Source organism: Xiphophorus maculatus, chromosome 7 (genome assembly GCF_002775205.1).
Source record: "Xiphophorus maculatus strain JP 163 A chromosome 7, X_maculatus-5.0-male, whole genome shotgun sequence".
Lineage (NCBI taxonomy): Eukaryota > Metazoa > Chordata > Actinopteri > Cyprinodontiformes > Poeciliidae > Xiphophorus > Xiphophorus maculatus.
This window is the reverse complement of record NC_036449.1, coordinates 10,337,314-10,478,000: the sequence shown is the minus strand read 5'-3', so window position 1 is coordinate 10,478,000 and position 140,687 is coordinate 10,337,314. Positions and strand designations below refer to the sequence as shown.

Sequence of the window (140,687 nt, the reverse complement as noted above, 5' to 3'; positions counted from 1 at the left end):
CTTGTTTGTTTTCATAATTTATTTAATTAACCCAATCAGTCAGCCATACTCTGTAGCAGCAGTACAGTTTAAATAACATCAATATGCTGTGGTCAATATTATTGCTGATACGACAACTGCAAACTGCCCTTATAGGCAGAGTTAGTTGGGAGCTACCCGCATAAAATATATTGGTCTTCATTAAAAAGGAAGTGAAAATATCTGCTCAGGTCATTTTCAGGTCAAGACGGTTTTCTCGGTGTTGAGTGATGTCTAAAGTATGAATGTGAGCTACAGCTAAAAACACTCTGGCCACTTTATTAGATACACCAGTTCCAGCTACTTGTTAACACAAATAACGAATCCCTGCCTCAGTGCATTTAGACTTGCTGATCTTCAGACCAAGCATCAGAATGTGACAAAATAGGATTTAAGTGACTTTTCCCAAGCTGCACTTTCCTTCAAATATTTTTGATATGCGCTACAAAAAAATTCTGGAAATAGGCAGAGTTTCTGTGAGTAATTTCAAGTTCTTTGCCTCAGAAAAATCTACGAATAGCTGAATCCATCCACAAATAGGCAGGGGTCCACCATATGTTTACAATTTCTTCTCATTTTTTTGTGAGAAGAAACAAAAAAATGCCAACATTAATATGAACATGCAATACACCCATAACCCAGTCACCCACCACAACAATTCCCAAATCCCAGTAGTTTTCTAATTTGTACCAACTAGACCCTCTATTCAGATGTGCTGCGATTCCCAAATTGGACTTACAAACCTTAAAACCGATGAGTATATAAATACAGCAGGGGAGGCGTCTTAATAGTGGAAACAGATTAGCCGATTCAAAACTAACTGGAAACTGAAAACATCTTCAATAAACATAAGGCTAAATATGTGGCAAACTCTGAGCTTTTGAACCCATTTAAGAACAAGAGTCTGATCTATTGGAGAACGAGCCGTATCTGGTTTATAGCGACACACACCGAAACAAGCTCCGGTGCTCAACATCAAACTGTTTTCAGCTCTTTGTATGATGTGACTGTGTTTATGTGTGTGTCTGAGGGAGGTTACCATAAGAGCTAGTTTCAGTAAAGGAGTTATGGGTCAGAGGAGGGAGAAGAGAGCGAGGAGGAGGAGGTTAGGAAGGGTCTTCCTGCCTTATATGGGAATTTATACCGCTGCGCTTGAGGAGCAGTCTACATGCTGGAGTGAATTCAGTTGAAAACACATGGCCACAGTCGTCAGCGCAGAGTATTACAGGTCGTGGATTATCCCAGCAGCTGTTCAGCTGCAACGTTCCAACATAGTTTTCCATGATTCAAGTCAATAATGTGGAAGAAGCTCAAACATTACACCACTACATGTCAGAGGGCCTGGCTGAGAGGTGCCAGGCTTGTAGACACAAGCGATCAGGAGTTGGTGTGACTGATGGTGACTGGGGGTGAGATGTGAAGGTAGTTAGTGAGTGAAACAGCTGCCGGGATGGAGGAGAGCCTCAGGTGAGCTCAGTCTAGCCTAGAGAGAGAAGCAGGCTTCCCTGAGGACAGGAATACACACACACATGCAGACTGTGCCATACAGTTCAGCTGTGCCTTGATTTCTTCCCCCCCCCAAATCTTTCGTTCCCCAATGCAACCGGCTGCTCCATCTCTTCCAGAGCTCTTTCATTGTCTACTCCTCTTCTGAAGCTGTGAAATAAACACTTGGCTGTAACAGCCTGAATTCCAATCAGCCATCCACGCAGCAAGGGTACCGCTGCTCTTAGACACGCAGCACTTTCCCTCTGACATGTTTTAGTTAGCACAGTGACAGATTTGCTTCCTACAGAGTGTTTCTCTCTGTCTGTACCTGTCACGGATGGAGCTGCCAGAGGGGCTGATGGTGCACGACCACAGCCGGGAATGACAGAGGGAAAAGGGCAATAATGAAGCCACCGAAGAAACGGGGCACTAAACCAACACGCGCGCTCTTCCGATTGCCAATCCAGTCCAGTCCTTTGGTTTCCTCCACAGAGAGGAGGTGTGGGGCCACAAATACTGCCTGGAGAGTCTTGTGATTAATGAGATGTCTGTCATGTCTAAGCCTTGCTTGTCTCTTTCCTGACAAGAGCCACTCTTCCCCTCTCCACCTTTTTCCCCTCAGCGGTCTGACAACACACACTCTCAACAAAACCCCCGGGGACATTTGCAGAACATGCTGGGGAATAACGCCTGGCTTACCTAATGAAAAGCTTTGTACATCTGTGGAGCCTCTGGAGGCCTGAAGAACACACTTTGAATCCTCTGACGCAAGGGAATCACAGATTTACATGTTTGTACAGTCCATCAGGATGCAACTCAATCTCTGAAAGGAAAGCTGACCCCCCCTCTGCTCCCTTTTTCCCCATACAGTGGCTTGCAAAAGTTTTTTTTTTTCTTTTAGAAAGTTTTCATATTGGGGCACACTACAGCCACTAACTATAATGTGTTACGATAAAGTTTTATGTGACAGACCAGTACACTGTAGTGAGCCCCACTGAGTCAATCGTTTGTAGAACCCTATGTTGCTACGACTTTTGCTTCAAGTCTTTCTGCGTATGCCCAAATATCAATTTTACACTCTTGAAAAGATTCTCAATTTAAGTGTGTTCAGAGACTAGGCCATTCTAACAAATGATTACACTTTGATCCAAAGTGGAACTGGCTGAACGTTTAAGGCTGTTTTCCTGCAGGACGATGAACACCCCCTCCACTCCCCCAGGATGATCCATTGTAAGGACCGAGTTTTCTGGGTGATTTTCAAAGTTGGTTTTCCACCATGCATTGTGTGCATTTTACTTACACCATGCATGTAAGTAAAAGAGTAGCATTTTACTCTCTGCACCTCCGTCCTCTGTGTGGCTTGTGACAAACTGCAAACCACTTCTCACATGGCCATAAGGGCTATTTAAGGAGTGCACAACAAATTTTGGCCAACAGATTCCATTGTCCCATCTCCATCAGTGACTGGGCCAGAGTCGCCAGTTCATCACAGGTCAGCATGGAGACACACAAGAAAAATGACCATTCACAAACACCCTAGAGCCATCTGAAGAGACCAATTACATCTAAAGTAATGTTTATGTTTATGTTTTGTGGGAGGAAGAGAGCACACCTATGAATTTCTAAGTAGGTTTGTAGTGGTGCTATTTCATCATATGATGGGTTTGACAGTGCTCTAAGAGATGTTCAGAGCTCAATGTTTTCCTTCAGTTCACAGTTATGAATTATTTTGTGATGGTCTGTCACAAGAAAATCCCAATTGAAAACGGAGACATTTGTGATTGTTGCATGACAGAATATGCATTTAAAAAATGTCAAAGCAAATGCACAGAGTACTTTAAAGCAGGGTTAAAAGAAGGTGAAGTTCACACAAAAAGAAGGTGAAGTTCACACACCAGAACTAACATGTCAGAAGATCTCACAAGCGTATTTGTTTCCCCCATATGGGGATCCCCTCCCCAAACAAATGCGACCAAAGTCCCAGGTGACTCAAGTGATCAGAGTGGAGACTTTATGCCTGAGCCTGCGCTAATCAGATTATCCAGTGGCTACATGCCTGGACCACATCACCACAGCAGTGATGAGAAAAAAAAAAAAAAACAGAAAAGGAGGAGAAAGACACAACACTGAAGTACTGGCCAGGAGGGAGGGGGTGGTCAGACAGACATGGAGTGAGTCAAACAAGCAGATATCCTCCCACATCGGTCCATCAAATAAAAGTGCATGTAAAGATCAAGTACAGGCAGCAGAGGCAGTCCTTAGATTGACTCTATTTGCTTGTGTGTCCATAATCAAGCCCTGCAGGATTTGGGTGTATGGCATAATGATAAGAGACCGGGTGTGACTTGAGTTTGGAACATCTGACATGATGTTTTTACCTTTTCATGAGGCCACAAGGGAGAACAACACGAAGACAAGGTGGTGGGCCGAGCTCATCTATGTCTGACTCAGTGCACTCTGGACGCACTCTGACGTCAGCCACAGGAAACTCCATGAAAGCAAGCGCTTTTGTTCTAACAGAGGTGGCAGCAAATTAGAGCATCAGTCAGTCTTAGCTGCAGTTATCTGTGAGAGCATACAGTATCTTGTTCGAGTATTCACACACCTTTAGCTTTTTCATACATTTATTTTTAAAGGCACAACCCCAAACTTCAACATATTTTAATAGGATTTTATGTGACAGCCCACCATAAAGTATTGCATAATGAAGTGGTTGGACATGCTTTGTAACTAATCAAAATCTGAAAAAGAAATTGTGCATGTGTGTGAAATAGTGTAGTCAAATGGTCAAAGAACGGCATCAGCCACCAGTTCTAGATTTTTATGGTGAATTTTATTATTTAACTTATTTTTTTAAAGGCTCTGACATCCATCTGGAGCATTTGAAATCTCACTGGTCTTATACCAAATTAGCAACACACTTGCACTTCATTAGACCATACCATAACAGAAAAGGTCAAACCAAACAACAAATTGGCCTGCATGCAACACTATATTTCACACATAACTAACACAGCACACCACTCCAAATATCATCGCTACAGTTAAACATGGTGCAGGCAGCATCATGCTGAGGGGATTTTCTCCAAGAGGCGCAGTGAATGTGGTGACAATGGTGTCTGCATTTAGCTACATTCTTTGGACTTCAAGGTTTCCCTGTAGCAAATGGTGGCTCTAAACCAGGGGTCTCAAACTCCAGTCCTCAAGGGCCGCTGTCCTACAGTTCTTAAATGTGCCACAGGTACAAAACACTGGAATGAAATGGCTTAATTACCTCCTCCTTGTGTAGATCAGTTCTCCAGAGCCTTGCTAATGACCTAATTATTCTATTCAGAACTGCGGCCCTCGAGGACTGGAGTTTGAGACCCCTGCTCTAAACAATCCTGATTCAGGGAGGTTGAATTTAAAAGCACGCCACACTTTTCAGATTCTCATTCATAGTAGATGACGGAGACCATGCATCATTTTTTCTTCCACTTTACAAGTGTGCACTACTTAGTAAAATAAATAAAAATAAGACACACAGATGTTTGCAGTCACTGTATTGTGGATTCATTCACAAATCTAAGCTGGATATGAAAATGATTTGGTTTGTTTATTTTTTTTCCTCCATCCCAAGCCACCCAGCTACAAGCACAGACCAGCGCACCGAGCTTTATTATACCAATCTGACATTGCTGAAGTTGGGAGAGGAGACAGCTGTACTTGTGTGGCCTCGGGCGCACCCATCATTAATGCCAGCCTCCCTCGCCTCTTCCTCCGTCCATGCCTCGCTCCAGATTGCCCTGCTTCTCTCCCTCCCGCCTACATTGCTTCTCAAAACAACACCACACCCTTTTTTTTTATATTTATTCATCTTTTCACCTCACTTCTCTGTCAGCCCTCCCACCTGTCCATCTATCCATGTTCAGACTCAAATCTTCACCTCCGCTCTTCTTGCCACTAGGATACCAGAAAACAACCTGCACTGCGTCGGTGGAGAAGGTAGAATGACGCGTTCCTGCCAATCAGTCTTCTTGAATAGATTTTTTTTTTTTTTTCAAAATTGAATTAAACAGGGTTCACATCTTAATGGTCTGTGTGGGCTACTGATGGGATCAAAGAGATGATCAGAACAGTGTGTTTCAGAGCAGATTCTTAGTCATTTTTGTGTTTTTTTTGACAGTCTTCTTTTGGAAATTATTTCCTTAATCCTTCATGCGAAGCTTCACCTTGTACTTTGGACAAAAAAAAATCTTTTAAAGGTTTTATAATCTTTGTTTTAGGAATACCATCTCTTACATTAGATTGCATTAAATTATTTTATCGTTTTCAGGAGTGAACAGGTTACAGGTAAACAAAGTGCATTATGAATGTGTCAATGACACACAAAATAGCCTAGTTTGTCATTTGCATACACAAAGCCAAAGTTAATCAAAAATAAAACTAATTTTATATAAAGGGATTTGTGAGGTTAATTTTTCTCCTCTCTCAAAGCCTACTTCCCACTGTTCTCCTCCTCTGTCTCTGTAACTCTCTGTCCATCTACTCTGATCTTCTATCGGTGACACCTTAAGGCTGATTTCCCACTGTGCTTCATTAACCTTTTCACTCTTCTTAGTTAAACCCACTGAGTACATTCTGCTTTTTAAGTCTTGGACAGACTTGGGAAGCGTGGTGGATCCTTTCACCTGCTATCACATTCGCATCTCCTCTCTTTATATCGCATTAGGAGGTGTTTCTGATTGTGACACGGCTCCTCTCTTGGTTTAATTTCAATGCCTGTGCACAGAAGAGGTGTCGGTGAGCATTTCTATAAATGACAGCCGCCTCACCTCTTCATATCTGCCATCTGAAGTGAGTGCCAGACAAGAGTGTGCATGTGGGACGCAGTCATTTGATGCGACTCTCCGTGGCTGCCTGATGAGATGCTTCCTGCCTTCGGGGGTAGGGAAAGGATGATCCCCGAGCACACAATAAAGTCTGTCGTCTCCCACTAAAAGTGTGTCTAATCACAAAGAGTGAGGTGTAATTAATGTTTCACTGGTGGGCTGCGTGTGTGCAGCCGAGGACCGTGGGTGAGAGGATGTAGTGCGCGGTCTCTCTAACAAGCTCCCACTCACCCCAGTGGAGGCAGGCAGAGAAGGCTGGAGTGACTGCGAGGCTGTTAGAGCAAGTGGGTAGGACGTGTCCACGACTGTGTGTGTGTGTGTGTGTGTGTGTGTTTGCTCGTCTGTGGGTGTGTGTTACTGTGTGAAAAAAAAAAAAGAGTGCAGGCGTGTTCTTTTGTGTGTGCTGTACTGGGATGTGGAAATTGAATGGAGCCTTTCAGTTCTGCTGCTCGTCTCCCCGAGGGTGAGAGACCGGTTTCCATGGTTATCCTGGAATCCTGCCGCTAATGGGTGGGAGTTTGTGTAGCTCTGGCAACCTGGCCTGTCTAGGTTGGAAGACGTGCATGCGTGTGCGTGTCTATCTGCGTGCGCACCAGGGGGTGTGGCTGGGCGGAGGCGACGTTCAGGACACTGGAGGTCACACGTTTGAGAACACATGCTTCCATTCCTTGACCCTCGTGCGACACTTACTCCTGCGGTCGTCGTGAGCACATGCATGTACTATAAATCTAAAAACAGAAGTACAGATGAGAGTCTTGTTGTAAAGCTTCTGTAATTCTCTAAATTAGAATTTAGAGAAATCAACGGAATTTGCAAACTTCTGGAAATTTCGACCTCTGCTGACGTTTCAGGTGTTCAGTTTCAGCTGATCTTTCATTTTGGTAAAGCAAAAGAATGTCTAACGATTTTTCTTTAAGAGAAATCGCTTTATTGTGACTTTATCTGTAAATCCTCAGCCGCAGCAAATGGGGTAACTATTGATGAGAAGATGAATGGGGCTAAAGACATGGAAAACCTATCAAACTGTAAAGGACTTAAACCTACCTTTTAGCACCGCGGTTAGCCAGAATTTCAACAGAATGGTTTAGATTACATTGCCCAAGTCAAAGTTCAGATAGAAGTGGAAATAAGGGGTTTCAATTCAGTTCAATTAATTTCATTTCATGTCACCGCCTCAAGTAGAAGAGATCATGTTTAGTGGTTTCTTGTTCATGATTGATGGCAAGATGCAGCGAAAAAGGAATAGATGGATTGGCTCCTCATCTTCAGTAATGAGGGCAGTGCTTTAGTCTGCTGTGGTGAAGAAAGAGCTCAGTCTAAAGCTCTGTATGTATGTTCTTTCTACGTCCCAACCCTTAAATTACGTCACCAAGTATGGATCATGACCAAAAGAACAAGATCCCAGATGCAAGTGAAAAGGGAAAGTTTTCTTTGTATGTTTGCTGGAGTCAGAGTTCTGTCATCCAGAGAGGGTGGTTCAGGCATTTAATTGCGATACCTTCTGGGCACATCCCTTTGGAGGTTTTCTTGACCTGAAACTCCTGGGATTTTCTTAGGACTCGTAAAATGAGTTGGGTTGTGTCACTGCTTAGAGTTATTCTGGGTTTCTGTACTGGACCTGTTTAGCTCACGACCCAATCCCAGAAAGTTGATAAATTTGCTTGTTTCCAGTTGTCCTGGACTTGTGACCATATCTAGAAATCTGGTTTGGATCTGTAAACACGGGGTTTCAGATTTTCACCAGTACATTAGGGTTCTTGCTAAAGTATTGGCAGCTTGCAGAAAACGGTAAACCTACATCCAAAGACTTTTCAAGAAAGGGCTGATGGGAATTTAAAAAATCCTGCTTTTCCAATGTCCTGTATCACCAACATTTTTTGCGTTTCATCATGACATATAATGGTCATTGCTTATTTTTTTGTCTGACTTTATTGTTGAGTCAGGATGCTGCGTCCCTTAGCTCCTAGTGGACGGTGCCCTAACAAACTTCCTGTGTCACTTCTTATCTCTAGCATGTTTTAGTTTCTGAGTCATGCTAGATCAGGTGACATGAGTGACCAGCATACTGATTGGGTGAGCTACAACGGATGTCTTCATTTTTATTTACAAACGGATTTCAGTTTCAGATTATGGTTGAAGTATTAATAATTTACTCCATTGCCGGTCTGTTAAAGCAAACTCACGACTCAGATTTGGCCAAGGGGGGCCACCAGTTGATTTGATGCTGCAAATTAATATTTTAGTAGCCATACATGCTCCATCTCAAGTCATTGTTTACTTACTCCGGAAAGTAGCTTCCTGATGGACATCGTAATGTTGCAGTGATGAAATTATCTTTCTATTTTGCAGCAGTATTGCAGAGGTGTAAACTATAATGCAGTGAAACACTTAAAGCCCTGTGCTCATGTCATCCCCATCACCATCCTTTTGCCCTCAGGCAAGAAGGACTCTCGAGTTAGCGCAGAGACCCCAATGAATGGAAAACCAGTGGATAGTGGATAATGAGAGCCTCCATACTGAGTACATTAGTTCAGTACTGGGGAGGATATTCTACTACTGAGTGCACCCCTTACTGCACTGTTCTAGATTGTACTTGTACACTCCTGTCCACCTCTACATTTATATGTGCGTGGTTGTTTAATTGTACATGTGCATTTCAAATTTGACCGTTGGGATAACAGGAGGAGACATGGTCTGCAGTATGCGATGTGACCAGTTAATCCTGGTTTTCCCGATCCTGGTGCTGTGGTTGCAGGCATCTATCCCTTCTTGTCACACAGATGTCTTGGCTACTGTTGCTGCAGGAGTTATCCGTTCGCTGCTTGAACCCCCACGGATTTAAACTTGGCCCAGGAATTTTTCTCCTCTCTATTCCAGTCATTATATACAGCCAGTTTGCTTCAGCCTGGAAACATGAGGGGGGAAAAAAATTTGTCTTTTGTACGTCATCCAGAAAGCATAAAAATAGAGAATAAAAGCACGAGGAATATTATGATAACAATCAGGCATGATGGTCTCAGCGTGTTTCCTAGAGCGCAAGATCATATGTCAGGAAAGCTGCCGCTGACAAGGTCCACATGGTTTGATTTGTATCTTAATGTTTCGTGAAAAGGTACACAAATCTCCTCAAAACAAACCAAGCAGAAGCATGAAGAATGTTGGCTGGACTTGTGGTCAAATCCAGAAAGTCGTGGAGGGGGAGAAGGGGGCAGAGGGACGTTGTAGACCCACCTCTTGCTCCTTAGCCCAGATTTGTGCTGAACGGTTACATAATACAATAAACACTTTAAACTCTGTCGAATCCCAGCCTCAGGCTACCTTACAGAGAAACAACAAAGTTATCAGCAGTTTCACTTCTGTTACTACCGGCTAAATTTAGAGTCTTGTGAAAAAGATAACCACCTATCACACATTTTGGCTCATGGATTTTATTTTCAAGGCTTCTGGAGACGAAGCATAAAATACGTTTGCAAAACTGCTTACAGTATTTGACTGCATTGTTGAGTGGATGTATTGTCATCTCATGTTATGCATTCCTTCCCATTGTGCTACATTATTAGCATGCGCTGAAGAAATGAAGCAAATATTACACCCACCCAGCAGCTTTATGTCATTTCTCAAAACAAAAACCTTTGACCGGGCAGCTATATTAGCTTCTTCGTCTACCTCACTTTGCATGTTTCCCATCTTCTCCCACCCCTTACCCGATTCATTCCCTTTTTTGATATTTCCACTCCCAAGCCCAGACAGCCTCAGCCTTGACTCAGGGCCACCCCATGCTCTCACTGTCCAACTATTTAACTAACCACAGGGAAACAGCTTTAATTTCAGCTTGCTGCTCAGCCTGGCTGAATGCAAGATCGCTTGGGGGTCTTTCTGGAAAGCTGTGGTATGGGGGTCCAACAGGCCAGGCAGGCAAACAAGGGAGAACAGCAGCTCTTTGCAGTTCTAGCAGAGACAACTCGGAGATCCATAAACTCAGTCAGGGGAGCCTCCTCTGGGAGTCGTTCGGTTAGTTATGCTCCTTTTAAATGACTGTCCCTAACTCTGTCTTGCAGAAGTTAGAGTTACTCGACAGCCAACGTCCATATGCTGGATTTAAATCTCTCTAAATGAACTGTTGTGAGGAAAATAAATGTCTTTTACAATGAAATTGCAGAGAGATTTGTAGGTCACTAACCTAAAATGATATGAAGAACCAGTGAGGGTGTATTCGTAGAATATTCTGTTATTTATTTAACTAAAAGATGTACTATGGTTACCATATTGCAATACATACACAGTGCTATAAAATGTAAATTTTCTATCAGAAGTTTCTTTAAAGACACAAATCATGTCGTGACATTAAGAAATTCAACATGAAAAACAGTTATTAGTATTAATCTGCCAGGAAAGGTTTTAAAAAGCCATTTATCAGTGTTTGAGACTCAAGTGAACCTTTGTAAACAAATTGTGTAAGCATTTTTTGGGAGTCCATGGCCTGCCAAAATTACCCTGAGTGCTTCAATGAGTAACCCAGCAACTCAGTCAGGTGGTCTGAGATGCTGATCTTTGTGATTCCGCAAGAAAACATTCTGTGAACTGACAAGATAAAAATTGTTCTTTTTATAAGGTGTACATCTTTTTCCATTTTTACAGAAGAAGAAACCTCGGATATACAGCCGCACATTGGGGTTGAACTAAAGCAATTCAAAGTTGCATAAAAGAGTGAGTTAAATTTCCTTCACAGGGATATAAAATGATCATTGATGTCGTTGTTGTCACCAGTTAAAGGCTGGTGAATATTTAAGTTATATATTCTTCCTGAACATGTAGTAGATGTGATGGCGGGGACAGTCTGTTACCATGGATACTGGACAGACATTGCTGACCAAGGAGTCAAAACCAAGTCCCCATGCAGCTTTTGTCATCAAGCGATGCTACTCTCTTCATCAATAGCCTTCTGGCAAAAAAAACAAAACAAACATATTTTCTGTTTTCCCATATATTTGACATATAGAAAATAACTTATTGAACAAATACATTTTTACCAATAATGTGAATTTTACCAATTCACCTGGAATAAACCATGATGTCTAGGAAAGACCATAAGTTTTTTTTTTATTATCATACTGCAATAAGTGGTTATTCCTCAAAAAACACAAAAGTACATCTGCTGTTAACAAAGCCGCTTTACATTTAAATGAAAAGCTGAGCAGCTGCAAGTTCCAAAGAAACGGAGATCACACAACCACAGCAGAGCTCACCACAAAGTGGAAGGAGCATGAAAACCAATGAAGAATGAAGGGACAGCAACGAGAAGGCGGTGATCGCTTCCACCCCTCCACAGATTAATCCCATGTTCACTTTTGTCTTTTCCCACGGCAGACACCTACAACTCGATACAGAGTTGTTTTCAGCACATCTCAGGTAGCTTCAGTGACTGTATGGAGAATGGACACATGAGTACAAAGCAGGAGCGTTTAAGAAGAGTCTAAACCAGAGTTAAGGTCTTTCTACTAGATATTTTCATAAGAGACCACTAAAACTAACAAAACAAAACTTTTCCTTGTTTCTGAGTAAGTGACTAAAACCAGCAGTCTTTTCTCCCAGCCTTGCACTATAAGTGTGTGGAGGGGGAAAAGAAAGCAATTGCTCTCTCAAAAAGTGGCAAATTTGCCTATCAGCATCTTTCTTTCTTTCACAGGTCTGGTGAGTTTCTGCACTCTCTGCTGGTTGCTTAGAAACTAGTTTTGTGCAAAGAAAAGTTTGGATTTCTTTGCCTGGAACCTCCAACATGTCAAATATTGAGTTGTCGGGTTTTTTCTTCTTCTCCTTCTTTCTGTTTTTCTGAATATTAAAAGCGATATGGCATGCAGATGATCTCGGGGTGCGTTACATGGTAGATCAGTTGTTACCTTTGGGGAGACTGTTTCTCGTGCATTAAAAGGTCTGTGTAGTATCTTGATTTTAAAAACAAATGTAGAGGGGAAAAACAACAACGTGAAGATGGTGTTACATGACTCTTTTTTTGTGTACAATAATTGATTAATCATATATGCTTACTGTTATATCAACTTGAAAGTTAAAAATATAAAAAAGTCTAAAGAAGTTGGAATTTCTCTTTGATTGTTTTATATTTATTATTGCAGAACTATAACAGAAAGAAAGGATTGCACCTGAAAAGGGTGTGTGTGCGCGTGTGTCTTTCTGCTGACACGGTGGACTTTTTGATTTGTCTGGATGAATTGGAATACATTTATGCCCTTTGAGGGCGTAGGGCCCAAACCAGCCACCCGAGGGTCTTGTTATCCTCTCCTATGCCTGCGCGTTTGGGCCAACTTTAATGAACACTGCTGTTCCTAGGCCTCTTCTGGCTCCAGTCAGGCTGTACACAGGGGCTGCTCCTCCCCGCCTTTACCTCCCCGACTGCCTCTGTGACCGAGTGCGTCCCTGTATCTTGCAGCAGTAAGAAACGCCGAGATGGAGACTGTGAGGAGGCTAGGTGATCGCGATGAATAATTCATGTCCAGGGTTCACGTGGGAAGACCTGAAGAGTTTTTGTCAGAAGATACAGGCAGTCATCACACGTGCACAGATGTGGAGGAGAAAGCGCAAACACAGTGTAAAGAATGAACTTTGCTAAAAAGGGAAAAAAAAACAACACATTTTTTATTTCATTTGAAAACTTTGATGGAATTTTTGTCATCGACTGTTACACACAAAACCCGTTGGGTGAAGGCTAGTAAATGAATCAAAATGAGGAGGATTTTAGAAGTTCTCACTGTCTGGACTGTTAGCGGAGACCAGATATCTCAAATGTGTATAAGTGATAGGGAGAAGCAACAAGTGCTGGCAGACCTCATGAGTAATGGGAGATGACAGTGTAAAACTAACACGGAACAGGAGGCAGCAGCATGAAGAGCTGTTACAGCACAACATCTCACAAGTTGGGGGGGGGGAAACAATAAAAAAAACAAAAACAAAAAAAAAACTGCTTCCACAAATGTTCTCAATCAAAGTCACATGATTTGTGTGGCTGAACTCTATCAAGGAAAGGAACACAGCTTATAAATTTAGTGAAACATTATTACAGGTCATTTTCTGTCTCTGCCTCTTAGATCTGGGAGTCAAAAGATTGTTAATTTTCTAAAACCTTCTCACAGCTGCACTCCCCACAGACCAGCTTCAGGGAATGCAACCAATACATTTCTAGTCAGAATTTTCCATATCCTTCTAATGGGGCATTAATTTCATGAAAATTTGGGGCTTTGAAGACTCATTTTAAAATTCTCACAACAATTTTACAAGTTTGAAATATTGCAGGTTTTTTAAAATTCACAGAGTCCAAATGTTATATACAGGCTCAAATAAATGTATAGATATTTGGTACAAGGTGGCTTAGCAGGTTACACATCAACCACACACTGTTAGCCATCAACTAATTTCTGACAATAACTCTGGCTTAAAATCTGACTACTTGTCTTCTGTTTTTACCAGAGCTCTATTAAACTCTTTGGCTTGCTGGCCAAAGAGTTTAATATGTATAAAAACAAAAATGTTTTTATACATTTTTGAGGGTGAGGCCTATTTAGCAGCCTAATGTTAACTCTTTTTTTTTTGTCCAAATCAAGATTTGATATGTGTTTGAGATTATTCCACTAACAAACACCCCCAGCTGTATTCAAGTTCCAGCTAAGTTGAGGTGAAGATGTAGAATTAGTAGTGTCCTGATTCTCTACTGTCTCACTTTTTTTTGCAGCATAGCAGCTTTACTGGCAGCAAAAGCACGATGCTATCACCTCCATTTATACAGTTCCTATGGAGTTCTTAATTTTGAAAGTCTCCAATTTACTCCAAACATAGTTTTTGTTTGGAGTCGAGGCTTCTTCCTCAGTGAGTGACCTTTCACTCCATGTTGGTAGATGACTTGTTCTGCTTTGGAAAATGACTTGTGTCATTTAAAGATGTTTTGCCATCTTTAAACAGCATCTCCCTAAAGTCTTTTTGCTTTTGTTCTGGGGTTCTTTTGCACATTTTGCATCAAAATACCTCCATCTCTGGGACATTCCCAGCTTGTTTATGCTTGCATATTTGTTTGAATGAGCGTCGAGTCTTCAGGCATCTTGAAATTGTGCACAGTGATGAACCAGATCTTTTCCAGATTTGATTTGACTTTCTCATCACGTCGTATAAAAAAAGCAGTGTGACTGAGGTGTTGTCTTGAAACGCATAAATAGGTGGGTTTTGGTTCCTCTCAAATGTTAGGAAATAACCTGTCCGAATATTTTAATGCTTTGAAATCTAAAGTCATAGTAATCGTATTGATGTGAACTTCTGAATATGAAGGCAATAATAAGAACAAATCCCTTGTTATTCTGCCATTTAGCAAATAAAAAGGCAATTTATGTGAAAATCTGGTTTCAGCCGAATGTACCCGTTGTTTAAGCTGATTATTCTGGAATCTGAGATTGTTTACAAATGACTCCGAGGCTTCCCAAACTTGTGTAATCCCAAAATTTTCCTTCTTAGCTCATCACTGAGACTTTCCCATTGTTCTGGGTTTTGATCAGTCCACTAAGTACTGTCAAACATATCCTGCGCATGGACTGGAGAAAATCCACATTAAATTCCAAGTCTGCGTCCAATTGCGTTTCAAATTTAAATTCAAGGCAGTTTCATGTTGTATGAGTATTCTGCTCTGGAAGCAGAACTGTTCAACTCAACAATTAAAAGCCCTAAAATTAAATGATATTACAGTCTACAATGAGGTCTCACCTATTCACTTTGTAGCTGTCGATGTTGGAGGAGAACTGGAGCCTATCCCAGCAGTCAGTGGGTAACAGGAGGGGTACGGTCTGAGAAATGTTTCCAATCCATCACGAGGCCATATATGGAGTTAAAATTGTCAGGAGTTTTAGTTTATGGATCCAGAATGTCTCCTCTGTCAAAACATTTCTATCTTGCTCAGCCACGTTTCAAAAAATTTGCAGTGAATCAAGTTAAATCTAAACATTTAGCCGTTTCTTTGTTCCAAGACTGTAAGGCTTCCATCAAAAATAATTTTCTTTGTCCAAGTAGTCCAGATTGTTTGGATCCAGAGGTATAGTTCAGGGCCTCTGAATTTTGCCCTCGTTCTGCCACTAACTCTGAAGCCAGAGTTAGAAGTTCATGATATTCAAGAAAAAGAGAGCATATTTATTTGATCTTTGGGTCGTCTCCTTTCCAGTAATCTCTGAAGTTTTCAGACAGTTTAATAAAATGAAACCATATGAGAAGCTGAAAGATAACAATTTCCTAGAAGCATTTACAGCACTCTGTTTTTAAGAAGCTCAGAGAAGTCAGAGAGGTGGTAAGCTCTCAATTTATTTGTAATCTATTTTAGTTTTTGCTGTAAAAAAAAAAAAAAGAAAAAGAAAGAAAGCCAGTATGGTTTTTCAGATTTCCAGGCATACCACCTTCAGACCTGAAAAATGCCCAGGAAATATTATGAATAATTGAATGCATCAGCTTGGCTTCATTTCTGTAACAACAAATTTAGCAAACCTGAAAAACTTTTGATCAAATCATCAGTCTCACACTGGCTCTTAGTTGGTGCAATTTTTTAAGTTCTGAAAAGAATTACATTTTAAATTAAGTTTTTAAAATCCCATGTAGTGATTCTTCCAACTGTCAGCAAATCCAACCCCCGAAGTTATTTATTTTATGGCGATAATTGTGAAAGGGACTTTCTTTTTTTTTTTTTTTTTTTTTTTTTTTTTTAATAATCAGAATTGACAGTTTCTGATAATCAGAATTGAGTTTCTGAGAGAGCTACAGTTTTCTTCTGGTGTTTTGTGTGCGCACAGTCTGGAAACCCATCTTTATCATCTATGAACAGTATTTTATTGAAATAATAATAATGAAAAAAGCAACAACAAAAAGAAATAGGTATTTTTCTTCAGTTAGCAAGATATTGTTGATTGAAATATATAAATATCGATTGTGATTGCATCCCCAGTAACAGTCCAGATCAGGATCTGCATCATAAGACAAAATGCAACAACTTTAGGGAGACAAAGAAAACGCAAAGGCTTGAATTTAGTCTGATATAAATTGGTGAATTTTTACAAAAAAATTTATGCTTAGCAATGACGGCGTGTTATTTTACAGCAGATCCAGTGGCTCTCTAAAAAAAATATACATAGCTGTTTAAATTCCAGGTTTTTTTGTGGGACGCAAAAAAAAGAACAGTTCAACCATAATAAATAATTAGTAGCATAAAATAAATGTCGATCAAACTGTTGCTTCAACCAATCAGATTTTGAGTTGGCGACACCAAGGCCCTCTAGCAGGCATACGGAAACGTCAGCGTAAAAAAAAACAAACAAAAAAAAAACGTCAGCGTATTCACACGCTCTGATTGGCTAGTCAAAGAGTGTACTAGCCAGAGTTAGCAAACTGCATCTGTAGCGAGCTGCACAAGCAAATATCAATCAATCAATCAATCAATCAATCAAATTTTATTTGTATAGCACATTTCAGCAGCAAGACATTTCAAAGTGCTTTACATCATTACAAACACAGAATCACAATGCAATATAGAATCAATCATTAAGTCAAGTTACATCAATAAATTTGTAATTGATTACATTTCAAATTCAATTCTAAACAGGTGGGTTTTCAGTTGAGATTTAAAAGAAGTCAGTGTTTCAGCTGTTTTACAGTTTTCTGGAAGTTTGTTCCAAATTTGTGGTGCATAGATGCTGAAAGCTGCTTCTCCTCGTTTGGTTCTGGTTCTGGGGATGCAGAGCAGACCAGAACCAGAAGACCTGAGAGGTCTGGAAGGTTGATACAATAAAAGCAGATCTTTAATGTATTGTGGTGCTAAGCCGTTCAGTGATTTATAAACTAACAGCAGTATTTTAAAGTCTATTCTTTGAGCTACAGGGAGCCAGTGGAGGGACTTTAAAACTGGTGTTATGTGCTCTATTTTCCTGGTATTAGTGAGAACGCGAGCAGCAGCATTCTGGATCAGCTGCAGCTGTTTGATTGATTTGTTGGACAGACCTGTGAAGACGTTGTTGCAATAATCAATACGACTGAAGATGAACGCATGGATGAGTTTCTCTAGATCTGGCTGAGACATTAGTCCTTTAATCCTGGAAATGTTCTTCAGGTGATAGAAGGCCGACTTTGTAACTGTCTTTATGTGGCTCTGGAGGTTCAGGTCAGAGTCCATCACTACTCCCAGGTTTCGGGCCTGATCGCTAGTTTTCAGTTGTAATAACTGAAGCTGTGCACTCTAGATCTATAACTCTAGATCTATAACTCTAGATCATTCCTCTTTGGGTCCAAAAATAATAACTTCAGTTTTGTTTCTGTTCAGCTGGAGAAAGTTTTGGCACATCCACACATTTATCTGTTCTAAGCATCTGTTCAGTGATTGGATGGGGTCAAAGGTCACCTGGTGACATCGTAATGTAGAGCTGTGTGTCATCTGCATAGATATGGTAGCTAATATTATTTCCTGTTATAACCTGAGCTAGTGGGAGCATATAAATATTGAATAAAAGGGGTCCTAGGATTGAACCTTGGGGTACCCCACATGTGACCTTTGACCTCTTTGATGAAAAGTTTTCAATTGAAACAAAGAAATCCCTGTTCTTTATGTAGGATTCAAACCAGTTTAGCACTGGACCGGAGAGTCCGACCCAACTCTCCAGTCGATTCAGTAATATGTCATGGTCAACAGTGTCAAAAGCTGCACTGAGGTCCAACAGAACCAGCACTGTGGTTCTGCCACAGTCCGTATTTATATGGATGTCATTGAACACTTTTACTAGGGCAGTCTCTGTGCTGTGGTGAGCACGAAAACCAGACTGGAAGAAGTCAAAGAGGTTGGTTATAGTTAGGAAGCTAGTTAATTGTTTACACACAGCTTTTTCAATAACTTTGCTGATGAATGGGAGGTTGGAGATCGGCCTGTAATTCTGCATTAGTGATTTGTCCAGATTGTTCTTTTTTATAAGTGGTTTGATTACTGTTGTTTTCAAAGCCTGGGGGAAAACAACAATATATTGTTGTGTTAATTTAATAGCTGTTTTGTCCACCCACAATGGGTGAAGGAGGAGAAGAAATGAATTTGGTTGGAGATTTACTGTCAAAGACATTTTCAAGGCGGACTTTTCAAGAAAAGCTGGACATTGTTGAGCAAGGTCGGGCAACTCAAGCCTGTCACAACCGGGAAAAGGATTTGTCCACCACTTTCAGTCTACTAACTATGAGTGGTACTCCTGGCTCACAGGCTCCGACGAACGCTGCAAATTGTATTGCTGGGAGTGCTTGTTATTTGCCACTGATCGACATGGTGTTTGGAGCCACATTGGATTTGTAAATTTGACTTGCCTAACCAAGGCAGCAACGAGGCATCAAAGCACCGCCGGACACTTACAAGCAACGGTGCTTTCCAAAACTTTTGGGGAAACCAGAGTGGATCTACAGCTGAGCGAGCAAGTGCGCAGGGAGACGGAGCTCCACAACGAAAAGGTGAAGAAAAATAGGGAAATCTAAAAAAAAAACTGATAGACTGTGTCATTTTTTGGGGGGGAAAGCAGGAACTTTCATAGAAAGGAGGATGGATTTTGTGTACAATCAGGATTTTTGTTGCTATATTCCTAAATAATATTGCAATTTTATCAGGTTATTTTTGATGCTTTTTTTATGTGTCTCCCAGCTGTACCTGCAGTAGATTTTTTATAGCCATAAAATAATTATTGAGGGTTGGATTGATTCAGACGGAGCACTTCTGAAGGCCTAGGTGTGAAATGCACGGCCCGGCACTGTGTTTTAGTAATGTCATTTTACCCAGTTATGGATGACTATATTTATTGTACTACGGTATGCAGATATTGCTATGGAACTGTTAGTGCAACCAGTTCTTTTAATCGTCTGTAGCCTCTCCACACAAACTGTGGCTTCTGATTAAGGATGCAAATGAGAAAGATCAACAAAAGCCACCAAGTAAATATGTCCTTTATTTCAGCTTCCTCAGATTCCAAACAACTGATGGCAGACGCGAACAAACAAATACAGAAGTCTGACACTGAACAAAAAAGTGCTTCAACAAAGAAAGATATGGTAACATTTTTGGACCTTTTTTCTTTCTTTTTTTTTTTTTTTAAAACAAACTCTTAAACTGAAGCACTTCAGCAAATGTTCTTTGTTAGTTCCTATAATTGCATTGGGTCATGTAAACAACCCCGCAAGGGACAAAAGAAAAATTATAGCTTCTTTCCAGGACGGGGATGCCTGCATTCTTCAGTGAGGTAATTGCAACGAGAGCATGAAAAACAGGGAGAGTTCCCATAAAGAGACAAACACACCTTTGGAATGTTTGGCCTGTCCTGTAAACAACAAGAAGTGCTTATCTCTACACTTTTTTTTCCTGATTTTTGTAAGAAACATGCTGCCAGTTTTATAACAGATCACCTCTGTCTCAAAATTGAGTCTGCAGCAGAGCAGCAGACATGGACAAAACGAAGACCTGCTGAGCTTCTTGAGGGAGAGCTAAGTTGTCCTTTTCTATCCTTAGGTCAAGGATTCAAATCCCGACTGCTTGGCACTGTTTTGTGCCTGGATGTGTTTTGAATATGGAGGAAAAGCTCGGGAAAATGAACACCTCTGGAATGCCCCCTGTAGAGCGAGGGTTGGATGTGTGTTTATGGGAGGCCTTTGGCAGGAAGACCCAGGGACCCTGTCCAGAATAACGGAGCAACAGTGGAATGCAGTGCAGCGGGGAATATCCTGAGTCAAACACAAAAGGCGTTCCTGGGTTCTGAGGAGGAGCGCGGTTTGCGGGCGAGGGACTCTCTGCAAACCGCTCTTTGTGTCATCAAGCAAGGCCACACGGAGCACGTCCTGCAGCCGTGGAGCCGACGGGTGCTTACACGGACGCCCGCTACCGGCATTCAGTCGACTCTTTTCATTTCACACCGCAAACAAAATTAGCAGACCATGTCCCGTGGAATATCTTTTGAACCTGTGATTCATTCAGTGAAAATCTCCATCCAAAATGTGAGAGCCTCAACTGTGGCGGTGTTGAAGTCACAGTGAATATGAAGTGTTAGTATTTCTCTCCAGGCTGTGCATTAGGCCGGATGCCACGCACCTTCGCCCACATGCCTCCCACAAACCCGGCACCCGTATATAGAGGGCAGAATCTGAGCCCAAGCTGCAAGCAGGCAGATAAAGACAATCTCATTGATGTAGGAGCAGCTCTCTGGTAAAAAAGAGACATCTCTGACACAACCCTGCCTGCAATGGAATCAGATTAACTACCGCAAAATAAAAAAAAAAAAAAAAAAAAAAACATTGTGCGAAGGCTTGAAGGCAGAGAGTCAGCTTTTTTTATATGTTTTTTTTTAAGCGCTTGTGATATTCTCTATATGGGAATTGATGTGTTTGCATCACCATAAACCTTTTGGTTCGAAGGGAAATACCTTTAACCGAAACACTGACAAACGGCAAAAACCCATCAATTCCCTCAGAGTCCTTGCCTGCTCTTGTAATGACATAAATATGCGCAGTGGAGCCTGTGAATGGCATTTTCCACCCACAACACAATCTGCGAGTTACACCTCAACGATTTAATGGCTTTCGCTTCTTATGAGAAAACAAATGTGCGCAAAAAGTTAAAAGATATCTCATATCTCGTCCTATGTATTCAGCTCAATCCAATTTTACACCATGCAGTGTTGTGAAAAAGAGTTCTTTTTTTTTTTTGCTTTTTTTTGTTGTCAAACCGAAACACTTCAGATTATGACACATATTTTAATATAAGGCAAAGACAACCAAACCAAAAATGCAGTTTTAAAAATATGATTTTAATTAAAGCTATCCAAACTAATATGGCCTGGTGTGAAAAAAACTTGCCCTCTTAACATAAGGGAGTTTGCAATGAAGACCATTGAAACTCTATGGCTCCACCAAATATGCTAAGCTATCTAGGTCCTGAAGCAGTAACCCAGGCCCAGAGCATGACACTACCACTACCATGTTTGACTGTCATCATGATCCCTTTTTTCTGCTGTGGTTTTATTAATGCCAGATATAAAACTATATATACTTAAAACACTCCTCTTGTCTCTTTAAACCTCAGAATATTTTCCCAATGTCTTCTGGCCTTCATCATGTTTTGTTTTTTTTAAAATGTGAGATGGACCTTTGTGTTTTATTTGATCCCCAGGGTTTATTACTGTGGCACTCTGCCATGCATGAAGCTTTTGCTCGGTCTATTTCATATTGTTTAATCATCTGAGCCCAGTGAGGACTTTAGGTGTTCTTGGAGTAATTTATGTAGTAATTTATGCTCACCATGTTTCTTTTTTTGTTTTCTTCATTTGTGGAGAATGACTCTCTCTGTGGTTTGAGTCCCAGAGCATGTGTAATCTCTTTCTCCCACAGATGGACATAAGTGACTCTGCTTCTCATCTGGTCATAATTTCCTTTACATTTAAACATCTTGCGTTGCTTTTAGTCAACTTCATATTGTCATACAGGTTTAATTTAGGTTATTTCTTTATTCTACTACTATGGTAACTGTGGCTTTGGATAGTTCTCCCCCCCCGCCCATCAACAAAAGGAACCACCTTTTGAAAACTGTTTTTTGTATTTATTCAGGTTATCACCACCTTAATTTTACCATCATGAATGAAGTATGAACATTATGGAAACACCTGAAAGATGGACCTGCTTCCTTTGCTGAATTACATTTTATTTTCCAGTCTCTCTCTCTCTCTCTCTCTCTCTCTCCTTTATCTCTGCCAAACCTTAACATTTTCCTCCCTCTTCCACGCCTCCTTCCTGAAATCAACTCCTTGGCAACCGGTCACCGCGTCTCTACCGGAAAGGTAGACAGCCTCTTTGTGGTGCCACGGCAACCCATTGCAACATCAGACACCGAGACGCGCTACATTATTAACCAGAAACAACCAACCGGGGGTCTGGAGAGGAAGTGATAGCAGACGGAAGGGAATGAATGCAAGAGTATGTGCTGCAAGCACTAAACTGTTGATTGCTGCTGTGCACCAAGCTTGGATTTGGACAGTCATGCAGAACTGTACAGATTAGTAGAGAACAACGCAAACAGACAGCATGTTCGGAGAGTGTAAGGGGAGTCTGTGGAGCGGTTACATTCTACCAAATCCACAGGAGGTGTGTGTGTGTGGGGGTTGGGGGGAAGTATCAGTTAGGAACATCTGGGTCTGGGGTGGACAGCGTGGCTTTTGTTTGCAGGCGGCTCTTCGGGCTGACACCTCACCTAGATTCTCTCAGGGTCATCGTGCAAGAGGAGGGGTGGCGAAAGGGCAGGGAACAGGGAAGAAATTGCTGGAGGTGTGATTTGAGAGGAAAAGGTGTTTGCTTTCCTGCAGGCAAAATTTCTCTGTTCTGTGGCCAAGGTTGTGTTACTGTGAGCGCTCTGTCTATTTTAAACGGAGACGTCTTCCTTTATATTCGTGTAGCATTTCTTTTTTGCCAATATTGGGAAAAAGAGGCTGTAGCTTAAAATATCAAACTGAATTTAAAGAGAAAATCTAGAACATATTTTAAATTGTGGTCCTTAAATGCCCACTAATAATCTTAAAGCGAAAATATATATTTTTTTCATATTTGACCATTTTCCTCATAAGAGTTTGTTGACATCTGTAGCACATGTGTATTTAGATTGGAGTCCGACATTAATGGAGATGGATAGGAAAAGAGTTGTGGGCTGCATATTTCATCAGTACACACAAGTGGTCAGTGGAAATACTTTCTGCAGTTATTTGCTGTGATAACACACTAATATTCAGAGTGTATAACTGATTGTGAGAGGAAGACAGAGTAGCCAGAGAGAACCTTCAGATCTCGCATTTCCTCGTTAAGATTTAATTTAAATTAGTGAAATATCTAAGTACTTTTTTAATAACAGTAAACCACTCCGGAATATTTCTCTGCATGCAGCCATAAACAGCCTGTTAAAAAAGGAGATGTGCACATTAGTTCAGTCAGACAACTTGTTAATATAAGGCTTACAGTATGTACACCTTTGTTTGGCTTTGATGCCAGCGCTCTTTCAGCATGTTTCTCCACATGTTATATAGTAATGAGACCATTTCAGTCCCAGGTGGAAATGTTCAAGTTAAATAGACCAAACATATTAATAGGGTATGTCTGATGTGGGTGAGGTAGACTATTTGTAGAGCTGATGTGCAGCTCAAGTTGACCAAATAAACTATCTCACGACCATCCATTTTATACATCACAAGGTTTTCCAGAACATTTTTGAATCATAGACTCACACATACTCCCCTAGACCTGTCACCCTCTCACACTGCATCCTGCTGCCATCTAATCCCCAGGTAGGGTACGCACAGCAGGTGTCTACAGGTCATGAGGAAAACTACATTGAGGCCATCTATATCTCAGTTATACAGTTGGCTCTGCAAAAATATGATACGAAGGGAGTGATGGTGTGGGAAGCATTGGAGTTTTATATTGGAGTTTAGATGTGGACTAAAGCTGTGCTTCAGAAGAACTGGACTGAACCAGTCAGTCGTTATAGCCCTGTTTCTCAAGTAGCTGTAGAGATCCATGAAACGATTGTTTCTTTGCTCCAACTGCAGCCATTTTTACTAAGTTTTAACTGGCAGGGCCAAACAAAAAATATATGGGATACTTAGCAGAATTTGATTGAAGTTCTGTTTCACTTTTTTTTTTTAAATATATGTATATCAAATAAACATGAGGAAATTAGGTGTACTGTACACAAGGTAAATTTCTCTCAATTACTAATTTGTTCTGGAAGCTCCCACACTTGCACACAAACGTATTTTGTTAGCTTTGAAACAAGCATGCATATAATGTGAGCAAGGCTTAAAGTAGCAAGATTAAATTCAGATCAATAAACTGTAGCTAAATCCCAAATCAACTTATTTTTTGCTGATAAACTGCCTAAATGGATTTTTTATAAGGTCATATCTTTATATTTCTCAGCAAATTTTGACACTTTGCAATATTTTCCCTAAAACCATCTCAGTGCTTTCCTCTTTAGGTTGAACAGAGGCTACTGCAGTTGAATTCTCCTGTTGCTCACGATGGTAGAGGTTTACGTCACACTGTACCGCACGGTACAGCTTGGTTGATGTGCAAGTGTAACCCATCTTTCGCTAGCTGGTTCCAGCAGAATTCTAAATCTCAAAGTTCAAAGAATCTCAAATTCATTCATTGATTTATTTCCAATGGTCAGGGCAGAGCACTCCAGAGGAGTACCTTTGGGATTAGCTGGAATCAAAAATTCACATCATCCTTTCACCCTACCTGCCATCTAATCCCCAGGCAGGGTGTCCACAGCAGGTGTCCAAATTGTGCATATTTGTGACAAATACGCATAATTGTATGTCAATATGGGCCAAATTCTAAGGAAAGCTTAGAATACTTTGTAGACTCTATGCCACAAAGAATAAAAGGCAGTTCTGCCTGAGTGTACCATTGAAGAGGCCAGTAAGTGCTTGCCAGTTTTTTTTATTTCTTAAGTATATTACTGCACATTAATAGCTCCATATAGAAAAACTAAAACAGATGCCATGACATTGCTAGTATTCACCTGGCAATGCTTTTAAGGTGTTGCTACCTAACACAGTTCCAAAGAGAGAACTGACAGCACCAATTCACATATGAGTGAATACATGGTTCTTCCAAATTCACAAGAGAAATTTGAGGTGGCACTGAGGAGGAGAGGCAAGTTAACAAAAAAAAAGTGGGATATGGTTCAGATATGATGGAAATTATATCTGGGTGAGACAGTTAGCTTACTGCTGGAGAGATGGAGTTCCAAGGAAGGAAGGTGAGTATACCCACAGAGACTTGAGTTCAGCAGGGGGTGGTGAGTGGTGCTTGTTGGTAATGATTTCTTTGCCCTTTCTTCCAGGTGGAGAGGTGAGAGGCGGTGGAGTGTCAGAGGGTGGACAAGGAGGTGAGTAACGTTGGATGGTTGTATGGGGGTCTGACAGCATGATCCAGGAGCAGAGGTGTGCAGATTCACAGAGGACGTCTTAAGTTGGGCTCTTTAACAAACTCTGACAGCAGAGAGGCAGAAATCCGCGATCCAGGAACAGAGCATGAACTGGGAACCTGGCTTTCTGGGGCGGAGACAACAAGGGATGAGCATGGGACATCAAAGAGTGTAGGAGCTGAGAAGTTGTAGGTCTGATTACCACTCATGGAGCAAAACAATCTGGCATCTGCCTCAGGTAATTCCCTCCTCTTTAAGCTCCTCCTGATTGGGCTTGACGAGCTCCAGCTGTGAGGACACACCTGCCGGTCAAACCCTGCAATCAGAGGATCAGGATACACACACACACACACACACACACGCCCACACCCTTCACACATCCCTTTAAATATGACAATTGTGCCTTGGGGGATGATGGGTATAGAGACAGAGAAAAAAAAAACAGTTTTAGTGAAGCATTTTTCAGTTTTCTTTTTCTATAAAGACATATGGCTGTAAATACAGTATATGCACATATTGTTCCTCTATTCCTATTTTATTTCCCCAGCAGTCAATGCATTCATACTTAACGTCTGCACACTGTGAGCACTTGTAAGCTGAAGTCAGATTCCTCATTTGTGTACACATTGTTGGCCAAAAAAAAGTTATTCTGATACTGATCCTTATAGATACCAGTTGTTTTTTTTTGGTACAGTGTTGATCCTTTTGGCATTTTGTACAAGAGCCAGGTGTGCTTGCTTATGTAAATACACACAATGAGCACTTAGGTAAAACTGATCCACATAATTTTAAGGATGGGCTTCAGGAGAACCTATACGTTTAAATTAAAGTTATTAAGGTAGGTTCAGGTCAATCTTGTACCCAAAGGTCTAAAGGGAACACAGACTGAAAGGATTTTTGCATTAGCTGAAGGGCTTTTGCAGTATCGTTGACTTCCCTGTGCTATAGAGCTTTAGAGAGCTGCGGGGACAAAAGAACAACATCATCTATTCTTCATCAGGTGTGCTGAGTCTTTCAGCCAAACCCACACCATGCTCCTGGAGATGAATGCACTCTCCTCAGACTGTTTGGCACTTTAAACAGGAGGAAAATACACAGATGTTGAAATGGAGAGACCAGAGTGAGAGAGCACAAATAAAGGCTTGGGACTGAGTACTGAAACAGGGGAGGAAAAAAGATGAGAGAGGCTGAAGTGGAGAGGGGGAATAAAACAAAACAAAAAAAAAACCCACAGTGAAATAGAGAGTAGAAGGCAGGGTTAGTCAGTGAGAAAGTGGGTGTGTGTGTGTGTGAGGGGGGGCACAGTATGAGGAGGAGAGAGGAGAGGTAATGAGGCCAGTGACTGGCTTTACACCTCGTCTCTGTGGAAACTAATTGGGAGAGAGCTGGAGGGCACTAATTTGAGCACTCTGCTGGGTAAATGTAGTGCACCGAACTATGAAGGGTAAATCAATGTACTACCTCTCCGCACACCTCACCTTCTTTCTTTCTACACCTCATACGCACCCCAACACCCCCATTATTGTTTCCTAATAAAAATTCTATTGACTTTTAGTGAGCTTGTGGGCATAAAGGTATTGACTAGAGTAGAGATCATGCCTGCTGATGAGGCACAGCTCAGCAGAGAGGAGATTGGTCAGTTAGATGAGGAAAGACTCTGTGTCATCTGAACATAAGGTAGAAGTATCTGGCACCATGTGATGTTGACATGTATTATTGTTCATGATATGACTGTCAAAAGCCTTTGAATTGACCTGAACATCTCACTCTGGCTGGCGCATCATAGAAACGCAATAATCAAGACACAACAATATCACACGCTGGTTTGTTACTTTAACACATATGTTGGGTTCATGCTGTTTAAACACTGGGTGAGAAATGTGTCTCATTCCTTACAGGAGGCTTTTTTGAACTCCTTCCACGGCACTCAAATAGGAAATGTTAGGATGGTAATAATATGCTGTACAGTCATGTTAATGTCAGTGAGCTGTTTAAACAACTTCATTTTACAGGAGAAAATACATTTGTACATTTAGGATAACATTAGCCCAAGCTAGTGCTAGTTCTGGTCTACATTCACACTTAGATCAAAGAACCGAATAAAGTCAGTATAGACAGGAAGTATTTTATGAAAATGTATACAAAAGTACACATTTTGTTATTTAAATTCAAGTGTTGGTAGACAATATTGTTTTCTGATGTTTTTTTTGCTCCTTTGACATATTTATTATTGGTAGTGGGTATGTTCCTTTCAGTGAGTCTCCTTGGGAATGATGTGAAATGTAAGTTAAGCGCAACAAATGCGCTTAACTTACCTACAGATGAGTAGTTTGTACCAATTTACCAAAAATTCAGTCATGTTCTACAATATATTTTGACTGCCATAGCAAACATGTTTAGCACGATTGACTACAAATCATCCATCCATCCATCCATCCATCCATCCATCCATCCATCCATCCATCCATCCATCCATCCATCCATGTTCTGTACAACCTTGTCCCTAGTGGGGTTGGGAGGTGCTGGTGCCTATCTCCAGCTAACTTTCCGGGCGAGATGAAGGTAATTAATTTTACTAAAAGTCTAAATAATTTTTAAATCTGCATTTCCTATTTAGTAGTTTTATTAACACATTCTGTCACAATCGACCCTTTCAGGAGAGTCATGATGTAGATGTGGTCTGAAATAAAAAATTAATTTGACACCTGTGTTCTGTTGGATTTTAAAATACTATGATCTCAAAGAGGACCTATTATACAAAATTAACATTTTTAGGGTAGGGGTTAGGGTAATTTTTGTAGTTCCATTTGGGTCTCTACTACCTGTAAAAACAACCTCAGTGCCAAAAGCCAACAAGATTGACTTTTGGTAATAAGTTAATCTTTATTGGTGAAAATGACCCGCTTCAAAAACCTCTGGAATGTAATGTCACAAATCAGCAGGCACTGACCCTCACCTAGCAACCCCAGCAAAGCCTAACCCGTTACCTAGCAACCAAAGCTGAGCTACAGGATGTTTGGTCAGTTGGTTGCACCGTTGTATGCACTGTGGAATGGCTACTTTAAAATACAAATGTTTTGTTGTTAACTTTCCATTCATAAACCACTTGGTGCATTCTTATTGGTTGTGCACCAGGTTCTACTTCTGCTTTTCAAAGATGTACAGTTGTATAACTGTGCATCGGTTTGCAACCATTTTCACATGTGATTGCAAATGTGGAGTTGGGGGCAGAGGGCTGGGCCAGCAACAGCTAATTTGGATTTAAAGCGATCAAGAAGTCCCAAAACAGCTAATTCTGAAAGCAGCTCAAAGTAGGCAGAACTGTGCAGACTGAAATCTCATTATCTAAGAATGATTTTGCACAAAAATATAATGAACAGGATAGGCCCATACGCATGTCCTAACTTATTCAAAGAAGGAAAATTATACATGTGAATTGAAACCTTAAACCTTTTTTATGAATGTACTTGAATTGTGTATGCAAAAGAGAAGATAATTTGAAAGGTAAAATCTTAAATACATATTCTTAAAGTGGTTTCTTTAGGGCAGTAAACAGGTTATAAATGGGGTATAAACAGGAACATTTAACTTAAGTCACTAATTCAAGTCATGAGTTATTTTTTTAACCCTGCCCTTGATAGACATAAATCACTTAAACCCATTTTTCACTTTGAAAACCTATTCCACTAAACTGGGTGGAACCCTTAACCCAAGCCCATCATGTTAATTCAACCTAGGAATGAATCGGTCTTTACTTCACCCAATGCTGGTTTAATAAATTAACCCAGATTTGTCCATGTTTTACAGAATGTGCTTGCATTGTGCTAAGCATGTGTGTGTTCTCTTTGAAGGAGATGAATGATGGGAAAAATAAGAAACAGAATGTATAGTTCCCCCCTGCAGAGCTCCAATAGGGATTAAGTAGGAGCCAGATTTTGGGGGGTCTTAAAGGGGATTTATCTTCACATTCAGCCTGGGGAATACTGGACGCCTTTTTTGGATTACATAAGACAAAATCCTTGCAACAAAGACAGAGCGATGAGCTTTATTAGACAGATGAGTTTCTGTTCTCATACAGCCATTTATTAAGTTCCTGCATTCATAAAAAGAGCTAAAAAAAGTTCCTGCCTTAAGATCGTTTGCCCTGTACTGAGTGATTATGTGCGTTTGCTCAACTCCACCTTTGAGTGTAACACTTAGAGGATGCTGCTTGCTCTGCTCAACACCATCTTTCCCCACCCTTCTCCCTCTCCGCGACAGTGCCTTGCAGCTCGGCTCCCCTGGGAAATAGCTGTGGATAAGTTATTCAATTAGAGGGGCATTATTGGCCCTCTCTCTCAGAGGACAGAGCTGATGATGCTGTGATTATACCGCCCTGCATTCCTTTATGGCTCGGCAACCTCTTCCTCATAGCACGTCTACGCGCGTACTTCCACACACACATACATACACACACACCCCTGCACGCATCTTTGTGTTTGGATTTCACGACATATGTGTGTGGCCGCAAATGAACAAATAATGTTTGCAGGGTGAATGGATGTGGGTTAAAAATAAGGGGGGACTATCAGAGACGCTTGGGTGGTTTCAAATGGGCCCATTTCAATTTGAATTGAGACACACAGACGGACACACGCACACAACACGTACGGCTGACCACATATCAGTCCCTTCTGAGCAACCAGTCAGAGCTATATGGAGAGACACGGCACGTCCGTCAGCCCTTCAGCTATTAGTTTATTTTTTAAAGCTTATTAAGGAACCCATCTTTGCCAACTTGAAGCCGTTATCGAGCCTTGATAGGACTTTTCCTGTTTCATGCAGGACTCAGGTGATTTCCTTTGTCATCTAAAACAGAAGCAACACTTCTCGGCACAAAAAAATACAAAGAGAGACATGTCAGAAGCACAGAGGCCCTCCACACCCAGTTCCAAACACGCTGACTCTCCTCGGACCAGCGAGGTGGTCTTTAAAGTGCTGCCACGATGGGTCGGCCCCTATCTGCCCAGCGCAGATCCACAGATGCCCTCCCGAGGGGACAGGCTAGAGGGGAGCAGGGCAGTGGGCCTGGAGCCTCATCTGCTCTGCCCAGAATACAAATAGGTCAGTGTGTGGTGGAAAGGCTACAGGGAGACACACACACACACATGCCCCCATACGCAAACAAACATACACACTGACCATGAAATAGAAGGGGTCCTGCCAACTGAATTCCTCTATTGGCCATGACGGGAAGGGCCATCTGGTATCAATGTGGGGAAGTCAAGCAAGCTTGTGAATGTGCACACATCCATATTCACCCCCACACACATAAACACCCCCCCCCCCCCCCACACACACACACACACACAGAGAGAGCACACATAGCTGTTTTTATGAAAGAAATTCATGGCAGAACCTGATCATCATCATGTTAGTGACCTTTTGTGCACCATTACCAGAAGTAAACTGTGAGGTGCTCAAGTTACATAAGTCTCAATTGTTTTGTTTTTGTGTTAATGATATAATTTATTTCAATGTATTTGAAAACATACATTTACATACATCTTATGGAAAATGTATTTTTTAATACTTCATAGGTGCTCAGCTTGACCTGTCCAGATTGTACTGTACCTCTCACCCATTGACCACTGGACTTAGGCACCAGCACCCCTGGCAACCCCATAAGGCATAAGCGTGTAGGATAATGGATGGATGGATGGATGGATGGATGGAGGTACTCATCTTTCCTCATTGCCAGACAAGTAAAAGACAGATTTTTCTCTCTTTTTAGAGATTTCTTTGTTACTTTCTTCAAGTTCAAAAGTTGACATACAAAAAGTTGATCATACCTTTAAGCATTTTGGGAAAACCCAAATGAAGTCATGGCTTTATAAGCTTCTGACAGGCATTTCAGTCAAATTTTAAGGCAACACCTTGAGCACTCTGCTCACTTTTGTGACATCATAGAAGAATCAAAGGAAATCAATCAAGATATCAGGAAGTTAATTGTGGCATCCACACATCTGTTTTATCCTTAGGTATATTTCCCAGAATGAGTCTGAATGAGTCGGACCTTCTTAAAGAGATAGAGGCCAATTTCAAGGTGTCAATGCCAAATTTCTTTTAGGCTTGATATGTACAGCATTTTTATAACATAGTTACTTGATTGTGCTCTAGAAAGGCACTATATGCCTGGAAAATACATAATATCCCATCTTTAAATTGTAGCATTTGGCCATCGTGACCTTCCAGAGAAAAAAGGGTGAAGCTGGTAAGCCTGGAAACCCGGTGCCAGTTGTGAAGTAGCAGCTTTGGCAGCATTGCATTGTGGAGGTGTGTGGCTGCAGTAGAGACTGGTGCGCTTCACCAACAGATTCCATCAAAAGAAAAGAAAAAAAATGTAAAAAATGTTCAAGCAGGTGGTTAAGACATGGACTCTAACATGTATTCCAAGACCCTAAGCAGTAACTCTTCCCCCTCATCTTTATGAAGTATGCTGATAAGAGTGAAGAGATACTGTGTGTAAGGCTTAAAGTGGAAAAAGAAACAACAAAACCCTGAATGGTGAGTTTGAAGAAGTAGAAACATAAAAGGCTCAACACACCAATGTTTCAATCCATATACTGTCTAGATGTGCAGTATGTCAGTATATGAGAGCTCCACCAGCAACAACACAACAACATGCACCAGTCTGAGGCCTGGAACAAGTCTTCCTTACAAGGACTTCTAATCCTTTCGAATGTGCTCTCCAAACATCTCAGTAGAATATTTTATTCCTGCTTTGACCCTGCGTGTATGACTACACTTTAATTCAATATTTTGTTTGCAGCGCTGCGCTTGATCTTTCAGCTTTATCCTGTTTAGGAAATTCCTGGAAGTAAGAAAAACTTTCAGCCAGAGTAAAAATAGAAATTGTTAAGCGGTGATGTAATCCCGTGACTGTGTTCTTAACGTTTTTCTCCGAGACCAACATATGGCAGAGAAAGGGAACCAATTTATTTTGGCGTAATTTCAGGAGTCCAGCGCTGATGAGGGGAGGCTCGCGTAAAGTAAATCAAGTAGAAAATAAACAGGGTTGAATTATTTTCAAAAGGCCGGAATACTAATAAACATGAGCGAGCCCCTGGCAGCAGCTGATGAAAGAAAAACATTTCAGGGTTTCCCACCATACAAATTCTTGCACTTGATATTAGCACCTCTTCCTCCACACACAAAGGTTCATGCCAACATGAGCTACGTAAGGTTGCTGCACAAGTCAATGTGCCTAACCAAAAAAAAAAAAAAAGAAATCCAAAACCTTTAGCTGAGTATCAGGGGTAATGGATCAGAAAATAAGAATTAAAGAGTAACAGAGAGACTTTTTCATGTACTTTGTGCCATTGTTTTAGCTGCTACATATCAAACTAGAAGGTTAAATTAGATCATTTTCATGTATTGATCATGTTTGTGTTATCCATTTAACACAACTTGCTTTACAGTTAACCAGTTACCTAACAAATTTGTCATCATGTGAAAAATTTGCTACACATGAAAATCACATAATTCCTTACTCATTGTTATGTGATTGTTACTAAATAATTCAGCGTTAGAAATTAGAATTTAAAATAAAGTTTGCAGACACTCTTTTACATAAAAGCTTCAATATTTAATTTGTTAAATTATTGCAAAGTAGTTTCCACATCAGTTATGCATATAAGTCAGGCATTACAAACAAAATAAAACTCCCAGATGTTTTTCAACACTAAATACTGATATTATCATAACTTGGGCTATCGAAAATGTAGGTTTTGTGTTCGTCATTTAGATAAGTCAATGAAGGCCCTTCAAAGTTATCCCTTCAAAATAAAGTTACTTTTTTTTTTCTTCAAAATAAACAACAAAAATAATGGGATACAATGATTCTATTGGCCTTTCAGATAAAGATCAAATTATACTATAAAGGTTTGTCTTTTTCAGAGTCCACTTATTGCTACGACATAACAAATTTTTTGTCTGATGTCTAGGTTTTACTCCTAGTCAACAGTCGAGGAATCAGGAATTTTCGTCACTAGCAACAGAAATGACCAAATCAGCTTTAAATGAGGACTCTCTTAATGCAATTTTGGAACTTTTAAAGTTTTTCCTGTGTGTGCAACTGGTGTGTTTGTAAAGCCGGTACATTGTTGTTCTCTTGGGACTTGTAAGCCAGGTGGGGGCCCTAAGCAGTCACAAAGTGCTGGTATTCCTCTGCAAAGATAAATCTAGAAATGAACCTTTAAAATCCCATTTAGCTTGGAACAAAGAACTGATGTGTTTGCCAGACATTTCCATCCTCTCATCAAGACTCAGCTGTTGAAATTACTCATACTTCTTCCTTGCTCTCGCAGTAGATTGATAAGTTCCACACCATGGCTGGCACATATCTCAAGCATCCTTGTCTACAACCCACCAGAGCCTTATGCCTGCAAAGAAAATCATTTGTTGTGCAGCAATCTGCCTCTTTTTGATTAACACCCCCATTCTGTTTCCTTGGCTTGCCCCCGCCTCACCTCTTTCTTCTTCCATCTCTCTTTATGCACATCCATCTCTATGATTACTTAAACGGGTGCCAGAAAAACACTGTGACCCGTCTAATTTGGGCTGTGAGGGAGCGCAGGAAAAAAAAAAAAGAAAAAAAAAAGGAGGAGAGGGGCCCTGCGATTCTCCACACTCGCTTTTACCGAGCGGGGAAGTGGCGGGCGAGAGAGAAACTGTTGCCATGGCTACCTGCTGGCAGCTTCTGTCCTTGCGTTTGGAGAGCACTGGCTGTACTCTCTCTACCCAACGCCTGGGAGGGGAGGGGGCAGAATCGAGGTGATTGGGGGGGGAGGGTTGTGTATAGGAGGTGAAGTGGGAGGGGTCCAGCCGCCAAGGGGGACAACACAAGGTCCCTCTGCAACAAAACCAAAAAGCTGGAGGCTGAGAAAACAGCAACCAACCAGTAACAGCGAGGACTCTGGTGGCTAGTTATACACTCTCACATCCACACTCACTGGGGTTAATGACAGGTTTGACAGCGGTGGGGGGGGGGGGTTGCGGAGGAGTGGCAGTGGGTAATTGCTTTTGTGCTGCCATGCAATTCAGGTGGTTTCCATTTCTTTATGAGCAGGCTATTCATCGACGACAATGAAGACATTAAAACTTCGTTTAGAACTACCAAGCCAGAAAAGTCATATTTGAATGTTCATCCTGCTTTGCTAATCTAGAGACTAAAAAGTTTCCCCCGTTCGTTTTTGCTAAATAGCTCAAGCTCTGACAGACTGGATGGAGAGCATCTGTGAACAACAGTTTTTCAATTCTTGCAACTGATTTTTTTATTGAATTGTGACCTGAACTCTGGGTCATAATAACACATATTTATTATATATTTTGATCTAAACCATTCCATTATAGTTCTGCTGCCATTATGTTTAAGGAAGGAAGCTGAACCTCTTCTCTTGTCTCAAGTCTTTTGCAGCATCTAACATTTTTTTGTTCAGGACTGTGATGATGATGATGATGATGATGATGATGATGATGATGATGATGATGATGATGATGATGATGATGATGATGATGATGATGATGATGATGATGATGATGGTCAGCTCCGATACCAGCTTCTCTGATGCTACTGAAGAAAAATGCCACCACAGCTTAATGACTCCACAATTTTCATTATTGCGAGAGATGTGCTGCTTGTTTTCCTCTACATACAGCGCTCTGGAAAAAAATTAAGAGATCACTTAAAATGATCAGTTTTTCTGATTTTTATACTTTTTATAGGTTAATGTTTGAGTAAAATGAACATTGTTGTTTTATTCTATGAACAAACAACAATGAATTTCAGAGACAACATGTCTCTGAAATTCCAATCAAAAATTTTGTATTTGCAGAAAATAAGAAATGGTCAAAATAACGAAAAAGATGCAGTGCTTTCAGAGCTCAAATAATGCAACGAAAACAAATTCATATTCATTCAGAAAGAACAATATTAATGTTTTAACTCAGGAAGAGCTCAGAAATCAATATTTGGTGAATAACCAGGAGGTTTTCAATGGGGTTCAATGCAGGGGGTCTCAATTTTTTCAGAGCTGTATATCATTTTTAAACCAGGCCAACCATGTGTTTTCCTTAGTAATGTTTGACCAGCGTATTGACTTGACATGTCACTTGTGTTCCCTACATGATAGCAAACAGGACTTCCTTCTTTCAATTTCTGTTTTACAGCAAATGTTTTATTTTTAAAAAAGTTTGACTCACTTTCCTTTACTCCACTCTATTTGTGATTGTGACAAAAATCCAAATAGAATATATTAAAGCTTGTGGCTGTGGTAACATGTGAAAAAGTAAGTACATGAGCTCAGGTCCCGCCGTGGGTTTAGCTACCCAGTAAGGTGATCCAGGTAATAGATAGCTGTGGAATGGACATAATACGGAGTGAACACACAGGTCTCCATGTCACCTTCCTGGCTTTCCCTTTCATACCCCTAATCTCTGAAAGTTACTTTGTCAAGTAATCCAAAGTATTTCTCTTTACATCTTTAAAATGAGTCTGTAAACGATTGCTGGTTTTCCACTTTATCTCCTCGCTGGTGTGGATTCTAGGCATGAGTGTGAGGTTTGCGGTCGCTGTTGGACACCGTGTGCTGAGACCCCGGAGGCCATGCTGCTGAAGCACCCCCTCACCCCCATGCTCCACACCCCACTGGCAACCACCGCCCACCCCCACCCACCTACTGGCAGACAGCTGACCTTGGCAGGGCCTGACAGAGAACTGGCCTGGAGGGGGATCCACGGAGCTCCACGCCAGCCCACTGAGCCAACCCACTCAGTCTGTGCAGGTGTGCAAACGCCTGGACAAACACATGCACACAAACAGCAGACACACACACGTACACGCACAAACACACACATGCTTGCATGCATGCATAACCAGCAGACCAGGGAAGGCCCCAGAGCAAGCAGATGTCCGAATGCTCCATATCTCTGTATTCTCCTGGATTGATCAACATTCTCATTCTTCTAATGCTTTCTTCTCAGCTAATTTATTTTCAACACTGTTTTTCTCTCTATCCTTAATTTATCTAAAGTGCTAAGGTGGAAAATGTGAAATATCAAACAATAAAAAAACAAAACAAACCTTGGAATTCACAACATTTCTGAAAATAAAACATTTTACATTAAGCAAAGTTTGAACAACAAATAAAATAATTCCACAAATAAATGTTGAAAAGAGAAATAAGACACTGATTCCTATCAAATGTCAAATTGTAACTAAAGATGTCAAAATATAGCTGCATAATACATCATTATGTTAATTATAATAGATATAGAAAACAAAAAATGAAAAAAATATGAAGTTTTACCATTATTGAAAGTTTTCCATCAAGTAACAATGTTATATTTCATCCCACAGAAATGTTCAAGTTAAATGTCTCACTTCTTTCAACTGGTTTCATTTTTGTTTCGCTATGATTATTATTATAGTAAAAAATACCAACATTATTGTCATAATTATTATCACTATAAAACAGATGTAACAAATATATTATATTATTATCCCTAGAGGATTGGCATGCTGCTGGTCTCTGGTACCCAACGGGTGAGAGATGGCGTACACCCTGTACAGGTCGCCAGCTAATCACAATATTTTTATTTATATACTAAAAAAATGTATTGTTGTGATAAGAAACTTTTATATTAGTACACTTACAGAAAAAACATACACATGGATTTAACCTGAGCAAAATCACGATGACCAAATCGCTGTAACTGTCAGAAACTGTCCCTTCTCTGTGTTTACTTTGAGTTTCGGTGTCTCTGAGTCTCCGTGTTGTCCTGTCTCCCCTTGATTGTTCCCAGGTGTTTCTCGTCTCCTTGATTACCCTCTGTGTATTTAACCCCACCTGTGTTCTTTGTTCCTCGTCGTGTTTGTCCAGTTACCTATTATCACATTTTGAGAGCTTTTGCATCTGCTCTTTGTGCTGCCTGGACTTTTGTGTTTTTGGATCTCTGGATTACTTGTCATTAAATTTTTCATCATTCATTCTACCTGGGTCTCAGCGTCTGCCTCCACCACCACTCACCACAACTCATGACAGTAACCATAACTCATTTAGGACTTGGGTACATATTCTAACAGAGTGGTAGTAGAGGATGCTGTATACTTGAGATATATGTTTGAATAAACATTGTCAACAATACGATTTTGAAACGATGCCTCTTGTAAACAAAGACATTCTAAGTGTTAAGCCCAAACAAAGAGGGTGAAACATGCAATTCAAACATCTTATTGCTTTTTTTGTTATTTTATAATATTCATACATTATTATTATTATAAAGACCGATGCTTCTGTGTGAATTGATTAACCTAATGTGAAAGCATGAGCTTCAGCCAACTACATCACACTTGGATGGTACACTGTTGTGTATATAGTTTTATTTAAAAGCATTAGGTTTATTTTTATGCTTAGACTCTCACTTGTTGTGATTCACGTTGGAAATTCAACCATCTGCTGAAACATATTCTCGAAATTACAAGGAATAATCTCAAACACACAGGTGTTAAATGATGTGAGACAAGGCGGGCCCTCATTAGAAACTCCAGATCTAATCGGAACGACATAAAAGAAAAATATATTAAAGCACAATTGCAGTTGTTGATCCCTTGATTGAAATCACATGAAAATATGTGTATTAATCAATGTGTGAAGGACATGGACAGTGTATCATGCATTGATCCCTGGGTCAAAACATCTTCATAGCTGCAGCTCTTCAGTGATGTTCCAAAACGTCAGCTGACAGATATTACAAATGTAGTCCAACAAAAAAAAAAGTTGAACCAGTGAACTGTTCTCATGTTGTCTGATCTTAAGAAAGGGGTTTTAGAGCTAATGTTGCTGGGAAAAATGCTGTAGAACTCACGTAGGTCTCCTAATACATACTTACTTTCAATTTAAAAATAATGTTATAGAAATACAGTTTTAAAATTTTTTTTTTTGACTGATTAACATGGATAAAGTTCTCTTTCAAATTTAACAGTTTTTGAATACATGCGATTTATCCTCAGTGTATATTATACATGTTTTTTCCCATCTGTTTTTGTCACATTTTTTTGATGAATGCCACCAGTGCTCTGGACCAAGGTACAGTCCAAAAAATATGGTACATGTCACTACGCTGCATTTTTACCAAAAGTATAAGGTACCATGATGTATTTGGAAATGTTTTGCTGAGATAACTCAGATACTGCCATTTCTGTACTTGCCATTTCTTGTGCATTAGCAACACAAGAATTGTTGCTGATGCATATACGTCTCCTGATTTTCAATCTCACACCAAGGATGTTTTTGATTTGAACGGCACCATAGCAACGTCCCTGAATCTAGCTGGATGTACAAAGTGGTGGATCTGCTGCAATACCTATAGTGTGTTATGATGTGGTCATTTTCTGTGCCAAACCCTTTAAACAGTGATGTTATGCAGATGGTTGTCCAGAACAGCAGACCGAAGGAGACCAAAGAGTCGCATTGATTTTTTTAAGTAGGTCCTAATGTAAAACGGTCTAAGTTCAAGTTTGATAGCCATCATCAGCAGGAAGATACTACTTCATCAATATCATTCTTGGAAAAAAAGCTTTCATTTTCTATATTTAATGTACAGTCACATACCAATTTTAAAGGTACATTTTCCAAATACTCGATCTGACCTCCAATTACCTTCAGAACTGCATCAGTTGTTTGTGGTATAGATTTATCTAGGTGTTGGAAACATTCTCTAAAATGTTAGTTCTTTCTGACAGGAAAACATCACTCAGTTGCAAAGGATTTGTCAGCAACTTATCCACGGTGTGAATCTCCTGATCCTCCACATATCAAAGGTGTTCTACAAGACTCAGACCTGCTGACTGTGGAGGTGATAAGTGTACAGTAAAACTGCCATCATGTTCAAGACATATAGACATTTTGAGATATTTTGATCGTTTTGACGCAGTGCATTGACTTGCTGGAAGAGGCCATCTGGAGACATGGTCATTAAGGGATGGACATGGCCAGCAACAACACTCAGCTATGCTGTGACATTTACATAGTTTTCAGTTACTACTATTGGAGTAAGACTGTCATATGTCTGTCTGTCTGCCTTGTTGTCTGCAGGTTGTGAGGGTAACGGGTGCAAACTTTTTTTTTTCTATCTCTGACTTTCCAACTTGGTGCAACAAGCCCAGGAAACTGTGAGAGTGGCTTATGTTATCCTAAACTATCTCTATAGTAATGTAGCTATAAGTTTAAACTCCTGGAGAGCATACTGATCAACTTTTCTCTCTCTGCTACTTCCTTATATTCTCCATTTATGCAATGTCTGTAGTTATTGCTAACATTAACTTTGTGTTCTGTTTTGTTTTCTTTTCATGGAGTTTACTCCTGGCTTGATGTTTTGTTTAGCTGTAAAAACTTCCTGGAGTGGACTATCGGCTGAGCCGTTCTTTCCTATAATGCCATGACTTTTTTCTATATGACTTGGTTAAATTTTTTGGTGTTTAACCCTGTCTCCATTCTAGTAAAAGCACTTGAAGGAGCTATTAATGCAACTGAAGGAGCTACTGATGCCATTAAATCTTTGCATGAACTAGTCCTTTTGTGTTTTTCGTGTCTAGTCTGTTGTCTAAAACGCCCAGTTGGTGTTAGTAGGCGGTCGCTCACACTGAGAAAGACTCTGGTGGAGATTTCTTGTTGTTAAATGGGATTTTTCCATCCCACTGTCATCATATGCATTTTAAGCATAAGGGATTAGTGGACAGTTAATAACTTAATGTAATTAACTGTGCACTGTTGCTGCGTTTTGCAAATTTGCAAAGCTTTTAGTTGGAGGAAGTGATTGTGTCTTACACCTAGTAGCTGGAAGCTAATTCTATATATCCAACATTAACCGAGAATAAATAGAAAAACCTTGACTTTTAATGGTGAGACGACAAGTTTTTCATCTTGTGTTGCAATTCACAATCTGAGAATAGCAAGGTTGTTGGGCATAAAGAAAAAGCTCCAGGGTTGAGCACTTGATTGCCTACAAATTGCCATTTTTGTCTGAAAATTCAAACATGTAAAAATATCTTCTTGTTTGTCCAAATTTCAAGGCTTCGAGTTAATTCTTCTACTTTGAGTTCTTTCATGGCCACTCCTTGTCATTCATGTTCTGTCAGTTGCACTTTATTACTCCACTGGAAGCCTGGAAGAAAACATTTCAAAGCGAATCATGATTTAGTTGACCTATCATTTAAATGGAAAAGAACCCATCGAAAAAGACTAAAAAAAAGGACATGAAATGTGTTATTTGAATCAGAATCCCCAGAGGGAGGAGAAAAAAAGTGTTTTCTGCATTGGGCAACACACACTCACATTAATTCCCAGCTTCCTTCGCAGCAGTGAGATGCTCGCCTCCTCAGCATAGATTTCGCAGCGTGTGACTAAATGATGAATGGTGTTACAATAATTTGATGAGATTGGGTCAGATGATGCAAGGGAGACGGGTGTAATCATAAAGCTCTTCATGATGTCTTACAGCCTATTATGCTGCTCCAACAAACCATCTCCCAGGCACCCACGCCTTCTTTGAACTACTCCCACCCAAGGGTGGCACATTTGCAACCCGCCTGGGAGATGTGTTCGGTTGTCAGGTGTTGAATAATCCTGGCAACAGGCTGAAGTGCAGTTTTCCACACCTGACCCCTTCACAGATACCTTCCTTTGTGTCTTGCTTTCTCCATCTTCACTATGACCCTTCCCCCTTTATCCAAGAGACCATTTCCTATCATCCTCTCCCGTTTTCCCTCACAGTCATGCCTACTCCCATCTCGTTCTGCAGTTAACAATCTTCCTTCTTCCATCTTGAGGCATCCGTTTTTACTCAACTTTGCCTTCCTCCCTTCAATATGCCCCCAGACTTTATTTAAAAGAGTTCCTCAAATTGTCATGACAGAGATCATCCATGAAACTGATGTTCCGTCACACACTCAGCCTTTATAGCCAGGCCTCTCATCACCCTAGTTTAAATATTTCTCTGAGATTTATGTGTAAGGTCACAATAATCTGGAATTGATCACTCTTTTGCACCAGGTTCTTTAAAGCAGTTATGGAACTTAATGCTCATCATAACACAGTAATAATTGCAAGTCTGACACAGAGTTTAGGATTGGCTTCTATTGTGGAAAAGAATTTTCAAACCTTACTTGACACACTGGCAGGTTTGTGTTAATTGGTGTTAATTATGGATCTAAACAAAGACGAATTAAATGTGGAGTTCCTCAAGGCTCCATTTTCGTGCATCTTTTATTCAATATCTTCATGCTTCTCCCCATTTATTTTTGTAATGATTTTTTATATACTCCTGGGCTGTCTACCTGTTGATTTTTTATGTATTTATGTTTAGAATTTTTTTTTTAATTATTCTTATTGATGGTGGTGGTTTTTTTAATTCAATCTTTGTTGCTATTTTTATTTTTGCTACACCTGTTTGGATTTAAGTGTGTCTCTGCCTGCTGGAGTGTGAGATGTGTCTCTGTGCCTTGTTTGTTTGTTTGACATTCAGGTTATGGATCAGCAAAGAGGGGCAGAAATATGTACATGTACACTATATTTGTGTTTCATTTCAGGTTGGGTGTGTGTTGATGCTGGGATGTCCTGGAGCTGCCATTGTTTCATTTGCTTTTATCCTGTAGATCCCTGAGTTGCATATGTTGATACAAATAAGCTGCTGCATAAATTTCACCCATAAAACCACTGTCTGGGGATTATGAACTTCTCTTGCCACACTTACTGGTAAAAAGTAAAAAAAAAAAGTGTCTTACTATTTATTTCAAAGAATAACAATTTTATTTCTATAAAGTGTTTGAGTTTTGAAATAGTATGGAAACTTTTGCAATATGAGAGGAAGTCAAGCATGCAGAGACAGCGTGATGCTTTACAATATGGCTGACTCCATTTAACTGAGTTCAAACCAAAAAATGTTATTACTCTCAAAAGCAAATTAAATAACCTTTATGACTAACTGTGTGGAGTTTTAGTCTTACAAGGACCTTTACGTAGAACTATGTGCACTGGTTAGATGAGATGGAGTACTCCAGTGTAAAGGATGATAAAGCCCATCATGCCCACTTTTAAGTATGGACATGAGATGTAGCACAGTGGGGGAGCTGTGAAGCTGTGGGCCTTTCTCTCTTCCAAAGGCCCACAGAACATTGTCAGGTTGCAAGGTGTCATGGCACTATTAAACATATTGGTTTATTTATTATTATTATTATTTTTTTAATCTGGTGGCTGTTGTCAGTAAACTGAAAGCAGCTCATCATCAGATCGTGAAAACAATAAAAATAGTTGTGTGGGCAATGCAGTACCTGTAAAAATCCCAACTTTATTATACAACCCTTTCCATCCTCTCACATTCATACTGTGATTTCATCCTGTACTGATTACAAATAAAAAAACTTGTAGTATTTCAGATGAAGCAGAGGACACCCGTTGGAAAAGGCTCACTCTACTGCACCATTTGGACAGTTTTGTTCTTCTTTTTTTTTTTTCCTCTGTTGCTCTCGCTATCATAACTGACTCCTTAAACTCTAAGGCTAGCACCAATTTAAAGTGGTATGAGTGCCATCAGCCATGCAGATAAGTCCCGCTTCCTTTACCTTAATTAGAGCTCCCAGGGGAGTGGGTCTGAGCTTCGGAAGCTTCGGTCCCACATTCCACAGAGAAGCCTTTCATTAAGGCCGGCAACACCAGGAGGAAAACTGACAACGGAACTGCAGCTCAGGGATTTCACAGAAGAAAATTTGGAAACTGTCATTATGGGGGAAATATTCCTGGGTGTTTTTGATCATGCAGGCAGTTACACACAGCAGGCAGAAATGTGCCATTTGATTGCAGGAGCAGAAACTGCAACTCCAGTGAGACAAGTAAAATTAGGGAAACTGGTTCAAAAATGATCTTGCATTGCATACATAAACAGCATGTGGCAAGATTTTTTTTCTTCTTCTTCTTCTTGAGTTTGTTACAAGAACCACGAACTTTGACAGGACAAGTAATCTATCACTGACTGAAAGCCTATTTGGGGCAGTTTCTTAATCGAAAAGATAAAAAATTAACAGGTTGCACCAATGTTTAACATTGCTTCTTTCTTTTTTTTTACTTACACATAAGTGTGAAGATTTTATTAGTTTTTCTTTCTTTTCTGTCAAGTAAAATGACTCGTATAGATGTTTCTCACAAAATAATAATGCTTATTAAACCGTAGAAATAGCTTCTCTTTTTTTGAAATATTACTTTCAAAGAAAAGTAATATTGCAAGTTTCATTTACCTTGGAAATCTGAGGTTTGGACATGAAGTCTCATGCAGTTTAATTATCTTCCAGCTGAAAGCAGCCCCCTTATTGCATATGTATAGGTGTCAGACCATGCTCCCTTGGTTTTGCTACTCATTGGGGATAGTTTTGTCTGGATTGAGATCATAGCTGCAGTAAGAAAGTTTACCATTTTGAGACCAGGCTAAATATCCCGCTGCACTAATGGCATAAGCCACAAATTAAAAGCTTGTGTCTGCACTATTTTCAGCAAAAGGACTGAGTTAGCAAGTGTAGCTAAAACGTCCCCTTTTTGTTTTTTAGTTTTGCTGACTGGGGAACAGTCACAGCTTCGATCCAAAAAAAGGAAGTGTTGTTTTAGAATGGCAATTACACAAATAAAATAAAATAAAAATAAAAACAGAAAAAACATGAATTGGGAACATTGTAAAATTATCATTGATGGATGAACATCTCCTGTGTATGGATGTACAAAGTTTTTAAAGGAAGGAAATGAAGGAAAGACTCAGCTGATTAGAATAAGAATAAAAACGTTGTCAGGTGTTCGGAGGGTTACTTGTGAAAATTTTCTTGAAACAAAGTGTATTTTTGTAGACAAAGCTGTAGTTACCTGTGGGTTTCTGTCTTTTGCATTTTAATTATTTTGGTTTTGGTAGTTTTTTGTGTTTTATGGTTTGGAGATTAATGTTTCTTACCTGTGCTCTGTACTTTGTTTATTGGTTTACATCAGAGGTGTCTAAAGTTCAGCCTTCATGAGCAGTGTTCATATGCATCCCTTCTCCAACATACCTGAATCAAATTATAACTTTTTCCTACCGCTTTGTTGCAGAATTCAAATTCTCATTACTGTGATTTCAACCCCCTCAACATTTAGTCCTTTGTGCTCATAACAGTAGCAGTTTCTCTTTCCTTCCAGCAAATTAATCTTTTGGACATGCATCGCTTGCTTTCATAAATTTACCTATGTAATGTTAATCAAAATAAAATACAGCCAGTGCTGAATTATCATGATCATTCCATATACAGTTTTTCTTGATTGCTTTGGTCTGCTTAACTGGGATCCACTAAGTTGCATTGCATATGTTGCTCTTTTCCAGCATGGATCCAAAGGGAATTTCTTTTACTGTAATACATTTTTTACGTTTTTTTTTTTTTTTAGTTTCTTATTCTCTGATTTTATTTTCGGTCTACATTTACAGTATTTTATATAATATTTACTGTATTTCAGTTTTCATTCATTCATTCAAAAAAAGCCATACAATCAATAAAATTTGCAACAAAACATTTCTGATTTTGGATCAAATTCTTTTCAAGGAAAATAATTTAACACAGCCTGTGCAGAAAGATAACAAATGCTACTCGCATGAAAGCGACGTAATGGACTACACCAGGGCTTTTCAAAGTGTGGGAAGTGTTTCCCCCCCGTGGGGGTTGCTACAGCTCTGCAGGGCACTGAGTTAAAAAAATAAACCAGAAAAAGTACCTGCGAATATTTAGTCAACTTCACCCAGCCTCAAGCCGGAGACAAAACTGACAGTGAGCAAGCTCTCCCACACTTTGAAAACCCCTGGGCTACATTGACTGATAAGCAAGTGCCATGTTTTGTTGTCCATTAAGTAATGATTGATTGGAAGAGTTCATACTGGTGGCCAGGTGTGCTGTTGAAGGCACTATTTGCTTTTGTTTTATATTTTTTTAAATGTTTTGGCACTTGTTAGTATCTTTACCAAAAAAACCAAACAAAAAAAAGAAAGAAAAAAATTTAAAAAGTGTCACTTTGACCATATTTTAGGCCTGAGTTAACTGTCTTGAAAATGTGGAGTCCGATGAGGTGACAGCTGCATCAAAGCAAATCAAGAAAAACTATAAGTAAATCTCAGTTTTCACTAATGATTTTATTCACAGTTGTGCACAGCGGTGGGTGGAGGGTGTTTCGTATCTTTGTTGTTGATATGTTTTCACAATGCTGTGAGCAAATTAGAAACACAAAGAGCATACGCAGTTAAAATGTGAAGCTTACGTTTTCAGTGTTTTGTGTTCATTTGCCTCACTCGCTGTAACTGCACATTTCAAATGACTGCAAATTAGCACAGTCATTTGCCAATTTGCAAATGACTGTGGACATCTGTATTCGAGTATTCGACATCTGCCCGTGTCGAATACCCACCGACAGTCTGGGTCACTGTCGGACTCTTTTGGCATTGAAAAACACTTTCATAGTGAACTGTCATAATGAAAACATGACAAAGTAATTTGACTATCTTGTTCATAAACTATTGTCATCTTTTCATTCAGATGACAATGAAGCATTCATTGAAATGAACGGGTGAGGAATTAACTATTGATTCTGAGCACGTGTCACACTTTTGCGGGTTACCAACTAGGTTTGCGGTGTAAGCTAATTGCTCCGAGAAATGCTGTTGTCTACAGTTACATGAAAAACGCACCAAAGCGAGTAAGAAAAACTGTAATATTATAGTGCTAGCTAGCTAGCTTGAGATAGATAGATAGATAGATAGATAGATAGATAGATAGATAGATAGATAGATAGATAGATAGATAGATAGATAGATAGATAGATAGATAGATAGATAGATAGATAGATAGATAGATAGATAGATAGATAGATAGATAGATAGATAGATAGATAGATAGATAGATAGATAGATAGATATTAATCGTGGATATTTCGCTAAGGGCCTGGCTGTCCAGTAAATGTTTTCCTCCTTGAAACTTGAGAACTTTAATTTGTCTGTTGAAATGACGTGTTCCTTTCTCTGAACTTTGCTGGAAAAGAGTTTTCTACATATTCAGTTGCATTTATTATGTAAATAAAGAACATAATTAAGGAAATATGTGTTTAAATTGAAAATACTCCTATATCTGTCAGGTTTGAGCAAATCCTTGCAGTGGGAGTTTCTTTTCACCTGTTCAAACCTTTTGAGTCACCAGTTCATAAAGCACTGAATATGCAAACTTGCTTGAAATCAATTCTAGCTAAAAATGTAAACAAATACAGATGTTTTTTTCCCCCCTTAAAGATTATTTATTGTTGTAAATAATCTTAACATGGTTGTTTTTTGGGCGGAGTGGTAGGAAGAGGGGGATTTTAAATGAATTTAATGCAACATAACGGAACTTTTAAAGTGACAAACAAATTACGACATCAGGTTATTGTATTTGAAAAATATATTCATACATCAAAGTTACTGTTAATGTATTGTTACTAAAGCACAGGCATTACAAATCATCTTAAGAAAGTTTAAGAAGAGCAGCCAAACAGTTACGGTAATAACTTGAGTGTATTTGCTTCCCCTTCCTCTCTGTCTCCTTTAAACGGGGAGGTGCAGCGGCGCAGCCCGGGGCGCACCGAGGGAGTCCGGGCTGGCTGAGAATGGACGCGTCGGAAACCTCCCTGGAGGGGCCCCATGTAATTCGATGCACGCTGTTAAAGCTTAGAGTATATTGTCTTCCCTTTTCGCTTATGAAGCCTCCACCCACCGGCCCACCCTACATTTAGCGGATCATGTGACTCGGGGTAAGTCATTTGCAAGTACAACAGTTCTCTGTGCGCTCCCATTCATTTCCTGAGAACTGCCCGAGCCGAGCAGCTGAGAGGCAGAAGGGAAGGGGAGGGAGTCGCTCACACACACTCACACATCTACACGCACGCACACTAACACTCCGCACATTCACGCAGAGTGAGAGGAGAGAAGAGGAAAGGGAGAGGAGGAGACGAGACAGAGAGGACTGTGGAAAGGAAAACAGTCTCCTAGTCTCCACGGCTCTGCAGCTTTTGACAAGGTATGTGCGTTTTTCTCGTCCTCTGCTCACAGTGCCCGTCTCCGTGAATGTGTGTGTGTGTCTTGTTTCATTCGTCACGTTGTTGTGCTTTGTGGTTGGGAGCTCAGCGCACCTCGCTCAGCTGTCATTGCTCTGTCAAAACAGATGACATCTCAGATCACCTATGGCATTGTGTTTGGTGTCCGTCAGTGTTGGGGTCGGGGGAAACAAGAGACCCCCTCGCCCTCCTGAGTGATGGTCACTGAGCATGAAACCTCCATTGTCAGTGTGTGTTCGTGGGCTGTCATGAGCAGAGGAAACAGAAAAGTGATTACACTCGAGAGTGAACAAGAGCAGCATCCGGACTTCAGCTGTGCCGGGGCTGGTTGTGGTTCAGATCTCCTGCCTCTCTTGAGTCTGGATCAGCTCAGCGGTCCAGCTCAGTTACTGTACTGTAGTACAGTAACACTGGCTCAGTGTCTTGATGGGAGCGCAAAAAAAAGTTTACTGCTGTTGTTTGCATCTCTTAAAGTTGTTTATGCCTGAGTGTGCAATTTCTCTGGTTGTGTGAGCGACCCGGCTTGTTTGCCTGAACTCCAACCAACCCAAATGTTAGCAACGGGTTAAACATTAGAAGGCTCGGGTAGCAGAGGAAGGACGCTGGTGTGTGTGCGTGTATTGGTGTGTGTGGGGGAGTGTTGCAGGGGTGGTGTCTTGGATGTCATCGGCGGTGCTCTCACTTCCAGGGCAATAGTCATTGGTATTGATGGGTGGCTGTCACCACGGCAGCGAGCCACCGGGCAGGGGAGAGTGGCCGTGGGCTGGCCCTTAGCTGTTATTTTCAATTACAGGGGTCCAGGGCAGAGCTGACAGCAAAGGCATTTGTACATCCAGAGAGGGAGGAGGGAGAAGAGGAGGTGGAGGAGAGTGTGGGTTGTGTGTGTTTGTGTGAAGGGGGTGGGTGGGCAGAGGAGAGTGGGTGGGTAGGAGAGAGGAAGGTTGGAGGGGGCCGAGACTCTGGTCTCTGCTCCTGGGTTTGATGTGGAAACTAAGCTCTGACCTCTGTGACTTTACCCACGCGATGCGGAGAGGCCCTGACTTGTCTTTATCTGCGCGTCAGCTGTCGGGTGTTTGTGCTCCACTGTTCTCGCATTCATAGAAAGTCAATTTGTCAATGCACTGTGCATATCTGTGTGTGTGTGTTTTCAGTGGAGGCTAAAATCTTCCATCTGCCGGTGTCGAATACCCATAAATGTTCCCGGTCGATTCAAGAGTCTGAGTAAATTTTCCCCGTACGCTTAGTAAGAGATATATCTGTTCTTCTATCTCCACAGCAGGGGAGCGTGTGTGTGTGTGCAGGAGTGGATCAGACCCCCCGTAGCTCTTGGATGTTCAGGGAGGGAGATTAGCGCCCATTTAAAGTCTCACTTGAACCCATTCACTAAGGGGCCGTCTTCTTGCGCATGAATAAACATGCTGATATCATCACTAAGAAGTTGGAGAATTGATGCATTGCTCCAATATTTTGAACTGCTGATGGTCACATCAGCTAGAGTTTACTCCTGTTTGTTTGTTGTGCTGTAGTAATAAAGATATATAGGGGAAATATTAAATTGTCAGCTGTCAACATCCTTTATTACAAGTTGGTGCAACACTTATCATTTTTTCTTGTCAAAGGATTATCATAGTAAAGAGTTGTCCCACCCAGGCTTTTATTAGCAAATGCTAAGCCACAAGATTCTCGTGGTATGATAACGTTGCTGTATTGGTTTAATAGTATGTTGGTACTAACCTCAAGAAATTGGTCTTTCTTGAGAAAATCTGTCAGCCAGCTGACCAGCAGTGCACAGTGACACGTGGTAGATGAATGCTGTTACTCCACACCTCTTGTAAGCTCCCATATTTCTGTGTACTTTCCCTGATAATCTCCATAAAAAAGAACTTTGAGCAGTAGGAAATTGGTGGTTGTGAAACTAACAATTTGATACCAGAAACCAACTCATGCCTAGACAACAAGGACCTCTGGTTTTGAGGTTTGACATGCCAATTTAAATTTTCTTTTTTATCAACTTTAATAACACACACATCCAATCTTAGCAAGTCTCCTCGACGTAAACCTGGTTTTATTTGAGCAATTAAAAAAAACTCATAAAATTTAATAAATGGCCTGCAGAGTCCTTTATGGATGTTTTAGTGTTGAATCCAACTAAACATGAAGTAGTTGCGACAAAGAATACGTCCCTCATTAAACTCAAAAGTGTTTAATGATGGGTTTAAAGACCAAACATGTGCTGGTTTCCAGTTGTAACTGGGGGTTTCTACCAAGATCTCATGGCACGGGCAAAATATTTCTCATCAAAGCGAACTTCGTCCCATAAAGCCCTGTCCAGTTGCTGTCTGCATGTGACTTCGTCAGGTGGAACATGTGCAAGCTAGTATTACGAGCCCAATGTATGAAGGTGGGGGTGTTAAGCTTGACACCCTGCATCTAAGTTTTAGACTCTTATTTTGAAATAAGAAAGGAGATAGTTTGCATGAGTTATGATAACAGCTTTTGCTCGCAAACCTTTCATCAGTCTTGCCAGCACAAGCATCTGACAAGATTCCACCACTTTTAAATTGTCTCTGTGGCCATGTTTTAAGTACCAGTTCTTAAAAAATGAGCATTTACACATCAACAGTCAATATACAAGTGATAAGTAAGCTCAAATGCTAAAAATAGCAACAGTTGAGTCTTTTGTTTTTGCAGAAAACACTTTTGCACCAATTAGCATTGCTGTTGCTGTGACCTGGTGGTGCTGCTATGGTGCATTCACTGGTCACAAACAAATTCTGAACAGTGGGTCACTGATCAGGGCAGCTCAAGCTGAAAATCAGTCTCTGCATCTCTATGCATGACCACTGTAATAATTCAGCAGTGGACTAACAAATGCAGAAAAAGTTAGTGTTGGTTTTTACGCTTCCAAAAGGCAATAATCTATGCTTCATCTGATCACCTCTGAGATCAGAGGTGATCTTAGATTTTCTTTAGATAAAAATCTAAAATTCTTTGGTTAAATTCTTCAAAAAAAAAAAAAAAAAAATCAAAGTTTGATATTCATGGAACCTTTTTTTTCTGTTTTCAAAAACATGAAAAGGAATGGAATTCTTTTTTGGTATTAGGATCACATTGTTTTAGCTGCTGGCATTGAAGTATGGAAAAAAAAACAACAAAAAAAACAATAATAAATCAACCACCAGTCATAGCCAATCAAGTAATCAAGTAAAAATTGGCTGATTGAACGGTGTTTCAGAAAAATCAAGCTTCCACTAGAGTTCTTCTGTTTATTCAAAGGATTCTTTCATTCTGAGACGACAAAGCTGGACAGCCTTCAAGACTGAGAACATCGCCGGCACATCTGCTGTGGTAAAGACAAAAACTGATTAGCTTATAATAATTGTTTCTCAGAAGGCTGAGCCATTAACTCAACTATCAATTAGCAGTATTTGCACAGGCATAAGTTTCGTCTGACTCTAGTGTGACAGCTGCAAAAAACAAAAACAGCCCAGAACGGTTTCTGATAAGTTGAAAGTATTCAATAATGAGTTTGTTTGAAAAGAAAATAATGCTGGGAACTGTAATTCACTAAACAGAAACTGTCTTAATAAACACTCACTGTGAAACTCTCATCTGTTACTTTCATTACATTATTTTTTAAGCATATCAGTTTCAGTTTTTGCCCAGGGCATCTTTTTCTAAATCAAACGGTTGACCACATTGTTACTTGTTGCTGTCATTTTCATATCAGTAGATTCAATCAAACATGTTCTCCAAATTCCAATTAGAAATCTACATGTTGGTGTAGGATCTGAAGCTTTACAAGATCACAATGCTACTGTACCTGTTTTGCAGAGATCATATGCGCACTGCCATGATAATTGATTTTTCTGGATCGACAGGGGTTTGGACAGATGTGACCTGTTCACTAATAGTGGAATCTTTGATCAGCAAAACATTTGGAATAATTACAAAATAAAGTGTTAACTTATAGGAAGAAAGTTAAATCAGATTCAAATCGGCTCTCCTGAAGAATCGTTCATACATTTGCTTTGTCTTAATTACAGCCAAATTGATGTGAACATGTAAAATATAAGATTGTGTTCATGAGTGTAATTACTTTCAGTTTGACTTCCTTGATAACAGGTGTGAGCATCCTTTCTGCTGTGTCTACGCAGCAACTGGTCCAAAGTTAGCAGTAACATTAATACACTCAATTAACTTGAGAACTTGCTGTATATTATGGTGCTTGAAAGAGGTGCTAGTTAATGAATTGTGTAGGTGCTCCCAAGAGTCACATTTTGTATCAAGGAAATATACTTTGAATACAATACCGTGAACAATTTTATTGTGTGCTAACGTGTCAAGATATTTATAGCGTCTTTTAGAAACCCTGCCAATAGTTTACACATGGTTCACCTTTAATGCACATGGCAAGGTTTCCAGACTTTATATTATTCCCTGAACCCACATTGCAATAGTTTTCACTTTATGGATGCATGTGAGTAAATATGCTGATTTAAGTCAACAGAATGATGGCTCGCACATGTTTATAGTTTTTTTCCCACAGCTAGTTGTTCAAGGACAATATGATAGAAATCCGTACAGGTGTGTGTGCCAGTTGTAAAAGCCAATCTAACAGATAGACTTTATCAGTCCATCAACTCTGCTCTGCCTCGGATGTTTAATTACTGGGTGAGATTCCTTCACTGAAGGCATCCTCTGTTTGTCGCAGTTCACAAAACGCAAGTTGAGCTCCTGCTGACTGAATCTTTCAAGGAAGATGCAGTGGTTTGTTCGTGCCAACAACATATAGGGGCCAATTCATATTCATGGGGATTGAATTCCCCGAATTACCCCATAATCAGCTGGGTTAACTACTGACATATTGAGTGACTGCTCATTGATCCAAGGGGGTGTTATGGAGCGTATCTGCATTGACTGCAGATAGAGTGCAGTGTACTACAGTACACGGCTGGATTCATGTCTAACTATAAGACAAGAAGAAATAAAAAGATCAAGGGTTTATTGTTTACAGTTTAGGGACCCATTTAGAAGAAGAATTAACAACACACACCATACATAAATAATTCAAATATGACAGATGACAGATTTAGCACACATATCAATACAACTTAATTAGAGTTCATACAAAGTGTTGATAAAATCGTAAAATATTCAATAATTCTCCCTCCATCGGTTGACCCTGACCTGAACATTCATTTTCTGAGTAGAAATATAACAAAGATGGAGAGGATGTCTCCTCTTTATTCAGACGCATATGAAATGATAATCAATTTACCTGTGCTTATTTTAAACTTCCACAGGGTACAGTAAGATTTAATATTATTTGCGCCTTGCAAATTGGAAGTCCCTGAGCTGTTATTTCATCATGTCAGAAAAAGACAAAGTGTTCCCTCCCTCTGTGTTTTCTCTTGTGGATACAACCTTTGACCCGGGTCTCCAGTCCACGTTTGTTTACCAAATTGAGTTAAGGCTGTCCACAATGTTCTGGAGCGTGTGTTTTTAGGGACTGCGAGATACAGAGACAAAGTGCAGAAGGTGTTGCACAACAGCAAGTGATGTCAAATAGTAGTGAAAATGTGTTCTTTCTTTCTATCTATCTATCTATCTATCTATCTATCTATCTATCTATCTATCTATCTATCTATCTATCTATCTATCTATCTATCTATCTATCTATCTATCTATCTATCTATCTATCTATCTATCTATCTATCTATCTATCTATCTATCTATCTATCTATCTATCTATCTATCTATCTATCTATCTATCTATCTATCTATCTATCTATCTATCTATCTATCTATCTATCTATCTATCTATCTATCTATCTATCTATCTATCTATCTATCTATCTATCTATCTATCTATCTATCTATCTATCTATCTATCTATCTATCTATCTATCTATCTATCTATCTATCTATCTATCTATCTATCTATCTATCTATCTATCTATCTATCTATCTATCTATCTATCTATCTATCTATCTATCTATCTATCTATAACCCCAAAACATTGATACATTTATTCTTTTTGTTTTCATTACGACAGTGCAGGGCTGCACTGTCAGATCTTTTAGGAAGTGACTCACTTTGCAGAGATCTTGTCCCTAGACCCTGATTTAAAGTTGCTTGACATGTTTTCATGGCTCAGATGGAAAGGTATGCCAGCAGAAGGGCCTTCTATCTGCAGTGACGTTTCCTCCCTCTAACCGGTGTGGAGTTTTACTTTGACCAAATATGGTTGGATAACAAACAGAAGGAGAAAAGACAGAAAGCCAAAGAAGAAGAAGAAGGCTGTGGAAGACCAGTGAACCTCAGTATTTCCAGAGTGTTGTGGATCGTTTTACTAAAACAGCTTACCCTAACAGAACCTTTGGGGAGCTTCCTCTCTTTAGCCTCAGTGCAGATGGCTTTTGCAGACGTGCGTAAGGAGGCAGCACAGTTTGCCTTTAGTTTTAGGTTACTGCAGGTCAGATGAAACAATGCACCAGAGATTTCCACTAGGTCTTTGACTTGTAGCAGCGGAGGCAAACGTAGGTGCAGACTGTGAGCAACATCGTCCATCTCGCACCTTTTTTTCAACCTGGTATCAATGTGCTACAGTGCTGGCTTGAAAAGAGAGAGAGAGAGAAAAAAATAATCGAAGTGAAGGCGTGAGCGGATGAGTAATGGAGGTAAACGTAGCTGCTGGCTTTCGTGGAGTGGCTTTGGAGCGCTGGCATGGGTCAAACTGAAGGGAAAAACTTGCTGAGCGAAAATAACTGCATACACTCGGTGCAATAAGTGTCAGTGTGTTGGAATGTTTTGGTTGGTTCGTTATTGTCCATTTCTATGTGCAGCATGTTGGAATGGATTTGGTTGTGTCAGCACAAAGTAAGGTTAGATAGGATGTGATGTCGCATCTAGAGAAGTCTGCGAGGCTGTTGAACTCTAAAACGCCCCTGAGCTTGCTATGCACCTTCATGTTCACCACTGTTTATATCACCAGAGATACCAAGTGAGAGAAAGAGAGAAAAAAAAGATAAACTAAAGAGGGAAATAAAAGAGTTGATTTTTTTTTTTCTCTGTGAGTTGTTCACAAGAGACGCTGTAGATGAGTCAGGGTATTGGTGTGTGCTCATGCCTGCATCGTACAGTTAATGTAGAACATCTAGGTCGATCTTTGAGAGTGCTTTTGGATGCACATGTGCTGTGATGCATGCAGACGACCAGGTATTGTGAGTTCCATATAAGCACGGAACGTATGTTCGGGGGTGATGGGAGATCTCAGTCAGCCATAGACGGTGGAGAACAAGAAAGCACACATATAGGATCAGAGCCTGAGGGGAATAAAAGACAAAAACCTGCTAAGAATCCTCTAGTAGGGCAACAGACATGCCCTACTAGGGAGGTGGGGGATGAGGGGTGGTCTGCAGGGAGGGTACTAAAGATGCAGCTATGTTTGCATCATAAAATGCTCTGTTAATATTTAATACTGCTTTGGTTTTGGTGTTTTTCCAACTTGGGTTAATGTTTTTTTATCAGTATTAATACATTATATAGAATTATACCTACGATGCTGCTGTATAAGTTTGAGACTGTTAAGTACTGCACTGCAGTCACCTCGGTTGGGGACCTGTGAACTGAGGGTAAATAAATGACTCGTACTGAGTCACTGAGTGCATTTCTTATTGATCCACTGCAACTAACCTTTTTCTCCCTGTCTCTTGTGCACAGCTTACCTCAATAGTCTGAAAACATCATTATAAAGATGAAAGAGGAATAGAATATCTTTCTGAAAAACGGCACAACCAGGTACTCTGCATATATCATTACTTTTACATGGCTTTAATAGGAGTTTGTCCATGCATCCATTTTATAAGACCGGACAATATTTCTGCATTACTTTTTTGTGGAAAAAAGTAAAGCACATAGGATGAAGCAGTAGTTTAAAAACGGAGTACCTAAAAGTAATCTACTTCAGGTTTGATCTGTCTAAGCGGCGACTAAACAATCCTTCAGTCTAGCACTGACAGGAAGTTTTGAGGCAGATGTCTTCAGCATTGTTAGTAGCTAGCAATTAGCAAGTCACTGTGTCAATAGGACAGCAAGTGAAATGGGAATATTTTTAGCTTTACAACCAGTCAGCACCTTGTGATCTTTCTCTGATTAGTGAAAACACCATACCGTGGCCCAGTCACGTCATGGTAACGAGACTTAAAGTGAACTAATCAAAGTTTCAGTAAGGCATCTAAGTTTAATTCAGAGCAAACACAATGGTCTAAGGAGCTATTTGAAAGGAACAATATTTTCCACTTGTTGACGCATGTTTACTTATCATTCAGGCTCAATTAGAGCCAGAGAGAGTACGACTTTGTTTTAGTCAATAACAGGAATGCTTCACGTAGTCCGTCATAGTTCCTCTTTTATGGTTTTTGAGTTTTCAACCTCTGGCTGTCATTGGAACATGCTAGAGTTGTTTTTGTAAACCAAGCCATGCTAACTATACTAGTAAATGTTAGCAATTATAGCATTTATTGCAGGTAGCATGGCTGTCACACATGTACAACATATAACCACTCTTAGGCATAAAAAAAGCCATAAAAAATATAAAAACTGAGATGGAAATTTTAGAAATGACACAACTGTACTTATAAATCTTTCCTTTCTTCATTTGTAACCAAGTGTTTTGAGGCAAGAAGTCTTTATTAGCCGAATGCATGACCGGGCCACTCAAGAAGTACCTCCTTTGCTACACCAAAATAAGAGTCTCAGATATAGAAACAAGAAGTCAAGCTTAAGGAACACCTGGAGTTTATAACAAAAACTTACAAACACCTCAAGGGACAACGTCATATGCTGAGAGCAACCTGATAAAATCTGAAAGAGAGACGTTAATTTACAACATTTTATTATTGTAAGATCAGGTGGCAAAAGATCTAGATTTTAGGACTCTCTATATCTCTATATCTCCCTGCATCCTCTTCCTTTTTTTAGGAGTGAGGTTTTTGTGTCAGGGGCTTTTTTAGACACACAGATTCTAACTCTACAGCATTTACTGAGATAAGGTCAGTGTGTGTGTGTGTTTTGTTTCTTTGAGGTCACCAGACTTTGCAAGTGGACCTTTCACTAAATTGTCTCTCTATGAAGTGTTTAGCTGCGTCCAATTGTGCTTTTTTCCAACTGTAACCATGCTAAACATTTACCTCATTCTTTCTCGTGCTTACATCAAAATTGTAGCCAATTGACCATAGACCGTCTGGAACGGTGTCGCAAATTGCTTTGACTCGGAAGCCGAGGCTCGCTCGAGTAAAGCCACCTCACTTTAGAGCTGTCACAGTCACAGTTTGTTTAGCTGCTTCTCTGCTGCATTTGAGGCACATGATGCAAGAGGATGTCAGACTCTTCTGTTTACCTCTCTCTGGAGCACTGTGGAGGAGTGTACGTGCGTTTGCGCGCGGTTCGTGTGTGTGCGCGGTAGGTGTGTGTGGGTGGCTGTTTGTGTTGAATGGGCATCCATATTCTTCTTTCATGGACAGAACTGCAATACAGAGGGGGGATGTTGGTGTGAATGTGTGAGTCTGTCTCCGAATCTTAGATAAATTTGATTTATCGTGGGTGCAGGAAGAGGTCATAAGGTTTGCAAGCGAGTGCGTGCGTGTGTCTGCGTGTGTGAGGGTGATTGGGTGTGTGTGCATGTTTGTGCCAGATTGTAGAACGGCGCGGCAGCTCAGGAAGTCAGCTTTGTAAGAAGTGCGTTTGACACACAGACGGAGACAGACAAACCAGACAGTGACCGACTCTTCTTTTCGCTTTGAGTGTTTCCTCTCAGAATAAACAGCTTCTTCATTTCCCACAGTTTCACAAGAGGCAGAAGATTGTAATGGTGGAGGTGGGGACCTTTCACAATCTCAAAAAGACGGGGAAAAGAAGAACTCATTTTTCAAGTGGAAAGAAAAAAAAAATTAAACCACACCACAAAAGTTTTTTTTTTCTTTTCTTTTTCTTGTCGTCTGAAAAACTGTCTCAGGTAATGTGCTGTACACATTACTCGGCGACAGGTTCCTTAATATTGTTCTGTCTGTGTGTGTTTGACTGTGCGTATGTGTTACGAGGATGAAGGCAGTGGACTTGAGCTGCATCCGGCGACCTCATCCCCCTCATCCTGACAGGATTACTGACACAGGATCCCCCTGCCCCCGGCAGAAATAGCACAGGCCCAAGGGCAATCCACCAGAATATGGGAACTTCCGTGGGCCTTACTGTTGTATAAGTGTATCTTGTGTGTGTGTGTGTGTGTTTTGTGTGTTATCTGTGTATTTACATGAGTATCAGCTCTATAAATGGAACTGCTTTGTTCTCAGATTCTCAGCGCTCGGTGGCTCAAACACAATTCATCACTTTGTTATAAGATTTTTTGTAATAGCTTTTTTTTAAAAAGTTACTCCCATCGTGTCATTCTGAAGAGAGAGGTAAACGACGACACCCCATCTTATTCCTCATATTACACCAGTTCTGTGTTGGACAAGATTCTATATTTCACTAAATCAAGAGCTTTACGGTTCTAAGTTGAAGACATATGAAGCACCACGTGTTTAGTTACACATCTGGTAGTCTGTCTTTAGAAAATGTTTTTTAAAAATCCAGGTATTTTCTAGAAAATCAAGTTCAAATTAATTAGTTTGTCTCAGTGCCAATAAAACTGTAACAGTGTTTGGAGTAAGCCAGTATTGAAGTCAAAGTGGGTTAAGATAAGACCTGTTTAGTTGGTGGCCTGTCTTTTGATAAAGAAAACTTTGTAGCTCTGATAAAAATGATTCCAGCCATTTAAAGCCCTGCTGCTGTTGTCTTTTGCCACACTTGCTGTAGTATCACCACTTTTCTGCTGGTATAAGATGATGATTAGTTTAGTTGAGCTTCAAGGCCTAGAAGACGGATTTTGTAATGATTATAACTTTTACTCAGTAAAACTTTGCAGAACAAACTAAAGTTTGACCACGTCTGTGATATAGTCAGAGGTTTTCTCAAGGATGAACTTTATCGAAATGGAAGTTGATGCGTACTCTGACAGAGAGATCAATGAAATCAATACTCATTTTTTTCACCATTCTGCCTTCAGCCATCCACACCCTGAGCTCATCTTTGGATCTGTCTCGGTCTATTTTGTGCCATGTCTCTGCTTTAACAAATGCTTAGTCTTTTCATACACTTGGGATTTTCTGACATGCATTTAGTCGATGCAACGCTTGACCCAACAACGTCCTGGACTGGTCATAGAGGGCACGACTTGCTGGAAGAATGTGTTTTGTTGCATTTTTCTATTTTCCTGACCATGCAATACTGCAATTGGGAATGTATTTTTGTATATAAACTGGATGTTTGTCTCGTAAAGTGACTTATACTTTTTCCTTCTCTATGCTGAAGAATACCATAAAGTGTAAATAGTTTTATGTAATTGGTAGCTAGCCTGGGGTCATTTGCTTAACAAACATGCAGCTTGTAGCTTTAAAACATCATTATTTCAGAAGGAGTAATGAGTGGTGCACCTTTTCCAGGCTGCTACTGCTGATGTTTTTCTTGACCAGAAATATTTCCAAAGAGCTGAAGTTGAATAGGCAGCAACAGGTGCTGAAACGTGGAAAGTTAGATCTCAGAGAAACCTAGAAATCAGTGCCATCAAGGCATGGCAAAAGAATGAGACCAGACGTAGTAGCCCATAGTTTTTTACATCTTGCTGAAAATTATTCCAGTGATTATGCAAAATTTTCAGTCTGTTTAAATAGCAGATTTAGGCAATCGTCAAGAAAAGCTTCATCTGCTTACCTAACTACTGTTTTTACAACGTCCCCAAACATTTTTATTTTTTTTAACCCAAATTGTTCACAGATTAGGCGTTGTAGGATTAAATTACCCAACACATGATGAAAGTGTTCTCTCTATTAATAGCTGTGTTCATGCAGAAAGTTTGTCCTTTCTGGACTGCAGCTATTCTCAGAGGAAATGTCTAGAGTGTTTTGAGGTAAAAGCATCAGCTGAGTGCATATTTAAGGGGGTTTTATCCCTAAAGGGAAGTGTTCTCTCCCTCCTGTTTTTTCTCTAACAGTGCAGTGCACATAAGCTGTAATTTGATGCCATTGGGCTTGTCATCTGATAGAGAAGTCCTCGCTTTTATAAGTAGAGGGATTCTGCTCTCTCGAGTCCTGTTCAGAAGTCTCCCAGAAGCATCTGAAAGACTTTATCTTGTTGCTCTTGCCAAGGAAAATACAGCTTATGAAATGGAAATTATGAGACCATTCACAGAGTGCCAGGAATTATACAAAAATAAAAAATAAAAAAGAGAGAGATTGTCAATGTCAGTACATCTAGAAGGGTGGACTGCGGGAAAACACTTATTGTCACAGAGGTGAGAGTAACAAACATCGTCAGCGGTGTTTACCTGGTATTGTCTGTCTTTGGCTGGAAAGCCATAAAAGGGGAACTCCGCCAGTTTCACATAAAGGTCACGCATCTCATTATGGGGAGTACTACTGCACTCAGCGTGTGAAAACAAATGCCGAGAACACTTTCTGTACCCCTGGAGAAAAGTTTACATGTCACATTATGATCTCTCGTGACATTCCCTGACTGCTGGAGACAATATTTCATATAAATCGCTGTCAAATTGCTTTGATACGAATGTGAAATATAAAACACTGATCTGACATGATGTGGAAGTGCAAACAAACCTATTAGTTGTGTCACAGGAAATATCTTTTCCTACATAATTGGGGTTTAATGCAAAAGGTTAAAACAAAGCAAGGTTCTTCAGTCTCTTGCTGCTTCTGAAGGGTCTCAGAGAAAGAACATTAAAGTCAGACATATTTTAAACTTGATTTAATACCCCTTGTAGTGCCTTTAAAAAGTAATCACACACCTTAACCTGTTTCAATATGTCATATTACAACTACAAATGTCAATGTAACCAAAAGGATACACAATTTTCAGAAATGTTCTGCAAATAAAAATCTGTAAATGTATTGTGCTTTTGTCTTCAGCCCCTATGATTTAGTTTATTGTGCAACTACCTCCTGCTGCGAGTACTGCTGCAATTCCTTCGACATATGTCTCTACCAGTTTTGCACGCAAGATACTCATATGGATTTAGGCCTGGGCTTTGACTTGGATATTCTAACTTGGTGTATTCTTTAATTGGTACCATTCTGTTGCAGCTCTGGCTGTATGTTTATATCTATCTTCCTGCTGAAAAGAGAACCTCCACCCCGATCTCAAGTTTTTGTCTCTTATTGTGTTTCTGCCGTAATGATCCTGTATTAATTATCCATCCACTTGGCTCCCTGTCTCAGCTGAATAGAATCAGCTGTGACACCCAATACTCAACAATCTGTACTTTTTTTCGGCCACATTTCCAAAATGCGAATGTTATTGATTGATCAAAAGACCCACCATGAGGTGTTTAAATTAGTTGATGACTTTGCCTGCACAACTTTATTCCTAATCTGTCTGCTGTGTGCCTTTGTCTTCATGAAGGTGCTTGTTCACTGATATTCTCTAGCAAAATCTCTGAAGCCTTCAGAAAACAACTGGAGATTAAATTGCACAGAGATACAATCTCTTTTTGAGGTTTGGTCACTTCTAAAGACACATAGCTTCACTGCTTTTTGTTTAGGGGGATGAATGCAATTACCCACCACAGTATTTCAGGTTTTATTTAGTAAGAAATAATTTATCATTTTCTTTCCATCTAACAGTTAGGAACTACTTTGAGTTCACTTATTACAAAAAAACCCCTTTCTACAGGCATTTTTCTGGTTGCTGTGTAATAAAATAAGGAAAAGTTTAAGTCCCATGAATATTTTTGCCTTGGACTATTCGTCTTATACCTTTTATACCTAAATTTGTTTGTACACAACCAATTGTTAAACCGTGCAACAATTTTTACCCCTTTTGGTGACGAAACTATGATTTAAAGGGATTTCTAAAAGCTAAAGCTCAGCAAGAGACCAACTAAAGCAAAAACTGAACATCAGTAAACATCCAAAAATGGCATTGGGCAACAAAAAGCTTATGCAAGATAAAAACAGAAACAGGAGCTATAGACATGAGGAGATAAAACATACAGGTGACAGTCTGAAGTCAGAAAACAACACAAGGGAAACAAACTAAAACCTTTCAGACCATGACAGTTTGTAGCAGAACAAATGTTTTATTTATGTGATGTAAGAAAGCCTTTGGCTTTGCAATACGGGGAAGAGCAGGTGCAAGACTCAAGTATGCTGAACCTTTGACCAAACCAAGTACCAGTTTTTGCCTCAGCGAAGTTATTCTTTAAGCTTTAACTCTGCAGGGAAGTCCAGTATTTGAATGGCAGGGTGAGACACGTGGGGCGGCGGGTAAACGTGAACCATGATCAGATTGAAAAGCAGATGTTTTTGTCCTTCTGTTGCTTTGGAGACAAAATCAGTCTAATTACATTTATTAAAAATGTATTTTACGATATCGACAAAAGTGCCATTCACAATGGTCTTCACTTTGTGACGGCAGAGTAATTGTGAATGTACTCAGCTTTTCTAGAAGTTCATGCGCTCAGCAACTGAAAAGAGAAGAAGTAGAGTAGTGAGCGGGTGAGCTAGCGGTTGTAGGCCAGTTATCAGGCCAATGTGTCACACCGGGGTGTCCAGGGGCTCAGAAGAGGGAAGTGAGCTGCTGCAAAGAGGCCAGCGACAGACAGTTCAAGCACAACACAGGAAATGCTCATCTCATATCACCCAACAACTCTCTGGTTTTTGTGCAATAGCATTAACATCTCTGTATAATGGTTTCTTCTAATTTTGTTCCGATTAAGTAGTTTTTATTTGCAGCTTTTTCTCTTGCTTTTTTTTCTTTTTGTTATGGGACCAGAAAGGGGTTGAGGGGTGGGGGGGTCTGTTGACATTCTTGCACTGTATGCTTTGCGCTCGACCAGGCCTTGGCTTAGCTCCATGTCCCCTCTCTTCCCACTCTCACTTCTTTGACTCCTACCCCCTCCTCCTGCTGTACCAGCCCCCTCCGAGCCCTTTCAACTCTCCTTGATTGCTCCCCCCACCCCCTACACCACTCTTGCCAGCAATTCTTCAACACGGCCCCCACCCTCGCTCGCTCCTTTTCCTATCACCTTCCCTAATCCGTACTCATGTATCGCCCTGAACTCGCTGCGGCCCACCCTTTCCCATCCCCTCTTCCGCCCCAGCTTGTGGCAGCAGGTCCGGCCTCTGTGACACAGATGCAAGCGGTTGCTGTGGGCACTCTACACAGGAACAAAGCATTGGCGGGGGCCCTTCTGTTGCGCCGGGTTTGTGCCGTTTCTGTGCATAAGTACATTCACATGAGAGCTAGAGATAAGAGGGGAAGCAGAGACAGTACAGTGCAGCCAGTTACTAAAGTCTGGTTTCAAGAGGTTGTTTAAGCCGTACTTTAATTTTGGCAAAAGTGTGTTTCATTTCTCTTACACGGGAACTTCCTAAAGCAGGATCATGCTTGCATGAACAAACAGTGATGTTCACCACCTGCTGCTTTTAATCTGGTTAGTTGCTTAAATAAACTCTTTTCTGTGTAATTCAGGTATAAACTAGCTTTCTTGTTCTGACAACGGAAGTGAACAAATCACTAAGCAGCCAAAACTCATATTTTATGATAATAAAGCCAACACGTGTGCACACTTGTATTCATCCTATTTTAATGTCAGCTATATTGTTAGAGTCAGAGAAATGCAGCCCTGCATGTCAGGTGATGATAACACACCAGCTCATCCACTGGCTGTTTAAATCAACAGAAGACTTCAAAACATTTCAGTAAATCATGTTGGATCACAGGTGTGCACTACACATACAACCTTCCATTATGGATCCGGTCACCTTAACCACATAGATCTCTAGAGACCATGGGATGGGTGCACTTTCAGATTATGCAGCTGGGATAGCAGAATCACAGGGTTGTGAATAAACCCACAGAATTCACCAGAACTACATGCACAAGATAAGCTTGAGGGTTTCCCCAAATCTGACTGAATAGAAGCAAACATCTTGTTCTTCCTTCTATACTCTGTTACTGTCTGAATTACATTTTGCTGATTGATGCACTTACATCAGACGGACACTGGTGGATCATCTGACCACCATAGACTGTCCTAATGCACTTTTTAGCACACTGAACCTGACAGGTCATCATGGTTAAGGGATTGCTACCACGTGCGGAAGATGAGGAGCATATTATAGGTTGGCAGACAACAATCCGAATTGTATGTCAGAACCTTTTTGCTGACCTTGAGACGTACAGAACATGCATATCGTGGAAAGAAGTGGTGCTCTTTAATAGGCTGGGGATCTCTCACCAGAAATTTTCCAGTGGCTTCTTTAAAACAAGTCTCATTGTTAGTGTTTTCTTATGCTGCTGGTGATTTGGATCTTGGCAAATCACCGTTATATTTTGTTGATTTATTTTAATGTGGTTCCTGTTAATTCTGGGTGGACCAAACTAGCAGAAAACTTGTAATCCTGCCTTACACAAGGCGCTTTGCTTAAAATTATTTAGTGGTGTTTCAGCTGCTGTCTGTCTCCTACACAGACATTTCTGTGGGTAGCATAGCAGGTAGAGGAGGTCACATGACACAGATAGTCAGATAGCAGCAGCAGCATCCAACACAGTCTCTGTTGTACTATCGACACCAGTGTAAAAGGCAAAATTTACCTGGATTGTGAAAAGAAAACACCAGATTTTGTTAAGATTTAAAAATAATGCTCACAGCCTTCAAAGTTGTGCACATAAAAATGGCACAATCATTATTTCTACCAGTAAATTCCAACACTACTGACCTAGAAATGCCTTGATCATCCCAGCCTGATTCGAGGCATCAGCCTGCAATGTCACTAACCTTAGCAGAAATACTTAAAAACCTCCTTGCATGGAGCAATTTTGCAGCTGACATCGCCACTGAGCCTCACCTGCTACCTTTAACTTCATTTTTTTCGTTCTTTACTATATTTGAGGGGAGAGCAAGGTTTGCTGGAGGGAGAAATGAGATGCCTCACTACTTCACTGCCCTTCTCTCTGCACCAACTCCCCCCACACACACCTGGGATGGCCATTTCATTTTGGAGTGGAGCAAATGGAAAGGTGATCTTAATCTACCCTGTTTCCTGCTACCTTTCCTCCCCACCCCCAACCTCTCTATCTCCCACACACAGCGCCTCACGTCGCTGATGGACAGCGACGTGAGGCGGTTGCCTGAGCCTGCCACTAGCACACACAAAAAATTGTGATATATAACACTGGACATGCACTGGTTTGTCGTCCTGTAGAAATTGTATCCATTTCAGCCTTTTTCCTATTTCAGTCTATGTGATTTGGGTTTCTCTGAAGGCAGAAATGATTCTTTTACAAGAGCAAAAGCTGTTGATTTCAAGATATTCGGGCCTCCTCTGTTACCTCGTTACGCAGTGTTGGGTTTCTCTTTACTGCTGTTAGCTCTTTGCAGTCACAAGCAGAGCTATGCAACTGCCATTGATTTCCTATGAATGGCCCTCTGCAGGCCAGTTCATTAGGAAGGTGCTTCAACGCCACTGGATTAACTGGACTTTCAGGTGCTAAGCATGTTGCTTTCAGGAAATGAGCATTGGTGATTTGGCAAAATAGGTTGGACATACAGCGCTAACATCAAAGCAAAAACTTTTTTCTGCTCTTGAAAATAAGTTTTGAGAAGTTTCCCTTTTAGAAAAACAAAACAAAAAACAATAAATGTACTTTTAAAAGTGAAAAACACTTTTAATCAGAGAAAAACAAATCCCACTTTCCGCCTGCCTGAACACACTCCCCCTTTTTATTTTCTCCTCAACACATGGCTTAAGGCTGGACTCAGGCTGCTGCTCCACCCGCCAACTGTTACTATGGCAACGCTATCTGGGCCTACCAAGACCTGAAGCCGAAGGACATCCTGGACAACAACACAATAGCGGCACAGCCAGGGTACCTGAGGGAGTTAGATGTGAGAGGCCAGCTCTGGTGGGGGTTTGAAGGGGTGGGTGGGGGTGGTTTGCTGCAGATTGAGGGAGTAAATCCGCCCTCTTTCTCTACCTCCGCTCACGCACAAATGGTCAGGATTAGCCTCCAGCTTGAAAATCTGAGAAGAAAAGGAACAATCTGTAGCTCTTGATTTTTTTTTTTTTTTTTGCTGCAACAGTTCTTTGGGACATCTTGGATGGCAAGAAATGACTTAAAAAATGTAAAAGAATACCAGAAGTTTCAAAAATGTGAGATGTTTAGTAATAACAAGAAGTTGCTTTAATTCTGTAAGGAGTTTATTATTTCTGGTGTTTTGTTTATTTATTTTGGATGTTTAAAATGTCCTCCTGTTTTAGTGTTAAATTGTTTTAGAAATGTGTTTTAACTTAGTTTTTGACAGGATGTACTTGTATTTTTATGCCATTACCATTACATTACTTGAAAACGGGTCTCCAAACAACAATATTATTGTTTATCACAATAACTTATGAGAAAATTTATCATGCAGCAAAAATTGTTATCATGACAGGCCTAGATGGAGCTAAGTCCCAAACCTCTCAGACACAATTAATCAGTGTTCAGTCTGAGACACTGTACAGTAGAGTGGAGAGTTAGAGTCTGAGAATGCTTGGAAGCATTTATCACTTTCCTTCCACTTCACCATTCTGCAGTCATTCGCGTTGGACTTCTACTTGAAATCTCAAGAAAACGCCAGAAGTTTAACGTATGAAAATCTTCAATGCAACGCGCCGCATACAAACAGCTTAAACACTCTATCACTAGTTTTACATTCGTGATCGCAATGATCTCGTTTGCTGCTTATTCCAAAGGCCGAGATGCAAACTCTGTCTGGTGGTGCCAGCAGCGGAGAGTAATAGAGATGTTTAGAGTCTATTTGTCTTGCTTGCATTCCTCCATGTAGCACTGCTAAAATAATAAGAGGGAGGGTTACCTTAGGTCGGCTCCAGCTGAGGGGATACGGCGCACGCATTGTTGTCATTGGCTCCATCTGAGTATCCCTCTTAAAGCTGCAGCGTGGAACTGAGGAGGCGGGTTGGGCTGCCTGCTTTAAATAACGTGACTAGGCAGAAGGGATGAAGTGATGTGCAAATATTGTGATTGTGTGTCTTATGCTTTTGAGTTTTACAAAGGAAAGTTTTTATTGTATGTAGCCATTATTTTCTTTTTCTTAGTGGACTCTGCTTCTGTTGTCAGTGCATCAGTTTGTATTCCAAAAATGTCTTGAGAGGTTTGTAATCAGTGTTATTGCATAAGCCTCACACCAGCAAACAAGGACATTAAGAATGCCCCACTGCGTGCGTACCGGCTTTCCACAGTTTGTGCTCATCTTTGGTGTAATGACTTTCAACCCGAATTCATTCCTATTTAAAAACGTGCCCACTTCCCATTGGGTGCAGGCACTACATTGTAGATGTCCGTGTGTGAATAACTGAGTGTGGGACCTGCTTAGTCACACCAAAACACCCGTCTTACACCTCCTCTGTGTTCCTTCGCAGGCAGCCTAAGAAACAGGATGTTAATGCTTGACGGAATGCCTGCAGTCCGAGTCAAAGTCGAGCCCCTGGAATCGGAACAAGGGGTAAGAGAGCAGTTATTTTCCAGACAATTCCTCTTTTTCTTTTTTTTTCTTCTTCTTGTTCTTCTTCTTCTTCTTCTCTGCTTTCCTTTTCTTCTCTTCGTCCTCCTGGCAGTGGGCTGTTAATCACTCCCAGGCCTGAGCTAGTGAGTTTGGGGGCTACAAGGAGTGGTTGGGGAGCATGGTGGTAGGCAGAGGGAAGAGAGACGAACCATGGGGAGAGGAGGAGAACCACAGCTGGAGGAGGAATGCAGTGGGGTCTTTTTGGGAGGTGACTGGGGCCAACAGAGTCCATGCAAGCAGGGGGGGAGTGTTAGGGTGGGGGATCAGTGCACAGATGTAGTCACTGCTCTGGGGAGGAGGGTTAGCATGGGAAACTCCAAATCTTATCTGGCTTTGTTTGTTCCTGCATCTTTACGTCGTTCAGTTTCCCTTCATTCCTCTTTTGCCGGGCTCTCTTACAAACACATAACTAATATCTGTTTAATACAAATTTGTCCCACAGAGAGGGTTCTTTTTACTACAAGCCTTCCAAGTGACGGTGATGAAGTTTGTTAATGTTCTACACCTTCTCTATAATCCTTAAATGTAAAACTTCAGAATGTCAAGCAAGATCTATGCATAGATAGTAAAATAAGTCAGTAACGCAAAACCGACGACCTGATGAAGGCTTTTTCTATTTGGCATGTAGTATGACTCCCTTATGCACAATTTACTCCACCTAAATGTTTCCTGTAACTGTTGATCGGTCCTGGGTATCAGCTTGAAAGAATTTGAGCTCATTCATCCATGCCGACCCCCTTCCAGTCATAACACAAATTGCTCACATCAACTTACTCCCCAGCATTTCTGTGGGACTAAGTTCGGGTATCCTAACTGGTAATTTCAAAACATTAATGGTATTTGTGTTTGGGTCAATTGCTGCATTTCCTTTGACCATAAAATTGTGTAAGTTGGAATTACAAAAATAAATGATTAGTGGAAGTAAGGCGATTTTTGAAAATACCCAAAGTTTTTGCATTAGGATGAGGTGATTTTTCAGCTGTATTGAAATTAGTGTATTTCACAAAACTGCAATTTCAACACTTTTTTCACATCACGAGTCATGTGATTCACAACCAGATATTACTACTGGCGGAAAAAATAAAGAAGACAACAGGAAGTGGTAGGAGAATGATAGAGTGGCATGCTTCTTACTGACATACTGTGTGAACAAGCTTATTCACATGTGATTTTAAAGGTGTTTCTTATTTAATGGACACACAGCAATTCGACATTAGTGGAATATCAACATCAATATCAATATTTTGCGCACATTCATAAAGGAAACACAAATGCTGTCTTGATGTATTACAAACTTCTTAACTAGATTCAGATAGTGCCGTAGTTTTGTTCTACCAAAACTTCCTGGAGAATATGCAGCAAATCAAACGCCAACCACAATACCAACCATGCACTTCTGCAAAACTAACGTGTCTTAAACAATAAAAGTTCTATTAGGTACTCATCTGTCCAGAAAATTCTTCCAGCATTGCTTTTGAGTCTTGTCTGATTTTCCAAAAACTACAAATGGGGCAACAGTGACGTTTTCTAGAAAACTTTGTTTCCTTCTGCCCCACCATCGATGCATATGAAAAAGATAATTAAGGTTTTTTAAAATGAGGTTATGTTATGTAAGCTACAACCTACCCACTGTAGACAGCTCTCTTGGCATTTTTATTTTTTTTTAGATCCAGATTGTTTGGATTTGGAAGCAGACCCTAATAGCAAGTCTGACACCTGGACCAAAACAGACTCCCTGAACCTTTTTACTGCCATCAGGTTTACATTGGGTGGTTATTAATAAAAAACATTACGATTATTTAAACAGGAATTAAGGTAGGAGGAATGATCCAATAAACATTCAATGGGAAAGAAAATGTAAAGCATATCCGATTAAAGTAGATGTCTGATTTAGGGGTATAAATGTAAAAGACTTAAACGAAATACTATAGTACTTTAAGTAATTTTAAAACACTTTCTAAGTTCTCTTTTCAGTATGTGTTTCTGACTGGTGTCACACCACCTCCTATCTTTAGTTCCTGTGCAAGTAATCTTCTTGAAACTCTGGATTTTCACTGGTTTAAGACATCTAGTAAGTTATCTACTGGTAAAATGGTAACTCCTTAAAATGTTTCAACCAAAAATATCCGGAACTTCCACTTTAAGTGTTCTCTCCATGTCGGTTTTAACATTAATGTTAGCTGCTAGTGATGCTAAAACATCCAAAGATTCCCCCGCTCTCTCAACAAAACCAATTTGGTATCTTACTAATAGAAAGTTCATATTGAAATGGCCGTCTAAATCATCCCAAATACTTACTTTGCCAACATTTTTTCCGCTTTTGGCTCATAAAATTGCAATGACTTGTGACCCCAACTATCACTGGTTCAAGGATAGAAGCATGATACTACGCTAATTAAGAAAGGGAACAATGACAAGACTAACAGACTCCACAACCACAACCATCGACCTAGTTTTAGCCACTTAGGGTTTCTCTTTTTATCTCTTGTAATAATTATGGCAAAATATGCTCTTAGCAACAATATTAAAGTGTCTGAGGATCCAAATTGGGAGGCGGCAACCCTAACTTAGGGAACCACTGGGATGGAGAACAAAGAAAATCTGCTGATGGGTATATTATGCAGAAATTCTATCACAGGTTTTCAGCTGCCAAGGTACATATTGTGTTATTTCTCAGCATGTACTGCCTTTAGCTTTGCTTTTATGGCTCACGTACTGTACAGTATCCATGCTCTCTGCTCTGACATACCTAGAAATGAAGTGGTCTTGTTATTGTGAAGCTGTTGCTTGGTAACCAGGCCTGTGTGGCTCTGTGTTGCTGCCACAGCTGTGTTCAGTGGGTGCAGACCACTTAATATTTGTAATCGTGATAAATTAGTGTTCAGACTTGATCGATTTACCTTCATAAAATATCAATCTGGAGATAGAGGCTGCTGCCTGTCTCCAGGGGTCTCTGGGCGACAGGCGAGGTACATCCTGGACAGGTTGCCAGTCCATCACAGGGTATATAAATGATATTTTTACTCTTGATTTATAACCAACAGATTTCTATGGAAGAACATTGTAGCGCTAGACGAATGCCGTCTTCTGATAAACCCTCGGGTTATCGCGGATTTGGAGGAAAATTGTTTGGTTGTAGGGGTCCCGATTGTTGATAAGAAATTCATCTGCCTCCGCACATCTGAGAAGTTGAGAAAAGAGTGCAGCAGGTGGTTGCTTTCCTGGGTGTCCTGCTCTCAGCTGTGGCTCAAGGCTTTGAGAGCTGTGCTCCTGTGTCGGTACCTAATACCTGGGGTTTGAAGTCATTCTCCCTTCAGTGATGTCAGTCACAGACAGGATGTGAGCGCCGCAGCCCACACAGCTTTGAAGTGCTCTGAGATCCAATCTCGCCCTAACAGACTGAGCTTCCCCTTTAGATGGCAGACACAGACAGTTCAGACTGCTGCAGAAATGTGGTCTTCATTTGAGTGGCACGGGGCCAAGCCTTTGCTGGAAATGGTCTGCCTCGTTAGACGATTCGCCTGCAAGGGGCTGGAAAATCTGCCCGGCAAACCGGTATCCCCTAATAAAGACAATGCGTGAGGACAGAGGCAGACGGGCAGGTTGGGCGTATGTGTGCAGGGCCGAGCTTTGCACTTATGTGTGTTTTGCATCTGTCAAATTGAGACTGGAGGTGGCTTCAGTTTTTCCATTTCTGTCGGTTAAGAGTTGTTTGTGAACCAAGCCCCAAAAAGCACCAGTTTCTGGTTTGTGTAACACAGCATTGCTATTGTTTACATACACTATGCAAGTGACATGGAAAATGCTCTCAGTACTCGCTGTTGTTCAATCTTTCATAACAGCAGAAATGACTCTAAACCTCAAGAATAAGTAGTAAACGAAAGAAATAAACAGCCAGACTTTGTTAGTCACAGTAGAGCCCCATAGGGAAGCAGGACGGACACTTTTTCAGAGAACCCAGTTGAATTTTAACGTGCATGTTATTTGCTTGATTTCACTTAAACAGAGTTACCGCTGCATTGATTTTTTTTTTCAGTTTCACTGCTTCACTTTATATAAGGCAAACTCAGCCTTGCCCAATATGTCCATTTATGGTCCTAAACCAGGAATGTTTCTTTTTCTTTCTCATTTTAGTTCATGATTAACAAATACAGCCTACTGTCTTTCACTATTTTATCTTGGTGAAGCAGCTTTATCCCCAAAACAGATAAGACTGCATGACATACAGTAGCTTAAGAAGGTTCACCGCTTGGGAAGATTACCTTGGAAATTTGTTGGAGTTGGTCCTGTCAATTTGTATTTGTATTGTAAAACAAACAAAATAACCCCCAAAACACAACATTAATACCATAATGTTATTAATGGCAAACTGAAATCGGTTGACAATTGTAGTTCCTGGTAGGAAGGAAGTGAACAAAAGTGGAGATGCACTAATCACAAATCTGTGACAAATTTGTGATTTGTGGTTTTTGTAAAGCTTTGACTTACTTAGATCGGTTTTATCCAGTTCTAGTTTTTTTAAGAGCTATGATCTAAGAACTTGTGGGAGTAGCATTCAAAGGGTTATTTTTTTTAATTTTCCTGCTGTTAATTATTATTCTACAAGCAGAGACAATGTCACACTGTGTGTGAGAGACCAGCCTTTATAATAGGCTTTATTAGACTCTTATAAGAACTGTTAGTATAGTTAGCGTTACTAAAACAACAACCATTATTTATATTCCCAAGGTTATGCAGACCTATAACCCTAATTCAAAAAGTAGTCACCATTTCCAAATCGAACATGTTTCCTGACAAGTAGACATGATAAAGCTAAGCAAGTTTGTTATATTACATTCACCCTTCCCGTTATCTGCTGAATGTCTTGCTCTCTCTTACAGCCTTATTGAAGTATTCTTACCTTTGACTTAATTTAAAGAAACCTCTGCACTGCTGGAAATAGCCAACTTTGAGCCCTTTTTACTCAGTAGTGGTGTCCGTAATGAGGAGTCTTGCTGTCAGGGCTCCCTGTTAGCGGGCAAATAATGTGTTAATTGACTGGGAAAAGATAATCCTGTTTAGAATCTTTGCTGACCAGCTGTTCAACAGTTAAAGCCAGTCAAGGCGATTCACTGTCTGATTCAAGTCGTTTACCAATTTGAAACTAAAGCATTGAAATAAATTGTCATTGCAGAAACTTGGTGCTACCAAGATGGCGCCATTGCAGCATTTCTATAGTAATGACTTTTGCAGATTTTGTTGCCACGTTACCATCGTCATCACTGTATGTGGATGACCAGACCAACCTGGGTCCTCATCCAGATCTGTTTGCCACAAAGCGGCTTATTGATTTGCTTATAGTCATATCCTGACTTATGAAGATCATCTGCTTTATGTGAAGAGCATGTTCTCTGAACTTTCCCATTTTGAAAAGTGAATGAAAGGTATGGAGCCCTGTTCCATGTTATACCTATAGCTTGGGGAAGCAGGGAATCAGTGATTAATGAAAGGAAACTGAAAATGGCACAAATTGAATAAAATCCTTTAGTTTATTTATCTTTGAATATTATTTTTGGTGCCAGTGTTTGCATAAACAGTCATTTCTTAAAGTTGCATTTTTCTCCCCATTAGATAACTGGACTCAAATTACAGGCTGGATTTTTCAAAGTTTTTGCATGGGAGATTAATGACAGTGCAATTCTAGTGAGTACTGTAATTTTTCCGCAGTACAGTGAAAATGTTGATATAATGTTGCAATAACTTCCTATAAATTAGTAAATATTTCAAAACAGCCCGATAGTCAGTCTTTCTGCATGTGACACATGCGCAGTATTCATTCGCAGAGAGTATATTCATTACAGTTTTTCTAAAGTAAGTATGAAGAAAGTTCATTTGTAGAGTTTATTTACAGCTGAATTGTAGGTGACCTACAGCAAGTTGGGTCGTAATATGCCTGGATCTGTAAGGCTGCCAACTGTCTTTCATTATGTTCCTGTGTGACTGAACCAATAACTCAAAACTCTGTTTCCTTTTGTTTTTATTCATTTCAGTGGCCCCAGTTACACAAATTGCTTGTTTAAGAACTGCTTGGAGTTTTAGATGATTTCCAAAGCTTAATTATAGCAGCTGTGCTGTTGCTGTAATTTTTCCATCCTAAGCACTTACAAATTTGTCCTATTGAAATTTAGGCCTGTATTTGAAGTTGATCTAATTATAAGGAGTGCCTTATTAAAAGGGGGTTTGTTCTCTCACTCAAACCTTCATTGATGTTCTGTTTTTCTGAGCGTGACCTCTCAAAGGAAGAGTCTGCTCCACCCATTATAACTTAATAACTATTTGCTATAAATGGTCAACTTCTTCGGAGGAGCCTCTGACTGAACTGCACTGCTAAGAGAGAAGTTCTGCATAGGAGAAGAAGAGCTATGCTGTCTGATTTTAAGTTTAACATTGTTTATGTTGTTCTTCTTGCAGAATAGCCCAACATAAAGTCAAGTAAATGTGGTTCCATTTAGAAAGTGCATTGTGGGTGGTAAATATGAACCAGACCGTCATGTACTCTGAATCTCGACCTGACAGCAGTGGCCCTGAGCTGAACCCCACAAAGGTCCTGAGGCTATCGGAGGGCAGATTTCAGAGGGCACCATTTGTTTTACAACTTGGGACAAGTTATGCAGCAAGAAGCTCCAGCAATTCCTTCCGGCTGAAAAGTGACTGGTGAAATATAAAAATCTGCACTATTAGTGCAGATCCTTGCAAAAGTATTCACATCTCTTGAACTTTTCCACATTTTGGTACATCACAATCACACACTTCAATGTATTTTATTGGGATTTTATGTCATTAGGCCAACAAAACTGCTACATAACTAGTAGCAAGTAGTGTATTCCATAGAAAAGGAAGCAAAGGATACACAATTTTCAACATTTGTTGACAACTGGGTAGATTTCCCACAGATGTCACAATGCCCTATAATAAAAAATACAATAATAAACACAATAATAAAATTCTGAAACGTAAAGTGTGGCAGGCTGCAAATTTACCCAGATATAGCTGCCCACTTAAAATGAAAGGCTGAACCAAGACAGATAGCATTGATGAGAGACGTTCCAGCAGGAAAATGACCTTAAATATACACCCAGAACTAAAGTGTTTAAAAATCACAGCACGCTCAATCAAGGACCTAATTCATATTAAGAACGTCAAATGCCACTGGTGATGGCATTTGACAAAATGTAATGTTTATTGCTTGTTTCATAGTTTACGACTGTATGATGTTTTATGATATGAAGCACTTTGAACTGCCTTGTTGACTTGACTCAAAAACTGTTGCAGACCACTGAGCTTGATATGTTGAGCTAATAACAATTGGCAAAGGTTTTAATATCCTGATGTACAGTGGCAGTGTAGACTTTCCCCAAAACACTATTGCTGTAATCAGCCCTTATTAGATGTTAATTTTGAAAAAAAGAGAAACATCTCAAAGATGCCTTCTTTTTCTTCTAGTATCATATAGAATCCCAATAAAATACATTGAAGTTCATGATTTTAAGAAAAATGTCAATAGTTGTGCAAGTGAGTAATGCATAAAAAATGCAGACACATCCACCAACGCTATCAAAAGAATGTGTAATTCACCACAAGAATAAGTCATAACATTGTCTACGAAGAAAGAAGCGTGAGTCTAAAAAAGAAAGAACAGGCTCAAAATACTCAAGGCAAGGATTATGCTGCTGTTACAAATTTTGAAAAGTTTTTTAGTTTAAGACGTCACACAGCTTCTATATCGAACAATGTGAATTAAGACTTTTAGTTGCATCAGACTTGGAGGAAATGAATGCGTTTCCTCACCAAAACTGTGATGCAAAAGGAGGGGCTAAAGCGTCTGGAATTTTATAGGAACAAATAAAAACACAGTGGGCATTGCGCTTGGATTAAAACCGTTCCCTGAAGCGGCCGTGTCGCAATCTGCTCGGTGTTAAGTCAAAGATGTGCAGTGGGCTCTTTCGAGCCACCAGCGTTGGCCTTTGGAGGCCCTTCGCCTGAGAGACGCAGAGAAACGGTCAGGAAATTGAGCCCATATGATGTTTTTCCACAGTCGAAAAGGGGAGATTTAGGAGAGATACGTGGGTAGCCAAGAGAGCTGCATTTGAGTGGGAGTCATGGAAAACAGGAGGAAGAGGGAGAGAGCTCGGCCCACGCCAAGAGAAAAGAAAGACTAGAGGAGGCGAGCGTGAGCGACACTATCTTTCCTCTTGCATTTTATCTTGCTTGAGTTAATGCTGCTCCTTTCTATATAAATGTCACCGCATATCCCTCTCCTGACATCTCTAACATGCTGAGTAATTATTTCTGGAGAGGGAATATCGGCAGAAACAATTATCTTTGACCCTAATTCGTTAATGTGCACCTTTTTTGGCCTCACCGATGGGTGAGAGATTAGATTTCAGCTGGCTTTTTTTGCCGACAGTTTCGCTTGTTTGTTTCTTCCCTCCTGTGTGTCACAGGTTAATGCATTTTTACGGCTCTGAAATAACAAAACTCTTAACGTCCTTTTTGTTTTTACTCCCACAGTCACCTAAAGTTCGCCCTTACTCTGCGATGGATGGCGTCCCCTTCTTCCTCAGCAGAGTAAAGTCGGAACCCCCCGAGGATCTGCTCGCCCATGACCTCCACTTCCACACGCAGACAGAACCTGTGGACCTGTCAATCAACAAGCCCCGCCCCTCCTCCTTGTCTACCACCACCGCTAGTATAACCTCCTCGTCGTCGCCCCCCCACAGATCCGCCTTCTCCCCGTCTTCGTTGTCGTCCTCCTCGTCCTCCTCGTCTTCTCCGTCAGTTATTACCTCGGCTTCCTCGGTGCTCACGCCGGGCCCCCTGGTAGCCCCCGGAAGCGGGGTGAGAGGTCAGCCGTATTTGCACATCCTGCAGTCCGTGCCGCCGCCTCCGTCCAGTCCCCTGAGCCTGCAGGGAGCCGGGAAGCTGGCCGGCCATGTTCACCGCATCCCAGTTGTGGTGCAGTCACTGCCCCTCATGTACACCACTGCAGTGCGATCGCCTTCCAGCCTCAACAACGCTATCATGCTGCCTCTATTGGAAGGGGCCAAAAGCCAGGGCAAAGGTGAGACCATGCTCTTAGGATTTACTACATATTCATGAGGAAGACTTTGTTCTTTTTAGAGTATAAGAAAAAAAAATTCCTGTGGTTTCCTTGCAGTTATGTAATCAGAGACCCCAGAAAAGAAAAAAAAGAGAGTTTCAGATTTTGTTCTACCTGATTATTAAATATTTATCGACTTGGTGAAACATTAATGCAGTGCAGTGTAGAAATTTTAAAGCATCCCTAATTTCTTTCCACTTTGGTTCCAAGAAGCAAACATCCTTGTAAACTTTTAGCACTGAGTCAATATAGGTTGAGTCTCGACCAGTTTCTTCAGGCTCTTTTAAGGGCTTTCAAAGTACGTGGTTCAACCTTGGCTGCTTTTTCCCCTCAATCACAAAATGTTATTGCAGAGAATTTTGATTTGTTGCAATAAAGCCTCACCTCATGGACGCAAATAAAAAAAGAAGTGGTGACTCACTTAAGACATTTGCATAAAAATGTCCTAGCTTTTTTGCAAAAGCTTCAACCACCAGCTTTCAAAGTGACTACACTTTGAAAGAGACAGTCGACCGTATATAAAAGTGCTTGTGGCAAAATGTGTGAAGAGCTTTAAAATAAATGAATTCATTCTTGCAGTGGCACAATCCCACACTGTATTTTTTTTAAATCCTACTTTAACCTGTAGATATGCATTCAGTCTGTTGAACCCTCTCTTTGTTGATTTGGTCATATATTTTGGATTATTGTTGATTTGGTCACATCTTTTGGATTATTATGCTATTGATGAACCCAGTAATGACCCATATTCACATTCCTAGCAACAAGATTTTCATTTCAGATCAGTAAATCTGAAAAGGTTCCGAGGGTCTTTGGAATACAAACAGGCCCACAGGATCACAGATCCTTTGCCATACTTGAAAGAGACCAGAGATGGGGTTTTTTTTTCACATGTTCATTCTTTGTTTTATAGCAGACCTTCCTGGAGTGTTTATTGTTGAAAAAATGTATTATTTTTAGTCCCATCTTACCAAGACATACTGCCCCAATGAAAGTTCCAGTAGAGTTTAGCAAACTTCACATGTTTTCGTTTGCAATGGTAGGTCAGAAAAGGGCGTTATTTTGACAAGACATTGACTGCACTAAAGGCAGAGCGCCACAGCCAAGCATATAAAAGGAAAGCTTAGTGGAAGGAAAAAGGGTTGCAGATAAAGATGGACAAAAGATGAGTTAAATGTGAACCAAAGGTAGTTGTGCTTTTTGAGTTAAACTTGTGAAAAAATATTTTCCATGAGATTGTGAGGTGCACCTGTGTTGTGAACCATTATGCTGATAGACAATACATTTTGCACATACATTATTTAGATTGATTGAGAGTCAGAAACCTATCAAGAAAAGGTCACACCATATAGTGGATTGTTAATCTGAATATCCTAATCTGAGGTGTGCAGAGGTTTCACTTCTTCTCCGATTTTCTGCAGTCAATTTACTTGCAGATTCAGTGCGGTGAACACCGCTACGCTTTCAGAAATGCCCTCGGATGGAAAAATGTTTCACCTTCCGAGCGAAGATAAGGTTTACGGATTTAACTTTTTTTTTTCTATCTTAAATAGCCTGCTGCGCCGTTTTCTTCTCCTCCTCTGAAAAGCAGATATCTCGGACAGTGCGAGTATTAGACTTCTGTGGCACAGCCTCGACTGTGTTGTTGGTTTTTCTCTTTGGGTGTGGTTTTACTGCCAGCCGCTGGAAGAAAGCCTACAGGAGGTGTTTCTGTCCAAGTCCGCGCCGTACACAGGGCAGCTTCTGGTTGCAAAAGAGGTCACTCTTAGTCACTCCCTGCAGAAAATGGATAGACGCATTTAGACTTGCACTCACGCCCATGTACAGTATGTTCTGTACATAAAGGCAAAACAACAAAGATGTGTAATTAGAGCATGTGCTCAGACAGACACTTGGCTGCTTGGGTGGGGTGGTCCTCAGAGATGGGCGTTTTAAATGCTGTCTATCTGCTCTCATGGAGAGCAGAGGGAAAAAAAAAGACAGAGGAAAGGATAGGAAAAACAAAACTTGCACAAAAGGGTGTGGATGTTGATGGATATTGAAGATGTGTGGCACTTAAACAAACACATGCATGCACACATACACAGCTCAGTGCCGCTTCTAATAGGACCAAACAAGGAAATAGGGGGGGGGGAAATCAGTGCTGGGTCTCGGGTGTGGTTGATGTAGTATGCCAGCAAGACAATTAAACCATTTAGCTATTTTTACATAATAAGACTTACTGTTGAAAAAGTGAAATATCCAACAGCACATTGGATAATACTGTGATGAACTGCTGACCTATGTTGGGTGTACCCTGCCTCTCGCCTAATGACTGCTGGAAATAGGCTCCAGCTCCCATGCAACCCTGCGAGGATAAGCGACTGGGAATGGAGAATATTTGGATGGATAATAATTTTGAATGCATTAGAGATGCTTTCCATGTTTCTGCATCTTAAGCCTTATGCCAGTTTGCTGGAAAAAAATTGCAAACACAAACAATCTTGGTATCGTTCTATCAAAAATATGTCTGTGTGAAACCAGTTACATCTTTGAATAAAGTTGGAGTGTTCCTCAAGGATGGGTCTTGGGGCCACTTCTTTATCTGTTTGTATATAAAGGATTTGAACTCCATATTACTGACTGCTAATTTTCCTGTTCATGCAAAACTACCCCCTGATGCATTCTGTCAAATCGCCTCTTTACCAGGCATCATGTCCCACCTTAAAAATTACCGTAATATTCAGTAAAACTTTGTGAAACTCCAAATTAATTTTGAAGATAAAAAAAACAATCTAAATAGATATTTTTATAACTGGAGGTCTGTGAAGATTGCTTCTGTTGCTGTCCTTTGCAGAATGAGTTAGAAATCAAACAGTTGGTACAAACTCCTGTCATCTAACTGACTGAATCTGGTCTATTTTCAAACCAAGAAAACATTAGTATCAGCAACTTCCTCATCTTTCATTGACTATGCTGCTTTGATTAACATAAATGCTTCGTCCCATTGCTATGCTTCTGATATAGCTTATTATGTGTCGAGATACGTAACAAATATATAAAAAAAATGGACTCATCAATGTGTTTGAATGTTGACGAGTGTCCTTTGTATTGGCACACTGGTTCATAAATCCATTCTCTGCATCTGACCCATCATAAATGACATCTTATGATGTGCTAAAACTGCAGGAAATCATCAAATTCATTCACATGAACAGTTGTTGTTAATCATACTAACATTCTTATACTGTATTGATTTGTGGAAAAAAGAATTCCAACTTTCTGTCTCAAACTTGTGAAATGTACTCCAAAATTAGCAGCATATGAATCAACTAGTGTCTGTGAGAGCTCTCGAAGAACTGCAAGCATCAATATTACTTGCAATATAAATGTTTTAACTGATGAGTTTTCCAATAACTGATCTAAACTCACAAGTGTTTTTCTCTTTGGTTTTATTGATTGTATTTTATTATTTAAAGTTCTTCTTCTATATTTTATGTATTGATTCAGTTTTAGTGTTTTTTTGATTTGCTGTCAACTTGGCTTCGTCACTCCTAAATAATATTTTAGATTGTAAGTTTTTTTACAATCTAAACAATGAATAAACAAATGCCTCTTAGGAGAACTTTAAAGTCAGCATTGTTCTCTTTAAGTTCTCAACACAGACGTATAGACACACACATACACATGCGCGTGCACCCCCACTCTCCTGTGCAAACGCACACAGCGCAGGTTGGCCACCCTCTTTCAGTGAGGGTGGGTACACTTTTCTTTCACTGCTGTCTCCCTGTCTCCGGCAGGAGGTTTCCATGGAAACAGGGCTTGACTGGAAACAACAGGAGCGAAAGAAAGAAATCCGGTGCTCTGCCCACCACTCCTCCTTTGTGTCCGTCGTTCAGAATGACCCCCCCACACACACACACCCCCGCCCCCACCCTCACTCTTCGCTCTACCCCCTTCCAAGTGATGCATTTTGAACTAATTACAGGTTTTTCAGGGGGCCGCTGACCACTCTGCATGTCTTCATCCGTGACAAGAGCACAAAACCTTTAAAAGCAAAAGTCCAGCAGAGTTGAGCATTATTTTTTTGTGCGCACCCCCCCCCCCCCCCCTCTTTACCACCACCCACTTTCCCCCCCAGTCCCTTCAGTAATAACACCATGTCTGCTCCTAACTCAAGACCATTATTATGAACCATTACGGCCACAGTCTCAGCTGAGAGGGCAGAGGAGGTGAAGTCCTGATAGCTTATAAAAGCCCAAAGCTTCACAGCAGCTAGACATTAGTGAACAGCACTGTATATGTATCACCATATATGCTCTGTCTGCTGGGTGTTTTTATCTCCAGACATAAAATCTTTGCCATGTTATTTCAGGATTGATTTTTTCTTTTTTTTTCCAGCTTAATTGTGAAACTGCTCCAATCCTGCAGATTTTAGCACCTTTCCTTTGACAAGTACTCCCCAGCACGTCTGTATTTATGTATTTTATTTATTTATTTATTTTCTTGACAATGATTTGGAGTACTTCAGGATGTTCCCTGCTTGTGTCCATGGAGACAGAAGGGACAGTATCTCTGTGAGCTTTGGCAAAGAATCTGAATTTCTCCTCAAGGACAACGTGGCACAGGGATGTAACTTTTTCATATAGCGCCGCAAGTTTGATTTCAGATTTTGCAGACGTTTGATCATTTTAAGTTTCAGTTCTTACCGATTCAAAGGGTCATACTTCAGTGACTTACTGCTTAGATATTTTTTTCTTGAGTCCAGTAAATTAGATAGATGTGTATGTCTCTCAGTAGTACAGTGACTTGAAGAAGCATTAATACTGCTTGAATTTTTTCACATTTTGTCACATTTTATTTGGCTGTTGGGTGACAAACCAATATTAGTGCAAAATTCTGAATGCCACCATTTGTTGAAATTGCAGATGTAAGTTTTTCTTAATTTGTCTGTGCAACAAACAGACAAAAATCTGTGTTTGTGGCACAGACAACAAACAATTTGTTGTGTTTGTTGCCATATAGACTAAAATTTTTGGTATTTTTCTCAAACTGTGTGTAATTTGATGGAGAGTGTTTGTGAGAATAGTTTTTCCAATGCATCTCTGTTATGGGTCTGTTCTAACATACGACTATACTTTATTATAAATCGTTGAATTTTACTTCCAGCTGTATGTTTTAGGTCATTAGTGATTCTGACTGGTTTATCTCCATCATCTCTGACCAGTTTCCCTGTCCTTGCATAAATAGATTGCTCACAGCATACCATCATTATGTTTCACTGCTGGAAGCATAATGATGTTTTTACCTATGCCTGTTGTCTTAGGTAAAAAGTAAATTTTTTAGTCAGATGTGATCAAAGCACCGTCCACATCTTATTTTTACACCCTACAAGGTTTCAAATTGGACTTCTTCCACCCATAGAAGTGGGTGGACAGCAAACACACCTGTTTGCCGCTTTTCTTGGTCTTCATGATGCTTGTTGTTTTCTAGTGTTCTCTAATAAACCTGAGGCTTTGACTAAATACATTGTTGCATTGAAATTTTAGGATGTAATGTGACAACCTCATAATTTTCAATGGGTATGAATATTTTTGCAAGGACAGGCACTCAGTAGAATGATGGTCATGCGTGCATTTATGCGTGTTAGATTTATTACATTTTTGCATTGGCACAATGACAGATTCGTTTAATGTTTCCACAACTGCACTAACAGCCAAATAGTGCTCCACCCCTCATCCTATCTCCCAGGGTTTGGGCTAGTATAGATTATGTGTGTGTGTATGCGTATCTGTGTGTGTTTATTTTTTCATGCGCTCCTTTTATTCTGTGAGTGTGCAGCCGCTGGGTTTAGTGTCATGGTTGGCTGCTCTGTCCACAAGTTGGGCACTGGAAATATACCAGGGCTGAGGACACAGCGCTCTGCAAAAGGAATACATATTCTATATGAGCACACATTTTTACAGCGATAAAAAAGACTGGATGTGTTTAAACTGAAAGAAATTGAATTATTTCATTACATTTAGTAATGCTTTTCAACACAGATGATGTGATCCGGCTTATAAGTTTACAGCTCCAGTGTCATGTGTCTGACTCCTGTGTGTGTGTGTCCGTGTCCCTCCAGTACACACAGACCCCAACGGCCTGTCACCGAGGCAGATCAAAAGTGACAGCGATGACGATGACCTGCCGAACGTGACCCTGGACAGTGTTAACGAGACCGGCTCCACGGCGCTGTCTATAGCCCGGGCTGTGCAAGAGTGAGTATCGCTGTCTCATTTGATATGTGCCGTGCAGAGCTCTGCAAAAGCTTAAGCTGAAGTCATGTTAGCAGGTTATTTTTTTTGTTTTGGAAGGAAGAGAGCGGGCAAAAGAGCAAACAGCCACAAAGGAAGTTGAGCCAAGATAGTGGTGACCTCAGAACGAACCTGCCTAGACTTGCCTGTTGTTATGACCCTTTTTCCAACTGTCTTTGCGAAAGAGGTGCATCACATCCCTCACAGTTTCTTAGCAACCAAAAGTTATTAAAAATGTTTCTAATGAAACCATTTTAACATCATATAGAGGGCTTACAGATTTGTTAGAGGCTTTCATCACATATCCTAAAGAGGTATTGGTGTCAAATGCAATTTTCTTTTTACCTTTTTTAATCAAATAAATAATGCCTTCTGGTGTTTGACATAAAATGAACATGAGCAATGAACAGTTTCATTTTCCTTTCTACTCCCCATTTCTTTCAAATTACATTTTTAACTCCGACCATTAAGGTGAACTTTGACTGTCCCTAGCTGGTTGTCCATTCTAACAATAGTTTTTCACAACTTCAATAACAACAACATTGTTGCACAGGGAGTCTATTGCGTCACGGTTTCTTTCTTTTGAAGCTGGTGTTTCTTCACATCACATTCCTAGAGTGTGTGGCATCAAGTGTGAGAGAAATAGATCAGAGAAATAAGAGATTTATTTCACCCGGCTTCACAATTCAAAAGAGAGTGCAATTCAAAAGAGAGTGCAGTTTAGTAGAGATTGCACTAATAAAAAATTTGCGGCAGATTTTAAATGGTTGTCATTTTTCTTTAAGACCTGCACGTTTTCTTGTTTAATCTGGTAAAAGTTTATATATATATATTTAAAATTTGCGGCATTTAAAATCTGCCGCAAAGTCAATTTAATTAAAAAAAAAAAAAAAATATATATATATATATATATATATATATATATATATATATATATATATATATATATATATATATATATATACGTATATAACAATAATCGAAAAGAGCTATCTTTGAGTTTTCTTCATTCAGTACCAGCAACCACACTCAAAAGTGTTGTGCTACCAAGTGGCACTGAGTTTGTTGCATTCACTGATCAGAATAGACAGAATTTCTGAGTTTCTGAGCATCCAGAAGCCGACTTTGATCATCAGAAGATTTATGGTTGCATCTCTAGAATAAAAAGACAGTTTTTTTCAACAGGATTTTTTCAAAGGAATTTTATCTTCGCAGGACACAAAATCTCAAATTTCCATAGAGTTGTCGAGCATTTGACTTGCGCAAAAAGGAAATATTTTCAAGAAGACTAAAAGATCATACACTAATACATGTCAAACATGTCTGGCACACTTAAAAGCAACAGAAATATGTACATAAAGAGGTACCTCAGTAGCTTAAATGTTTTCCTTGATGACCTGCAGTCGGAGCTTTAACTTCACGACCTGCTGCTCAAGTGCTCCTCTACTTTCCGACGCATGTGTGTGGGTGTGAATCCATAAGACTGAGTACATATGGCTCAGACATACTTTCTGCCCTTTTCGGCCTGCAGACATCAGCTCCTGTGGTGCCAGTCCATCTGTGTCGAAATGAAAAGACTTCCTCTCCAGTGGATGACAGCTTATAATATTCTGATCCAAAGCAGGAAATCAGAAGCATTCAGACGCACTTGGCTCAGTCCCGCCATCCGCCGCCGCCGCTGCCCAGAAAGCCTGAACAGTCAAAACTTCCAACCTAGTCAAACTCCAGGAGCATTTTCGTAGATTAACCGTAAGGAAATTATTGGAGGAGGGAGTGAAAATGCGACTAATCATGCAACATCATTAGCAAGGCTGAAGCCCAGCTTGGCTTGTTTTTTTCGTGGTAATGCTCCAGCTTTCAGGGTCGACATTTGTTTGTACACTAGCTCTATTAAAACGTACACTAATTAAACCAAATGAGCTTTTGTGCGACACATTAAGCTTTTAAAACAAAATAGCAGGGTCACTTTGCTCAGAAGTAGAGGTTGCCATTTCTCCGATGCACGCAGGGACTCACTCTAGGATTTGGGTTTCAGTGCAGGTTATTGAAAGGGACAGGCGTGCCCCAGAGTGCCACACGTGGGCACTGGTTTGGTCAGAGGACAACAGAGGTTGGCAGAACCCAACCTTGCGCTGCCCAAGCTTTCACTATGGAGATAAATCACCACCCTGGATAAGCAATACCCTGCCAGGGCCTGCCCACACACTCACTTCTCCATGTGCAAGCTGTGTGGAAACTGTGTGCATGGGGTGTGTATGCGTGTGTGTGGGGGGTAAAAAGTATGCGCTCACACTTGTAAGTATTAATCCCCGGCATATGTGTGTTCTGTGCCGTTTGCGTGCACGTGTCTCTGCACGGTGGATGGAACAGCTGGTTCCAGGGGGTGGTCGGCCATTGTCAACAGGAACACAGACTCGCGTGTTTGTCTGCGAAAAACAAAACAGTCTGTGGCGTTCTTGAGTTACACGCCGGCCTGGTGACAGGAAAGGAGAGAGTGTGCGCTGCGTTTTGACACACCACACGAGCTCCCTGGACATCTTCACAGCAACCGAAGCCAGAATATTACTCCACCGTGTCGCTATGTTTCCTGTTTTCCACACTTTTATAGCGTTTTTTTTTTCTTTTTGCTTTAATTTGGCCCCCGCATTTACACAAGCGGCCCGCTCAGAGTGTGTCAGGGAGGAGAGGTGTGAGGGTGGAGGATGGGAGTGCCTGCAGCTTCCAATCCAGGTATCCATAAATAAATAACTGAGTGAAAGGAGAGAGTTACGGTGTGTGTGAGTGGATCATGCTCTTCTAGGGCAGCCTCCTCCATATTTATGCGTTTCCTTGGGGACGGCTGGACGGGCTATTGTGGAAGAGTGAGGGTGAAAGAGGAAGAAGGAGAGAGAGAAGTGTGCGACTGCGTGCGTGTGCATTTGGGAGGAGTAGCCTCTGCTGAAGCCTGGCTGGTTCCCAAGGACCCAGTGGCCACGCAACAGAGCAGGTGAACTGTTGAGACGTGGGGTAGTGTCCTCCGACAGGTATGGGAATGCCGGGTGGGCTGTCTCCCAAGGCACACATCGAGTCAGGCGCTCCTTTTTCCTGTTTTCCTGATAAATCCACAACTCTGTTTGAAAAGCAGTTTGTGTGTCAGAGCTGTTTTGACCTCAGCTGCCCGTGAAAATCCTGAAAAATAGGCGCCGTGTTTGGGTTGTGAGTATTCAGGTGACAGGTGAGGAGATGGGGGGGGGAGTTGGAGAAGCAGATGAACTAAAGCAGAGGTCAGTTCTGTTTGAAATCAGTTTCATCTGCACTTCCTACTTTTCCCTCTTCTGCGTTGAGCGATGCAAACAGACACATTCATTCAACCAAAAATGTTACTCTGACACAAGTTTGGAAGCAGCAAGAGTTTGCCTCTGGAATCTCTTAAGAAAATAAATCAAATTCATGTTCCAAAAGAGCTGCAATTTAACTATAGTTTGAGACGAAAATAGAAAGACAATTTTATGCAACTTATTCTTGCGTACACTGCTTTGCCAAAGTATTAACACCCCTTGAACTTTGTCATATTTTTTTCATGTTCCATCCATAAACCTCACTGTATTTTGCTGGAATCTTATTATTGAAACCAAAACAAAGTGGATAATTGTTAAGCTTTTCCTCCATGATTGGCGTTTGTTTACCTCCATGCATCTTTCCATCAACTCTCACCAGTTGCTGATGTAGGAAATCGTCCATGCAGCATGATGCTTCCACTACCATGAAGATGGTGTGTTCAGGGTCAGTTTTAGATTTCCCCTCAACCACAGTGTTTTGAATGTAGGCTAAAAAATTACAATTTAGGCTCATCTGATCCACATTCCTGCATGGCTTGTGATAAACTGTAAACTGGACTTGTTTTCGTTCAATGGCTTTCTTTTAGGCCATGTATGCAGACTAAACTAGTCGCAATAATAGTTGAACCGTTGACAGATTTTCCTACATGAGCTGTAGATTTCTCTAGCTCCTCCAGAGTTCCCCTTTGCCACTTCTCTGATTAGCCCTTTATGACCTAAATTTCAACTCTCTGCCCAGATACTTTTGTTTATTTTAATTGTACACAGTTCTTTAAATGTCCTATGAGTAAATATATTTACCCATTTCTCCATAACAAATGGGACTTTCAATATCTACCAAGTTATTTTATCAATTTACCGTCTATTAAAAGAGCGCACCTCAGATTAATTTCACTCCCTGCTGCGACAGAGGTATCGTTACCGTAATAACCCAAATATTGGGTGGAAACCTTTGGAATTTTTCAGACTGTGGCAGAATTACGGTACGGCAAATTTGGCTGGATCGCCAGCTCTCCGTTTGGTCTGGAAAGGTTAATGCTCTTCCTACACAGTCCATGTGTAATGCTTCAATTTTGTCATGACCGTCTGTTTTTCGTCCATGGATTGAACTATCAGGTGTGTTGCATCTAAGAGCTGAAGGAAAAGCTGCCCTTAAGGCAGGAATTTGTACACCCCAGTCATCAGTTGATTGCTTTTGAAGACGTTGTTTATTTAAGCAACGCACCTTTTCGTGATTGCAGCGTCAACCTGTGGCGAGTGTCAGTAGTTGTCAGACGTGCTTCTAAATTTATGCAGTGACCACACAGCTGAGGCACTGTGGTCACTTTGGCTTTTTGACCTCAGCCCCCGCTTTCACTAAATCACTACTGTTTTATTACTTAATGGTTATCCAGTCATTAAAATTCCCAAAATGTGTAACGATGTAATCTGAGATTGTGAAATTTTGCTTTGAAAATGCTTAAATGATGTCATAAAAGACCAAAACAAACCATCCTCATCTTTTTTTTTTTTTTCCTGTTGGATTGCACAACGTCTCCTGTCTTTGTTTTTCCATCAAGCAGAGTATGTTAATGTCTGGCCAACAATAATGCTAAGCTATTAAAATGTTTTACTTTCTATAATGTGAAACAGAAATTAGGAAGTTGTCGAGTTTGTAAAAAAAAAAACTTTTTTTTTTACAAACTCTTTATTCAGTTATTCTGTCACAAAGCAGCTGGATATTGAATATTTTACAAATTTTCATAAATACCCAAAATGAGCAAACCTGAACTTCATCACTGTGCTCTTCAGTGATGACAGAATCACCTCCAGACAAATTGCTCATTAATTGATGTATCTGCTTGTTGTAAGAAAGAGCAACCAGAATAGAAAGATTTAGACTTTTCTGGATGATATTATAATCACGAAGTTACAGTCAGGATGAAGTCAGAATGTAAACATCTGCCTCATCTGTTCGGTGTCTGAGCCCAGAGTGTTTCCATTGTAAATCCTGGCGTTCTGCTTCACTTTTCCCTGGCAGACACATTTTCTTATACAGTCCCGTACACTTTAGATGGTGGCCTGCAGTGCCTTGCAAAAACTGTTCATACCTTTTAAACTCGTTTAAATTTGATCACGTAGCACATTGAGAAGAGGAAGGGGAAAGGATGAGCACATTTTTTAACATTTTGTGCAAAGAAATAAAAAAATTCTGTATGTGTTACAGTCTCCTTGTGTTAGTACCTTCAGCTGCGGCTGCAAGTCTGTTGGATGTGTCTCTACCAGCTTTTCACATTACCTTTCTATTAAAATTGCTCGAGAATCTGTAAAGATTCATTTTCAAGTCTTGTCATAGACTCGGGTCTTTTTTGACACATAAATATTGCTTGATTTAAGTCATCCGGTTGTAGCTCGGACTGTATGTTTCGGGTCAGTTGGGGCTCTAACAGATTTTCTTCCAGGAGTGTTTTGCATTTAATTTAACACGTTTTCACGTCTGATCAGCTTCCCTCTCCCTGCTGAAACAAAGCAACCCCACAGCATGATGCTACCACTATTTCTCCACACCTGAGATGGTGCGTTCAGAGCAAGCGGTTTTATTAGTTCTGCAACACAGACAATTTTGCACCTGATCAGAGCTTCTTCATCCATGTTAGCTATGCTCCCCTCATGCTTATGGCAAACTTTAAACATTTTTTTCTCGTCCCTCAAATCCGTGAAGTGCCTGCTTAGTTGTGCTTCTATGCCCATATGAATACGATCTATTTCGGAGACTTCTGAAGGCAATTTTATGCACTGGGTTTCATTTAAAGACATCAGATTAAAGGGGCTGAACACAACATGTGACATATAATGCATAATTTCTCTTTTGCTTCACAATTAACCACTGCTTTACATTTTTCTATCACACAGAATCCCAAAGAAAACTCTTAAGCTTGTGAAAAAATGTGTAAGTGTTTCAAAGTGTATGATTACTTCTGCGAGCCGATGTAAATTTATGAGTTATTTAATTAGATGGCTTATAAACATAATAAATTCATGTGGTTTGTTCAAAAGTTAAATTTTAACATCCAGTTGCAGTGCTGTTTGCGAGCTAGGAGAGAGCAACAGAGTAAGAAAGGGAGAGGGAAGTATGAGTTCGCTTCATATCTAACCCGTGTGCTCATTTCCTGTACGGCTTCTGGTTGGTAGGAAGCCAAAAGTAACAGGTGATTTGTAATCATATGCATGTGTGTGTGTGTGCGTGCATGTGGGGGTGGGTGTGTGTGTGTGGTGCATCTCTGTAATTCTGTCTCTCTGTGTGTGTTTCTCTCTCTGTAAGGTTGTTCAATACGCCCGAGCCTGTGTTTGACAGCTCATGCTTTTGGTGAAAGACAGCGAGACAGGAAGTGGGTTGTGTGTGGCGGAGACAGTTCACAGGAGGGCCTGTCTGGCAGCCTTTGCTCCTCTTTCAAATCCCTTTAACATGATCAGAGCTGTTCTTCCTCTAAAACCCCCACAGCTCCCCCCGCCCCACTCTCTGACCCCTTCACCTTTTCCTCCGTAAATGCAGCGCAGCAAACTCCACCGCTGCTCCGAGAACCCCATTAAATATATTTCACAGATATTCCTCCTCCTCTTAGGTAAACAGAGATCCTCTTGTTGTTTCTGCGTAGCGTATCTCCTGCCTCTGGGCACTGGGCTGGGTGTGTGCTGCAGTCATGTGTTTATCGTTTCATGAAAGGTGTTCCCTGTTCTACAGTCAACAGTCTGGGGCGAGGCATGAAGTCCGCACTATTACAACCCCTGGGTTCTTCTTCTAATTCTAACTTTATTGTTTCAGGCGAGTTCTGATGAGGCCTGCAAATAATAAAAGAGGACAGTTAGACAGTTTAAAATTTTGCTCCAACTGCATTTACTGACTTGGGGTTTCCCATTTTTGGCCTTGAGGAATCATAAAATCAGCACTTAATTTAGTGTCATGAGCTAACTGTGGAATTATTATAATAACTGGATAAGACTGAGAAAAAAATATATATATTTATTTTCTGATGATCCAAAATGCCTCTCTGCTCAGCTGCCGCCGCACAGATACTCTTTGGTAGAGCTGCACTGCCACCTGCTGGCAAAGTTACATTTCTGCTTCTCTGTGCTATAAAATGTACAGATTTCCTGTTAAATATCAATGTTTTCTATATAAATAATTTTATGGTAGACAAGATTGCACAAGCAGCATGAAAATAATTAAAATAAAACGCATATATTTTTTAACAACTTATTACTCTTGGTACTTTTTTTAAAGAAAAAGGTCAATCTTAGCATGCATATTCAAACTAAGATAATAAATAAGTAAAAAAATAAATGTTATAAACACAAGTTTTCTTGGTAAATGCAGTTTTTTCTATGTAAATAAATTATTTAAATACACTTAAAAAGCATTAGCAAAAACCACAAAGCTACATGAACTCATAACTTCTTTTACACACAGATTCAGTACTGCTCTGTTACTTATATTTTTAATAATACGTAAAAGGTTAGAACGTCACTTTTAACAAGCTTTTCTTGTTCAAAGTTTCTCAGGACTCTGGCTTGGCTCCTCCAAAAATGCTGATATTGCTTCCAGGCAGAGAAAACGTGTTGAGAAAATGGAAAATTAACTTTAAGCCAAAATCTTCCAGCTGTATGGATACATTTGGGATTCGCTGTATGAATATTCATTCTGTGCAGTGGTCAAAATGTGAGCCTTGCGTGAGCAAAACTGGAATGGGCCGGTTAAAGTTAGCAATAAAACACCCTATTTGAACAATCAAACAAGTTTAGAATATAATGTCCAATTTTTTTTACCTTTCAAAACCTCCAGACCGACACATGTCTACTGAAGCTGTAAAAAGATTACCTGAGAAATACGAAAGAAGCAGCTGGAAACATTCATCAATCTGTGCTTTGGAAAGACGAACAAAGGAAAGAGCAAAAAGCTCTTTAGTTGGATCAAAAAAAGGAAAAAAAGAAAAGAGTGCAACCGACCGAAAGAAGACGGAAAGGTCACATTGGAATAATTGTACACAGTATTTGTATACATTTTTACAATCTTCATCGCTGTACGTTATGCAGAATCTTTCAAGCAGAATGTGTCAAGCTCAGTTTTCTGTCCACAATAGCAACATTGTACCCACATTCTGTTGCTCCAGTCATAGTTTGAGCAAGTAAGTTTCCAATCCTCAGCACCTAGCAGAGGACAGCCAGTAAAATTAACGTCACCGTTGTCAGGACAGGTTGTCGTCCAGCGTTGGCCACGTTTCCTGTTAGGGATGCGAGTCTTTGTTGATTAGATTCAACGTAGTTTGACGGCTGCCAGATTTTGCTGTTAATTTGGTGTTATTGTCACAACTTCATATTCCCTCATACTGACTTCTTTTATGCCTTGTGTCTTGCAGCTCCATGTCGCCGTTCAGTATTGACAGCATCCGACGCCCCCGGAGGTCAGAGTCACCTGACTCGAAGAAGCGAAGAATCCACAGATGTGACTTTGAGGGTTGCAATAAAGTGTACACCAAAAGCTCACATTTAAAAGCACACCGGAGGACACACACAGGTCAGTCCACTGTGTCTGAAGATGTGATTTTACTTCAGCTCTAAATATGGTTGAGATTAATGTTTTCTGAAAGGCGTTTTATGGTGTATTTATTGGTCGGAGCAACAAGAGCCTGAAACCCTATTAGAAGCTAGCGAAGCTGAGGTTTATTGAGGTTTAATGATGCTTGTGGACATTAGAAAAGATGAGAAGAATGAGAAGTTCTTATTTTTTCCATTCCATTTAGAAATTTATTGACAAATATTGAGAAGGAAATCAAAAGGTTGAGAAGAAACGACAGCATTTTGATAAAAAAAAGGCCAAAGGTAATACAATGTTTAAAGTTGAAATTTTAAATAAAAAAAACTTAAGATCTTAAAGCCAGTGTTGAATTGGTTTGTTTATAATAGTACTTAGTGATTTTAAGTTGGGTTTTTTTTTCCAAGTATCTGGAATTTATCTTCAGCATTTGGACTTTATATTTGGTCTTTCTCCTCGTCCTTACTTGTTTTTACTAAACTCATCTACTTTCTTCTTTATGCTTTTTCTCCTAGTGACTCTTAACAGCCCGTTAGGGAGTTTCATAAAAAAAAAAAAAAAAGAACTATGTCTCAAATTTGTGGCCAAGATAAACGTTCCCCCGAATTAACAGGAGGTTACTGATTACTAAGTAAAACTTCCTCACACTCAAAAAGTAAAGTGAAAATTAGAATAAAAATACTTCAGACATATTTATTTTTGTTGGACTTTTCCTTACAGAATAAATGAACTCAAATTAGAAGTTGGACTTATCGAAAGTTTCAGTGTAAGATGATGGTAAAGCAATAAATAATGTATTTATTTTAAGTATTTATACACATCTTAACTATGAGGCTCCAGTAAATATGATGGGCACTGTGTAAGCTTATGGTGGAATGAGACACTCCACGTGTATTCAACCAAAGATTTATAGTCTGATGTTTTTTTCATTGCCTTTTTTTTTTTTAAACTGTTTTTATTTAAACTGTTGGGAAGTTATTTATTATCCAGTTGTAACAACTTCTACAATAAGTGGGTCAGAGGAAGCTATCCTCGTAAATTATTCAAGTAGCTCGAGGCTTTAAAAAAAAAAAAGAAAGAAAAGAACAGCATTTTCAGAAATCTTACACACCAGTTGTTTCTTTCTTTGGTAACAAGAGTGTGTTATTTATTTATTTGTTTTTTTACGTGATGAAGAATAGTTTGACACATTTTTCTAACATCTTTGCTAGATGCAAACTCCCATGGAAACATTTTCTTTAAAAATGACCTTAAAGTGTTCGTCCCGTGAAAGTCCGCGCAGGAAACAATGGAAACTGATAAACCTATTTAGCAGATCAGTGGATCAGTTGTATTATCTATGATGGTGTGGAAGATGTGACCCGTGCGTCTGCTGTTGTCCTTCTGCAGGGGAAAAGCCATACAAATGCACCTGGGACGGCTGCACCTGGAAGTTCGCCCGCTCCGACGAGCTGACGAGGCATTACAGGAAACACACGGGCGTGAAGCCCTTCAAATGCGCAGACTGTGACCGCAGCTTCTCCAGATCCGACCACTTAGCCCTGCACCGACGGAGACACATGCTGGTGTGAAGCACAACGGGAGCGACTAAGAGAAGATGTCAGCGGAGCAGACGCAGCCACACACATGCACACACACACGCACGCAGACGCACGCAGGCAGCCATGGGAGCGGGATCTCCCTCTGAATGTTTTTCAGCTGGCCTGGAAGCCCAAACTTATTCACGCACACACACGCACACACACCCAAATTGGAGATGGAGAAACTGGATGGACGGTCGGAGCAGAAAACAGGGTGACTTCCGGATCCTCTCTGGATGGGAAGGAAGCGATGGCGGGATCTTTCTCCGTCATCGGATAATGATGGGGAACTGCTTTTAACAGCACTGTTTGTTGATGTTTAGCTTTGATTTTTTCTTTTTTTTTTTTAGGATGAAGTGGCACTCTATAAATTTGGATTTTACTCACTTTACATTACAGCTGCTTTTCCAGCGTTCATAATGTGAAAGACCCCTTTGAAATCAGAGCGGGAAGTTCGACCTGGTGTGGATTTTAACAGGAAGAGACTTGGTCGGAGTTGGATTTACAGACAGTATTGTTTTTTTTTTTTGTTTTTTTTGTATTGCCTTCCCGTGAGTTGACCAGCAGAGGGCAGTGTTTGATCATGGAAGGTTTACTTGGACTTGGACCGTCACATCTAAGGCGTTTTCTTCGAGAAGTTGAATGAGGGTTGGACTTTCACCTTTTTTCCCCAAAGCCAGCAAAGTGCAAACAACTTCACAAGGATGGATCCATTTTTACCCGATCACTCAGCCATTGGTTGCAGGAACTGGACACACCAAATCATCATCACACCAGCAAAGAAGCACACATTATCAAACGGACTTCAGACAAACCCCATTCTTCATCAGTGCTTTTCTTTATTTTGAGCCTCTTTAAAGCATTTTCTTCAAATAAATCTTATGTGGATTTTGAGCTGTGATTAGCAATCAGTAAAGTGCAATCTTAAAGAATATATATATATATAAATATATAAATATATATAAACTTTCAGTATGAAAATGTTTTCTTTATTGAATCTTGCTTTTTTTTTAAAGTACCTGCTTATCGCTTATGTTTGATTCTGACAAATACGACCCCCCCCTCCCCCCCCCCCCTCATGTACAGTGAATTTTGAAACAATCAGAGGAGAGTATGTGGGAAGAATAAAAAATAAAAACCCAACAGAGGCACCTTAGAGACTTTCATTCTGTCAACATCTACCTGTACTCATCAGTCAACTCATTTTTCCTCCTCTGAAATTGAGCCAAAACAAGGAGTTTTGTGTGGTGGTCTTGGTACGGCAAGGTGGCCCTCGACCACAGGCTGTCGCTGACACCAGCTGAAGACTTTACGGAGATAAACCTGCACACAAAGAAGAGCAATACATTCTGATCAAAGTGTTTGATGTCCAAAATCAGAGACAAAGGGTCAAGGTCAGCCTCGCTCTGTTTCTGAAGCAGCTTCAAGTCGCGATGTGAGGTCTCTCAGCTGGTCATTCACTTCGCAGCATCTTCTGTTTGTTTATTGTTTGTTTGTTTGTTTGTTTTCGTTTTGTTTTTTAGTTTTCATAAACATCACTTGAAATGTTCTCACCTCACTTTGGGCGGTTTTGTGGGTTATCACCAGAAGTTTGGTGATTGAAATGCAGGAGTTGCACACCTAGTTACATACATACACCGCTTTGCAAAACTGTTAATCCTTGAACTATCTGACATTCCGTCATGCTAAAATGACAAACATCAATGTATGGTCCTGGGATTTTATGTGGTAGACCTATAGTAGTAGTGTGTAGCTGTCAAGTGGGAGGATACTGATACATTCTGATTCTGCTTTCAATGCAAATAAGTAAAAATCTGAAAAGTGCAGAGCGCGTACGCATCCCTGAGTCAGTACTTTAAACGTCTGACGTATTTGCAGAACAGCAGCATACATCCTGAGATTTCAGTGGGCTTCTTTTAAAAGCTTATTAATTCACTTCTCTTCATTTAGAGTTATCAGAGTAAAGGGGGACGGAAAAAATAAGCACATCTTTTTTTGTTCCCGCTCCGCAATCACGCACTACTTTGAAAATCCCCTCAAAACCACATTAAAGTTTATTGTTGTAACGTGGTGAAATGTGATCAAGTTCAAGGAGTCTGAAAACTTTTGCAAAGCACTGCACATAATACAGATATTATTATGAAATTGTAACATTATATCACAGAAGATTAAGACTGTAGATGCAGTTACTGGCAGAATTGTCTCTCAGAAAACATCACACTTGACCTCAATCAGGGAATTCAATTAAAAGTATATTTTTATAGTCCTAAAGGCAACTAGCTCCAGCGCTTTTGATTCCGTTTAAAAGCTTCAGGCTTTAGGTACCGAGCCAGCCGATGTTATAAGATATAGCGCTGCCAAATGCAGATATTGGGCAGAAGCCAGTAAAAATACACAGCAACCTTTTTTTTTTTTGATTAAGGTATCTTGAAATCCATATGCTTTTACACTAACGCCTACAAACATGCACACACACGCACACACACGTCAAAAGCTCTCACGTTTAGTAAAGAAGCCAAATCCAGGGAACAGTTTTTCACACATGCAGAGTTCATGAGGCCCTCTCGTATGTTACCATTATTTATGTATATTGTTTGTGCACATGTCATTACGCCCAGTTGTATTATCGTTTTGGCAAAAAGCATATTAGCACCTTCTTTGTTTATTGAGATGATTTTCAGATAATTTTATTTCAGATGTCAATTTATAAACAAATATTCGTCATATTTTATCATCCGTATAATGTATTAGGACTCTTTTTGTGTGTGTGTGTGATTGAGGGACACTTCACGTGACGGCTTGTAACTCTTTCTCTTATGTAAAAAAAAATAATAATAATTTTCTTGGATCTTTTGAAATGTTGTAATATATGTGATAGTGAAGATACAAAGCTATTACAAAGTTCTACAACCTGTACATACAACGGAGAAATAGGGCTTTCGATTCGTAGACGCAGGAGATACATTTATACGCGTAAAGTCTTTTTTCTGAGACCGTAATTTATCTAATTTGATATACAGCAAAAATGGACTAAAGGTGTTCATCATGTAAATGATCATTATGGGATGTTCTATAACAGGTTTTTCTTTATTATTATTATTATTATTATTATTATTATTACTGTTCTGGTTTGGGGTTAAACAAGTTCACGATCAAATGATTATTTTTTATTTTATAAGGCTGCACCAGTGTTTGCTATAAACAACAAATTATTTATATACACTGACCGTATTAAGGTACTTGAATGCCTGTGTTGGTATTTTGCTATTTTACAGTAGAAACCAGGTATTTACGCATACATGCGCATATTTTTACTCACTTTCTGATATTAAATATGATCAAATTTTTCCTATTTTAGGTCAGTTAGAGTTATTATTATTATTATTATTTACTAAATGCCAGAATAATGAGATCATTATTATGTATTTTTTATAATGACAATAAATCAGAAACTCATTTCATTTTTGATACCTCTCCAGAAGCTTCTTACAGTATTCTGCTGGAATTTTGTCCCATTCCTGACAGAACTGTTCTGACTGAGTCAACACACAACTTTTCAGCTCTTCCACAACGTCCCATGGGACTGTGGTCAGGATTATGTCACTGGATCACTCCAAAACGTTGACTTTGTCGATTTTGAGTCGTATTGTAACTAATCTGGTGGGACGCTTAGGATGGTCATCCGTTTGGAAGACACGTTTGTACCCGAGCTTTAAACTTTGAGGCTGACATCTTGAGATGTTGCTGCAGTTATTTCCACACGTCTGGAAGCTGAAGGATCCTTCCTGCAGCTAAACAGACCCGCAACATGACGCTGTCAATCCTATAAACTTTCCGAGAAAATATGACAATAATCATTGTGGTCGAACACTTCAGTCATTTCAATTGTTGTTTTTGTTAAGAATTATTTTGGCACGTGTGGCCTTTTTTTTGACAGCAATCTAAGTGGCCTTTCAGCCTATTTTGATACAAGACTAGTTGTCACAGGATTTGGCTGATTTCGTTTGATTTGTCCATGATGGCACACATGGAAGCAGCATTGTTTCAGTGCATGTAAATCTCAGAATTGAAGGAAAAATAAATTCATAAACATTATTCTGGAATTTAGGAAATGGAAATAATTTCCTAAAACAAGTCAAGTTTTGCCTGTCCAAATCACAGAGGGTGAGGAGAAAAAAAAGGTTGTGTCTTTTTTTAATACAGTGTATGTAAACATCTGGTTTCAGCTGTACCTGAACGACAACAATGAAAAAAAAAACCAGACAAATTAATCACATATCAACAAGACATGTGCTCTTTATCCAGTATATCTACAAATGATGTTGGATGCCTTAATACACCAATGTTTAAACAATTCAATTAGACTTGAAGGTGACATCTCCATGGAGACAGGGTGTTATCGTATCCTCCCCACCCCCCTTCCCTCCTCTACACACCACATCTCTTTCCTCGTTTTGAAGCATAATTTTGTTACGGCAACCAGGGTCAAAGTTATGCAATAATGATAAATAGTGCCTCATATCACAAACTTGTAATATCACCTGCCCTGTGCAATGTTTCGATTCCAACACGTGTTCTTCAATTGCTACTTTTCAAAAGGGGAAATAATGATTTCTTTTTATTATGGATGTTATTTGGGAATAATAATAATAATAATAATTTTTAAAAAAGCACAGACAACAATATGCAAGTAGGACCTCTAACATTGAACCTTCTCTTCGCACTGAGCCTTATATCACGGTGTCAAACTCAGCGTCCCACCGCAACACGCTCACCGGTTTGAAGCACATGTCATTACTTTGGCTGCAATAAGTTCTCGTCCATAAGGGGGTAAACCTGAGTTACGAAGGCCTCTGGATGTTTCAGCTACAGCACGGTGATTTCAAATTAGGCCATGAGGAATCGAATCCACGGTTTGGTAGTTTATGCCTTTGTTAATGATTTGAGACGTTCGATCAGATAAAAAAAAAAAATATTTTAATTTCTGTGTAACATCTGATTTTGGATATTTTTTTTCTCTCTCTCTCTTTCTCTCTCTCTCTTCTGGTTTTGAAAACTTAAGTAGTGAAGCCAATGCCTATGTTTCAAGTTTGCTAATATTACGTAATTGTTGTTCCTGTATTTATGTAAAGTGAGTGTTGTGTAAATATATTCAGATCTTTTCATTCTTACCGTGAGGACAAAAAAAAAAAATGTGATTATGCTTCAAAAGGGAGATTCTGCTAATGGGTAAAAAAAAAAAAAAGACATTTTTAACCCTGGTATTTTTAAAAAGAATCATTTTAAAAACAGGTGTCCTTCTGTTTTCTCTTTTTTTCCTGTTACAGTTTTATTTTCTCCAAAAGTTGGTTGAGTAACAAGTCAGTGTTTTTTGCCTTTTATTTTTTTTCTTGTACTTTTTTTTTTTTTTTCAAATGGATGGAGCTGTGAAATTAAGATAAGTTCAAACATATACATGTATATTGAAATGAATGGAGGCATGAAGGTTAATAAAGTTGCATTTTGTATGTAACACTACTGGGATTGGAGCCCCTTTGCTATCTATGATTGGGATGGATGGAATGTGGTTTCGGTGACACATTTGAGTGACATCTGAGAACCGTGCTCACGCCGGCATTCGGAAACCTAATCTGGATTTGGGGGAAACCATTGGTGTGGAGGGCAGCTAGTGGGATGCTGGGGCTGCAGGGCCACCCCTGAGCCAGCAGACGGACACAAGCAGCTTAAATCGACAGAAAATCCACAAAGGACAGCAGCAAAGTTTACATTAACAGTGTTGTGAAAAAGTATTTTCTCCTGTACAGATTTCTTTTTTTTTTCATTTTATTTAGTTCACTTAGATGTTTCACATCTTCAGAGCTTTTTTTTATATACCAGAAATAAAAAAAAAAAAAAAACTGTTTTGAAATGATCACTTTGGTATTTAGGAGAAGAAAAGTATTTAAAGAAAAAAATCTGACCCTTTGCGAAAACATAGCTGCCTTCTCCACAGTTCACAACATTCAGCATAATCTGAGTTGAGTTTTAATTCCAGACTTGGAATAGGCCATGCCAGGACCTACTTTTTTTTTTCAGGGCTTGCTTGTTTACATGTTCCATCAACTTACTGTACATTTGTCCTGGAACAAGAAACCAGAGCTAGAACATCATGTTTGAATGTCTGCATGATGTTCTTCTCCTGAAATGCTTTGTTCGATTTACGTCAAATATAAGAAAACACACTGTACCGTACAGTATGTTTGTCTCGTCTGATCACAGGACATTTTTGCACTTAGCTTTGCACAGGGACCTGTACTTGTTAAACAGGTCTATGTGGGCCCTAGTCCAACTCATCTCCTCCTCTCAATGATGCTGTACCAGCAGAAAAAAAAAATAACCCAGAGATGAAAATGTCAAATTTCCATGTAAATATGACAAAGAAGCACCTTAATTTGGAGTCTGCGTGTAAAGCTACTGGTCAGCCAGCTCAATTCAGCTCACCATTTTAAGTCTCATCTGAAAGAAGTTCTAATCACAAAATGAACAATTAAAAATGCTAAAAGAAAACACAACAACAACAAAACAGTTAAATTAAATATATCACCATGCAAAATACTGAATTTTAAATTTCAGTATTGAAATTGGCAGAAGAAAATTGGTCCACTTCTAGTCACCATTACCCATGATCCCGCTTGGCTGTGCCATTGCAGAACCATTTAAAACCATAGCTGAGGTCTGGCGTACTCTTTAATGTTTTTATCATTTGTCCAGAACACATCAGAAAGTCACATTCTTACTCTGATTTTATTCAAACGTCCACGTAAAACATCACATCTCTCAAAATAAAACCACGTTGCTTTGTTGCTATAATCTGGCAACCAACACAGAGTGATATTTTAAGCTCTGGTATGCTCCGACACAGCATGAAGCCAATGCAGTTTCTAAGAACAGGTTACAGTTTAGAGGAAACACCCCGAACATCATGTACAGTGTTCCATCATAACTGGATCTGGATGAATGTTTTTGTCAGCTGCTAAAGAATTCATGTGATTACAAGCTATTCCCTCTCCACTACATTCTTTTTTTTGTCTTCGTCCGTATAATATCACCTTTGAGATTTATCACTTCGACTGTAAAGGGGAAAAAAACTGAGAGTACATTAGGCTGTTCCTACATGCAGGTAACCTCCTTTGCTCTCGGGAACAAGCTTGGGCACCTTCTGCGGTTTCTTGGCACCCTTTGTCGGCACCTCCTCTGTGACTCATGTCACAAACGTACGCTCTCTGAACTGTAAATAAAGACAAGAACATCTTGTTTCGTTTGTCACAATTACACTAAAACTGGTTCTAATGATGGTGTACCTGAAGGACTAATTATGGAATTCCAGGTCAAACTAAAAGGACTCGATCAGACAAAAGGATGGTGTGTGCTTTCATTTTTACTCAATGGAAATCTAGGTAAAAACCCAACAAAGTGTCGTTCTGTTCACATGCACATGAGCACCATAAACTTAACCGCTGGACTCTTATCAGGTCGTACGATCCGGTAAGCGAAACGGCTGATGAACAATCACAGAGTATCAAGATATGACTTGTTTTGCAGCCGAAGACAACTTACAGTCGTTGACCCTGATATTAATTCCTCAATGTAGCAAGTGTTTAAAAGATCAGTGATGCTATCTGTGTGACAGCCAGAGCCTCCCCAAAATACGGATGCTGTAACAGGACAGTAACACCAGAAAATTCATGACTGAAATAGAAACAGCTGAAAAGAGAAAGATTTTCCATCATGTCTGCCATGACGAAGCAATCAAAGCTCAGATTCCCCAAAGTTTTAAGAGACCCCTGATTTAATTCCTGTCTGACTTCACCTTTTAGTGAAAACGACAAATCATGTTTTAAGACTTGGCCAACTATAGCTAAAATGAGGATAGATTTCCAAATTATGACTCTGACAAAGTTACATTTTAGTAAAAGGTTATTGCTAAATCTAAAAGAAAATGCGCTGGGAGCATAAGGGTGATCTTTAATTAACCACTAACACAAAGTCCTCTGCCACGATATAAAAGCGAAATAAGGTCAAAGAAAATATTTCAATTGGCTGCTGCTAAGAATAGCTCCACAGAATACAGAATCATGGTGTGTCAGTATAGTTTTCACACTGCATCTGCATTTTGGGTTAATTTTGATCACATATGTGACAACATGTCAGCTAAGGTTGGACTTTCCTAATTCTACTGCTGAGGAAGCAAATAATTATTTAGCATCTGCAAATATCTTACATACAGATAATGCTTGACTGCTTAATAAAGTTTCTGAGAAAAAAAAACTAGATGTTTACTTTGTTCTTCTGGCTTTCAATGTAAAGCTACTATGATGCTGGGTCAAGAGCTTTTAAAAACTTTGTATTTTTGAAATTGCTGTCTTAACCCTCCTGTTATGTTCGTTTCTGGGGTAAAGCAATAATGTTTGTGGGTCAATTTGACCCGGGGAGTGTTTAATCATGCAGTAGTGTCAGAAACCAAAATATTCCTTCAAAACATTTTTGTATCTGATTATTAACTCCAATACTAAGCATTTCAATCAATATTTGTGCAATGATGTTATTTTATTTCTCAGAAATTAAGGATCAATGACGACAACCTACTCATTTACTCATTTGGACATAAAAAATTTAATTTACATTTTTTATGTCCACTGAATAAAACCTAGACACAAAAAAACTATAATTTCCTTGAAACTGATCTTTGGTAAATTTTTCATATTACACTTTATTTTTTTTCAATGGGTGATCTTTATAATTGAACTTGAGACACACGTACTGTTCAGGGTCAAATTGACCTACCGATTAAAATCAAGATAAATGAGTCATGCAGAGAGTATTTATGTTTTCCCCCACTTCTGCTGAGTGTCACTCAGTGTGGGTGGAGTTTGTCCACAGAAACAGAAAAGATTCCCGTCAAAAGTTGTATGAACACCTGCTTTCTCACAGTTTCCTAGTGAAGTAAAGAGAGTAGTGAGAAAGACTTAGACTTAGACTTAGACTGACTTTATTATGATTTTGCATGCACAGGGTGTATGAAAGTGGGCTGGAGTGTGTCGACGTGTGCACACATGTGTGTTGTGTGTTGTGTTTGTGTGTGTGTGGCGAAATATGGTTCATAGCTGCAAGGAAACATATAGAATTGGACATTTTTTAATCTTTTTTTGCACTTCAACTTGACTGCCGGGTCAAATTGACCCAAACAGTATCTATGTGAAAAGTAGACGCAGGGGTTGGTACAAATGTGTAAAATGAATACATTTTCAATTTATATGTAGAGTGCACCTATTAAGACAAATAGAAAACGTTTTATGCAAAAAAAAAAAAAAATACTTCCAAGTATTTAAAAAAAAAATTTCAACTTTAAAACGGGTCAATTTGATCCGGAACATAACAGGAGGGTTAAGTAAAAACAAACATTAAGAATTGCTTTTTTCATTGCATTGCACACTGATGTGCAATAAAAAAAAATCTATGTGAATAAAAAAAGAGACAAACAAAAAGGACTGAGTGATAGCATATTTTATTTATTTATTTTTTGTTTATACATTTTTTCTTATTGTTTAATCTTGAACTCGGACTTTAAGGTGAGTGAGATGTGCAGAGCTGTAGATGTTGCTCTGGGATCTTTGGTGATCTGGATGAATCGCTGATGAACACTTGGGGGTATTTCAGCCCTAAAACAGATCCACCACTGTTCCATGTTTTCCTCATGTGCAGATAATGGCTCTGACTGTGGTTAACTGAACTCAGAAAATCTTAGCACAAGACTTTGCAACCTTGCTCCAGATTGAGATTATGCTAATGACTTTGTTTCTCATCTGTTCTTAGATTTCATTGCAGAATGCTGTCACGCCTTCTGAGACTTACAGTATTTATTTACTTTTTTTTTTTTTGCCAACTTCTTGCTGTCAGACTTGATTTCTCGATTCTGCAGGTTAGGCAGCAATCAGGATTGGGTGAGGCTAGTCAAATTAAACCAAGAAAATGTGACAATAAAACACTTAACTATTCAGTTCTTTCTGCATGGAGTTTGCATTTTCTGCTCTAGCATACATAGATTCTCTCTGGGTACTCCAGCTTTCACTCAGCCAAAAAAATATAAATGTTGGGTTAATTATGTACTCTAAATTATCCTAAGAAGTGTGCGTGCGTGTGTGTATGTTTATGTGCTGCACTGTGATGAGCTGGAATAGGAGGTACTATGCCTCTTGCCCAAAGACCCCTAGAGATTAGTAGCAGCCCTCCCATAACCCTGCTTGAATAAACAGCTATAAACAATGGATAAATAGATGAAAACCAGCACATCATTTGAAAAATTCCCCTTTGTATTAACTTAGCTTGTCTTTGTCTAATGTCAAAATGTGTCTGACGACCATAAAGCAAAACAAATCTGTAACGGGGCTAATATTTCCCCCTGGTAATCATTGTGCTTTCTAAATGAAACAATTACCGTCTAAAAATCAAACAATCTTTTTATTACAGAAAAAGGAGAAAAAGCATGAACACTGCTCTTTTACTTAAAAGTATCATAAACCTGGCAGTTTCAAAGTCATGCTATGAGCAACGCCCTGACTACATGACACAAACTGTGCTCTACGCCAGAGTACTTTCTTTCTCCTATTTTCATCTTAAATGTGCAGCTTTTCCCGATGCTCTCCACAGTTCGCAAACACAATCATGCTTTTCACCTGCAGGCTAAAACAACATCCTTTTTCCTTTCAGTTGGCAGCACAGAGGCTTCATAAATAAACTTGTACAATGCTGATAGGATCTACACAATCGACAGTTCAGATATAAAAATTGTCCAACGTTCATATGTGGCATGTTATCAAAAAAAGGCTTGAAAAAGGACAAATTTGGTAAAATAGATTGAGCTGATACATATCTGCAAACTGCAAATATCTCATGTTGATGAGAAAGTAAGGCAACAATCAGATTTAATATTCTTACAATAATAATAACAATAAAAACATTTAGCGGCAGGTCAGAACATCAAACTGTATCCTTTGAGCGTAAATAGAATAAATTGCAGTCTTTTTTTATTTATTTTTTTTCCCAGTATTTTGTCCATTTTAAGGAAAAGCTTAAAAGACTGGACAGATACAGCGGAGGGGTCCCTTAGCTCTGGTGTCTCTTGGTGTGCAGGGCCAGGTGGTCAGAGCGGGAGAAACAGCGGCTGCACACGCCGCACTGGAAGGGCTTCACCCCGGTGTGCTTCCTGAAGTGCCGCGTCAGCTCATCGGAGCGGGCGAAGCGCCACTCGCATCCTTCCCAGGAGCACTGGTACGGCTTCTCACCTGCGCCAGGCAGAAGTCACACGGTAAAGCTAAATTGGACACCCACAGCTTCTTCTTTTTGTGGATCTACACCCCACCCGTTCTCCCTCAAGGACATCATCTAAGAGTCTTGTTGAGAGCTCACATCTAATAAAAGAGTTTGGAAAAGGAGGAAAAAAAATGAATAGCATGCCTCATCTGCGGGCCATAAATCATTGCATGTTTCTACCCAACCTCCCCCCTCCTTCTCCCGCTTTACGAGAGCTGAAGAGTTTATGTGATTTGACAGCAGCGAGATGTGGGCCAGACAGAACGAATATGCAAGCCAAGAAAACTTCTCTGCCTGGCAACATCCTCATGTACACCCCCAAAATAAGATGTGCAACTTCAAGAAGTTTACCTGTGTGGGTTCGTAGATGAGCCTTTAGATGAGACGACTTTGTATATACTTTCTTGCAACCTTAAGAAAAAGAAACAAAAACACATCTTTTAGCCATACATTTTACCAACGTTTATCTCAACTGCCAGTCGTAAGGACTTGTAGTCGAACCTGGAACATCGCAGTGGTGAATCCTGCGTCTTTCCAGATCAGGGTTGTTCCTCCGGTTGTATTTGGCTGGCGCCGACTGCGCCAACTCCGGAGACAGAGGTCCGACGCTTGGTGTCGTCTGAGCTGGTGCCAGGCTGGAGTCCTGAACCGGTCCGCCAAGTGGACATTGTGTGAACGTAGGAGCGTACGTTTGGTCGTGGCTTTGATTCGAAGGATCGCTGGAAGTCTGTCTGGGATCAGTGTGGGTCTGGAGTGTTGTCTTACAGGCAATGCTGGCTTCGTAGGAGGGAGGAGGGGAGATGTTATGAAGGATCTCCTTGTCGGTGTCTGGACTCGGAGGTTGAGAATTTGGCGGAGACGGTGGCAGATAGGTTGATCTAAACTGATGGCCAGAGTGCTGGTTGAATGGAAAACATTCAGTCTGTGAAACGTTTGGTAGTTGTCCCACGTGGAGATTCCCGACTGGAAAACTTAGTGGGGTGATGGGGAAAGAGTTCTGCTCTAAATCAGTGTTCAACATCTGAAACTGGGGAATTTCTTGGAATTCTGGCACTTCCTGCTTGATGAAAAAGCTACCACCAGGAGTGTCAGCTGCTTTAAACATTCCTGAGTACTCTGGGAGGGTCGTTGGTGCTCCGTTGCCCTGGCAGGTCAAGTGCATCAGGGACTGTGGTGGCTCTGCTTTGATTTGCCTCACAGTCCGGCAGGGGCCGGGTTGCAAGTAGGCGACATCGGGAAGGAGCAGGCTCATGTTGACGCTGTAAGAAGAGCCGAAGTCTTCGGGGAAAAGTGACTCCAGCATGGGAGCACTATCCTTGTCAAACATTTTTGAATTTACTACATCATGAAGTAGGTAGGTGTCCATCTCAGTTTTACCCTGGTAGAAAGAACAAAAGGGAAATGACTTGGTAAATAACACAAAAACTGCACAGTTACCTTTTTTAACTCAAATGATTGGCTTACGCTGTTTAGATGAAAGTTTTGAGCAAACACCGAACCAAAACTTGTGATCCAGTTTGTCAAAGAAAGACTGGATCAGGCAGCCATTTACAAATATATGACCTACTCTCACTTAACTTAACTTTCCACAAGATCAAATAGAAAATAGTAAGCTTTGTGAAATGACGTTGCGTGACAATGTTTACAAAGTGTTTGAGACTTTGATTCACAGCAGGTTTGATCTATTAAGTAGTTAGCGCAGGCTCCTGCTGGCCATGGTTGACATTCACACTTTTATGAAAGAACTGGTCATTAAATCAATATTGATAGATAATATTTTACCTATCCATCTTGACCTGTTCTGACCATTTTCTAATATCGCAACTTAACCATAGCTAGCTCACGCTAACCAAAACACTCTTCGGTGGAGGAGTTGTTATTGTAGGAAGAAGATTCAGTTAGACATTTTATCTGGGATGTATTATACTGAAGCCAGAGGGGACACAGTGCCCAGCTTTTCTGTGGCCATCACAGGAAGCTAGACAGTGGCAGGTGCTGGTCATTTCATTCCTTTCCCCTTTTATACATTTGTAGTGTTTATTGTTTCCTACCAGAATTTTTTGAGTATGAAAAGGAACCGTCTGCCACATGACATCAACTTGAAATGCCTTGGGGACATTTTGTCAAACTGGCGAACCGAAACATTGAACCAAAGCCCAAGTCAGCAGATACCAGAATGGATAAACAAAGTCATACTGTCTTGTCTTTTTAAGTTTAACAAAAATTCCCCCCCCAAAAAAAGACAGATTAAAACAAAACAAAAATGTTTTGAATGCTGCTCAGGATAGTTCATGAACACAAACTGGAATCTGGTAAAAAAAAAAAAAAAAAAAAAAAAAAAAAAAATATATATATATATATATATATATATATATATATATATATATACTGGCAGGTCAAACCTGGTAATTGGCTGAGTCTGATCAGTGCACCTCTAGTGTTATATGTATCAAGCATAAAATTTGCTATTCAAATTCCTTTTTTTGTTGTTTTGGTCTCAAATAGCAAATGTATTAGACAAAATGAAACTCAGGACTTTATTTGTTTGTATCTTCATAATGTTTAAGGCAGATTTAAACCAAAATTACAAATCTTTTACTCTAGCTCCATTTATTTCACTTATTTAGCCATCCAGGTCATTTGTAACTTTGGTCGGTTCTCTGATTGAAAAGGCTTTACGTGTTCAGTAAAACACATTTCACACAGGAAGCAGTAAGTGGCATACCGCTTCCTACCTTCATTTCCTGCGTAAATCTCAATTGAATGCAAATGTGACTGCAGCTTAAAGGTTGGTTAAATTGAATTTGCATAAACCACCAAGCGGTTTTTGAGATGGTAGAAGTCAAGTTTGGTCTTTGCCCCTCTTACCTTATGGACCAACTGGACAGTAGTTATGCTAAATTAAGATGGCAAGAGAGCTCTGTACTGCAGATAAGATAGCAACTGTTGTTAACCTCTTCACAGAACCCCATTTCAACAAATTCTCAACTATCCAATAAGTGATAAAAAAAAATTGGTCACTTCAACCCATGTTTTGGGCTAGAACCTAACCTAATACATGGAATCAAGCTAACGTAATTTAACGTAGTTTATGGCCTGGTTCATGTTTGGATTGGCAGTTTCAGTTTCAAGAGTGAAGAAATTGAATCAAGCTCCTAATGTGACTTAAGTCTCAAAATTGGTATTAAGAGTTTTTTTGTTTTTTTTTTTACTTGCCTCTGTATTGATGAGGCCAGTGTTTTCTTTTCTTTTGCTTTTTCCTGTCTTGGACTTTGCATCATTGGTTGCACCACATGTCATTCTGGACTGTAGTTCCACTTTGGGGATGCATGTGTACCAACACAACAGAAAATCAGCCGAACCTGCAGCTCCGATTTACAAGTAGCTCCGTGCAAAGGCTTCATGCTGCATGTAAGCTCTTTCTAAATGCACAGCTGAAATTAGAACATCCAGTTGCTCCACAGGACTATGCAGGACAAGTTTCAGGGACGGGTGCACATCCCATTCATCCCCAACACACCACAATAAATGTCAGCATCAGCGATCTTAAATTTGTCTTTATTCACCATTCGTCTCACAGCAGCCATCAATGTTAGGATCAGACCCTTGAAATGAAAACAAATCTGTTCCTCATACCAAATCTGCAGGCAACAGAAAATTTAATGATAATAATAATAATAAAAAATAATAGCGACACAGTGATGCAGAGAGGCAATGCAAGTGCAAAAAATAAAATCAACCCTACCAGATTATAATCTGGGAAAGATGAAATTCCCAGGATGGCGTTGCACTGCACTTCTCCATGATCCTCACCTCTCAGGCCGTCGGATGATGTCAGCGGCGCCGCTGGGTGGCTTTTGTGGAGAAACTGCGCGTCCTGCCCCGGAGCAACCCAGACCGAATTCGTCACAGCTGCGGCCATTAAAAGCGTAGATAGCCTTATACTCGTTCGATATGCTTAAACAAATAAAAATAAAAAATAAAATAAAAATGCCCGAATTAATCTGAATTGTTGTTGCTTCGACAACAATCCCCGGCGACCCAGCTGTCAAACGCTCATCCTCCTCTGGTTTGCACTGGCCTGTCAAATTACGCAACGGCGTAATATCAGCGCGTCTGCAGGGCGGCGCCGAACACGTGCAAAATAAACAGGACAACTAGGCGGTACTTAGACACACCGAGTGTAATGAATGCTGAGGTTTGGCGATAAAGAGGAGAAATAAACTTGGGGTTGGGATTTTTTTATTTTTATTTTTTTTTAAGTTTATGATGAGCTAATCCGACTCACGGTTGTTTGTTTGTGTTCAAGATCAAGAAATAAGGCACACACCCACAAGGAAAGTTATTTTTAAAAATATATATATATATTCTTATGGTTCAATTCCCACAGTAAATGTGGCTTTCTAAATATAGTCCCTCGTTTAAATGGGAAGTTTAGACCTTAAGTATCCACACAGACAAAATTATTTTCAGTTTGAAAAAAGGCTTTTTTCATTCCTCTGACAATGTATTTCTGTTTCTCACCAATAATATTAAGAACTAAAATAGATAGATAGATAGATAGATAGATAGATAGATAGATAGATAGATAGATAGATAGATAGATAGATAGATAGATAGATAGATAGATAGATAGATAGATAGATAGATAGATAGATAGATAGATAGATAGATAGATAGATAGATAGATAGATAGATAGATAGATAGATAGATAGATAGATAGATAGATAGATAGATAGATAGATAGATAGATAGATAGATAGTGCCTTGAAAAAATATAACATCAAAATCTTTCAACATTTTCTTTGTTTCAAAACAAATTTCAATTTATTTTATTGATATTTTGTGACGTGACAGTGTTGAAGTGAAAAGCTTTCAAGATTTTTGTTTGAAATGAACATTTAGAAAAGTTTGGTTGTACACATTTATTTAGCTCCTTTTAAATGAATTTAAAATTTTAAAAAAAAGGCACATCAAAGATCAGAAGATACCAAATTGAATTTTTGGTCTCTTTGCAATAATAATAATTAAAAAAACACATATTATGGTGGAGAAGTGACACTTCACATGAACATCTTCCTCATCATGAAACGTGACAGTGGCAGCATCATGCTGTGGGAATGCTTTTCTGCTGCATAAATGAGAATATGATCAAAGTTGATCGGAAGATGGATGGAATTAAATGCAGAACAATCCTGAAAACAACCAACTGTTTGGGGGTGCAAAAAAACCTTGAGAGTGAGGCAGAGATCCTCCATCCAGAGGACAGCAGACATCCATACAGCCACAGGTATAATGAGGGCATTTGGATCACAGCATATTCATGGCCTAGTCAAAGTGCAGATCTAAATACACTTGAGAATCGGAGGCACGATTTGACAACTGCCTGGTTTAATACAAAAGAACCTCACAATTTTGATGGTACTGAAGAACTTTTTTTTAATTATTAATACACCAAAATGTTAAATTGCTCAAGGAACATAAAGCACTAGAGCTGTTTACAGTGATATTCATAGCTTTTTATACATACATACATACATACATACATACATACATACATACATACATACATACATACATACATACATACATACATACATACATACATACATACATACATACATACATACATACATACATACATACATATGCATAATTCAGAAATATTTATAAGAAAGTTATAAGAAAGTATAGAATTTCTTTTTTTCTCTCTCTCACAAAGAGCTTCCACATCAGGAAGAAAATGTGATTTCTCTCTTCCACATTACTCACTAACACTTTTGTTTAGATTCGCACTTTTTGTGCGTCTTTTCCAGTAGGAGCTGGGAGTTTCACTCTTTGCCTCTTCGTTTACCGTCTATTGGTTTCGTCGTGTTCTTGTCCACATTACCTATAATTAGAATAGTAAAACAACACTCTTATAGAGGTTAAATCATGTTAGTCTACACTTTTCTTTTCTTTTTTTTCTTTTGGCTCATTTTCAGATTTTCTTTTCGATGACCCAGCAAGCCTCGAATCCCTGGTCTGGCATGTTAAAAACGCCACGGCGGTGCAGCTGTCTGTCATGGCTGCATACTTGATGCCAACATTCCTGAGCCTGCAGCGAAGCTCTCATGCAAATACATTGTGTTTCATTCTTACATTCGGGACTTACGATCCGATCTGATATGTGTCTGCAGATGTTGGAAGTTTGTCTTTAAATAAGCACATGATGCACTCAGCTTTTACTGACTGATTTAAAGAAATTCTCCTCATAGAGTTTCTGTTCCTATTTGGATCCCATCGACACGGGTTTTGGAACATCATAACAATACAGACTTGACTTGCGGTTCTTAATGTTTTTTTTTCCACAAAAGTGTACAGTGTGTCAGCAGATGTTAGTGTAACGATCTGGAACGGTGTGTCCCAGTGACGGAAGAATGAGAGTGAGCCAGGTTTCATTGATTGGGTACACATGAAAACCCGGTGTGTATGTAAGATTTTTTTCATGAGATCTTTTTCATAACCACATGCACCTTCGGGCAGTTCTTGTCCTCTTATTAAATCACTGTAACTGCACCCACTGCGGGCTTGAATGAACATGTTTCAGATATCAGCACCGCTGGAGTTATATAAGGTCAATTGTACAAACAGGCAGTGGGAAAATAAAAATCAGAATTAAACTAAGTGCTCAGTTTTGTCCTTGAACTGCTTGGGAATAAATCAATTCGCTACTGCTTTTTACATGATATTGCTTTTCAAATCAACAAGTCTTTTTGTTGTTTTTTTCATTTTCCCCAACTAATCAGATCTGGTATCTTTATGACTTTAAAATCTAATTTATTTTCAATTTTGAAACAACAGTTCCAATTTTTGTTTTTACTTATTTTCACCCCTTCCTGCTATAAACAAGCATTTATGAAGCGTCTAAAGTGTTGCTCAAATAATAACAACTCTTATTTGTAAGCACTAACAAACAGGCAGAAAATGTTAAAATGTCAAAGGTCGTACTAAAACAACATTTATGAAACACTGAAATGAACGAGGACAAAATAATATCAGAACTAAGGTCGCCTTTTTGTATGTTGTAATTATGGTTCTGGACCTTTTGACATCACCAACAACACAAGTGACATTTTTTTGTAGTCATCTACAAGGTTCTTTGCACCTGGCAGCCTTGCAGTCTGACACCTGCTGTAATTTCAGCTTCGTTTCTTTCTGAAACTAAAGTTGTCGCTACCCTCTAAAAACTGGATCACTTTAATGCAAATGCTGTGTTTATGCTAACAAACTTCACAGAATATAATTTGACCAGATATTTTAGAAAAAAAATAAAATCTGACATTCATCTTCCGCAGGACGAAATGATAAGATGGTAAAATTATTTGTGTGTATTAATGTTATTGTCAGTGGATGGTGTTAATGTCTTTAGTTCACACTGGTTCACCTTTTGTCTGCTATATAATTAGCACAGGCTATTACGCTCATACTCAACACATTGTCATACTTCACCCAAATGATTGGTCAATATAAATAGGCAATATTTTATATGATGTCACATGGAGCAGAAGTCAAATCTGCTGAAATTTTGACTTCTCGGTAGGCAGAGAAGTCAAAATCTCGACCTTTTCCCAGTCACTAAATGCACCATGAGATACCAAGTGGCTATCTAAAACACTCTTTGGTGTGGAAGTTATGTTTGTTCAGACTCAAAGCTAGCTAGCTAGATTTGATGAAGCCAGAAAGGCGGAAGAGGAACCTGCTCTACAACTGTTTGGCTAATGAGTATTTGCAGCTTGTTCTGGATGCATATTCTAGGAAAAACTCTTGTGCAGTGTCAAAGAAGTATGAAAGGTAAGGTAAGGTAACTTCATTTATATAGCACATTTTCAGCAACAAGGCAATTCAAAGTTCTTTACATGAATTAGAAGAAAATACAACAAAACAACAAACCAAAGTAAAGAGCAACAGAAGAAAAACAAAAAGAAAAAAGTGTAACCCCATGTTTGAGAATAAGTAGTCCGTGATATATACTGTACAGTAGCAGAGATTTCTCTGGATTCTAATTTCTCTTGTTCTAATAATGTTGTAGGTAAGTTTTCTAGATAAGCTAATAGGAGTTTCTCAGGATTCTAAGTTTGTTCTAATTCCTGAATATATAAACTAGATGCTCCTGTTATAAGTATATATACTCCATAATTTATAAGCTAGAAGGAGTTTCCCAAAGTGTTTATATTCTCAAATGGACCATGGCATCTGCATGACAGCTTATTGCATCCACTGAAATTCTTCACCAAAAGACTGCTTCATAAAATAACATAAATATTTCTACCAGGTGTTTGGCCTTGACCCTCAGACTCCTGCTTGGTTCAATCTGACGTGTTAGATTGCAGTAAAAAGCAGCAGTCTGTTCAGCCTGAAGCTTCTCACATGTCTTATCTGCTGCTATCTCCTTTTATCTCCCCTTTTTCCTCACATTTGGCAACATTCACAAGTTTCTCTCTTTAGGTTTCTTCTTGGCAACGCGTCGGACAGTTTTATTGTGACTCAGAAGCTCACAGGCTGCTAACGCAGGCGTTTCCACATCTCTGCTGCTTTCACAATGTGCACGGCCTTTGAATAATAGCAGCTTCTTATCTTTTTGTTTGTTCCTTGGTTATTTGTATAATGTAAAATGAACACACTGTTCGGGTTGCCTTAGCCAAACTGTAGGGTGCCAATAATCCCTTCAATGGCTCATTCTAATTCAATTTATTAGCTTTCCTACTTTCTATGCTGATGCATTTTTGCTGTTTGGTGCCAACATACGTCGTCGAACTTGCACATTCCGGTAATGTTTGCTTAAAAATACAGATGTGTCAGTACTCTACACTGTGAAGCTGAGTCTCCTTAAACAAAATGTTTATATGTTCATATTTTCTCATAACGGTGTAAAAAAAGCAATTTGCAATAAAAAAAAACAAAACAAAAAAAAAACATCCCCTGTAGTTCAGATGTCCATGTTAGAAGCTGACTGATCGCCCCGTCATGTGTTGACCTTTCAGAGTGCAATTTAAATCCACGATCGTCTCGACTTCAGGAGAAGCAACTGCCATTCTTGGCCACCGCTCTTTCCTGTACGGCGAATGTGACTCGAGCCCTTCTCCATATCTGCCCCACGTATTAAAATCTCACAATATGCCCAACAACTGCACAGCAGAGGAGGGAGAATGCTCGGTATGTGCTTACAGCATCACAACTCATCTCTCCTCTCACATGGACTAATATGGCCGGGCCAGAAGGGGATTGGACAATAAACATGACCAGCAGGACAGTAAGCCTCTACTTCTGCTGTTTCTTCTTCAATCTTCTTCTTCAAATCAATAGATTGTGTGTTTTCATCTACATTGATGAAAAAAAATGACATAATTTACTGGGAGGACTGAAATCCTGATTATTTAAGTGGCTTCTTGAGTGAACGAGAGATTTGAGGAAAGAAAGAAAGAAAGATCTCTATAAAAAAAAGAAGAAAGGGTAAACGAGAACTACTGACTAACTAACTAACTAACTAACTACAGACCAATTCAAAAAGTTAAAAAAACATGAAGTACAAAGAAATTAATAGTATGAGTAAAGAAAATAAATGAAAAAATATACATCATTATTTTAATGAAATGAAAAATGTTATTAAAAATCACAAACTGGACACAAAACTTGCATAAAATAAGCAAAGTTACATATAAATGAACAAATGTCATCACTTCCCTGCAGATTTTTGCTTTAAATTAATCTTCTGATTTGTTTCTTCTGACTGTAAATAACATTTTCTAGTTTTTTAGCGGCTCAACTTGAACATGACGAAGAGTCTGTGGAGGCAGATAAAGATTAAGATGATGGGAGGAAACTCCTTTCCAAACTCAAAGACTTTGAGCTCTTCACGAAGGATAAATTGCCAAACGTACAAGTAGAAACATGAAGAAACCTGACCAGCAACTGTTTGATGTTACCGATAAAGATTTTTTTTTTTTTTATTGATCATTGAGAAGCGCTTTAATATTTTTTTTTTTGAATAATGATTTTTATTTTTTTAATTATCACTACTTTTAAATTTTCCTCTTCTCAGAAATATCACTCTCATTTACTGTCAGGAATAAAGATCCTGGTTTGAGGAAAATAATTTTGTTTCTGAATCTACTAATCTACTAATTTGAGCTTAATTATAAGAAGAAAGTTCGAAAATCTTTTTGTCTTCTTTGTTTATGCGGTAATGACTGATCCTCACTTTACACTTTATCTGTCTTTATCTTCAGCTTTTCTTTATCTTTTTTTCTATGGATGAACATTAGAGTCGTGGGTTAGGGTTGGGTTAGGGTTAGGTTTTGTTTGGGGTTAGAGGTTAGGGTTAGGGTAAGTGTTTTGTAACAAAAAAACATATAAAGAAGTCATCCTATCGTTCAGTATTTATCACTCTTCCTGCAGCTTCCTTTCTCCTCCAGCAGAGGGCAATAGTCAGCTACTGGTGACTCGCTTTCTGCAGTTCCAACTCTTCCTCCTGCACATGTAACAGTGAACCAGAACTGGTACATGTGCTTCACGGTTTTATATTGAGTATAATTACCTTCTATAACTACTAAGTGTGCACATGATGCCGTTTTATATAAGCTCCCTTCAAAACTAATGTGCCTCCGCGAGTCAAACAAATTCATTTTAAAGCGCTCATTTTCAATATACATTCACATCAGCACTTACAGGTTGATCCAAGGACAATTATGTTTTGAAACCTGCTTAATGCATATTTCATCTGGCTTTCTGTGTTCTCTGTAAAACATCAAGTAGGCACTCAGCATCATAATTTATTTGATGTCAGTTTTACAAAGCCTGCCCTTGGGAAGGAAAAGAAATCCCATTCAGTGATTTCTTCTGTGACTTTATAGTTTTTGTCTCAAGTTGTTGGTTGTTTCTTTTTTTTTTTTGTTGGTTTTTTTTTAGGGTTTTTTTTTTTTTTTCCTGAGTTCCAAGCTTGGCTCTCAGTATTTATCTGATCCGACACCGTTTCATTAGGCATTAGTAATCATTTCAATTGCACACAACATTAGAGCACTCCTGTTTGTAAAACAGCAGATGAGGCTAATGCCGTCCTCTGGGGAGAAATTCAATATAATCTGTTAATTAAATGGAATAATTTAATTACAGTAACTTAGAAAGCATTCATCAATATAATTGTTTTTGGAGCCGGCATCATAATTGAGGTTTAAGTGAAAACAAGTCCGTTTCTAATGCTGGTAATGTGCTGACATAGTTCTCCCCACCCGCCATTTGTTCCTGTCTCTGATCTTTCCACCGTGCAGTCTCTCTCCGCGCAGCGTTTTTTTTTCTTCTTCTTCTTCTTTTGATAGCCGGCCATACCGCATCAGCAGCACCAAAACATTTATTACAGCCATTTAATTTAACCTCTCTACAGGCAGGGACAAGAAGACGGGAGATGATACGGAGCCGCTTTGAAAGACTCTCGCTGTTCGGCCTCTAATCTGATCCTCTCCGCTGCCCTTTCATAACGACAGCAGAGTATTACCCCCTGACTCCAAACATACCTCCACTATTTAAAACTGTCTTGGATTTCACCACAAAGACGACCCCAAATAGTCCAATTCATTCTTCGGGCCCGAAATAATAAAACATAATTTTGGGTCTAATCTGCCTAAAGAATGTCCTCTGTTTGAAGTTGACAGTGCAATATCTTCTCTGGAGGGAATAATTGGCTTTTGAGTACAGAAGCAGGGGCCACTGAGGTAAGCCCAGGCAAAGGCCCGCACCTTACAGGTGCGTCCTTGGTCAGAACAAGCTCCCTGTTGTTCTCGGGAGTGAAGGGGAGGCCAGAGAGGGGGAGAGGGGGTCTGGAAGAATTCATCTGCCCAGTTGAAACTTTACAAGGCACCCCACACAGCAGCACCGCTCGGCGCTCTCAGATGGTCGAGGGGCGAGAGTGAAACGAACAAAAGAGACGCTGATCTCCAGTAATTCCTCCTGTCGGCTGCGGCTGACAAATTCTTGTCGTTAAACTTTTATCATGTTGTCGCCCTGGTTTGTGGAATTGGTCTGCTTGTAATCTGTTTAATTCCGATGGCCATAAAGTGACAAACGTACTGACAGTTATTGTCCGGAAATGTAAACGCTCGGACAGAGCGCGCTTTGTGTGTCTCAGTTTGCTCACGTTACTGCCAAGATCCTGTACGGCCATTGATCATTGGGTTAAACAGTGATCTCTCCTACAAATTTTTTGTTAAAGTGTAGCTATTTATCGGCTACAGGGTCTTGGAAGAGAATACACTGCAGTGTTCTACAAAATGTTTCTGAAAGTGTAGCTTCAGCACCTGTTTGTCACTACTTTCTTGACCAATTGTCAGCTGCTATACGCTTTGGGTATCTCTCTACCAGCTTTTCAGATGCAAACTCTTATCTATGCCAGCTGAAGTCAAATCTGGACAGATGTGCTTGGACCAAACCTCTCCATTGGCTGGAAGGTTTTCCTACCACATATGGCATTTTCTATGCAGTACAGGTGTCATATTTTGATTTCCTCTGACCAGCTCACCTTCTTCCACATGTTCGCTAAGTCTCCTGCATGGCTCACAGAAAACTTTAAGTCACTATCTCATGGATATCTCACAACAATGGCTTTCTTTTTGTCAGTGTTTCAGGGTTGGGGTGTTGACAGACTCTGCCACCTGAGCTGTGGATCTCTGCAGCTCCTCCAGAGTCACATTGGATCTCTTAGCTGCTTTAGTCCTCTCCTTTCCCTGCTTGTCAGTTTAGGTAGAGGGCTTGGGTGGTTTGAAGTTGCGCCAATCACAAGCTGTGCACTAGTTTACGTTGGCTTGTCCCACAAATTCTCTATTAAATCCAGTGAAGTTTGTGGTTGTGATGTGAAGAAATGTGTAAACAGTTCACAATACTTTTGCGACGTAATGTAGACGTGACGGGCCAGACTCTTTCTGAGACAAACGGCCTTCTCGCCTCATTTTTAAACTTCCCTCCAAATAGCACTAAATCTCAAATATATGAACGATTGCAGCAAATCGGCAAAGGTTGTCATTTTTTTCCCTCTCTTAAATAAATGCGTAAAAACATTAGGCACACAAGACGGTCTGTTCACAGGGTGGCAATCTTATAGTGGTGCCTTGGTGCTAGCACTGCGTTCCCCCTGATTTTTCTAATGGGGTCCCGTTAATAGAGCGGAGAAATCTGTCCCTTTCTGAGCGTGGCACTGAAAGCCGGCGAACAGCTGTCCCAGCTCTGGAGAATCATATGGAAGAATGCATTATCGGCCTTGTCTGAATATTCCCTCCGATTTGGAATAATCAGGCGGCTATTCAGCGGCGAGATGGCCGTGCACAGATGCCAAAGCACAGCTGAGGGAAGCACAACGGCGTAATACCGCAGAAACACATATAAAACCATGGAAAAGCTGAATAATGCAGGTGTGTCTCTCTTCTGCATGGTGTGCTTATCATACATAAGAGCGAGGCGCCTTCTTTCATTCCTTTTATCTCCTGTTTTTCTTCTTCTTCTTTTTTTCCCCCAACTTTTATCTTGCCCCGTTCAAGGTGATCCCAGCTTTGCATACGGCTGATTAATCTTATTGCACAGTGGCTAACATTGATCAGAGAAATGATTAGAAATGCATTAGTCAGCAGCCTGTTTGGAGAGGCTGGCTTTAAGTGCTGGTACTGCCAATGCATTTTCTATAAGGTGTCCATGTTTTTAATTTTGTTATAAGGAATTTTGCAAATGGATGCACGCATGCTGCCCAAATACAGCATCAAAGCTTTAATGCCTACAGACATAATTTAATCTCCTAGATGGCGGGCCTGATGGACTGTGTGGTAAAGGGATCCCTGCTAAATTCATTATGCTAAAAGTTGCTAGATCTCACCAGCTGAAAGAAAGCGTAGCATAACCTACGGTATGTTTTGATTTGGTGCTCTGTTAATATGATTTGCGTTTGTGCACGGTGCACATGAAGGCAGCTCTTCTGTCTTTAGGTTTTTATTTCAGGTTATAATTTTTTATTTTTTTTTTTTAATTTACAAATTGTGGATGTGTTGTCACGCTTACAGTTGTTTTAATCCTCAGTGATGAGCTTCAACCATTTGAGAGTCCATGAGAGTCCATTCTCATGGACCTGTGCACATAATTAACCTCTCCTGCCTGCATTTAAGATTTAAAAAATTATGTTTTTTCCACTGGAACCCGTGTGTGTCTGAGCCACAACGCGATCACTGAGAGGTTTAGCAGATCCAGGTGAATGTTTTTGGATTCATTTTTATTTGATCTTTTTATTTATACAAGTTGTCTCATTGAGATCCAGGATCTCATTTACAAGAGAGACGTGTTTTGATAAAAATCACAAACACAACAGCAAAACAATTGACAATAGGCTAATAAAACGTGGCACACTTCATGCTAGTCACTTAGCCTTTGAGAGTGCATGACTATTAAGAAAGAATATAAATCTCAAAGCTTCAAATTTGTGTTTACAATTATTAACAATAAGCATATTTCGGAAGTTGCTTTAAGTCAATTTGCAACAATTTTCAAAAACCGACAAAACATAATTAATCTAATCGCATTTGAGAAACACTTCATAGCCAGTTATGTCTTTTTTTAAATTGCCTAAGTTGAATCTCTTCTGCTGGAATCACACAACTGCAAACACAAGTTAGTAAATACATTCTAAGTATATTTTATTTAATTTTATTTTGAGCACAACTAATTAAATCTGGTTTCTTTCCTCCCTATTCCTCAGAGTCTATAATATATATATATATATATATATATATACAAATTGCAAATTAGAAATGACCGCCATGAGGCAGTCAGAGAAATAAACCATGTACAAGAATGGATTTGTTGCTCTTTACTTTGTAAATAATGTGAAGCAACTAATTATTGGGTAAAAGAAAAATGCATATGATCATACTAATTACATTTTTGAATGACAAGTAAATCATGAAAATGGATGTGTTAAATCTATAACACACAAACAATGAAGCCTGGACAATTTAAAGTAGTAAATGGACTGAGCTTATATAGAGCTTGATGACTACTTTACACTAAAGCCACATTCATCCATTCAAACTGTCAAATACACACACATCTACACAGCAACATACAGATCAACTTGTGGATAAGGGCCTTGCCCAGGGTCACATTAACATATAATTGGAGCCGGAATTGAACCGACAACCTTTTGTTTCCCAGTCACACTGAGATGTTAGGGTTAGTACTGGTGGCCGGTGTTTGTGGTCTTTACTGTAAGTGGACCTCTGAATCAAGTTCTGTTTGGCTGTGCCTTGAAAACCAAACCCAAACTTATACTTTGAGTTTTAATATTCTGATTCCTCAATATAATTTAGCAACCCGGATCTAATTTATACGTTTCAAACAGAAACAGTAGCAGTTTTCTCTATTCTGTTTATTTCAATTATGGTGTAATCGTATAGTTTTCACAGGGCATTGTGGAGTCTTATGCCGATTTGTTTGTTGCTCCACCTGTGGCCATAAATGAATTAACTGCAATATTTTCCAAATATTTTGCTTTGGAGGTTTATATATATATATATATATATATATATATATGTATATATATATATATATATATATATATATATATATATATATATATATATATATATATATATATATATATATATATATATACATATATATATATATATATATATAAACACCATGAGAAATGTTATGATATAATTTTTATTTAAGTGTGAAGTAAGTTTCTACATTAACAATGCTTTATCAGAGTTCATAACTCCTCTAAACACTACAATATCATAAAATGCCAATATTGTAAAGGTCTAAGTGGAAAAACTTGTAAAAGGAATGAATTGTCCCTTTTGTGGAACTGAATTTACGCTCTATATTTAAATTTTGTTTGACAGCGTGAATCAGTGTTTTGCCTTTTACAAGTGTCCCTGAAGTACTCGGTGTGAAGGAAATAACCTTCACACGGTGAACTCTGAACTCTACTTGAAGCATTGAACGTTGCACAGAATTAACACGGTGGTTCTGATCATCAAGGATCATTTTCCACATTGTAAGAAAATAGTTCAAAAGCATATAAAAATCTTTTACCGTGATCAGAAGACCCATCAAACCCAGTCATAGAGCTAATTTTTCAAGTTGAATAGATTCCACTTGAAATTCTGAGCCATTGTAATAGATTTTACCATTCATTGCCTAGATTTATAATGCAGCCGCATCAAGTTGCTAAACCTTCCTTTTCTTATTCAGCTTTTTTTTCTTCACCTTTCGACAGACGAATCAATACCTGAGTATAAATGGAAAGTTACAACTTTCTCTATTTCTTTCTTCCTTTCTCTCTCTTGCCTGTGGGTGATAACATCGTGCAGAATCCTGACACAGATTTCACACACATATATATTTTTTTCCCACCAGAGTGTACAGTTATTCTCTATAACTCACTCAAATGAAAGCGTGGATATCTCACTGGTGTTACCTCATGCTTAAAAGGAAAGTGCTTGTGAAACCTGGTGTTAATGTGTGTAAAAAGTGATGCTGCCATCTAGTGAGTCAACTTAAAAGGATTTGTTGTTTCCCAGTCAACAGCCTTTTTTGAAAACTAATCTTGAAAGCCAGCTCTCCTCCCTGACTTCAACGAAACGAATGTCATAGATTTAAAGCGGTTTTCCGAAGCCATTTTCAGACAGCACCTTCTCCATTTTCCTCACGGCTCACAACCTTCCTTTAATCATAAAACAAAGCATTCCAGGGATTTCCATTCTTCTATTTTTTTTTTTTTTGATTAGGAACACGACATTAATCCACTCTGAATGCTATCGAGCTTTCTTCTGTATTTCACAATATCACACGCCTGCTTTTATTTATTATTTTTGGCACCTGGTGAAAACAATGAAACGGGGAAATGCAAATGTCATTTTGAGAATTACCCTACTGTTACAGCAAAAACAAAACAAAACAAAAAAAATAAAAAAATTAAATCATTTCCAAACTGACATCAGGAATACAATAAATCAGGCTTAAATAAATTGTTTTGTCCAGTTTCCAAACAATAAAATGTGCCTGATTGCTTAGCAAAGGGACGCCTTCACAATTAACAAGTCTAGCATCCTCTCAGCAGCAGGAGAGCAACTCACCAAGACAAGCCTTGCCACATGTTCAACACTCCCCATTAAAAACCTGGGGAAATTAATGAGCTTCCATTGGCACCCTCACAACAAAGGGATCTATAAAGCAGCCTTAATGTTCTCGGGGAAACTTTACTCTTCAGTAGTTCCCAATCAACCGGTAGCAGCAGATTTTGTTTTATTTCCCCTGTAACCTGCAGCGGGAGCCGCAAAGTGCTGCTCGCTGCAACTTTGCATGATTGTAATCCTTGGCTGCTCCTTCTTTACCGAGGGTTTGTTAATAATTAACATGTACAGGTGCATCTAAATATATTAGAATATTGTAAAAAAAACAAAAAACAAAGTTACTTTCTGTGATTCAGTTCTAGCATTGAGAATGCTACCGTTTATTTTTAGTACATTTTGAATGTTGGGTGGAAACATGACACGTATTTTGTACAGTAATGTGGACCTACAGTAATGTGGAAAGTCTGGGGCAACTTTTGCATTGATCACTGCATCAGTGCAACGTGGCACGGAGGCGATCAGTCTGCAACTCTGTTTAGCTACAGGCTAACCGGAGCTGCAGGCTCTGACTTCAGAGCCACGCCTGGCGAGTCGACCCCAAACTCTTCAGCGGGCTTTTCCTTTGCATTCCTGTTGCTTGCGAACATTTCTCTATTTCAGTTTTTCCTTCCAAACAACTTTCTGTCAATATATTTAGACACCTCTAAACAGACATCTACTTTAACAAAGATTTTTCGTAGGTTGCCCTCTTTGTGGAGAGCATCTGACGGACAACTGTCAAATCACAATCAATGTGATTATTGGCCATAACATGCCGAGAGCAAAAAAACATTATATATAAAAAAAAACGATTTTCATTCATGTTTACATTTTCTTTAAGCCATATCCATAAAAACAAGCAGAAATAAACACTTGAACGGTATAACTCTGTGGTAAATGTAACACTAAATATAGAGAACGTTTTCACAATGTTGTTAATGTGTAGATGCACCTGTTATGATGTATAGATGCAACATGCATTTTAAATATAAGCATGTATTTTATGTTATTTTTAGAAGGGGAAAAAAAGAGGAAAACCTCTCCATGGTGCAGTCATGGGTTTGTACCTTCTACCTGCCTGTACACAATTAAGAACGCTTAGGAATCAAAGAGCGCCGAGGTTTTCCAGAAAGGTATTAATTAGAACTTTATTTATGCACATGCTTTGTGAATTTGCATAAAAAGCAATCCCACAGATGGGTTTATGGCAGTAATGACTGTTCCAGTCCGCAATAAAACATCTGCTTAATCACAACAGAGGCAGCCAATGGCTGCTGTGAAAACAGGCTGTCCATATCAATGAAAAGTACATCTCAAACAAAGTAGTGAGGTGAAAGAGCTAGTGTGAACAGGTTGGGGAAGAGGGGGCTGGGGGGGGAGGGGGGTGAAGCAATAAAGAGAGTAAAAGAACATTTTCAAAAGAAGAGTTAGTTAAAAGAGACGTACTTCTACCAAACATTCGCTCTGAAGTTGAGAAAAATACCCTTATCGTGTTGGCAGAACAATCCACTTACTGTACTGCGTTTAAGAGAAGAGAGAGTTCTGTTCTAAGTCGAGCCAAGTCTTTGTCTGCGTGTGCCAACTATTTTCAAAATATTCCACTTTGTGTCTTTTTAATACATGAAAGCCACACATGGATTCAAGCATGTTCAAAAAAAAAAAAAAAAAGCACGCACTTACTTGCTTACTTACTTACACACGCACACCCCGGCACACACACAGCGGTGCGGCTACAAGGTCACTCCAAGTATTGATAAATCACCCAGCTGTGATTCCCTCCTGACAGCTCAAACTAACATCAAGCTGGATGGGGGAGAACAAAAGACCATCAAGCGGCCCTTTTCCTGACACTTTTATTCAATCACGGCCAGATTGCTTACGACAGCACCAGCAGCTGTTTCGTCTTCATCTTTCCCCATTTGATAAAGCGTGTCAAGTCATATTTCTGTAAGTACTTCACCTCACCCCATACTGCGCCGATCCACGCCGATTCGGCATATGCACATTCCACATGAGGGGATCGTCAAATGGGTCAGGGGAGTAATGACACCCCTCTGAAGGTCGCAGAGCGCCAGGCTGGAGAGGTGGGGGCAGGCAGGTGGGTTGATGGGTGAGGGGGTGTGTGCACGTGTGTGTGTGTGTGTGTGTGGTGTGGGGTGCGGTGTGCAGGTGGGGGGACAAAGCAACAAGCTGAAGGTCAAAGATAAGAACAGCCACAGAGATATCAAAGATAACCGGCAGAAATTAAACAATGAGGGAAAGGCAGTAAGGCTTTGATTGTGTGATTGTGTTTTAAGAGAGAGGTGGGGGGGGATTGTTATTTTTGGGATCACCATCCCATTTGGAGCTCCTCTGTTGACCTTGTTCCTCGTGGGATGGAGGCTGGTGATAGGACGGAGAAATATTGCAGATGTCTATTGTTTGTTTGTGATCAGACATCAGCCCACAAAAGCCCAGAGAGGACGCTTTTTCCATTTCGCAAACGTCGTTTAATGTTTGCTCTTACAGCGCCTTCGCAGCGCTCCAGTTTTCCTGTGCAACTGTCTGATGGCAATTACAGGTGCCTCGGTTTATTGTCCCACAGACAAGCGTCCGACCTGAAAACAATCGGAGGGATCTCTTTTCTCCTTTTATTTTTGCAACTATTTCATGCTATTAACTCAAGTAAGTTCAAAACAAAGAGTTTTGACTCATTTTGTTTCACCACCGCAACATTTCACAGATTAGTTTTCGGCTTCCTAAATGAAAATGCTTTAAAAAAAAAAAAATGAATGTTTTCTGCAGTTGTGACAAAATCTCTACAATCCTGTGAAAAATATAGATACATAACTTGTTTAAGATGGCCTAAATCTCTGTTTGTATCAGTAGTTAAACGTTTCCAATCCACTGGAACTGTGACAAACTGGACTGGATGATGACCCCACCACACACTGTAAAAAAAAACAAACTAAAACTAAAAAAGCTTACCTGCAGTGAAGAGTTTACAAATCTTTACCATTGGTGTTGATAGCTGCCGGATGATGCAGTATTTTGTTTTCCCATGGCTGGCTTTCCAGTTATTGGATTCAGTCAGTTTAAGTGGTATATATAATGGCTTTGTTATTATTTTCAAAAATGGCACCAGTTTCTTGATAAACTGCCCGAAGCAGTAAAAGTTGTCACCAGCTGTTGTTGAATGAAACCATAATAAAAATGTGTCTTCCTGTGAAAAGGATCCATTTTATTACAGCCATCATTAGAAACTTTTCCCTAACCCAAGCTCAGATACACAATATATAATTTGATTTTGAGACCTAAGTAAAAAAAAAAAGAAGAGAAAAAAAGGATTTTTCCTATTATGATCAACTTTAAATAGAACTAAATCATTTCCTAATGAAGCAAATGCAGACTAAACAGTTATAGAAATTAAAAGTTAACACTTTGAAAAGCTTTTGACAGTCAGGAGGGCAAATGTTTATTTCTCTCCGTTCTTTTATCCGTCCATTCATCTACAGCCAGCCTGAAGCATAAGCAGACACTGTGCCTCTGATATGTGATATCACATCACATTGTACCACCACATCACTGTGCACTGTAATAAATGATGTTATTGCACATCACAACACGTCGCAGTTTACATTATCGAATCACATGACACCATACAGCATCTCATTGTTTGTTTTTGTACAATATTTTACCATATTGTAGTGCATTTTATCTTTATTTATTGTATCACATTACAGGCCGCTGTCACACATTGTGTTATCATGTTTTACCTTGCTATATGGTATCATATCTTAACTGATAATACTACATCATTTTACTTTATCTCTGTTCAAGCAAAATCGGCATAGGACTTGTGAGCTAAAACAGTCGTATTGTAAAGATATTTTCTCGACTAAATGGAAACAGCTACTTCTCAGCTGAAAATGACCTTAAAAAAAGACAAACAGTCCATTGATTTTTAAGCGTTTGTAGGAGGGAGGGAGAACAAAAAAAATCCAAAAAAGCTGTACTTCAGCTTTTTGGAAAAGCGCGTCACAGAGAGAAGACACAAAAACACAGCTGGACAAATCCGCACTCGCGCGGCTTCATCTGATATGTCACGCAATCATCTTTTTAGCATCCTTGTTCTGAGAAACACTGGATCTTCCAAGTCAGGTGCAGCATATTTTGGCCTGAGTGAATGTCCGCTATTTCTGTTGAACAAAAACAACAAAAAAAAAAGAAAAACTAAAAAAGAGAGAGACATGAAAATCAGGTGGAACGCTAGTATCAAAAATGGGACAGCTCACTCCACTCAGACTTGGCCTGGCTCCCAGGAATGCAGTTAGCTAGCACACAATCACAGCCTATTCATGGTGGCACAGCTGCTGTGGACATATGTTCCCCACCACAGAGGAGGACATCAACCAGGCACACCTTGAACAGGTTAGCAGATGAATGCCGTTCAATCCTTTGACAGTCTGCCCTCGTCTTCTTGTTTTCTTTTTTTTCTTCTTCTTTCTCCTTGCTCAACAAATAAGTTTCCCCAATTGTAGCTAAACTTTTTACATTCTTTTATTTATCCTCTCACCCTCGCCTCTGCCCCCCCCCCCACCCCAAAACCCATAAAATCTAGGAAACCCTCTTAATTGATCTTAAATAAATGACTATTTTTTTTATTTATTTAGTGTCTTATCAAACCGCGAAAGCCGACGATCATTCACAAAGCATATTGATAAGCAAAATGCATACGTCGAGACTTTTTCTTCGCTCTAAGCTCCTGGAAAAAGAAACCAAATGTGAGAGAAAAGATTACATTTATTCATAGGTGCCTTTCATTAAAGAGGCTTAAAAGCCGCACTTCAAATGTGACCCCAAATTATATGCAGATTCAGCTGACCTCTTTCACCTTTTCACTTAAAGCCACGGAGGGCGATGTGCAAAGACCCCCGCCGATCCTTCAGCTCGTCATTTACACGATTTCAGCACTTTTGGCGTCCCGGCTGTTAAAGAGTGATCACTTTATTCAGAAACCGCCAAAAAGGAGGCTTTCTTTCTTTCTTTTATTTCTGCATGAGAATAGAAAAGAGAGGGAGGCAGAAGACGCGTGTAACTGTTTAAAAACTTAGCAGAAATAAATAAATAAAAACGACAACCAATTTGGCTCAAATTAAAAAGTCCTATTTTTACCCCCCTCACTGGGAACTCCGGATAAGTCCAATCCTTTTACAGCATTAACCACTGTTAACCCTCATTCTTCTGTCAACCCGTCTGTGCAGCCATGACCTATTAGCTCAGCTGAAGTGCTGTGCGGCCACAGAATCACACGGAGGTTGTTCACCGATCCAGCAGAGCTATTTTGCAAGCGAGAGACTCCAGAGCCGTGCTGCCGGAGCCCTCTAATGACTCCATCAGCGACACTGATGGGGACAAATGGCGCCGAGAGATTCAAGCGCATTCCCGACACTTGCATTATATTTGCTCGACACGCGCTTCCGTGCACTTTGTAAAAGAATTCATTTTAACAGACACGAACAGATTCTTTGTTCTTGTTTAGTAGCCCTGTTTGAACATAGAATGTAGTACAGGATTTCAGCATTTCTTGGTAAAAAATGTGTGTGTGTGTGTGGGGGGGGGGGGAGGGGACACTTCAACAATTGAAAATAAAATTTTTAGTAGTAGAAAACTCTTAAAATTAAAGAAAAATTCAACCACTACTAATCTTATTCCATAATCAGTGGTTTAGAGATAATTGTGGCTCAAAAAATTCCCTATGGTATAAATACCTTATTACAAAATTTACGTGTATTTTTCTCAAGTTTAACTAAGTTTCTTGGACATTTAAATTAGCAATCCATATGTCATGTCATATTCCTTTAGGCATAAGTATGATATGACACAGAGATCAGCTTGTCTTAGCTTCCGCACAAAATGAGGAAAAAAAAAAAAGAGAACAAGCCTTTTCAAACAAGGTAAGGCATATTAATCTTCATACATCAGGAAATAGCAAACTAGCTACTCATTTAAAATGGATAATTTTTTAGAGTTAATCAATTTTTTAAAATACTTCTTTTTTTCCACCGTGTCTCCAGGGCTCCCACAAACTCTGAATTGCTATTATATTTTTACTGTATTTTATGTCATGCATGGTTCAAACTAAGCTTATGTAATAAAATGAAGAATATCCTATCGCTATCATCCAAAAGTAAGCAAATTTCATCCTTTTTTATGTGTGACTTGTTCAAAGTTTTTGCAAAGCTACAACTATTAGTAAATCTTTTCCCATCATTTCTATACAACGAATCTAACTGATGCAGTTCTAGTGCATGACCAGACAGCCCACTAGTTGTATAAGGGGTGGCAAATATAGTTTTACTGTTAATCAGCAATTTCCTGTTATTCAGTAATAAAATTAAATTCTCTTAGCCACTCTTCAAAATTGAATAGATGAGAGAACATGGTGTTTAAGTAAGATAAATATGTATAATTTCATAAGTCAGGAAAAGGCAACAGTAACATTTCTTTTTCCTGATTGGCTCTGATTTATTATCAGCAAGTTTAAGTACAAAACCTTATTTGTATTCTGTTGAATTAATCAAAACAGAGAAACCCTCCTATGTTCAGGTTAGCACACCTCATCAACCAGCAGCTCATCCTTTGATGCTCTTTTTTGAGTTTAATAAAATTCAGAACAAGGTTAAAGATTCAAATGCGCTCATGCGTATAATAGGAGAATCTCGTAATTCCTTACTAAAACCTTTATCAAGAAACTTGCGGTAAAGTTTTTCCTTTTTTTAAGTTTTCAGGAAAATCAGAAGGTAATCTCCAGATTACTCCAGAACTCCAGAAAACTGAAAAATCAGAATCAGTCAGGAAGGGTCCAATCGGTGCATCTCTACTGAATTTGCCCATACAGCCAGAGGAATATTTACATAGCTTAAAAACACCAGAACTGATAGACAGGGTTTGACAAAGACCCAACTTTGTGATTTTACTGAGCGCAGTGAAGAGGATGGTGAGATAGATTTTTAAAAATTCCCCAAATCCACTGGTAGAGAGTTAATAAGTTTTCTTACAGCCCCCCCAACAATAAATTTATTCCAAGGCTTTTTACACATCTTATCCGGGTTGGCAGTTGTGGAAGGGTGCACCATGATACCGCATCCATTTTAAGTTTCTAACACGCCATTAAATAAATGCTTTCAGCTTTGTCGCTTAACACCCAAACCCAGTATAATTAGCATGATTTCCAAAAGAAGCGGGGATGATCCAGCACCTCAGTCCAACAATTACAGCATATGTAAGACAAAAAAAAAGAAAAAGAAAATAAAAAAACAGTATATGTGATTTCCTTTGTGAGAGTAACTGTGAAGTCACAGGAGTATTCATTAAGGCCTTTTGTGTCTTGTGTGAAATAGTGCTGTTAAAGGCTTTAGCTGTGGGCATCTCTCTGGAAGAGACATAATGATCCTCCAATTAAACACGGAATCATGAGACCTGTTTATTAGTACTAATTCTTCTCCTCGTTGTGCTGAGCATATCAAATACCACGGAGGAACAAAAAAAAAAGAAAAAAAAAGGAGATCAACATTTCCCTCCACCATAATTACAGATCTATTAATAGTTTCACAACAATGACAGGCGACGCCATTCACATGAAACTCTACTGTCAAGAACAATGCTGCGGCGCTGTCACTGTGTCCATTAAAGGCTGCATTTATACCGGCTCGGTGACATCCCGCGTTTCAGAGATGACTGCGTGCCTCTTCAGATCAATTACAAATTTTCATTAACAAGGCCGCTTTTGGTATTATTAATTCTAAATGGTTTTTCAGACTCCTCTCTGTTTGCAGCTTATCACAGGAAAGCAGGCCACTGTGGGCCTGTAAAGGTGTTGTTTTGTTTTGTTTTTTTCATTTAGTGAAAGATGAATAAAATAACCCTGCACTGTCAGGGAAAAGGATTCTGTGTTTTTAATACGTGAAGCTGTGAGATGGCGACACAAAACATAAGCACGATAAATTATGCGAAGGTAACGCCTTACAAAGCTGCTTGTATACAATTGTAATTTGTGAAAAATGGTTGTTTTCAGAGACTTCCTCAAGTCACAGATTCCTAAAAAAGTATTTATTGAAACACGGCGGAGAATAAGTGAAAGGGGAAAAAGTAAACAGAAAAGTGAGAAGATTATTAGTAGTATTATAATTAATATTGTCTAAATTTACATAAAGCTTGAAGAATTTTACAGCGATTTAATTAATTGAGATTTTATGTCACATAAACAACAAAACACAGTCCGTAATTGCAAACTGGAAGAGACGTGATCCTACAGTTTAATTTAATCTCACAGTCACAAACTCATAATAATTTAGTTCAATTCCACTTACTTATATAGCACCAATTCACAACAAATGGCAAATTAGTTCAATGTGCGTAAACACTTGTAAACGCTGTCAATGATAATTTTAATTGAGACTTTTTTTAATCATTATTTATTTTATTGTATTAATATGTAACTTGCTTTTATTTTTTTATCACAAGCAGGCTTCATATTTTATGGAATGGCACCTATATTGCATATCAAAAGTGTTTTGTTTTGTAAGAGTTTCCTGGCCAACAGCTCAAACCAGCAATAATTACAACAATGCATATTCATCCACTCAAAACAATTATGTGCACACCTCATGTTAAATCAACAACATCAACACGATAAAAAAAAAAAAAAAGAGTTAAAACGTGCCAGGGACCAGACTAATCACGGAGTGAAACAATGCTATCTCAGTTAGAGCAGCAGAAGTCAAATTTCCTGTTGGGCCTGAACTCAGTTCTTCCAAATTACATTTTATGCGTTGGTGGAATTCGCCACCCCTTCAGAGTTTCATTTGTGCCAGCATGTTTGTGCATTTGAAAAGACACGTGAACCATGGTGGAAAATCTATTATTGCACTGAACTTTTGAAAACAACCAAACAAGCAAACCTTGACGTGCTCCTTTCATCTCTGAGGATCTTTTCGTCTCAGTTGATTTTTGAATTTGTATCATAGATCTGTTACCTGAGAAACATTTTATTTTTCTATCAGCAATATTTGGACATTTTGCCTTTTATTTTCTTGTTACATTTAAACCCATTGTGACTGACCTGGCTACGGTTCAGGAATGTGGATGACATTATGAGAGACTACACATCAGTCTTACATAAAGAACTAACGAGATTTTTCTAGAAGGTCTTACTTTTTTTGAGACTATAGACTATGTTTAATAGATTCGTCTTGCAAAATTACAGTTTGATGTTCAATCTAGAACTGGACCACTATGATGTTGAATTCTTGTCATATGACCATTCTTTTCAACCTTAGTTGGTTGGGATTATTGGTCTATTGGATGAACTACTTTGGATCCAATTTCAGCTAAGTGAATGTGATTGGAAATAAGCTCTAACCATCAATATCACTAGTAACTCACATAAGATATTTATTCAGGTATGACCTGTAAAACATTTGAAGGTGGTTTAACTTGTCTTTTGTTGTTGTTTTAACAACAAAAGACAAGTTGTCTGAGCATAGTTTTGTTAAAGTTCATTAATCTTGAATTGTGAGCTTTAACTTAATGCTGCAATTTAAACCAAATAATTATTTCACAACATGCGAGAAAAAACTTCCATTACCCAGTTAAAGAGGGAAGTTTTCTCTATTTTTACACATTTCTCTGTTGTTTTCAATCAGTATATCAAATTAAAATAACTACTTATTTTAATTTAGAGTAATTTAAATTCTTGTCCCAAATGGCATGAAAAGGTTTTCTGAGCTGATAATGAATTTTATTAAACATCACAATGAATTCTGCTCAAAAACATTTAGTGCGAACAGAACATTATTCTCAAGCTTTGCAAATGCTCTGTTGCATTAAAATGAACATTTTCAAGAGTCAGTTCAATCATGCAACACACCTCCATCTCAGGATACAACAACACAGCGCTAAGCATTCTGGGAAATAGTTCCCACTCCTGTCTTTTTCTTCTTTCAGTTTTTTTTTAAGTGCCAACCAAAAACTAGTTTATTCCACTCTTGGAGGTCTGACAAAATCAATAAAAAAGTTAACACAGCTCTCTGTCGTAAGTTTATTTTTCACAAACTCACACATTTAGGCTCAAAACCTAAAACTTGCTACATTTATTTGACTGAAAGAGTAGAAGATAGTAGACGCAACTAATTGCGTCTCAAATGTTTTACAGTGTAGGTTCTCAGGCAAACGTCATAAAAAATGCTCACTGAGGAAAGGGACGGATGTTGTCGGCAGTGATACTCGTGAAGGCTGTGGTGTTTAAATGCTGCTGAACTTGTACTGAGTTGCCAGAAGGGTGTCAAAGAAATATCCTAACATCAAACTGAATCATTGTTTCAAGGCAGAATGGAGTCATGCTATGTTAGGGTTTACACCACTTTATGACTATACCATCTGAATGTTGCACCTGAAACTGAGACTCTGTACCAGGCGATATTTTTTCTTTATCATACCACTGATTGTGAATGATAATGCCCATAGATCAGCAGTTCCGGAAATACTCAAACCGGCACATCTGGTGTGAACTATGCCACAGAGTCCCTTCAGTTCCCGTTCTTCTTTGCTTTGAACTTCAGCAGGGTCGTTTTCACCTCGCCCACATGCCAACATGCATAGAGTTACTGCTAAGTGATTGACTGATTCAAGCAACTGAACAGATCTACCTAAACAAAGTGGCCGGTAAATACGTTGAAAGTGTCATTTATTTTATACGAGCACCTTCACAGATGTAGGCATTTGGTGAACTACGGAAAGCCACCGCTGGCTGAAAGTAGTGATTTTAAAATTGGATTTTATCACATAATGTGTCACAGTGACCACAAAATGAAGACGATGTAACACCCACGGATTTATAATGAAGGGCAATGAGCTACAGCTTTATATTTACAGCATGCTATCTAATACTGCTGGCGTGTATGAATTTGTTCATTTCTCACTCAAGTTGCCACTGACAACTGCATCTTATTTATTCAGTTGTTCATGGATTGCGCTTTTTTTTTCTATTTTACCTTTCTATCAAATCATTTTTATAATGATGGACAAGTTTGTAAAGCATTTTCTTTTCCTGCTCTTTTGCATACAATGTGTTGGAACTAAAACTGAGAAAAGAAAATCATATTAGATTACTATTACCATATGTATTCATGTTTAAATCTGACATGTGGTTTATTATACCGGCTTAATGGGAGTAGATGCAATAAATTTACAGTGCAGTCAACATGGTGCGATGTGTACAGATCTTTCCCAGCACAAACGCTCTACTCATGAAGCTGTGCATATATTTGAATATCCAAAAATAACATGACACGGCCGCTTAGAGGTAGGACGGTGCTTGTTACCTGATGAAACGATGTCTTGGTTTACAACCGGAAAACAACATCATCAGCACAACACTTAGGATATGAGAGGCTTAGTGACCCATTAAAAACATAGTGTTATCTCAGAAACCTTCTGAAAGTTTGGATGAAGTTTGTCAAGTCCTCTGATGGGAATATTCATTTACAGAATACCGTATTTCCTGTTCCGCCAGATTAAAACCACACATTTCAGCGAATTTTAAAGATCCGCATTAAGTTGTGCATAATTGCAAAGTTAAAGGAAAATGATGCCCTCTTTCGATATTTTTTCACAAAAAACAAATGTAAAAGTTTGGAGTTCACTTGCGTTTCGATACATTGTAGAACCACCTTTTTACCACAATACAAGAAAACTGACAGTTTATGTTTGGCAAAGGACTGTTTACTCAAATTTTTAGCTAATGGCAGCCTGAACTGAATATAATTTATTTACTTATTTTATGCTGTAAGTAACTTCAGTGCTTATAAGTGTTGATATGGAATATCCATGCAGTCACAAGTTGTGTAGTAGGGAAAGTTATTCATTAATTGTTCAAGTTAAATATTCTTCAGCAGATTGACGGTGTCTGCACAATAAATGTGTTGAAAAAAGCACAGAAAAATAGTGAGTGAAAGAGGAAATATGTGTTTAGCAGGTATCTAAGTGAGATATAGTGAAACACTGCTGTCTTCTGGGGACAGGGCAGCTCTACTTTGGATAAATTAATCTCCAGCAACGATGACTTAGATTAACTTTGAAAAACACTAAGATGAAAACCCATAAAATGATTGCAAACGGCGGCCAGAATGACAAGTATTATCAACAAAAATTAATCAGGTGCATCTTTTCATGAACTCAATTAATAATGTGCAACAACAGGGCCTTTTTTCCCCTGGAATGAAAATTAATTAGTAGGGGAAGGTCACTCGGAGATGCTGACATCACTCATCAGGCCGCCGTGGCAGTTCTAATTATTTGTCTTCCAGGCTTGGCTGATCAAAAATTATTGCCATACCTGAGCAACATTTAGAAAAAAATCTTTGTTTAAAGCGCTTTTAATTAGACCTTCTATTTGATTAATGCAGTGTAAGCGCTCAGGATCGGCCCTCTTATCAGCATTTCTGACAAGTTTGCTGTGTATTGTTGGGTGAAAGACGTTTTACTGACGCTAAGCGACTGTTTAGTATCTAATTCGCTCACTTTAGATGCAATTAAAAAGCTATTTACCGTGAGAACACTTGTTGATATTAATATAGATGTTGTTAAGTTTGACAAAGCACTTCGTGTCGATGTTTGAAATAGACGTGGCATTAAGTGATAATAGGAACAAAAACGTTCATTATGAGGATCATGTCTGCTAAAGATTGTAAGTCGTATCCTGAAAGTGTTCAAGCCCCATGTTCAAAATGGCAGGGTTTTTGTTGTATAAAGATATTTTGTGAAATTATCAAAATAATAGTTGCTAAACACTACTAAAATGTCACCATTAATATATTTTCATTAAAATTAGTCAGAATAAAAAAACAAGCATGAAGGTCAAAATCTGAAACAAATTGGTAGCAGACGTAAACACACGCTTAAAGCTGTAATGGGTAACTTTTATGAAACAAAACACAAAAAGTTTTTTGACACGTTTATTAAAGCTGTCGCTATGAAGCCACTGCAACGGCGAAGAGACAGAGCGCATGAGGCCTCAGGCCTCTACACAGCTGCCATGGGTTCGCGTCCCGGCCTGATGACCTTTGCCGCATGTCTTCCCTCTCTCTCACAACCCGTTTTCCGTTTTCCTGCCTGACCTCTCTCAATCAATGGCCACTAGAGCTGATAAAACCTTTAAAAAAACTGTCACTATCCTGACAATTTAACATGAGACACATAATCTGTGAAAAAATAAATAAATAAAAAAAATAGAGCTTCTGTGGTTCATTCCAGTGTACCATCTGCAGAAATACACCACTTTCCCTTCAGAAACAATTAATGAGAGCTGGAGGAGGGTCTTACCACTGTCAATCATACTTGTGTTTGTGCTTCTTGCACCCTCCCTCTTTGACTCTGCTGCACTATGGCTCCTAACCCACAGCAAAGCTTGTCGTGATTATGCAGGCCATTAAGCATGGCCACCGTTGGCACTGGAAAAACGGCTTTCTTGTAGTGTTAGGCTGCTTCGCCACCATTAGTCAGCCGCAAACTTTCAATCTTGAGCTCACACTGTGCTGGGAAGGACAAACTTGACTTTGCCTGACCTGAACAAAATCTCCAGAACCCTTGTGGAAGACCGTGTTATGGTCTGATGAAACCAAAGTTATCAAAAGGTATTTTGGAACAAAAAACATTACTGAGCATCACAGAAATAAAGCACGATATCCACAGTGAAACATGGTGGGTGGAGCCGTGGGGTAACGTTTCTTCAGATGGACCTGATGTCAGGATCAGTAGAGTTTTGCTTTTTTGGTTTAACTAAATCTGTAGAGGCACTTGAAGAAGGTCGTAGGAATGAGATGTCTTTACATCAATTTGGGAAACTTTTGTCAAAGTAGTTTGGATTGAAATCATCATTAGATTTGGACAATACATCAAATCACAATAGTCATTGCGATATACTGCAAGTGTGCAATACTTGCAATTGTAAGGAATGTTTGAATGCAATTGTACTGTAGGTGGTATTGATACATTTTGATATTTTTAAAGCTGGCTGGACTTTAACAGTCCTAAATGTCCACACTTCATGTGTATTTTTAGAGGCTGAGACGCAAAAAGTTGAGTAATTGTAACTGCAATTTCTAGCTACAGTATCCAGTTACGGTCGATGTGTGGGATGCTCATAGACTCCTGGCAAAAACAAAACTATTTTCTGAAGCTGAAACAAATTGGGGGGGGGGTCATGAAACGGTGTGTACAATTATACTACTGGGTTTTTGTTACATCATGTAAACATTACATGGCAGGTACACTTCTGAGATCCACTCTACTTAGGCAAGGCAATTTATTTGCGCAGCATCATTTTCAGTATCGGGGCAATTCAAACTGCTTTACATGCTACTGATAGTTGAACATTATTACACACCCAAGCATGTTTATGTCAGGAAGTGTGCAGTGATCACAATAGAAGTTCCCTACACATCCTCGGAGGAAAACAAGTACAGCTCTTTGGTCCCAGAATTTATTGCATTTTTTGTCAGCTGTAATTAATAACAAAAGGCAAAGGTCACAGTAAGCCGACATGATTACCTAACCCCTGCCTGATAACATATCTGGCTGCTGCTGGGTCCCCTGGTCACAGAAAGAGCTGAGGACTTGTCACAAAGCCGTATTGTGATCGAGGCTTCATCAAGCCCTCGCGTTTTTCCAACAGAGTTATATATTGTGTTGACTCATTGCCTGAACTATCTCTAAGCCTTACTCCATCAATTCACATTACCTGCAAATTAGCAAAGTTCTACTTTCAAGCTCGCAGTACATTTGATCCAAATAGACTCTAAATGCCATTTCTGTTCCTATTAACCTACAGATCGTTGTGGCAGATATTTCATGAGGTTGCTGGGGGAAAAAACACGAGGCTAATGGCTTGGTTGTGACAGCGCTATTCATGATGATTTATGATTCTGTGTTTAAGTTGATTACTCCACTGCTGACTCGGAATACTATTTCAATTAGTGCACTGAAGGTCACTCCACGAAATCCCTCCATAATCTATTCCTATTAACACTAATGCGTCGAGTATCCATATCTGTTCACCCTTGTTGATTCAAATCATCCCTACTCCTAACGGCCAGCTTGTTTACCAGTTTACTGGTTCGGACGTATCCTAGATGGTAATTTTCTCTCCTCCGTGTATCATTAATGTCTTCAGTTCTGACACATGGCTGGAAGGGACATCTCAATAGAGCTGGGCCCATTTATGGCTTTTATTATTTCTAATTTGTTTCACAGATCAAGCGATATTTATGCTGAATGAAATTGATCCTGAAAGCCCTATAGGCAAACACGGTTAATATAGCGGGGTTGCAAAGCAACAGCCCGCTATTACTTGTCATGATGAGAGCCAAAATAGCCTCACCGCGATCAAAATTTTAGAGGTCTAAATTAATTTTACATCACTTTCATTCATACTCCCACTCACCCATGCAGAGGAGGAAATTAGCTACCTGTATTTAATCTAATATAGTCCCACTGTAAGCGCTGGTAGACATGATATACTTAATCACTTCGCACTGAATCAAAATGCTCACCAGTGCTGGCAGTGAACAATGTATTCACTCTGAAAGACACGTTCGCAGAGTTTACCACACACAATGGTGTCCTACTTTTTTTTTTGTACAAGATCCGACAGGTCAAAGAGGGCCACAAATATCTTGTTCAACTGTTGTGTATTAGAAATGCTCTGTCTGATTTGACTTCAGGCACTGTTGATGCATATCTTTGAAAACCAAAAATGGCATAATTAAATTTCTTTATGTTTTAAATTATGGCATCCACTTTGAATTTATAGCAGTTATCAATCTTAAGACATTAAATCTACAAATAAGCGTAAATGATGAGGATGGACAAATGAAACCTGTCCTGGGTGTACTCTGCCTCGTCTCCTTTAAACAGCTGGCACAAGTGACCCTGAGCAGGACTTAATCGGGATGGAAAATGATTGATATTCAAGCTGATTGGAGAAGCAGCAAAGCAGTTATATCTTTAAGAATTAAGACGGACCACTTCCAGAAGAAAAGAACTCGGGACAGCTCTTATCTGACACCACAGGCCTTTAGGCCCGAAGACAAGAAACATCCTTTCTTTGAGGGAAGGGTGAAAGTGCTGACATTGTCACCAGTTGATGGGACTCTATCTAAGGGATAGGTGAAAACACTTGCGCGCAGTAGTGACATCAATTTTCAAGATGATTTAACTCCGTGCTCTTGTGTTGGAGGAAAGAAACTTCAGATCCCCTGATTTACCTCCGGTGACAGCCACGCAGGCTCCCCGAAACAATGTTTCCAAGGCTACTGGCGAATGACGAGTGGTCACGTCTGTACAGCTGTCCCCATTGGTTTGATTTATGTGACCGGGAATCCAATAAAAATGGCAATCAAATCAACCCAGCCACTTTACAGGTAGAGGGTTGTCTGATTGAGTTGTCGAAGGCATGGCTGAGGCTCAGAATGATTATGCTAGGAAACGCGGAGGGGTCCATCTCTGCGCATTCCAGCAAGGACACCATACATCTCCCTGTGCAGCTTTTCCCACTCCGCTGTGAAATGTATCCAAAATAACTGCACACCTACTGGCTTCGCCTGCCTCTTCCCTCTGAAGGTTATTTGTCGTCTGAAGGACTCTCCCTGTCAGCGCAGGATGAATACCATGTACACAGACAAGAGCGGCGTCAGGTGCAGGATTAGCCGGAAAAACTCACTGATCTGTGAATAACCTAAAAAAGAGGGCTGAAGATTAGCAATGATGCTTTTAGGAATGATCCATCAAACTCAACTACCTCAGTCACTCAAATGAATCATCTCACTTGATTCTTAACCCAAGCAAAGTACGAGAGACTTGCAGCGCTACCTGCAGGTCACCGAGATCATTTCGAGGAGTTTATTAAATCAGTGCTATCAATTTTCTTACTGATCATCTTTTATCTGTCCTGTCCTTGGGGATGAGTCGAGCGCACAGCGATGTGTAAGGTTGGGGGATTCGCCGTATGGCGTTTGTGTTCAACCTCGGAGCTCCGATGACAATATTGAATAGAACCGCTGCCGCGCAGTGTGGAAGCTGATCTGTGCAATATGCTTTAAATTTAGACGGCCTGTCGTTCTGCATTAACTCACCTCTGTTAACAGAGCTCCATGAAAACAGCACAAACAATAATCATGTGAACTATTTGCCTTGGCTTTGAACTAAGGACAACTTAGGCAGGCCTGTTTACCGCGCCTGAGGAAGCACACATTCGGGAAGTAAATGGATCAAAGTACAAGCAGCTGCTTAAGTACTTACTCGCTCGATAAGCAGAGTGAAATCACCATCATTGTTGCATTAGAGTGACTTGCTTCAGTCACCAACAGGAAATGCGGGCAGGAAGAAGAGGTGGGGGCTGATAGTACCAGCTCCATGTGTCATGAAGGAGTCGTTGGCTAACAGCCAGCTTGAAGGAGAACAATTGAACATCGTTGTAGAGCCATTCTGCACTGGAAACATAATCACCTTGCAGGAGAACACATTGTACAACAGGTACAAACACATCCTTTGGAATAAAAGGTGAGTGGGAGGAATTCAGGCAGTCAGGGACTGCGTGCATTTCGGCCAAACCTGAGGTGCTTCCAATATTGTCTTTTCGGGGTCAAGGCGAGGGGAGTCGGAGGAGTCCAACTCATCTGAAATGACATCATCTGGAGTTTCTCTCTGAAATCCGAGGACCTTTCCTCTCCAGTGACGAGGACACACAGAAAGTTCAAGGATTGAGCAAGTCAGTTGAACTAACACGCCGTGGAACAGGAAATAGCCATTCATTGATTTTGTGTGTGTCCAGAAAGATCAATTTTATTCTTCCTTTGTTTTCAAACTACAACGCACTAAAGCTCCCGCAGCAGCAGGATGTGTTTTGCACGGGCACGGTCCAAATGAAGCTATAAATCAAGTGTCAGAGCAGAAACACATAATGTCATCCCCTGTAGATCGCATACCTCCAACTCCACCATTCTGCTTTGAGTCTGCCTGTGCAAACACCCTGACAATGTCCGACAATCTAATTAATACAACTGTCAAAACGACTTTTACTGAGAGAAAGGGAAAAGTCGACCAATTCAAAATTCCTCATGAAGAACTTAGCCCTAGTTAGATGGTGTTGTTATTGCATTTTGCTCCATTCTGATGGCTGTTATCTTGTTCAACATCTTTCTGTTGTGAGGCAGTTAAGTGATTAAGTGCGCGTGCGGACGCGCACGGACGCGTGTGTGCATAAACTGACAGTTCTTTAATTGTATTGCGCCCGCGCTATCTGCTGCCGGAGTTAACTCGTAAAAGTGAAGTCTCAAGCAGATTCCCAGCGACTGCCTGCTTAAGATTCATAGAAAAGACCATCGGCCCCAATCAATATCTGCTCGAGATTTAAGTTGCATTATGTGTCCCCTTCACAGGCATGATTTAAAACATCAGCACAAACTATTCTTAATTTTATTGCCTGCCGTAAATTAAAATTAATGACGCTGACATCCACAATTAACAATGAAAAATGCAGATTCTTTATAATTACTTTAGCAGTAATATTGTCTCAGCCCGGGCTCAAGGTGTTCCTCATGTGCTCTTCAACATTCAGCGAAACACAAAAAGACAGCTTCATTACATTTTATTTGCTATAGGAAACAAAAAAAAAGAAAAGAAAAAAAAAAGGACTCGAACAAAAATCCACAGCTCATTTGGGAATTTCTCGCCATGCATAATTAAGCAAATTTGATTGGAATTAAGCATGACTTTCTTTTGGTTGGGTTTTAATGAATGCAAATCAGGCATCTACATCCCTAAGATTAATTTCAGCCAATTAAAAAACAAAGCTTGTTGGAAAGTGTAAAAGTGTTCAAAGCAGGGCAGCAAAGCCGTTTCTCTCTCTAACCCGTTCCCTCTCTCTCTCCTCATCTTCATAACTTGCACTCAGGAGAATCCCTCCCTCTCACCCCTCTGCAACTTGA

At 39.6% G+C, this 140,687-nt stretch overlaps 2 protein-coding genes across 6 annotated transcripts; one reads left to right on the top strand and one right to left on the bottom strand.

The window, feature by feature from the left end:
- Window positions 1–47,131: 47,131 nt before the first annotated feature.
- On the top strand, window positions 47,132–98,640 carry klf12 (Kruppel like factor 12). Of its 3 annotated transcripts, XM_023337177.1 has the most exons (7): window positions 47,132–47,258; window positions 47,421–47,524; window positions 67,101–67,183; window positions 75,794–76,343; window positions 82,486–82,621; window positions 91,368–91,525; window positions 92,933–98,640. In XM_023337177.1, the coding sequence occupies exons 3-7, from the start codon at window positions 67,118–67,120 to the stop codon at window positions 93,112–93,114; spliced, it is 1,092 nt and encodes a 363-aa protein (XP_023192945.1). In that variant the 5' UTR covers window positions 47,132–47,258; window positions 47,421–47,524; window positions 67,101–67,117; the 3' UTR covers window positions 93,115–98,640. The 3 variants fall into 3 exon arrangements, with proteins under 3 accessions (XP_023192945.1, XP_005798078.1, XP_023192946.1); XM_005798021.2 differs by lacking the exon at window positions 47,132–47,258 and having other exon boundaries at window positions 47,269–47,524; XM_023337178.1 differs by lacking the exons at window positions 47,132–47,258; window positions 47,421–47,524; window positions 67,101–67,183 and adding an exon at window positions 75,183–75,452.
- A 4,357-nt stretch (window positions 98,641–102,997) lies between these two features.
- Window positions 102,998–108,569, bottom strand: LOC102219550 (Krueppel-like factor 5). 3 transcript variants are annotated; one of them, XM_005798020.3, is made up of 4 exons: window positions 108,218–108,569; window positions 104,974–105,850; window positions 104,824–104,883; window positions 102,998–104,444 (listed from the first exon to the last, which is right to left on the bottom strand). In XM_005798020.3, exons 1-4 carry the CDS (start codon window positions 108,392–108,394, stop codon window positions 104,266–104,268), a joined length of 1,293 nt encoding a protein of 430 aa, XP_005798077.2. In that variant the 5' UTR covers window positions 108,395–108,569; the 3' UTR covers window positions 102,998–104,265. The 3 variants fall into 3 exon arrangements, with proteins under 3 accessions (XP_005798077.2, XP_023192001.1, XP_023192000.1); XM_023336233.1 differs by having other exon boundaries at window positions 108,286–108,374; XM_023336232.1 differs by having other exon boundaries at window positions 104,260–104,570.
- Window positions 108,570–140,687: the final 32,118 nt, after the last annotated feature.

Excerpts from the sequence above, each read along its gene's own strand:
- klf12 (XM_023337177.1), top strand. The coding sequence starts at position 67,118 with ATGTTAATGCTTGACGGAATGCCTGCAGTCCGAGTCAAAGTCGAGCCC. Across the intron at positions 67,184-75,793 it reads CCCTGGAATCGGAACAAGGG|TCACCTAAAGTTCGCCCTTA; the intron begins GTAAGAGAGCAG and ends TTACTCCCACAG. Across the intron at positions 76,344-82,485 it reads GGCCAAAAGCCAGGGCAAAG|TACACACAGACCCCAACGGC; the intron begins GTGAGACCATGC and ends GTGTCCCTCCAG.
- LOC102219550 (XM_005798020.3), bottom strand. The coding sequence starts at position 108,394 with ATGGCCGCAGCTGTGACGAATTCGGTCTGGGTTGCTCCGGGGCAGGAC. Across the intron at positions 104,884-104,973 it reads TCACCACTGCGATGTTCCAG|GTTGCAAGAAAGTATATACA; the intron begins GTTCGACTACAA and ends CTTTTTCTTAAG. Across the intron at positions 104,445-104,823 it reads TCATCTACGAACCCACACAG|GTGAGAAGCCGTACCAGTGC; the intron begins GTAAACTTCTTG and ends TGCCTGGCGCAG.